The sequence below is a fragment of the Salmo salar genome, chromosome 18 (genome assembly GCF_965601325.2).
Source record: "Salmo salar chromosome 18, fSalSal1, whole genome shotgun sequence".
NCBI lineage: Eukaryota > Metazoa > Chordata > Actinopteri > Salmoniformes > Salmonidae > Salmo > Salmo salar.
Genome location: NC_138308.1, coordinates 68,669,837 through 68,814,015, shown reverse-complemented (window position 1 = coordinate 68,814,015; position 144,179 = coordinate 68,669,837). Strand labels below are relative to the sequence as shown.

Below are 144,179 nucleotides of genomic sequence, written 5' to 3'. Positions count from 1 at the left end.
CTCCGCCATGCAATCTAGTTTCCGAGCTGGTCATGGGTGCACCTCAGCCACGCTCAAGGTCCTAAATGATATCATAACCTCCATCGATAAAAGACAATACTGTGCAGCCGTATTCATCGACCTGGCCAAGGCTTTCGACTCTGTCAATCACCGCATTCTTTTCGGCAGACTCAACAGCCTTGGTTTCTCAAATGACTGCCTCGCCTGGTTCACCAACTACTTCTCAGACAGAGTTCAGTGTGTCAAATCGGAGGGCTGTTGTCCGGACCTCTGGCAGTATCTATGGGGGTGCCACAGAATTCAATTCTCGGGCTGAGTCTTTTCTCTGTATACATCAATGTCGTCGCTCTTGCTGCTGGTGATTCTCTGATCCACCTCTACACAGACGACACCATTCTGTATACTTCTGGCCCTTCTTTGGACACTGTTAACTAACCTCCAGACGAGCTTCAATGCCATACAACTCCCCTTCAGTGGCCTCCAACTGCTCTTAAAATGCAAGTAAAACTAAATGCATGCTCCTCAACCGATCTCTGCCCGCACCTGCCCGCCCCTCTAGCATCACTACTCTGGAAGGTTCTGACCTAGAATATGTGGACAACTACAAATACCTAGGTGTCTGGTTAAACTGTCAACTCTCCTTCCAGACTCACATTAAGCATCTCCAATTCTAAATTAAATCTAGAATCGGCTTCCTATTTCGCAACAAAGCAGGTATATTCCTTCCTATTTCGCGCTCCAGCAGGTATATTTCACTGGTCACCCCCAAAGCCAATTCCTCCTTTGGCTGCCTTTCCTTCCAGTTCTCTGCTGCCAATGACTGGAACTAATTGCAAAAGTCACTGAAGTTGGAGACATATCTCCCTCACTAACTTTAAGCATCAGCTGTCAGAGCAGCTTACAGATCATTGCACCTGTACATAGCCCATCTGTAAATAGCCCACCCAACTACCTCATCCCCAAAGTTATTTTGTTTTTGCTCCTTTGCACCCCAGGATCTCTACTTGCACATTCATCTTCTGCACATCTATCACTCCAGTGTTAAATTACTAAATTGTAATTATTTCGCCACTATGGCCTATTTATTGCCTTACCTCCCTAATCTTACCTCATTTGCACACACTGTATATATACTTTTCTATTGTGTTATTGACTGTACATTTGTTTATTCCATGTATAACTCTGTGCTGTTGTTTGTGTCGCACTGCTATGCTTTATCTTGGCCAGGTCGCAGTTGTAAATGAGAACTAGTTCTCAACTGGCCTACCTGGTTAAATAAAGCACAGAAGAAAAAAAAAAAAATGAAATGTATGAAATGTATGCATTCACTACTGTAAGTCGCTCTGGATAAGAGCGTCTGCTAAATTACTAAAATGTTAAAAAATGAAATAAATCAAATACAAAAACTACTTAGCATGTTACCTAACCCTTTTAGCTAACCCTTTCCCTAATCCTAACCAAACGTCTAGCAACCCAAAGGTTGTGAGTTTGAATCTCACCACAGACAACTTTATAATTTTAGCAACTACTTACTACTTTTTAGCTACTTTGCAAATACGTTGCATGTTAGCTAACCCTTCCCTAACCTTAACGCTTTAACCTAACTCCTAAACTCTAACCTCTAGCCTTGCTAACGTTAGCCAGCTAGCTAAAATTATTGTATGTTTTGCAAATTCATAACATATTGTACGTTTGACTTTTTTTTTTAATTCTGAAAATATCATACGAAATGGGTCATGGACATCCGCAAATTAATACATACCATACGAAATGTAACATACTGTATCATACTAAATTAAGTGTCTCGGATTTACGTACAGAATAATACAAAATGCTCCAAGACCAGGTTGATTGACCACAACTGAATACCCACCACAACTGAATACCCACTAGACAGGAGGTTAAACTTACCTGCCAGTCATCAATTGACTCCTGGAGGGGCTGCAGAGAGGCTGCACATAGTAATTCTCCAGTTTCACTCCCTGCGCTGCCAGCCTGTCCAGAGTTGGGGTTTTGATCTCGGACCCATGGTAACCCACATCCCGGAAGCCTTGGTCATCAACCAGGATGAAAATGATGTGAGGTTGAGTAGTCTTGTCAAGATTATTCACTCGGTTCTGCGAATTGCCATTCCAATTTTCCCACGACATCTGATAGCCACATGTTAGTGAAGTAAACGCTAATAAACTCGCCAGGACACTGAAGATAAACATCTTCATCCCCGACGTTTACACTGCATCAAAACCAAACCACTCGAATCATTGTATTAGTCTGGTAAAAAAAAATTAAGCGATAGTTGTTTGCTACATTGCAAAAGTTATTGGCAGTGGTTGTCATAGTGGACAACGCGCGAATGCGGTGGAGCGTTGCACATGTTCCGGTGTAGCAACCCTTGGAAATTGTGTTAGCATTGTCCTCAATAGCCTATTCTCATACTCTAGCCCAATGACAACGTTTGTGTTCAGTAGCCGACGATAATAGCAGTCCAGTCCTTTCAAATGCTACAATACGTGTGTTTGAAGTCACCACTATTAAAACGTTAAACCAAATTTCTGCAATGCAAAACATCTTCCCGTCGGAATGTTCTATTCCTCGTTTGAAACGTGGCTCCTCTTACCAAAATCGTTGAATTAACTTCACTGTATTGCTGTGCAAACAGTTAAAACTGTGTTACATCAATCCCGAACCTCACTTGTGTTTCTTCTGGGACGTGAGAGACTTGACAGGTCCTTCTCTCTCAGCAACGGCGAGTCTGCTTTAGAACCACCAGCTGCCAGCTATAGGGGCTGTTCCGTGTGTGTGCGCTCTCCTCGCACTCCACCATCAACACTGCATAACTGACATCTGAGAGATAATTCATACAGCACTGCCTCTGCGTTCTATCTTTCAACATCCCTGTCTGTCTGCCTCTCCAAAGTCCACACATGTAAATGGATGGAGGAGTACAAAGAGCATTTGGATCAAACTATTGATTGGGTTGTGACAGTGTGGATTATACAACGGGTGGGAAATTACCGCTGGCTAAATCTATGACGTTTAAATGCCTATTTACACTGTTCCATCTGATCGCACAATCCACTGTCTCATCAGCCCAGCCAGGCAATTTATAAACTTGATCTCCACTATAAAAAGCATTAAAAAATCTCGAATCATTAGCTCATTGTTATGGATGTATCCAAATAGAAAACAGTTTATGCAAATGCAGATACTTTGCTGTTATTCTGGCTGCACTTTTTGACATGGCTGTAAATTAGTCATAGTTGGCTAGCTAGCATACAAGGGATAAGAACATTGCCAGCCAGTATGGCAATGTAACATTTAGAACGAACGACTGTGCCGCGTCCATAGATTCAGAACAAAAAGACCGAACGACTGGGTCACTTCTCTAGCAACCCGAGATTTGTGTCGGGACTATATCTTGTGGAAGGAGTATTTGGCCATTTTTTTGGGGCCTTCCTTTAGGAATGTAGTAAAGTACAGATACCCCCTCCACAAAACTACTTAAGTAGTACTTTACACCACTGCTTAGTATTATGATTCTCACTGAGTCTCATATAAAAAGTTGCGAGTTTGTGAATTGGGCCAGAGGAGTCTGGGGAGGAGGGGTGTGGTTGTGCAGAGTGCGTGCCTGTGTGTTTAAATAAAGGTCCCTCAAACAGACTGGGACTTTCTATGATCCAGTGAGCATTAATTCATGGACCCACATAATGACCAAGTGAGAAGGTGTCTGCGACGTGAATTCATTTTCTGCTCTGCAAACAAGGTTGACAGACTCCAACTAGGAGAATGACTCCAGAATGTCTACCAATGCAAGTTCGGCTGTAATGAAGCACAAACGGTGACTGTACCCGCTCTCAGCTGTATCTGAACAGGAGACCGTGTACTCTCTGACAAAACTGTTTCCTCTGTCACCATGGACTACAGGTCAAATGGGGTCTGGGTGAGAAAGCCCAAGGTCCATTGAAGACCTCTACCATGGACAGACACACAGGCAAAAGTCCATTTCATTTTGTTCCAAAACTAAATGTTGCGTGTTACTGAACTTGACCAGAGGCCAAGAATGAAGTCGTCAGAGACGTCATGTGTACTAAATGTCGATGAGAGGGGGATAAATCCCCTTGTCATTAAGGTTAACCCCCTGGAGTCTGAAATCGCTGTGAAACTAATTCCTTGGAAAGAGGACTTGCAAAATTCTCCAATCTTCCAAAGCCAAGGGATTTTTCTGCACACACACACTCTCCTTGCATCCTGTGCCATTGCATCATCATCGTGGGTGGGTCCGGTCGGTCGATGAGTAATGTGACTCAGCATGAGGTCATAGGCCCTCCTTTATAGTTCTGACCTCTCAAAGTGGGTGGATGAGTGGATCATTGAAAACATCATCCTCTCTTAAAGTGCAAATGCCCATGCACGTAGACCACCCCAAACTGACACTAACAGACGCTGGGGACTGCCAACCCAACGTCTCTGTTCCAGGAACCAACCTCTCAGCACATTCCCACTGAGCTGTCTTCCTGCGTAATTGCCTCATTTTTGAGGTGACTCATTTTACAAGGCGTAGGGAGGGGAAGAGGAAAAAAGTTTTTTGATTTGTGGAAGTTTCTGTAATAGACCAGCCAACTTTGTGATAGCTCTCAGTGCCCACTATTATAGACATTTACACATGACTTCCTGCTTATAGAGGGCTGCAACGCCTATGGGCACATTGCACAGGTTCAGTATGTTAATATTTCCATACACTCAATGTTTTGACACTGAAATTACCCTTTTTGTTAGTAGTACAGAGGAGACAAATCTCCATGTTATCTCCAAGGTGTTGACATTGAAATTACCGATGGGCCAGCCAATGACTGAGTGGGATCCACATGATCTAAGGCAGTCACCCAGTAGTACTGTAATTGTGTCAGACATGCCAGAGTAGGTTAGGGGAAATACCAATGTGGAAAGTGGGGGTCCCAATGGGGATATATACTGTGTATATATATATACTGAGTGTACTAAACATTGGAAACACTTTCCTAATATTGAGTTGCCCCCACACCCCCTTTGCCCTAAGAACAGCCTCAATTTGTTGGGGCATGGACTCTATAAGGTGTCAAAAGCATTCTACAAGGATGCTGGCCCATGTTGGCTGGATATCCTTTGGGTGGTGGACCATTCTTGATACACACAGGAAACTGTTGAGCGTGAAAAACCCAGCAGCGTTGCAGTTCTTGACACAAACCGGTGCGCCTGGCACCTACTACCATATCCCATTTAAAGGCACTTCAATAATTTGTCTTGCCCATTCACCCTCTGAATGGCACACACACAATCCTTATCTCAATTATCTCAATGCTTAAAAATCCTCCTTTAACTTGTCTCCTCCCCTTTATCTACAATGATTGATGTGGATTTAACAAGTGACATCAATAAGGGATCATAGCTTTCACCTGGATTCACCTGGTCAGTCTATGTCATGGAAAGAGGTGTTCCTAAGGTTGTGTACACTCAGTGTATATCCCTGATCTGCCGATATGAAGGGAATGTAAACTATCTAATGTAGCCTGCTCCCATACTGTATGTGCTGTAGATAATTCTTCTATGGTGCCGTAGATAATTATTCTATGGTGCCGTAGATAATTCTTCTATGGTGCCGTAGATAATTCTTCTATGGTGCCGTAGATAATTCTTCTATGGTGCCGTAGATAACTCTTCTATGGTGCCGTAGATAACTCTTCTATGGTGCCGTAGATAATTCTTCTATGGTGCCGTAGGTAACTCTTCTATCGCGCCGTAGGTAACTCTTCTATCGTGCCGTAGGTAACTCTTCTATCGCGCCGTAGGTAACTCTTCTATGGTGCTGTAGGTAACTCTTCTATCGCGCCGTAGATAACTCTTTTATCGTGCCATAGGTAACTCTTCTATGGTGCTGTAGGTAACTCTTCTATCGCGCCGTAGGTAACTCTTTTATCGTGCCGTAGGTAACTCTTCTATGGTGCTGTAGATAACTCTTCTATGGTGCTGTAGATAATTCTTCTATCGCGCCGTAGCGAATTCTTTTATCATGCTGTAGATAACTCTTCTATGGTGCTGTAGATAACTCTTCTATGGTGCTGTAGATAACTCTTCTATGGTGCTGTAGGTAACTCTTCTATGGTGCTGTAGATAACTCTTCTATGGTGCTGTAGGTAACTCTTCTATGGTGCTGTAGATAACTCTTCTATGGTGCTGTAGGTAACTCTTCTATGGTGCTGTAGATAACTCTTCTATGGTGCTGTAGATAACTCTTCTATGGTGCTGTAGATAATTCTTTTATCATGCTGTAGATAACTCTTCTATGGTGCTGTAGATAACTCTTCTATGGTGCTGTAGTTAACTCTTCTATGGTGCTGTAGATAACTCTTCTATGGTGCTGTAGGTAACTCTTCTATGGTGCTGTAGATAATTATTTTATCATGCTGTAGATAACTCTTCTATGGTGCTGTAGGTAACTCTTCTATGGTGCTGTAGGTAACGCTTCTATGGTGCTGTAGGTAACTCTTCTATCGCGCCGTAGCGAATTCTTTTATCATGCTGTAGATAACTCTTCTATGGTGCTGTAGATAACTCTTCTATGGTGCTGTAGGTAACTCTTCTATGGTGCTGTAGATAACTCTTCTATGGTGCTGTAGATAACTCTTCTATGGTGCTGTAGGTAACTCTTCTATGGTGCTGTAGGTAACTCTTCTATGGTGCTGTAGATAACTCTTCTATGGTGCTGTAGATAACTCTTCTATGGTGCTGTAGGTAACTCTTCTATGGTGCTGTAGGTAACTCTTCTATGGTGCTGTGGTAACTCTTCTATGGTGCTGTAGATAACTCTTCTATGGTGCTGTAGGTAACTCTTCTATGGTGCTGTAGGTAACTCTTCTATGGTGCTGTAGGTAACTCTTCTATCGCGCCGTAGCAAATTATTTTATCCTTGTCAAGCCATACCTGATCTCAGGCATGATAATAGGAGTGAACAAAAAACTGATATGGAGGTTTCAAGCACAGCCCAGATCTCAGTGACTTAAGCTCAGTCTCTGAGACAGGTTTAAAAGAGTGTCAATGCTAGTCTGTGACATGCGAAGTAGCTTTATTCCTCCAAACCCTTTCCACCTCAAAAGAGTGCACCTTCATCACACGCGATGGGGTCCGATCGAGCGGCCGACCCGACCGTCTGGAAATAACTTATCTACCCCTCCGATAAATATAATGAGACAGTCAGCTGATCTCTTGACTGCGTAGACAGGCGACCTCTGTGAACCCGCAGGCTATCCATTCCAAATGGCTGGCAAATCCAATCGCAGAGCATTACGGTTATAATGAGCTACAGGCCCTACAGGGCTCCCAATGAACGCAGATTTAAAACAACAGTAGGAAAATTGAGTTTCTTTCCTCTCAGTACAAATCATCAGCCAGCTCCTGCTCCTGTGTTTTAAAGGGCCTGACTGGGCAAAAACGAGCCTTTTTTTGTGGAGAGCTTTGTGTCCGCCAAATGCGCCGATCATCTCCATTTGAAAATGGGGATAAAACTTGAGAAGTGTATTGTTCTAGTCAGGAGCAGAAAATGAAGTGGCAACAATGGTAAACTTTGGTATGGATTGTCCAAGCTCTTACAACATATTGATTTCTGCATGGCGTTATCAATATAGCTATGATATTATGTGTAAGGGAGTGAGAGAGTGTAGACCGTCTCTGTAAATGGTGTTTAATGAGACACAATGATGAAATGATGCTTGCTTTATCGTCTCTATTGTTGGGCTGCTGTCCCAGCCAACTCCCTACTGCTTTGTTAGCACGTCAGACATGCCCCAGCACAGATGAGACAACACACCGACGGGGCTGCGAGAAAAGGCCTCGTTTGCTCGTGCTCTGGTGAATTCAGGTATGCTAATTCCCTTCCCTGATAGAATCACTGTTTGGCTATGCTTGTGTTACTACGGTGGTGGACGAGAACAAACACAAAAAGTCTCACCTGTCACCAAGAGGTTGAGGGAGAGAAAGGGGGGACTCGGAGGTGCGACTTGCAATGGAGTCTTTGTCAAGACATCCAAAATCAAGCATTGTCAGCCTTTTTTCCAGTACAAATTCAATTGCTGAAATAAAGGTCAGTGTTCCGTGACTTTTAAAAAGCCAACAGTGAGGTAGTTATTTCCCCAATAGACCTACTAACTATTTTATTCAGCTTTATTAAAACAAGATTTTTCGGGGTGCGGTACATAAGTAGCAAGGAAGATGGACACAGAGATGGCAGCAGAAAGCGACTTGACTTGACACCTTAAGAGAGTGCTGATAATGGTGAAGAAAAGGACGGACTGCAATGTTTAGAAATATAGTCTGTTTCTCTCCAGACAGTCTGGTTGCCCCCTCAGGTACTAGGTGTTGAGGGAAAGGCATGCCTGCTAAGTGGACACCCATGCTGGTGTTATCTGATCTGAGGTTTGCAGGTTCAGTTGTTTCATCTCCCTCATCTCGTCTTTGTCTTCGTCTCCTCTCCCCAACACACAACACAGCTGAGGAGATTGCGTTGCAAATGCTGCTGGAGCAATAAGCACAATCAGACAAAACAAGAATCTGGGCTTTCCACCAACAAACAACAAACCAAAGACGTTATTAAATCATGTAATGTCTGGTTTGTAATCTCACATCAAGAGAAGGTGTGAGGGATGGAGGAGATAAGAATCTGACCAAGTCAGTGAGGACGATATGGAAGGAAAAAGACAGGGTAAATGAGTGAAAGATGAGGAAGGGGAGAAGAGCTAGATGATTCAGTAGCTTGAGGGAGATGTTCACTGTGGTCTGATTGGAGGACCATCTGAGGCCAAATTTGACCTTTGACCTCTTAAAATGTCCGGCCAGACATTGGCAGAGAACAGGGCTCTTGTGTTGGAAAACCAGGTAGGATTGCTACACGCACTAACACATATAGACTCCATTGGTTCATTATGTCATACGCTGTCTCTGGAACTCAAAACTCGGCTAAAATCAACAACCTATCGAAATAATACCCAATATCCTAAACAAAGTTGACTGGTTAATAAATAAGTTAGCGCCCGGCTCAGGTAACTCACTTCCCAATACGGCTATGCGATTAGAGAGCTTGTGTTGTTTTTTTCAGCGTGGTTTCTTTTTGGCTACGTGCACAGCTGGTGCAGAGCACAGCTCCAGTTAGTATGGCAAGTGCTTAATGTGTTATCCAGTTGGCTCGAATGACTGTATCAACAAGACCTGTTTTCTCTCTGCGTACAATGAATTAGGGCGATACCCTTCGCCAGCAATCCCCACCGGAGAGTCATCACGGCGAGTTCCAAAGCAAGACTCTTAAAAACTGTACCTTGTCACATGTCTAGCTTTAGACATGATAAAACCACCCACTTTTTCTACATACCTTGCACAAGAAGGCAGAGGAGAGAGAGAGATACATTGATTGATAGGGAAAAAGTTTCAGGGTCACTATTGAAGACTTGGAGTCTACAGTGTACTACTGGCTCTTGGCCAAGTGTTTCCCTTTGGTCTGGAGCTTCTGTTCTCCTCTTCAAGAATGTCTGGATCTCAGGACCTCTCTTTCTTTCTTTCCTTTCTCTCTCCTTTTCTCTCTCTTAGTATAAAAAATAAACACAAAGTAGAACAAATAAATAAGCATGGGCACCCTTGAAAGAGAGGCAGAGAGAAAGAGGTGGTGAGAGAAAGAAGGAAAGAGAGCAGAGAGAAAGAGGGGTAGAGAAAGAGAGCGTGAGAGAGAGAGAGAGAGAGAGAGAGAGAGAGCACTGTTCCTGGCTGAGTAGCGATGTCTGGAGCTCCAGGTCGGTCCTGAGCTCCTGATTCCACTCCAGCAGTAGGAGGGAGAAGAGAGGATGGAAATGATGGAAAAGAAACAAGAAGTGGGAGGAAAGAAAAGCAAATGTGCAGGAGAGGGTCTAGAGGAGAGGGGCTAGAGGAGAGGGTCTAGAGGAGAGGGTCTAGAGGAGAGGGGCTAGAGGAGAGGGGCTAGAGGAGAGGGGTTAGAGGAGAGGGGTTAGAGGAGAGGGTCTAGAGGAGAGGGTCTAGAGGAGAGGGGCTAGAGGAGAGGGGCTAGAGGAGAGGGTCTAGAGGAGAGGGTCTAGAGGAGAGGGGTTAGAGGAGAGGGGTTAGAGGAAAGGGGCTAGAGGAGAGGGTCTAGAGGAGAGGGTCTAGAGGAGAGGGTCTAGAGGAGAGGGGTTAGAGGAGAGGGTCTAGAGGAGAGGGTCTAGAGGGGAGGGGTTAGAGGAGAGGGTCTAGAGGAGAGGGTCTAGAGGAGAGGGGTTAGAGGAGAGGGGTTAGAGGAGAGGGTCTAGAGGAGAGGGTCTAGAGGAGAGGGGTTAGAGGAGAGGGTCTAGAGGAGAGGGGCTAGAGGAGAGGGTCTAGAGGAGAGGGGCTAGAGGAGAGGGTCTAGAGGGGAGGGGCTAGAGGAGAGGGTCTAGAGGGGAGGGGCTAGAGGAGAGGGTCTAGAGGAGAGGGTCTAGAGGAGAGGGTCTAGAGGAGAGGGTCTAGAGGAGAGGGGTTAGAGAGGAGGGGTTAGAGGAGAGGGGTTAGAGGAGAGGGTCTAGAGGAGAGGGTCTAGAGGAGAGGGTCTAGAGGAGAGGGGTTAGAGAGGAGGGGCTAGAGGAGAGGGTCTAGAGGAGAGGATCTAGAGGAGAGGGTCTAGAGGAGAGGGTCTAGAGGAGAGGGTCTAGAGGAGAGGGTCTAGAGGGGAGGGTCTAGAGGAGAGGGGTTAGAGAGGAGGGGCTAGAGGAGAGGGTCTAGAGGAGAGGGTCTAGAGGAGAGGGGTTAGAGAGGAGGGGTTAGAGGAGAGGGGTTAGAGGAGAGGGTCTAGAGGAGAGGGTCTAGAGGAGAGGGTCTAGAGGAGAGGGGTTAGAGAGGAGGGGCTAGAGGAGAGGGTCTAGAGGAGAGGGTCTAGAGGAGAGGGTCTAGAGGAGAGGGGTTAGAGAGGAGGGGCTAGAGGAGAGGGTCTAGAGGAGAGGGTCTAGAGGAGAGGGTCTAGAGGAGAGGGGTTAGAGGAGAGGGTCTAGAGGAGAGGGTCTAGAGGAGAGGGTCTAGAGGAGAGGGGTTAGAGGAGAGGGTCTAGAGGAGAGGGTCTAGAGGAGAGGAGTTAGAGGAGAGGGTCTAGAGGAGAGGGTCTAGAGGAGAGGGTCTAGAGGAGAGGGGTTAGAGGAGGGGTTAGAGGAGAGGGGTTAGAGAGGAGGGTCTAGAGGAGAGGGGTTAGAGGAGAGGGTCTAGAGGAGAGGGTCTAGAGGAGAGGGTCTAGAGGAGAGGGGTTAGAGAGGAGGGGCTAGAGGAGAGGGTCTAGAGGAGAGGGTCTAGAGGAGAGGGGTTAGAGGAGAGGGGTTAGAGGAGAGGGGTTAGAGGAGAGGGGTTAGAGGAGAGGGTCTAGAGGAGAGGGTCTAGAGGAGAGGGGTTAGAGGAGAGGGTCTAGAGGAGAGGGTCTAGAGGAGAGGGGTTAGAGGAGAGGGGTTAGAGGAGAGGGGTTAGAGGAGAGGGTCTAGAGGAGAGGGGTTAGAGGAGAGGGTCTAGAGGAGAGGGGTTAGAGGAGAGGGGTTAGAGGAGAGGGGCTAGAGGAGAGGGGTTAGAGAGGAGGGGCTAGAGGAGAGGGGCTAGAGGAGAGGGGTTAGAGGAGAGGGGTTAGAGGAGAGGGGTTAGAGGAGAGGGGCTAGAGGAGAGGGGTTAGAGAGGAGGGGCTAGAGGAGAGGGGCTAGAGGAGAGGGGTTAGAGAGGAGGGGTTAGAGGAGAGGGGTTAGAGGAGAGGGGTTAGAGGAGAGGGTCTAGAGGAGAGGGGTTAGAGGAGAGGGTCTAGAGGAGAGGGTCTAGAGAGGAGGGTCTAGAGAGGAGGGGCTAGAGGAGAGGGGTTAGAGGAGAGGGTCTAGAGGAGAGGGTCTAGAGGAGAGGGTCTAGAGGAGAGGGTCTAGAGGAGAGGGGTTAGAGAGGAGGGGTTAGAGGAGAGGGGTTAGAGGAGAGGGTCTAGAGGAGAGGGTCTAGAGGAGAGGGTCTAGAGGAGAGGGGTTAGAGAGGAGGGGCTAGAGGAGAGGGTCTAGAGGAGAGGATCTAGAGGAGAGGGTCTAGAGGAGAGGGTCTAGAGGAGAGGGTCTAGAGGAGAGGGTCTAGAGGGGAGGGTCTAGAGGAGAGGGGTTAGAGAGGAGGGGCTAGAGGAGAGGGTCTAGAGGAGAGGGTCTAGAGGAGAGGGGTTAGAGAGGAGGGGTTAGAGGAGAGGGGTTAGAGGAGAGGGTCTAGAGGAGAGGGTCTAGAGGAGAGGGTCTAGAGGAGAGGGGTTAGAGAGGAGGGGCTAGAGGAGAGGGTCTAGAGGAGAGGGTCTAGAGGAGAGGGTCTAGAGGAGAGGGGTTAGAGAGGAGGGGCTAGAGGAGAGGGTCTAGAGGAGAGGGTCTAGAGGAGAGGGTCTAGAGGAGAGGGTCTAGAGGAGAGGGGTTAGAGGAGAGGGTCTAGAGGAGAGGGTCTAGAGGAGAGGGTCTAGAGGAGAGGGGTTAGAGGAGAGGGTCTAGAGGAGAGGGTCTAGAGGAGAGGAGTTAGAGGAGAGGGTCTAGAGGAGAGGGTCTAGAGGAGAGGGTCTAGAGGAGAGGGGTTAGAGGAGGGGTTAGAGGAGAGGGGTTAGAGAGGAGGGTCTAGAGGAGAGGGGTTAGAGGAGAGGGTCTAGAGGAGAGGGTCTAGAGGAGAGGGTCTAGAGGAGAGGGGTTAGAGAGGAGGGGCTAGAGGAGAGGGTCTAGAGGAGAGGGTCTAGAGGAGAGGGGTTAGAGGAGAGGGGTTAGAGGAGAGGGGTTAGAGGAGAGGGGTTAGAGGAGAGGGTCTAGAGGAGAGGGTCTAGAGGAGAGGGGTTAGAGGAGAGGGTCTAGAGGAGAGGGTCTAGAGGAGAGGGGTTAGAGGAGAGGGGTTAGAGGAGAGGGGTTAGAGGAGAGGGTCTAGAGGAGAGGGGTTAGAGGAGAGGGTCTAGAGGAGAGGGGTTAGAGGAGAGGGGTTAGAGGAGAGGGGCTAGAGGAGAGGGGTTAGAGAGGAGGGGCTAGAGGAGAGGGGCTAGAGGAGAGGGGTTAGAGAGGAGGGGTTAGAGGAGAGGGGTTAGAGGAGAGGGGTTAGAGGAGAGGGGTTAGAGGAGAGGGGCTAGAGGAGAGGGGTTAGAGAGGAGGGGCTAGAGGAGAGGGGCTAGAGGAGAGGGGTTAGAGAGGAGGGGTTAGAGGAGAGGGGTTAGAGGAGAGGGGTTAGAGGAGAGGGTCTAGAGGAGAGGGTCTAGAGAGGAGGGTCTAGAGAGGAGGGGCTAGAGGAGAGGGGTTAGAGGGGAGGGGCTAGAGGGGAGGGGTTAGAGGAGAGGGGCTAGAGGAGAGGGGCTAGAGGAGAGGGGTTAGAGGAGAGGGGTTAGAGGAGAGGGGTTAGAGGAGAGGGTCTAGAGGGGAGGGGCTAGAGGAGAGGGGTTAGAGGAGAGGGGTTAGAGGAGAGGGTCTAGAGGGGAGGGGCTAGAGGAGAGGGGTTAGAGGAGAGGGTCTAGAGGGGAGGGGCTAGAGGAGAGGGGTTAGAGGAGAGGGGTTAGAGGAGAGGGGTTAGAGGAGAGGGGCTAGAGGAGAGGGGTTAGAGGAGAGGGGTTAGAGAGGAGGGGTTAGAGGAGAGGGGCTAGAGGAGAGGGGCTAGAGGAGAGGGGTTAGAGAGGAGGGGTTAGAGGAGAGGGCCTAGAGGAGAGGGTCTAGAGGAGAGGGTCTAGAGGAGAGGGTCTAGAGGAGAGGGGTTAGAGAGGAGGGGTTAGAGGAGAGGGGTTAGAGGAGAGGGTCTAGAGGAGAGGGTCTAGAGGGGAGGGGTTAGAGAGGAGGGGTTAGAGGAGAGGGGTTAGAGGAGAGGGGTTAGAGGAGAGGGTCTAGAGGAGAGGGTCTAGAGGGGAGGGGCTAGAGGAGAGGGGTTAGAGGAGAGGGTCTAGAGGGGAGGGGCTAGAGGGGAGGGGCTAGAGGAGAAGGGTTAGAGGAGAGGGGTTAGAGGAGAGGGGCTAGAGGAGAGGGGTTAGAGGAGAGGGGCTAGAGGAGAGGGGCTAGAGGAGAGGGTCTAGAGGAGAGGGTCTAGAGGGGAGGGGCTAGAGGAGAGGGGTTAGAGGGGAGGGGTTAGAGGAGAGGGTCTAGAGGGGAGGGGCTAGAGGAGAGGGTCTAGAGGGGAGGGGCTAGAGGAGAGGGGTTAGAGGAGAGGGGCTAGTAGAGAAGTGCAAGTAGAGGGGCTAGAGGGGAGGGGCTAGAGGAGAGGGCCTAGTAGAGAAGTGCAAGTAGAGGGGCTAGAGGAGAGGGGCTACAGGAGAGGGGCTACAGGAGAGGGGCTAGTAAAGGTTCTAGAGGAGAGGGGCTAGTAGAAAGGTGCTAGAGGAGAGGGGCTAGAGGAGAGGGGCTAGGGGAGAGGGGCTAGGGGAGAGGGGCTAGTAGAGCGATGCTAGAGGAGAAGTGCTAGAGGAGAAGTGCTAGAGGAGAGGGGTAAGACAGCTGAATTGAAAGGACAAGATGGTAAAGTGATAACAGGTAAGGAGAGGAGAAGAGAGAGAAAGAAAGGATTGAGGAGAAAAAAGACGGAGGACGTGAAAAGAGAGGGGAAAAGTGATGAGTCAGCCGGGGTAAATATGTGAGTTGCTGCCTGCATGACGGCCGCCAGGGTAGGCAGCATACACACAGACAGTGATATATACAACGAAGTATCCTGCAGAACCAGCGGGAGCCCCAGGCCCCGACCTTGCCAAAATAAAAGAGCGGTAGTTGTGGTTTGTGTACATGGTGTTACCACGTCGTAAATTTTAACCGTTCCTGTGGCGTGCGGGTCTGTGTGACATCGCCGCACACTGCAGCTCAACTGTGACACATACACACAGTACTGTCAAGGTTGTCATCGGTTGTCTTATTTGATTGGAATAGTGTAGAGATTTGGGTTTGTTCACTCAGTTTACTGTTTGCACTCTCCTACAGTTTCTCTCGTTTTCCCTCCCAGTCACTTTTGATTCATCAGTCATCTGTTTGTCCCACTCCCTCCTCCTCTCTCTGTATCTTATTCTCACTCGTTTCTCTCCTTCTCTCTTTTAGTGGTGCTCCAGAACTTTTGTATAATTTCAGACAGTAGTTTTAAAAGCGGTGCTCACGAGCAAAAACTGGTCCCCGTTTTGTGTATACTACGTCATCCAATTCGTATGATATGTTATTAATCTAATTTGTACAATATGTTACAAATTTGTTGTGCATAAGATCCCAGACAGCATCTTTAAAGACCATAACAGGTACATAGAGTATGTGTTTGTGGTAGAACGGTTTCCACCCCTCACTCAACACAACTGACCCAGGCAGCACTTCCTGTCTGTGACCCCTATCAGCTCACAGAGGTGAAAGGTCATACCACTGGACAGATGTCGCTCAGTTAACCTACCCTGTAAACCAGACACTCTCTACCTCTCACTTCCTTTCCCTCTACATTCTATCTCTACCTCTCATTCTCCCCCTCTTTCTACCCTTTCTCTCCCCCCCACTCTCTCCCCCACTCTCTCCCTCTCGCTTTTTCTCCATACACAGTTCCAAACACTCTAACCGCTCCCATGCAGTGAACCTAGAGTAAACCTTCCGTCTCTGCAAGTGAGAGAAACAGAGTGCTGGTCCCGGACCGATGAAATGGAAAACCGCCGCTCTTCCAGGTTTCCCATTTGGGATTTATTGGCTTGATGGATGCAGCTAGGGCATCGGTGAGTGTGGTGCCCAAGGGTTTACCTGCCATCTGGGGAGGAATCCATTTTCAACTCCCCTTGCTCCTCTCATTCCCCATTCTCACTCGAAGCCTCAGAGGCACACAGAGGACGTGTCACACGAAGATAGGGGCTGCTGCGCTAGCTCAAAAAGTGCAGGCTGACGGGAGAACTGGAGAGATAAGGAGAATGAGAGGCTGTGAAAGAGAGTGAGAGCGAGAGTGAGAGAGAGTGGGAGAGTAACAGAGAAAAATATCCTCATTTGTGCTACCTATATCCCCCCAGTAGAATCCCCATACTTTAATGAAGACAGCTTCACCATCCTGGAGGGGGAAATCAATCATTTCCAGGCCCAGGGACATGTACTAGTCTGTGGTGACCTAAATGCCAGAACTGGACAAGAACCTGACACCCTCAGCACACAAGGGGACAAACTCCTGCAGCTCTGTCGCACGCTGGGTAGGTGCATAGTCAATGGAAGTCTTTGAGGGGCCTCCTATGGTAGGCACACCTATAGCTCATCTCTTGGCAGTAGTATTGTAGACTACTTTATCACTGACCTCAACCCAGAGTTTCTCAGAGTGTTCAGGTCAGCCCACTGATACCCTTATCAGAATCACAGTCTACTTGAACAGAGCAATACTCAATCATGTGGCATCAAAGCCAAAGGAACTGAATAATATTAAGAAATCCCTTTTAGACAACTTCCTGGACAAAACGTTCCACTGTAATAGTGAAGGTGTAAACTTGGCAGTAGAAAATCTAAACAGTATATTTGACCTCTTAGCTTCCCTAGCAAATAAAACAATTTCAAACAGAAAACCGAAGAAAATGAATAACAATGACAAATGGTTTGATGAAGAATGCAAAAACCTAAGAAAGAAATTGAGAAACCTATCCAACCAAAAACATAGAGACCCAGAGTTTACACCTTACGTCACTATGGCGAATCACTAAAACAATACAAAAATACACTATGGAAAAAGAAGGAACAGCACGTCAGAAATCAGCTCAATGTAATTGAATAATCCATAGACTCTAATCACTTCTGGGAAAATTGGAAAACACTAAACAAACAACACGAAGAGTTATCTATCCAAAATGGAGATGTATGGGTAAACCACTTCTCCAATCTTTTTGGCCATATAACAAAGAACAAACAGCAAAAACATATACATGATCAAATAAAAATCTTAGAATCAACTATTCAAGACTACCAGAACCCACTGGATTCTCCAATTACATTGAATGAACTACAGGACAAAATACAACCCTTCAACCCAAAAAGTGCTGTCGTGTTGATGGTATCCTCAATGAAATTATAAAATATACAGACAACAAATTCCAATTGGCAATACTTCAACTCTTTAACATCATCCTTAGCTCTGGCATCTTCCCCAATATTTGGAACCAAGGACTGATCACCCCAATTGTAACGGTCGTCGTAGGAAGTGAACCAAAATGCAGCGGGTACGTGAATGCTCATATTTACTTTATTACGAACACCACACAAAAACAACGAAACGACGAACGACAGCTAACAGTTCTGCAGGCTAAACATAGCAGTGCACGAATACAACTTGCCACAAAGGGATAGGTGAAAACAGGCTTCCTAAGTATGACTCTCAATCAGCAACAACAATGTACAGCTGTTCCTGATTGAGAGCCATACCAGGCCAACACAAAGAAATACACAACATAGATAGAACCTAGAATATGACACATAGAACATAACCCAAAAACCTCGGAATACTCAAACCAAACACACCTCTACATAAACACACATCCCGAACCGCATAAAACAAATACCCCCCCTGCCATGTCCTGACCAAACTACAATAACAAATGACCCCTTACTGGTCAGAACGTGACACCAATCCACAAAAGTGGAGACATATTTGCCCCCAATAACTACCGTGGAATGTGCATCAACAGCAACCTTGGGGAAATCCTCTGCATTATCATTAACAGCAGACTCGTACATTTCCTCAGTGAAAACAATGTACTGAGCAAATGTCAAATTGTTTTTTTAACAAATGACTGTACAACAGACCACGTATTCACCCTGCACACCCTAATTGACAAACAAACAAACCAAAACAAAGGCAAAGTATTCTCATGCTTTGTTGATTTAAAAAAAGACTGACTCAATTTGGCATGAGGGTCTGCTATACAAATTGATGGAAAGTGGTGTTGGGGGAAAAACATAAGACATTATAAAATCCATGTACACAAACAAAAAGTGTGCGGTTAAAATTGGCAAAAAACACACACACTTCTTTCCACAAGGCCGTGGCGTGAGACAGGGATGCAGCTTAAGCCCCACCCTCTTCAACATATATATCAACAAATTAGCAATGGCACTGGAACAGTCTGCAGCACCCGGCCTCACCCTAATAGAATCTGAAGTCAAGTGTCTACTGTTTGCTGATGATCTGGTGCTTCTGTCACCAACCAAGGAGGGCCTACAGCAGCATCTACTGTAGATCTTCTGCACAGATTCTGCCACACCTGGGCCCTGACAGTAAATCTCAGTAAGACAAAAATAATGGTGTTCCAAAAAAGGTCCAGTTGCCAGGACCACAAATAGAAAATTCCATCTAGACACCGTTGCCCTAGAGCACACAAAATACTATACCTACCTCGGCCTAAACGTCTGACTTCATCTGACTTCCCTGCCACCAGTTACGCACCCCTTACACAAACAAAGTATTGAATGAAGTGTATGAATACTTATGTAATGTGATATTTCAGTTTCTTGTTTTTTATAAATTAGCAAACATTTCTAAAACCTTGTTTTTGATTTGTCATTATGGGGTATTGTGTGTAGATTGATGGGAGGAAAAAACAATTTAATCAATTTTAGAATAAAGCTGTAGCGTAACAAAATGTGTAAAAAGTCAATGGGTCTGACTTCTTTCCGAATGCATTGTATTTCTTATCCTGGCCATGCATTAGCCAAGTAGCCTATCCATAAAAGGCTTCTATATGGTCTATTCATGAGGCTTTGGCTATTATGCTTTTGCATTATTCACAATTAACCTGCAGTGCATAAGCTACTCCATTCAGGTGTCCCCATTTTCAAAGAGCGACTCTTGTCTGGTTACCAAAGACATGCTCCTCCAAACATAGGCTATTCAATGGTCGGTCTAGGCTACAGTGGCTTACGAAAGTATCCCCCCCTTGGCATTGGTCATTTTTCCTATTTTGTTGGCTTACAACCTGGAATTAAAATAGATTTTGGGGGGGGTTGTATCATTTGATTTACACAACATGCCTACCTCTTTGAAGATGCAAAATAAAATAAAAATGTGAAACAAACAAAAAATAAGCCAAAAAAACTGAAAACTTGATCGTGCATAACTATTCACCCCCCCAAAGGCAGTACTTTGTAGAGCCACCTTTTACAGCAATTACGGCTACAAGTCTCTTGGGGTATGTCTCTATAAGCTTGGCACATCTATCCACTGTGATTTTTGCCCATTCTTCAAGGCAAAACTGCTTCAGCTCCTTCAAGTTGGATGGGTTCTGCTGGTGTACAGCAATCTTTAAGTCATACCACAGATTCTCAATTGGATTGAGGTCTGGGGTTTGACTAGGCTATTGCAAGACATTTAAATGTTTCCCCTTAAACCACTCGAGTGTTTCTTTAGCAGTATGCTTAGGGTCATTGTCCTGCTGGAAGGTGAACCTCCATCCTTGCCTCAAATCTCTGGAAGACTGAAACAGGTTTCAAGAATTCCCTGTATTTAGTGCATCCATCATTCCTTAAATTCTGACCAGTTTCCCAGTCCCTGCCCATGAAAAACATCCCCACAGCATGCTGCTGCCACCACCATGCTTCACTGTGGATGGTGTTCTCGGGGTGATGAGAGGTGTTGGGTTTGCGCCAGACATAGCGTTTTCTTTGATAGCCAAAAAGCTCAATTTTAGTCTAATCTGACCAAGTACCTTCTTCCATATGTTTGGGGAGTCTCCCACATGCCTTTTGGTGAACACCAAATGTGTTTGCTTATTTTTTTCTTTAAGCAATGGCTTTTTTTCTGGTCACTCTTCCGTAAAGCCCAGCTCTGTGGAGTGTATGGCTTAAAGTGGTCCTATGGACAGATACTCCAATCTCCGCTGTGAAGCTTTGCAGCTCCTTCAGGGTTATCTTTGATCTCTTTGTTGCCTCTCTGATTAATTCCCTCCTTGCCTGGTCCGTGAGTTTTAGTGGGCGGCCCTCTCTTGGCAGGTTTGATGTGGTGCCATATTCTTTCCATTTTTAATAATGGATTTAATGGTGCTCCGTGGGATGTTCAAAGTTTCTGATATTTTTTTATAACCTAAACCTGATCTGTATTTCTCCACAACTTTGTCCCTGACCTGTTTGGAGAGCTCCTTGGTCTTCATGGTGTCGCTTGCTTGGTGGTGTTACAGACTCTTGGGCGTTTCGGAACAGGTGTATATATACTGAGATCATGTGACACTTACATTACACACAGGTGGACTTTATTTAACTAATTATGTGACTTCTGAAGGTGATTGGTTGCACTAGATCTTATTTAGGGGCTTCATAGCAAAGGGGGTGAATACATATGCATGCACCACTTTTCTGTTTAAATTCTTTTGAATTTTTTTAAACAAGTAATTTTTTTCATTTCACTTCACCAATTTGGACTATTTTGTGTATGTCCATTACATGAAATACAAATAAAAATCAATTTAAATTACAGGTTGTAATGCAACAAAATAGGAAAAATGCCAATGAATACATTTGCAAGGCACTGTATATATTGCTTATTGAGAACGTGCTTCACACATAAATTACAATTTATGGGAAAATAGTATTTTTCATTTGAGGAAAGTGTGATACATAAAAGCCAATTCCCAACATTTTGACTGTCAACAATCCAAACATATTTAGCAAACACTGGATGTTCTTGTTTACTGTTTAATAAACTGTATTAATCCACAATGGACTAGGAAGTGAATATTCCGTGCCCCCAGAAGAATTTGAGTTGATGACAACACAAAGATCATCACTAGAGACTGTCAATAACCTTGAGACAATGGCATGCAGTATTAAGCCATGAAACACATTGATTAGCCAGTGAGTGCCAAGCCCTCATCACACCTATAATGTCACGCCCTGATCTGTTTCACCTGTTCTTGTGATTGTCTCCCCCTCTTCCAGGTGTAGCTTATTTTCCCCAGTGTATTTATCCCTGTTTTTCTTGTCTCTCTGTGCCAGTTCGTCCAGGCTCTGGTTAACGATGTGCTCCGGGACATGTTGAATCGGTTTGTTTTTGTATACCTCGATGACATCCTGGTTTCCTCCCGTTCTGCCCAGGAACACGTTCTCCATGTTCGACAATTTCTTCAGTGCCTCCTGGAGAACCAGTTGTTTGTTAAAGTGGAGAAGTGCGAGTTCCACCGCCTCACAATCACTTTTCTGGGATACATCATCTCTGAAGGGAATGTTCAGATGGATCCGGAAAAAGTGAGAGCGGTAGTGGATTGGGCCCAACCCACATCCAGAATGCAGCTACAGCAGTTTCTGGGTTTTGCTCATTTTTACCGCCGTTTCATTCGGGGCTACAGCAACCTGGCGGCTCCCCTCTCTGCACTCACCTCTCCCAAGGTACCATTCACAAGGTCACCAGCAGCAAACAAGGCTTTTGTGGATTTGAAGCAACGATTCACCACTGCCCCCATCCTCATCCATCTGGATCCGACCTGTCAGTTTGTGGTGGAGGTTGACGCTTCCGACGTGGGAGTAGGGGCCGTTCTTTCCCAGCGATCAAAAGCTTCATCCCTGTGCCTTCATGTCCCATCGTCTCAACTCGGCGGAGAGGAACTATGACCTTGGCAACCGGGAACTCCTAGCAGTAAAGATGGCCCTGGAGGAGTGTAGGCATTGGCTGGAAGGGGCGGAACATCCATTTTTGGATTGGACCGACCACAAGAATTTGGAATATCTCCGCACAGCCAAGCGCCTTAACTCTAGGCAGGCCCAGTGGGCTCTGTTATTCACTAGGTTTAATTTCACCATCTCCTACCGCCCAGGGTCTAAAAACGTGAAGCCGGACGCCCTTTCCCGCCTGTACAGTTCCGCTGCCACACCCTCAGAATCAGAGACCATCCTCCCAGCTTCATGTTTGGCGGCTGCGGTTGTCTGAGTTATTGAGGCTCTGGTTTGCAAAGCACAACGTTCCCAGCCGGACCCTGGGGAAGGTCCGGCTAAACGGATGTTTGTTCCTGATTCAGTCCGGCCCCATGTCCTGGAATGGGCTCACTCCTCCAGGCTTACCTGTTATTCTGGTGCTCGTCTTCCGACAGCACTTCTGGTGGCCCACCATGGCTCCTGATGTCTCGGCCTTCGTCGCCGCATTCATGGTGTGTGCTCAAAGCTAGACTCCACGACAAGCTCCGTCTGGTCTCCTTCAGCCACTTCCTGTTCCTCATCACCCCTGGTCCCATATTTCCCTGGATTTTGTCACTGGGCTTCCTCTGTCAGATGGCAACACCACCATCCTGACAGTGGTTGACAGGTTCTCCAAGGCCGCCCATTTCATCCCTCTTCCTAAATTACTTTCCACCAAGGAGACTGCCCAGCTCATGGTGCAGCACGTCTTCCGAATCCATGGACTCCCGGTCAACATTGTCTCAGATCAGGGTCCTCAGTTTTCATCCCAATTCTGGAAGGTGTTCTGCACCCTTATCGGTCGTCAGCCAGCCTGTCCTCCGGGTTTCATTCCCAGTCCAACGGCCAATCAGAGCGAGCTAATCAAGATATGGAGAGGGCACTCCGGTGTCTTGTTGCCAGTAACCCCACCACCTGGAGTCAGCAACTGGTCTGGGTGGAATATGCCAGAAACACTCTCCCCTGCTCGGCTACTGGACTAATGCTCCATGGAATATCAGCCCCTGCTCTTCCCAGAGCAAGAAGCGAAGGTCAACATACCTAAGCCCTTGTCTCAGTCCTTTGTTTACAATTTCTAGGCCCATCCCTCCCCAATGGGTCATTGATGGCCAGCCGTAGTATACGGTGAGACGCCACCTGAGGGTTTGACCATGGGGCAGGGGTTTCCAGTACCTGTTTGACTGGGAGGGTTATGGTCCAGAGGAGAGTTGCTGGGTTCCTGCTATAGACATCCTGGACCTGGCCCTCATCGCCAATTTTCATCGCCGGAACCCCTGTCAGCCAGGTATGCACCCGGATAGGACACCAGCTGGCATCCCTAGGGGGGTGGGTACTGTCACGCCCTAATCTGTTTCGCCTGTTGTTGTGATTGTCTCCACCTCCAGGTATCGCTTATTTACCCCAGTGTATTTATCCCTGTGTTTCCTGTCTCTCTGTGCCAGTTCGTCTTGTATGTTTTCAAGTCAACCAGTGTGTTTTTCCCGTGCTCCTGTTTCTATTCTCCTTTTCTAGTCTTCCCGGTTTTGACCCTTGCCTGTTTTTTTTTTATGGACTCCGTACCCGCCTGCCTGACCCTTCTGCCTGCCCTGACATCGAGCCTGTCTGCCACTCTTTACCTTCTTGGACTCAGAATCTGGTTTTGACCTTTTGCTTGTCCACAACCATTCTCTTGCCTACTCCTTTTGGATTAAATAAACAACAAAGACTCTAACCATCTGCCTCCTGTGTCTGTATCTGGGTCTCACCTTGTGCCCTTATATTATTTATTTATCAAAACCCAGGCCTTTAGCGCCACCACAAGCTATTGCGCTTCCTCATTCCAGCAATGAAAATAGCTAAAATATTTATGACACACCCCTAGACCTATAGCCCCACCACAAGATTTACAATTGCATTAGGTTTGTTAAAATAGAGCCCCAAGAAGAGGCTGGACTATCCATAAAAATATATCACGCTCCTTTGGTAACTCTAATGAACATATCCTCTGCAGCAAAGGTAACCCTCGGTCTTCATTTCCTGTGGCGGTTCAGGTGATTACCTCATGAAGCTGGTTGAGAGAATGCCAAGAGTGTGCAAAGCTGTCATCAAGGCAAAGGGTGGCTACTTTGAAGAATCTGAAATATAAAATATATTTTCATTTGTTTAACACTTTTTTGGTTACTACATGATTCCATATGTGTTATTTCATAGTGTTGATGTCTTCACTATTATTCCACAATGTAGAACATAGATTAAAATTTAAGGAAAATCATTGAATGAGTAGGTGTGTCCAAACTTTTGACTGGCACTGTATATAAACAGTCTCCTTTTCCTTTCTCTGGAGTGGCTTGTGGCGGAAGAGGGTCAGAGCGGGGGCCATATGAGGTAATTCATCCCTGCTTTTAACAAGATCCCCACCTCACACAAAGGAAGCCCACTGTGGCCGCTGGGTCTATTTTTAGCTGCCAAACTGCATTCTGGTCCAGGTGGAAGTGTATTAAGTGAGCTAGCTGAGCTCGGGATGTAATTAGTGAGCCTCAACACACACACACACACACAAGCTCTGACACTAGATGAATGAGCACTGTTTTCACCCAGGCACACTGACCCTCTTTCACCATACATAAACCCTGTTTAGAAGAGCTTTTTTACCTCAATTTATGGCCTCTCTCATTGGATAGTATACACAGCAAAGGTGCGCTACAATGGTAAAGATAACACAGGACTGTTTGTGTGTGTGTGTCTGTGCATGGGCCCCTGGGCATGATGGATCTGCAGATGTGTGTCTGAGACGTGTCTGACGAACTAGTCGGATGCTTGACATGTAATGAAACATGTAAAAACACATTATAATGCCCATAAATATAAACACATACAAAATCTCATACAGTGCTTTCTTGAACAGTTTTGCTTCATTCCCCTACTAATATGGCCTATGTTTGGTGTTGGATTGCGGTCCGTGGTTCAACACAAACTTTCCCAGTACCAGTCCGTGTTTTCAGCAGAGTGGCTATTTTGCAATGCCATAACAAGAGGGAATGTACTAATACGCATCCACACACAGCAGGGATAAACAAAACCAGGTGAGTTGTATTATTGGTTGCGTCAGGCCTGCAAAGGCTGGATGTATGCAACAGGGCAGTTGTGCCAAAGCCAGGGAGTGAAACAAACACACACACATCTGCACGCATGTACACACTCATGCAAACACACACATACGCATATGCTTGCATGCGCACGCACCACACACACACACACACACACACACACACACACACACACACACACACACACACACACACCACACACACACACACACACACACACACACCCTCCTCCTCGTACCCCCACAAACACAACGTGTGTTTGTCATGAGTGTTCAAAGTTTACAGTGATCGTCAACTGATTCATGGGCTCAGCATATACATCTGGCTAACCGACTATACGGGTGTAAAAAATAACATTGGTGCATCCTGGGAAATGGGCCCTGGCTGGAGGAAAGCCTTCTGATGATAAGGCTGAATGAGATGGATAGGTAGATTAGGAGAAGAGAGCGAGAGAGCGGCCGGCAGGCAGGCATGCACAGACAGACTGCTAAAGGAAAGTTGCTGGATCATCCTCCCACAGTTCATTCTAGCAGACTCCCCCCAAAAAAAGACTAAAAAAAGAAATATGCTAGATTGGCTCTATGAACCCAGCAGGCCTCTCCACAGCAGAGTCACAGAGTCTCATATAGACAGTGAGCCAGCTACCCTCTGACTGGTCCTGTACGAAAACACAGCTGTGCCGCTGTGCACCGTGACAGGAAAGGCAAGGTCGAGACATAACGTGGGCTGGATAAGGAGAAGGTCTGGAACCATCGACTGCAAGTGGTTTCACTGCGGAAGAGAGTGTGGGACGGAGCATGAGTGGACAGTGAGGAGAAAATAGAGAAAAAGAGAAAGGGAGCGTGATAGGATAGTTACAGTGTGTTCAATGTATGTTTGGTGGGACGTTGATGGAATATTCTCCTAACCCTCAGAAAACTGGACACATGAATATTCTTGCAACGTTCTCATGAAACGTGTTTAGAACATTCAGATCTTATATTCTGGGAACATGGCAACCATGCTCTGTGTATGTTTGATGTGACGTTGATGAAATATTCTCCTGACCCACAGAAAACTGGACACAGGAATGTTCTTGCAACGTTCTCAAAAAAACGTGTCAAGAATGTTAACCTTCAGAAAAATGGACATAGGTATGTTCTTGCAACGTCCCATAAAATGTGTCTGGGACATTAATGTTGTATATTCTAAGAATATTGTAACCACGTTCGAGATAAATTCTGCTTGACATTAAGGGAATGTTCTAACTTTAACACCAAAACATGCTAAAAAAGTTATCAGAATTGTTTTGCTAGCATAGATAGCATGTTCCCCTAATGGAAAACTGGACACTCAAACATTACGGGAACATTACCGGTAACATTACAAAAACATTCTCTCTCCCTAGAATTGTTAGCTGGGGTTACCATTAAACAGTAAACACATACTCTATGCATTAGCCATCACTATCCTGTGTTTAACAAAGCTTGTTTGAAAAGAGAGACCTTATAGGACATAAAAAATCCGACACTGAATCGTATTTAGTGACCATCATTAATCAGAGAAACGTTAGCTGACACACATACACATCTCTGACAGCGCTATAGGCCTAGCATAAACATCCTGTGGTGTGTGTGCGTGTATATGACATAATAAAGCATTAGGGGTGTGTGTGTGTGTGTGTGTGTGTGTGTGTGTGTGTGTGTGTGTGTGTGTGTGTGTGTGTGTGTGTGTGTGTGTGTGTGTGTGTGTGTGTGTGTGTGTGTGTGTGCGTGCGTGTGCGTGCGTGTGTGTGTGTGTGTGTTAATCTCCAGCTGTTGCTTATGGAACACTAGGGAACACAGGCAAAGTGCCAGGAGGGTAAGTGTACACATCTGTCACTAAAGGGATAGAATCTGTCCTCTCTCTCTCTCTCTCTCTCTCTCTCTCTCTCTCTCTCTCGCTATCTGCTAAGACCTGGGAGAATGAATTTGCTACAAACACTTCATCATACTGTGTGTTGACAGCATAACATCAGCACACAAACCTAACACCTCGCATGCCATGTGCTGGTGGGAATTTAACGTTTCGATTCACAAAATAAGCGGTGGCCAAACTTGATATGGTATTAAATAAATAGTACTTATTTTGAAAATCTGTCATTATACACATTTGCATGTAAAGGGGGAGTTATTATACATGAATTATGTTGTTATAATGTTTTGTTGCGGTGTTTGAAAGCCAGAGTGTGATTTTCTATTTATACAATGATAAAATAGTAGTAGTTTAGGCCTAGTGGTACTGGGAACTGGACTCAAAACAAGTAAGCCATTCAAAAGAGTTGCTGACACCCAAAAGAGAGAAGAGAAAGACAACTCTTTTCACTTTTTGTGAAATAGTATAACTTTTAGTCTTGAGAGGACTTCATGCCAGCATCCACAGTCTCTTTTGTGAAACGTAACACTGGTGCTGAGGTCTTTGGATACAATTATTGAACAGTTAGATTGCACAATCTGAAAAATGACAGCCGGTTGGTCGGTTGGTTATTCAGTGGGCTGGGATTGGACCAGACTCAAGCACCACTTGGCCAATACTGTTGTTCAAGGCCAGAGGGAGGACCACCAACTTTTATTTTTATCGTCATTGGAAAGTTATCACATTGTTGCTAATTTAAAGCAGAGACTTTGTTCAAATTCAAACAGAAATGTGAGAATGAAGGACTTTGATGCATTCGTAGGCCTATTAAAAATATATATACAGTGAGTATACAAAACATTAAGAACAACCTTCTTTTTCCACTCTTTCCACATAGACTGACCAGGTGAATCCAGGTGAAAGCTATGATCCCTTATTGATGCCACTTGTTAAATCCACTTCAATCAGTGTAGATGAAAGGGAGGAGACAGGTTAAAGAAGGATTTGTAAGTCTTGAAACAATTGAGACATGGACTGTGTGTGTGCCATTCAGAGGGTGAATAGGCAAGATAAAAAATGTAAGTGCGTTTGAACAGGCTATGGTAGTAGATGCCAGGCGCATCGATTTGTGTCAAGAACTGCAGCACTGCTGGGTTTTTCACACTCAACAGTTTCCTGTGTGTATAAGGAATGGTCCAGCACCCAAAGGACATCCAGCGAACATGACACAACTGTGGAACGCTTTCGACACCTTGTAGAGTCCATGCCCCAACGAATTGTGGCTGTTCTGAGGGAAAAAGGGGGGTTGCAACTCAATATTAGGAAGGTGTTCCTAATGTATGCAATATTCAGTGTATATACAGGCCAGGCTATAGGACCATGCATTTTTCTTGATCATATGACCTGAACAGGAAAAACTCCAGACCATATATTCAGTCACATGGTCAGGAAAAACTCCTGGCTCAATTCATCACACCTCCACATATTGGAAAATGAATCTTTGTCACAGCTAACCTGTGTGAGGCCTAAACTAGTCTGCAGCCTCTTCAACGCTATGAGAGATATCTGGTACACTTTAGGTTTTTACAAGGTCCTCTCCTTGTCCTGTACTGTATTTGATCGAAGGCTAGGTAACCTTTGCTGTGGCACCAGGGAGTACCAGGACTGGGGAAAGGCTATCGGCTATATTTTACACACAAACACAACCCTGCTATGGTGTATTCTACACCTCTTAAATCCTGCGTTTAGTTGATGGGCTTTTGTGTTCTTTACCCTTGTCTGGATGTTCACAGAACTTTCATAACTTATTGATAGGATGATGAATGCGAACATCATGCCTGTGGTAGAGGATAATGCATGTTTCAATGACCAATGTGTGAGTACTGTGCAAAAGGTAATTTCACTGTTAGGTCATATTGCCTGTATGGTTATCCACAGTACCAGGAAAGAGAAAGTGCTTTCCATAGACAACATCACATTTTCAGGTGTGGCATTATTCCTCAACAGTGTTGTGACATCTGGCAGATGATATAGTTATCGCTGGAAAAATGTAAGATTGTTGCACATATGGTTTTTGACTTGATGGTGTGTTGTAGCTCATCTAAAATGAAAAAAGAAAGACAAAGTGGTGGTCAAAGGCAGGTCGCTGGTGAGAGGGTAAAGGGTAATAAGATCCTTTCATATTTACAAATAACTTTTCCCAGCAGCACTATTGCTATCTCTAAAGAATAATTATGACGAAGAAGATCGTAAAACCGCAAACCCTGTAAGTCATAATGATTTTGTAGTGGCCTATGAATTAAACAGTAAAAGATAATGGTGTTGAAACAGTCTAGAGTAAGAACATGTTGAGAAAAAAAATGGAATGGTTAAAGGGGCAATCAGCAGTTGCTACATCCATTATTGGATTTATGAATGAAATGATATGCACCCATTGACTCTTGAAGAATATAACGTATAAATGACTCATGAGCTTAGTTTAACTGTCTTACCTTATCAGAACTCAAAATATAAGCTTGTTTTACAAACACTGTATAGCCTCAAAACATGGTTAAAACTATGATTTTGATATCATGGATGATCAGTCCTTGCATCCATACACTGTCTGTGAATTTGAGCGATTACATTTCTGCAGCCCCATCCCTCAGCTTTTTACCGAAACAGTGGCGGGGAGTCGCTTTGTTATTGTTGTAACTGCTGATTGGAAAAGCATATGCTATGTCTGGAGGCTTCTTATACAGTATAACGGCATGGATGAGAAATTACCTGCAGAAGTTTGTAAATCTCTAAATCTAGTGAACATCGCCCTCTAGAGTAAAAAAGCCAACATTGTTGAAAACGTCATCAACTATGCGACACGTTGGTAAAACGCATGCGCAGGAAGTCCAACGCTAACAAATTTCAAACTGGGCGGCGGGTAGAAAGATCTGACGAGAAAATACAATACAGTAAAAGGATATAGCTAAATAGTTAAATAATGACGAGCACACTGAAAGGTATTACCCTGAAAGGAAGCGCTGAGCTTGTGGCCGAGTTTTTCTGTAAGTATTTCACCAACTTGGTTTTATTTGGGCAGTTTTTGTGACTGATCAACAAAAAAAAGGAAAGGCATGCTGCATGAATAACATGGCGAGGATTTTCTTTGTGGAAGCTAGCTAACATTGTTTTCAGCTACCACATACGCATTTGTGCACGGCCATACGTTGTAAATGTATTTGCTTCAATCATAGTTATCAACATTCTGTATTTTGTAGATAGGTTAACTAGCTAACTTAACTACCAGTGTGGTTGGTTGTAACGTTTAGCTAGTTATGTTGTTTTTCTCCCTGCAGCATTCGGTATCAACAGCATCCTGTACCAGCGAGGGATCTACCCTCCGGAGACGTTCTCCCGAGTCACCCAGTATGACATGAGCCTTCAGCTCACTACTGACACCAAGCTGAAGAACTACCTGACCAACGTGGTATCTCAACTCAAAGGTACAGAATGAAATAAACGTCATTTAGTTGAATTTAGCACATGCGCAGAACGTTATTTGGGAGCAGGGGACAGCGACTGCCATATCACACAGTACAGTGATTGTATCTCTCTGATCTTAACTCCGAAAAAACTATCCAATTGTCATTCTGAAGTAAAAGTAGAGATACCCTAATGGAGAATGACTAAAGTGAAAGTCACCCAGTAAAATACTGCTTGAGTAAATGTAGAAGTCATTTAAACTTCCGTATATTAACGGCACCATTTAGTTGTTTTTATTTATGGAGGCCATGGGTCGAGGGCTGCGGAACCTGCAGTTCTCGACAGAGATCATTGCTGCGCGTTCGGTGTTTTTTAGGCTGGGAGTGGGCGATCAGATTAGACAATTTTGTGAAGAAAATAATTTTGTTCCGCAGATTATTTGGAAACTGTAGTCTTTCTGCTTTGTATGAGTTAGCCTAAGCTTACCTATTGTATGAAAAGCACATCATTGTTGCATTATTTACACACTCAGAATGCACCGCTTCAAGTTAAATCGCCCACCTCTCCTCTTTGTTCACATTGGCAGTGGTGTAAAGCACTTAAGTAAAACATACTGTAATGTTACTTAAGTATTTTGGCGGGGATAGGTGTACTTTTATATTTTTTACAACTTTTACTTCACTACATTCCTAAAGAAAATTATGTACTTTTTACTCCATAAAGTTTCCCTGATACCCAAAAGTATTGTTACCATTTTGAAAGTTTAGCAGGACAGGAAAATGGTCCAATTCAAGCACTTATCAAGAGAGCATCCCTGGTCATCCCTACTACCTGATCTGGCGGATTCACTAAACACAAATGCTTCATTTGTAAATTGACTGAGTGTGCCCCTGGCTATCCATCAAGTTAAAAAAATATATATATTGTCATCTGGTTTGCTTAATATTCGAAATTAGAAATGATGTATGTTTTTACTTTAGCAATTACATTTACTTTTGATACTTATGTAGTATTTTACTGGGCAACTTTTACTTGAGTCATTTTCTATTACGGTATGTTTACTTTTACTCAATTGGGTAACTTTTCCACCGCTGCACATTAGCAGTTTGAGGTGAATCAAATCCTATTTATTTGGATATCCGATTTGAATCTTTACTTTTTCCTGCAGTCTGAATAAATGTGGCTTGCTATAAATCTGAATCCTGGCCATTTGAACTGTCTGAATGGTTAAATCTGATTGATTTGCATGCAAGTTTTTACTTTTATTTAACCTTTATTTAACTAGGCAAGTCAGTTAAGAACATTTTCTGGCCTACCGGGGAACAGTGGGTTAACTGCCTTGTTCAGGGGCAGAACGACAGATTTATTTTTCCTCGTCAGCTCGGGGATTCGATCCTGCAACCTTTCGGTTACTCGCCCAACGCTCTAACCACTAGGCTACCTGTGGCTTGCTAGCTACACTGTTGACATGGTTTACAAACAAATTAGTGAATGTGCTAAATCAAAAGGGGTGCAGTCAAAAGTGATTGAAATCAAATGGAGAGACCCAATAGCCTTGTCAGACTCTGAAGGACTTTGAGTTAGGGTTCAGCCAGACTTGGGTTTTCACCATCTTGATCATTGTTTTTTTTTACACTGTAGTCTGGTGTATAACTTGTCTCTGTATTGCAGAGTGGCTGTTTGACTGCACAGTGCAGAAGCTGGTGCTGGTGATCACATGTCTGGAGACCAACGAGGTGCTGGAGAGGTGGCAGTTTGACATTGAGTGTGACAAGAGTGCCAAGGAGATCAGGTAATGGAGGATACTCCAGCAGTGGACCTGACCACCACACACAGCCACCACTACTTAGAACACGCTGGACTATTTGTAGCCTTATAGTACTTCCCACCAGGCCACTAGGAACACTGTCATACTTTGAGAATGTGGGTACTTTTTATGAAGAGGTAATCACTTTATGCCCTTTGGCTATTTTTGTTGCATTTGCTATTTCACCGCTTGCCAATGTTGACTTTTGCTATCATGCAGATCGCTGCAGTTAGGACAAGGTTAAGTCATGCCTGACCACTTGGTGCAATAGTGCAGTATGGTTTGACATTGAGAGTAAATGTGTGGTTGTCTTTGTGTCTCTCTTCTCTCAGTGCTCCCAGGGAGAAATCCATCAAGTCCATCCAGGATGAGATTCGCTCAGTCATCAGACAGATCACCGCCACTGTCACCTTCCTACCCCTGCTGGAGACTGCCTGTGAGTACTGTGTGTGTGAACCAGTGTTTCCGTTGTCCGTTAATTGGTGGCTTTTGGCCAATACAAAAAAGAAATACAAGAAGGCAGACAAACCAAAATATTGCCGGACACGTTGTGTGCCAGAAAATATCCTGATGAAAACAAATATCCTATGTGGTCTTTCTAGAAATAATGAGGCCAATGTGTGACATTGGGATAAAAAAATATTGTGAAACACAACATTTAAAGGATTTTCATGCAGTTCCACATGTGTACTGAGAGAAATAAAAGTGAATTGACCCACAACAACAGGTCTAGGACTATACATCCTTTAAGCAGGGTTCATACAGACATTGGCAAGTGAAATTCAACGACTTTCGGGGATTTTTTCCAAGCACTTAGTTGTAATTATAAGGGTGCAGGAGAACTTTTAAATTGGCTCCAATAATTGCAAGGACCTTTCAAAGCACCAAATTAAGGAAATGTCTGATTTAAGGTAGGCCTAAGAGATACTTGAATTTCTGAGCTCCAAGTTCAAGTAGGCTACGTCAAGCCCCTTGTATTGTTTAACATTGCATTTTGTTTTTTGGAAAACAAAATGTATTTGTAATGTTATTTCATTACCACTAGGCTATGTAACTTGTCATTATATCCATAATAATTCACAGGAATAGCTTTGGGTGTTGTGCAATACTCTATCCTCCACAATTGCGCACAGTGGACTCGGTGTACAATCCAAGGCACAAAAACATGAACACATTACCTTGATCCTTCATCTGTTAAATTGTCAAGCAGACAATAACAATAACCGACGATCAACATCAATTTGCTAAGGATATTAGATTCAGCGTGGATCCAGACACAACTGTCTTCACCGGCATAACTAATGAGACACCAAATACTCTGGACGTTCCTCACGAACACCTGTTTTCACATGTGCTATCACTACAGCTGTTTGACACTTGACTGTCATTTGAAAAATTCCTTCCTGGATCAGATGTGTGAAAATATCAAAGCGTAACTAATCAGCTGGACACCAAATGCGCATCCAACAAGTATTGTGCAGAATTATTGAAGAACCACGTTAATGACAATATCGATTTAAGTTTTAAGTATCAAGGTAAGATGACTATCGGTTAGAAGCATTCATTTTTGCAATCACATTTACTATTGTGGATTTGTGTGCCTGTGTGAACTGTTTTTGCCCTGTAACATAAGGAGATACGAAATGTTATGTAGTTATACTGCATTTCTGAGATCTCTATACAAACAACTCTGACAGCTAGATCCAGGATTCTTACAGGGTTCGAATTCAATGTCTAATTTAACTAATTAATGCATAAAATATGATAATGACAACTTACGACATAAATGCAAGGACAGAAAAGGGTTAAACAGGTTTTATATAAACTTGTGAATTTTTTTGAATAAAGCTATGATCCCCCTCCCCTATATATTAATGTAATGACAAGAAAAAAACTGGCAGATTTGTTATCAATGATTTATCAACAGCTGTAACTAGTTGTCCAGTGTAGGAAGTCCTCACTGGTACCCTAGGTTATAGAAAGACCCATTGACCGCATTGTACAAAGAGCCTATGTTGAGTTGGTAGGCTATCATTTCTCCTTGTATAATTATTGCAGTCACTTCCATGTGGTGTTAATGACATTTTACCACGCTGCCTGATGATAACCCTTGATCTTTCTCCCCAGGTGCCTTCGACCTCCTCGTCTACACCGACAAGGACCTGGAAGTGCCGGACAAGTGGGAGGAGTCAGGCCCCCAGATCATTGACCAGTCGGAGGAGGTTCGCCTGCGCTCCTTCACCACCTCCATCCACAAGGTCAACAGCATGGTGACCTACAAGAGGACCGACTCAGCCTAGAACCTGACCTCTAACCTATGACCCCCACTGTACATAGTTAACTCTCATGGTCGCCTCTCCCCTGCTGCGTACTATAGGTATGTTGGAGATTGACTACAACTGATCTACAAATCATACTCGGTAGTCATTTAGGATACCAGGTGATTTGTAGATGAGTCAGTTTGGAGTCCCCGGCTGCAATCTCAAACGCACACAATGCATATGACACAATACATATGAAAACAGAAATGTTACACTGCCCTCTTCTCCCTTCAACTCATGTCTCATTATCTTTACATACAGTGCCTTCAGAAAGTATTCTGGCCCCTTAACTTTTTCCACGTTTTGTTACAGCTGTATTCGTATTATGTATTCAATGTTATTTCCCCCCTCATCAATCGTCACACAATACCCCATAATGACAAAGCAAAATAGTTTGAAAAAATGTATTTTTGCTAATTTATAACAAACTGAAATATCACGTTTACATAAGTATTCAGACCCTTTACTCAGTACTTTGTTGAAGCACCTTTGGCAGTGATTACAGTATCAAGTCTTCTTTGTTATGACGCTACAAGCTTGGCACACCTGTATTTGGGGAGTTTCTCCCATTTTTCTCTGCAGATCCTCTCAAGCTCTGTCAGGTTGGATGGGGAGCATTGCTGTACAGCTATTTTCAGGTTTCTCCAGAGATGTTCGATCGGGTTCAAGTCCGGGCTCTGGCTGGGCCCCTCAAGGACATTCAGAGACTTGTCCCGAAGCCACTCCTGCGTTGTCTTGGCTGTGTGCTTAGGATCGTTGTCCTGTTGGAAGGTGGAACCCCCCCAGTTTTTTTATCTCTCTGTACTTTACTCCGTTCATCTTTCCCTCCCAGTCCCTGCCGCTGAAAAACATCCCCACAGCATGATGCTGCCACCACCATGCTTCACCATAGGGATGGTGCCAGGTTTTCTCCAGACGTGACACTTGGCATTCAGGCCAAAGAGTTCAATCTTGGTTTCATCAGACCAGAGAAACTTGTTTCTCATGGTCTGAGAGTCTTTAGGCGACTTTTGTTTTTAGGTGCCTTTTGGCAAACTCCAAGCGGGCTGCCGTGCCTTTTACTGAGGAGTGGCTTCCGTCTGGCCACTCTACCATAAAGGCCTGATTGGTGGAGTGCTGCAGAGATGGTTGTCCTTCAGGAAGGTTCTCCAATCTCCACAGAGGACCTCTAGAGCTCTGTCAGAGTGACCATCGGGTATTTGGTCACCTCCCTGACCAAGACCCTTCTCCCCCGATTGCTCTCGGAAGAGTCTTGGTGGTTCCAAACTTCTTCCATTTAAGAATGATGGAGGCCACAGTGCTCTTGTGGACCTTCAATGCTGCAGACATTTTTTGATAGCTTTCCCCAGATTTGTGCCTCGACACAATCCTGTCTCAGAGCTCGACGGACAATTCCTTCGACCTCATAGCTTGGTTTTTGCTCTGACATGCACTGTCAACTGTGGGACCTGATATAGACAGGTATGTGCCTTTCCAAATCATGTCCAATCAATAGAATTTATCACAGGTGGACTCCAATCAAGTTGTAGAAACATCAAGGATGATAAAAGGAAACAGGATGCACCTGAACTCAATTTCAAGTCTCATAGCAAAGGGTCTGAATACTATGTAAATAAGGTATTTCATTTTTTTTATTTGTAATACATTTGCAAAAATTGCGTTATGGGGTATTGTGTGTAGATTGAGGATTTTTAAAATGTAATCCATTTTAGAATAAGGCTGTACTGTAGCAAAATGTGGAAAAAGTCAAGGGGTCTCTGAAGGCACTGTGTGTGTATAAATAGTCCTTTTATACTGTTTATTCTGTCCTGTCTTTTTCTCTGTGTATCGGGATACTTTGTTCTTCCTGGCTCACTGCTTTGATGTACATATTGCCTGTAAGTGGTCACTGATCCACTTTGCATTCATTTTTTTCTTGTCTTCTATCCAGTTCTGAGCCTCTCTGTTTTAGAAGCTAGTGGTTTGTGTTGTATTTTTAAGAAATATTCCTGAAATATGTGTCCATTTGATCGTCCTCAAGTCTGATCTGTGTGTTACTACTGCAATTGCCCAGAAGGTGGCAAAGTAACACGTTTTTTTAGTTCTGCTTAGTTATCATCTCTCTGTAAATGTAAAATAAATGGTTGTTTAGACAAGTATGACATTATCCAAAGTTTGTTTGCACAAATGACATGGCACATAGAAAATAAGCAGTATCCTTTTTAATGGGATGTACCATTCAACTTGTCTCACAGTGTTCTTCAGAGTCAACGAGAAGGAGGGGGGAAAACCCTTCATGTCTTTACACGGAACCATTTCTACATGTCATATTACCTCAGCCTCCACTAACAACCAACAGGGCTGCTGTCCTGTGACTACACACAGCCATCTTTATCGATGCTGTAACTTCACATGCAACACCACAGGTCTATCATTGAAGTAACACATCTTCTCTAGAAAAAAGGAAAAGCAACTATCCTCTTTTTTTTTTAAAGCACAAATTCAGGAACTACAGTATTTCTGGAAACTTCTTCAAGTACAAAATACAACCACGGTAACAACTGTGGTCCTCGGAGGGACCACGTACGTCTACACGGATAAGTGCTGCAGTTAGGACATGGTTAAGTAACATTTGGATGAGTTTCTCCTGTGAATGACAGTGACGCAGTTCACATATCTCTACCTGAAAACTACTATAGTATATCATGTGAATGTTGGAGGCAGAAAGTTTAGAGAAAGAGAGTGGGTGGTTATTCAGTCCTGTCATTTCCTGTATTGGAAGAAATGTAAAAAGAAAATAACTCTATAATGCCATTTTAAAATGTTCCACTACAAATACAAATTACCTCAAGGTAGACTGACAACATTGCAAATTGATTTTGGGCTTCTGACTGTCAAGCTCTGTTTCAACTAGACACCCCAGCCTCACATTCAACACGTTTCAAAAAGGACCACCTGCTGGGCTTGTCCATTATGAGGGCCAACAGGGTGGACAAGTGGCTACATACAAATGGGTTATTTTTTAAGTGTGAAATTGGACCTTTCATACCTATCATGTCACAGGAAGGCAGTGGAATCTTCTAGACCACGTGTCTAGTCTTTGGCTCCTTTACAATTTGCAAAGTTAAAATAATATAACACCTAAAAATACACATATGAATGGTCGAGTGATGTTTTCAAAGCAGAGACATTTGGATCGTTTGGTAATAAAACATACATTGTTTTATAAAGACGTGTGAGTGTGTGAGTTCTCAACATGAAACTGACGATACAGTATAGAAATCTAATAAATATATAAAACATAAATATGCAATAGTTATAACGAGTGACAATGTTACAAAAATGTATGTTCTCTCAAAATCTTTGTGGTGTGTGCGTGCACCCTGGTGTTACAAACAAGCTTCTTACTGTGGTGCTGTACGGTGTGTAGAAAGTAAAGTATCTGTACTAAGACCTGGGTTCAAATAGTATTTGTAATCTTTAATTGAGCTTTCCTGGTGCAATGGCACCAGTCTATTGTACAAATCCTGCCCCGCCCATCTGGCACTCCGGGAAAGCTCAAATTATTTGCGAGATTTCAGATACTGTTTGAACCCAGGTCTGTCTGTCTACAGTACTATGGTGTCATATTGATCCCTCGGAGCTCAGTAGGCCAATGGTAGCCGCGCACACGCAAACCTCTCTCCTCTCCTGTCCAGTCTACTTCACTTCCTCCGACTAAGGGATATACTATAGTGAGACTTCCTTCATGTAGGGAGTCGACTTTGTGCAAAAATAAAAAAAGACTATGGTAATAAATATAGCTTAGTGTTGATGCGGTCTGCTCGGGGGTGGGGTGGTGTAGGGTTGGAGTGATAGTGGGGATGGCGGGACGTTGACCATTTCTACACCACTCCGTTGAAGAAGCCTTTGTCGCCCTGTTCGGCCAGAATCTTCCAATTCTGTCTGTTCTTCTGGCAGCCCTCGAGTAGTGGGGAACACGACTCAGACATACCAGCCAGGGTCTGATGGACAGACAGACCGAGAGAGAGAGAGAGAGGGGAACAGGGAGAATGATAGCGCACCTTCCTTATGTCAGTGTTTACATGTCACACATGGTATATGGCCAATTGCATTTTTCTTAAACATGACAAAGATCAATCACTGATGTGCCTCACCTCATACAGCTGTGTACAGATGGCATCGATGAACGACACCTGCATGCTTGGAATCTTATCGCGCTTTTCTCGATTCATCAGATCCTAGGAAAGGAAACGAGCTTCAGAAAACATCGATTTTTTTTTAAAGTCCTAATCTAATTTGCTCTCAAATTGATATCTGACTCATCTTGCCAACTTGTCAAAACCTAGCTCTGCACAAAGTCAGCATGTCCACATGCCAGGATATTACAATCAGAGCCTTGTAATTCAATTTCACAAACCCTGATTTCCAATGGTATTGGCCCAACTAGGCAATGTAATAGTGCAATACAGAATAATAATTGCAGGTGGTAAGGCATTGAAGAAGTGCTTACTATTGGCTCAATGTTGAGTTCTTGTCTCTCCTTGTCCCCTTGCTCAAAGAACTCTGTAGCCACTAGCTCGGCTATCTGCAAGAGAAGATGGAGAGAGACAGACAAAAAAGAAAGGCAGCTTTTAAATGTGCCTCAAAGTGGAATGATGTTTCAATCGGGTAAAGGACAAATGGAACCCTCATAGTCTTTTCAACAACCGCGTGCAGAGTCCGGTTTGATAGGATACAACCCTAGGATTGTGTCTGAATAAATGCTTCAGCCAATCGTTTGTCCTATTCAGGCTTTTTAGTTTGTTCACGCCTTTCGCAGATATCTATGCATTTCAATGGAGTTGTTTTACACGAATGTGATACGAGGCAGGTCGAGAGGGAACGGAGGCTGGATCAGCAATCGTCCTCCTGTTATGTGGATCAAAAGGAAATTCTCTGTTGCCAATTTCATCTGATGCCCCACAATAGCACTCGCTCAGCACCCTATAAAGTGTTCCTTGACATTTCTAGCACGGGAATGATGCAATAGCGAGAGAGAGAAATAAATATAGATAGAAAGAAAAAAGCATCATGGTTTCTGCTTCTGAACAGAGTAACAGCCCTGCTGCATTGACAGACTGTTTCTCTTAACAAGGGATCAATAAGATCTGACTAGGGCCTCGGGTCCCCAATCAAGGAAGTGTGTGTGTGTGTGTGTGTGTGGCAGCCATCTGCGGAACACTGATTGGAGCTGTGTAATCAAGACTAGAGAGCCGCGGGGGTTGGGGGGGTTCAGTTGAGGAAAGGAGAGAATGCCGGGGGGGGGGGGGGAGAGAGAGAGAGGAGGAGAGACATTTTTGTACACATCTTGGCTGAAATAGCATCAACTCTAATAATATCTACTGAGCTCAACGGAATATGTATGTATGTGAAAGAGACCGTGTGTGTGCACAAATTGTTAAGACTGTACTGAATTGCATTTGTGTGTGTGTGTGTGTGTGTGTGTGTGTGTGTGTGTGTGTGTGCGTGTGCGTGCATATCAGTTCTGTAGGTATTATGTAAGGAGAGGAGAGGACAGGGCTACAGCAGTTTGTGTCTATCCTCTAATGAGCATCTAGCTCTTTGATCACACACACACACACACACACACACACACACACACACACACACACACACACACACACACACACACACACACACACACACACACACACACACACACACACACACACACACACACACACGGCTAGAGGCCTGTCTGAACCTCTCCCTCCATTGCACCGAGGGAGCCTAATGAGGAACAGGAGAAACAGACTTACACAGGGGAGTTGAAGTGAGACGGGTAGAAGGAGAAAGAGAGCGACAGAAAGAAAGAGAACATAATCTAATGGGAGAAAAGAAAAGGCAGAGGTACTCATAAAGGAGAAAGACATGTTTCTAAGGATTTCAAAGGAGATACCAGTAACAAGACAGTTTGGTTGATAAAGTGAGTCTTGAGTGTAGTGAAAGTTATCTAACTGGACAGTCTTACCCTCTTCTGTATTGGCCAAGGCTTGGTAATGGCAGAAATATCACATGCAGTCATCAGCATTGACCTTCAGGGGGTAATAAACCAACACAAAAGCATTGTAAGACAAGTCGAGAGCTTTACACTGAGTGTTCTTTCCATGACATACACTGAACAAAAATATAAATGGAAAATTAAACAATTTCAAAAATGTTGATGAGTTATGGTTCATATAAGGAAATCAGTCAATTGAATTAAACTCATTAGGCCTGAATCTATGGATTTGACATGACTGGGCAGGGGTGCAGCCATGGGTGGGCCTTGGAGGGCATAGGACCACCCACTGAGGAGCCAGGCCCAGCCAAACAGAATGTGTTTTTCCCCACAAAAAGGCTTTTCTGATGACAACCCCCCCCCCCCCCCCTGTGATTAGGAAGGTGTTCCTAATGTTTTGTACACTCAGGTATATTATACACCAGGGTTTAGTGATGGGGGAAAAAAATGTATAGTTACACATCGCAATATAATTTTTGGACAATATTATATTGATACTTTGACTCCAACTATCGATTTGTTCAAAATAATGATATTTATTAGCTAGAGCTAGTCGGCTGTACCTGCAACAAAACTCTGGTATTTTCATCCTATAGCTTGTTCTCATCTTCTTTTCAAATGGTGAGTCAGCATATTTTCATCACTTTAATCCCATGAATAATCAAAACTCACTTTCTCATGTTCTCTTTTGTCTCCCTGCAGCAGACATACTGAGCAATATGTTTGGAACATCAAATCGCAATACATATCTTATCCGCACCTAAGTGTTGTGATAATATCGTATCGTGAAGTCCCTGGCAATTCCCAGCCCTACCAGGGTTCATGTCAATTCCACCTCAATCCACTCCATTTAGAAAGTGAAATCAAATAAAATGGCATATTATTTTCTATGGGGACTTTTTCATTGGGAATGTTTGATAGGGAATTTCAATTGCCTTTCGAAATTGACTGAATTGAAATGGAATTGATCCCAACCTTGACAGACACAAATAATCTATCCCCAGGTGAATGGTGAAGATGGTATACTGTAGGTAGTGTCCACTAACCTCAGTAAGTCTTTATGGTAGTCATCATCCCAGACAAACTGGCTGTTCTTGGTCAGCTCAAAGAACTCTCCTCTCCTCCTGAAAAGATAAACAGATATCCAATTAACTGCATATCTCCCCTCCGCCTACAGTCTAGTTATACGCCCACACTTCAGACAGGGAGAGAGGGGAAAAAAGAGAGAGAAGGAGGGAGAGGGAGGGGATATTAGGAGAGAGGTGGGTGTAAAAAAAAAGAGATAAATGTGTGATAGAGGTGAGGGGGGAGAGAGATACAGTAAATCACAGTTTCAGCACATCATCATAGGATCTTCTAATGAATAAGCCAATGGGTTTCCACTTCCACCTTAACATTTTCCACAGCCCATCAACCTAAGTTGAAGTTATAATGAAAACTGCATAAAATTCGACTTGAATGGGCTCCCTCTGTGAGCGTCCCAGCTGTGTGTGACATTTAACCTACTTCATGTACAGAGCCAGGTCCGTTGCCAGAATAGCCCTCTCGATCATCTTCAGAGTGGCCTTGTACTCATCCAGAGACAGACTGCTCAGAATCTGATTCCCCTGGGGGAGAGAGAGGGAAGGGACAGAGCGAGAGAGAGAGGGAGGGAGATGGAGGGAGAGGAGAGAGAGAGAGGGAGGGATATGGAGAGAGAAAGAGAGAGAGGGGAGGGAGTGGAGGGGTGGAGAGAGAAAGAGAGAGGGAGGGAGGGAGGGAGGGTGGAGGGGTGGAGAGAGAAAGAGAGAGGGAGGGATATGGAGAGAGAAAGAGAGAGAGAGGGAGGGATATGGAGAGAGAAAGAGAGAGGGAGGGAGTGGAGATGGAGAGAGGGAGGAGAGAGAGAGAGAGAGGGGAGGGATATGGAGAGAGAAGGAGAGAGAGAGGGAGGGAGGGAGGGAGAGGGGGGGGGTGGAGAGAGAGAGAGAGGGCGGGAGAGGAGGGAGGGAGGGAGGGGTGGAGAGAGAAGGAGAGAGAGAGAGATGGAGAGAGAAGGAGAGCGAGAGGAAGGGAGATGGAAAGAGAGAGAGAGGGAGGGAGATGAAGAGAGAAAGAGAGAGAGGGAGGGAGATGGAGAGAGAAAGAGAGAGAGAGGGAGATGGAGAGAGAAAGAGAGAGAGATGGAGAGAGAAAGAGAGCGAGAGGAAGGGAGATGGAGAGAGAAAGAGAGCGAGAGGAAGGGAGATGGAGAGAGAGGGAGGGAGATGGAGAGAGAAAGAGAGAGAGAGATGGAGAGAGAAAGAGAGCGAGAGGGGAGGAGGGAGATGGAGAGAGAAAGAGAGAGAGAGGGAGGGAGATGCAGAGAGAAAGAGAGGCAGGGCGTACAAGTTATTGAGCAAGTTCAACTATAGCATGGGTGCCATGGAAACACAAATTCCACAACACTCGTAATCAATTCAACAATTGGATCTGCTCTCCTTTCTTTGCGATGTGTGTGTATAATGGTGTGTTTGTGTGTGTCAATGTGTGTGTGTGTCTACTACATCCCAGATTAACTAAGTGTTGCTCTCCAGTGAATCTGTGCCCATAAAGATGAAGCACTACTTTATTACACCATAGTGTAGGAGTGTTATCTCCTAGAGACTAGCAGCTGGAGCTCGTGGACTGCAACCCAAATGACATACTCCCTATACAGTGCACTACTTTTGACAAGGTAGTGAGTGGTAAGAGGTAGTGCACTATATAGGGGATAGGGTGCCATAGGACACATGGAATTGGCACTAAAGGGGAAATGAGGAAACACTAGCATCCTGCTATGTATCTCAAACACGTTATGGTGAATGATGCCGGCCGTTTTATTGTTCCTGAAGAATAAATGCAGAACTGACTGAATGAGTTACGGTAACAGGGTATTTGGATAGCCCATCTGGAGATGCTCTACAATAACATTTCAACTGACTATCTACTAACCCTAATCCTAACCTTAACCCCTTATCCTAATCCTAACCTTAACCCTTACCCTTATTCTAACCCCTTATTCTAAACCTAACCTTAACGTAACCTTGATAGTATGACCATCTGTAGAGCATCTACAGATGGACTATCCAAATCAAGTGTGATCTGATTTCCTGAGTAAATAATGGAATGAGTGAATGTGTGTGTGTGTGTGTGTGTTCTTACTGGGCTGTTGAGGATCATGAGACACTGGTCAAAGTGGTGGTGCTCCATGGTGGAGTGGCAGTAAAGCTGGGCCAGGGGATGGTCACTCCTGATGGAGGTAGTTACACACAAGAACTGTGAGACACACACACACACACACACACACACACACACCACACACACACACACACACACACACACACACACACACACACACACACACACACACACACACACACACACACACACACACACACACCACACACACACACACACACACACCCCTATTACAGCCTACCTCTGTATGTAGGAGTTGTTGACTCCTCTGTGGTCCAGGTCGTGACTCAGGGTGGCGATCATCAAGGCCAGGATCTCCAGCTCACTCATATTACTCTGACAGACAGAGAGATGGAGGGAGAGAGGGAGAGGGAGAAGAAGAAAATGAGGCACACCATCCTCAAAGATGTCCGTGGGGTTTCCCATTACAAAGACCATAGTACTAACACACACACAGACACACACACACAAGCACCCACGCACCAACTTCCATCACAAGGCCATAGGAGGCTACCACCAAACAAACATAGACACAGGTTCACATATGTACGCCGTATGCATGCATACATACACCCACACACATACATACACATACATGCGCTTTATCTTGGCCAGGTCGCAGTTGTAAATGAGAACTTGTTCTCAACTGGCCTACCTGGTTAAATAAAGGTTAAATAAAAAAATTATTACACAAACCCACATACATACATACACCCATACACAAACACCCATACATACACCCATACACATACACATACACACACACACATACACCCACACACATACACCCATACATACTCCCACACACATACACCCACACACATACACCCATACATACTCCCACACACACATACACCCATACATACACCCTCACACATGCACCCATACATACATACACCCACACACATACACCCACACACATACACACTCCCACACACACATACACCCATACATACACCCCCACACATACACCCATACATACACCCACACACATACACCCACACACACACCCATACATACTCCCACACACATACACCCACACACACCCACACATATACATACATACACCCACACACATACGCACATACATAAACCCACATACATACATACACCCACACACATACGCACACATATATCCCCTCCTCTCCACTACCTCGACGAACGAACACACAGGTGCTTATCAGTCATAAATACGACCAACGAGACACAAATGGTTAGGCAAACAAACTCACACGGCAACTCTCGACACGCACACACACACAAACACTCAGACACACGCACAAACAGTTAGTCTCATTACAGAGGGGGGTGTTAGGCTCTTAGCACTGTCTGCTTGAGAAAGCAGCTTACACATGAACTCAACAGCTATTTGTTAGCAACAACGGGAGCGTAACATTTAACCTACTACTTCCTCTGCATAGTCATCAGAACAGAGCTGGGTGTGAGCACCGAGGGGAACCGGGTTAAACTGGAACTGTGTGTTTGGGATATGTTGAGTTCTGTTTATGTCTGAGACAGTGCTTGCTCAAGTGTCCGTTCAAGTGTCTTCGACTTGCTATTCGTAATAACAATATTCTTCATAATATCTGATCACTTTCAGTTAAGATATCAGAGTAACACATTCAGATGTAGTGGAGAAAATGTGGTGTTTTGGTATTTAAATATGGCGGTTACTGGAAGCCAATGCTGACTTGACAAAACACAATGGTCGGACTGACCCAGCCATGGCACAGTTACAGCACGGTGACTCATTAGCCACTGATCGAACTAACACACATAAGACGTTGCTGCTGGGGTCGGTTATCTACTGATTGGACGGAGTGACCCGGCACCCCTGCCATGCTGGCCATTGATTGGCTGAGCTCACCTGTAACTGGCCAGATTTGAACAGGGCGAACATGCACTGGGAGGTGTTGAAGGCGTGTCTCCAGTTGTGGTAGGCCACGTTCTTCCTGTAGTTCTTCTTTACGCTCAGGATCCACTGGCACAGACTCTACAGTGTGGGGGGGGGGGGGGGGGGGTTGAGGGATCGCAGTAGGAGATAGACAACAAAAAGTGGGGAGAAAGAGGGAAAGATGTGGGGGGAGGAGGAGAAGGAGGGGAGGGCAAAAACAGACAAAATGGAAAACGGTGACAGTGAGTATCTGCACATCCTCATATCGGTAGGGCTTTGATATAATCTGGCCAGCCTGGCATTCTGACTGGCATTATAGAGAAAACCTTGGCCACACTGCAAATCAAATCAATAGATTCTGTTTATCGTATCTTTATCCAATCTTCCCATGTCCTTCCATTTGCCGGCATCAGCTTCCAAATCAAATCCCCATTAGTTAATGCATTGTAGTGGCTAACACTTTTCACATGACTTGCCAATAATCGAAATGAATTTGATTGGCATTTATGTTGCCCTTTTCTCAACCTCAAAATGCTTTGCATTGTATACTGTTCAAGACCAATTTATTGTTACTGCTGAAAGAGAAGGTCACTACGGTATCTCTCATACTGTATCCTCTCAATTCTCAATCGTATGGCTGTTCTGAGGCCAGTGATGGTCAACCATGCCTCATAGGAGTGCAGTGGAGCGATCAGCGAGGTACAGCCTGACACTGGACTAGAGAGCTGACCTGCTCTTATTTATACACTTGGGTGGTCAGCATGCCTGCTCTCACTCACAGAGCTGAAAAATAACCAGGCGCTGTGTAGGGCCCTCACAGCCAATCAAAGGCTCTCTTTATGAGCCGTCCGCGCCGCGGGCACTCTGGAGGGCAACTGTGCCGTAAAAGGACCTCTTAATAATATATAATGGGGTGAGGGGCTGTATTTTAGGAGGTAAAAACACACACATCTACATCAACACTTGTATGCACAGTCGCGTATACACACACACACACACACACTACCATCAACACACGCATGTCGGTACGCACATATGCGTGCACGCACACACACACACACACACACACACACCTACCTTGTATTTCATCTGGAAGTTCTGGACCAGGTTGAGGTCTACAAACATGCGTATGGTGGCCTGAGTGGTCTCAGCGTCGGACAGCTCAAAGTCACTGAAGCTGAACTCCATCAGACGCAGAGACTGGGCTGACGGAACAGTGGCTGCCTTCAAACCCAGAGGGAGAGAGAGGGGAGAGGAGTGTGTGAGATGGATGTACGCATGCACACACACACACACACACACACACACACACACACACACACACACACACACACACACACACACACACACACACACACACACACACACACACACACACACACACACACACACACACACACACACACACACACACACACACACACACACACACACACACATTCATATACGATATGCACGCATGTACACACACATATATACTGTAGGTATGCACACACGCACGCACATAGACACACGCATGCACGCACGCCCACATACCCTCCCTAAACACCAGGGATCTATAGCAGGCATTAATAATCGATGAGAGTCTAAGGCACACAGGAGGAGCATCTATCTGTGTTCGGCTCGCCTCCCCTATAACTGACAGACGGCACATCTACACAGAGCAGAAAGGACACCCCCTAATGCACACAGGATCTCTCTCTCTCTCTCTCTCTCTCTCTCTCTCTCTCTCTCTCTCTCTCTCTCTCTCTCTCTCTCTCTCTCTCCCCTCTTCTGCTGTCTTCTGCTGTCTCTATCATTCTGTCTCTCACTTCATTTCGGATCACTTCCTCTTTTATCTGTGGTTGTATATTAATCCCCTTCTCCTTCTCCATTTCTGTCCCCCTGTCACCGTCTATTTCCGCTGCAGTCCCTCTCTTCCTCTCTCCATCTCTCTCTCTCTCTCTCTCTCTCTCTCTCTCTGCCCCCTCCTTTCCCCATCTTGCATATATACACACTGGCATTTTCTTGACCTCTCTGTCTGGTCGTTTTAATCTCTATCTCTTTCTGGCAGCAGAGCCAGCTCAGACGGAGAGAGACAGAGAGAAGCCGTTGGGACTGAGAGAGATAAAGGAGAGAAATCCCATAATATTATTCTGTCAGACAGAAAGCATAACAGCTTTCACTACCACCACAGATACAGTATATGCAATTTAGCATACGCTTTTATCCACATTTTTTTTTACACATGGGTGATCCCAGGAATCGAACCCACAACCCTTGGCATTGTAAGCGTCATATTCTACCAACTGAGCTACAGAGGACATAGAAGTCTGCGCATAGAAGTCTGCGCATAGATGTGGACTCTATCATTCTAACTAGGGAAACATCAATACTTCAGAGAGTCAACGCCTCAGCAACAGTGATGGAACACTGCCTGGGGAGGGGGACATGGCCTAAAAAGGAGTCCGTGGCCCAGATTTGATACTGTGCTGTCCCTCCTCAGCCACCATACTACAGCCTCCACTGCCTCAGGGAAAATATATAATTAGATTTCGTCATCAGGCCATTTCATCTCAGGATATGAAAATGCCGTATGATCTCCGGGAAAAGGTCACGCAGTATAAATGAGCATCTAATAGTGTTCGGAGCGGGACCAAGTTTCATAGAAAGCAGTATGGATTTATCCAAAAATGCAACAACAAAAAAGAAAGGAAGAGAAAGAAAGAAAAGAAGAAGGAAACTAAAAAGAGACAAAGTAAAAGCTAATGAAGGCATATCCTTAAACAAAGCCCTTCTCCCTATGTGGTCGTACTGTCTCCTCTTGTGCACAGTCAGAATATAATTGGACAAGTCATTAAATGAGTCATATTAACTAAATAGCTGCAGAGCTAAAGACTCTCCACCTAAATGACTTCATAAGGAGTTAAATATGCTGACATTTTAGCATTAGCAGGCAGGAGTCTGATTATTCTCTTAACCCCAATTAATCCTTGAGAACCTTAAAAAAGCAAATGATTCGGGCCTTAAATAGGCTTTCTGGAATGGGTATTGTGCATACTTTCACTTTTAAACCCTAATGTGGCTAATGTGGTCTTTTCGTGTTCTTTTTTTCTTCAGTCCATTATCCCCATAGGCCTTAATGTATGTATCAGTGTGAGAGTCGGCCATATTGTGTTACTAATTGGTTGGGTTTACATGCTGAATCAGCGCTGGGTCTCGTTACATGATGGCTGAAGTCCACTCATCTTTACACTGCCTGAAGGAAGGCATCTGTCTGGCATTGTGTATGGGAGCAAGTGTATGTGTGTGTGTGTGTGTGTGTGTGTATAATGTTAAGTTAATAAATTGTAATTTACCGCGGTTACCTGCAGCGCCCGTGTCTCTTCCTCTGCAGCAGAGGCGTGATACGAGAGGACCTGAGAATGACACACACAAACACACAGCGACTGTTATCCTGAAAAGTCAACACGATCGCTCTGACAAGACTATACAAATAAAAAAAACAGATTTCACATTTTGGTAGCTGACACTTTCACAGATTTCTTCCCCCATGAGATGTTCCTGACCTCAGGCAGACAGCCCTGCCACACACACACATCCTTCAACCCCAAGTCCATCCATATCAGAGGCCCGTCATTGATAATTGGGGGAGAAAAACTGAGAAAGCTAGAAGAGGTCAGTCCTCGTGACGGCTACAGCGCCGCTGGAGAATAGGCTGAAGTGGTGGCTGCTGGGTAACGGCGGGGAGAGTGTCAGCTGCAGCCGAGAGGGGACGTCACCGGGGAGCCCTGACAGTGACAGCTCCAGAATAGAACAGTCAGGGAGAGAACAGGAGAGGGGGAGGAGCGGAGGAGAGGAAGGGGATACATACGTCATCGAGGGCTGAAGAGGTCTAGGATAGCGTCGGAGTGATTACGCTAGTTCTGTTTTAACGCGGGGGGAAGACAGAGCAGAGTGTGGAGAAGACTAGCCAGTCTCTCCTAATGGCAACCATCGCTGTTACTCTCGATCACCCATGTTTCATGTCTCCATATTGTAGTTGCCTACAGAGGCACTGAGCTAGCATTATCTGACAGTACCTTCCCTCAATATTATCATGTACCATTAGGATGTAAAAGTCCAAACTGACCTGAGACCTGTGTCTCTTACCTCCAGTGTGACCTCCTGTTTGGCCATGGCTCTCTCCACTGTTTCATACATCTGGGTGTTCTGTATACCCAGGCCACAGAAGATGGTGAAGGCCTCCAGGAACTGTTCATCGTTTCGGTTGAAGGACTTCACCTTCCCCGATGCCTCATCCATCTTGTTCACCAACTGACACACACCTTCAAGACCCGACATAATGGGTAAATGTTGGAAACATATCAGGACGTTAATGACACACACACACTCATGCACACACACCAGACAAAACATCGTACTGACACACAGGACAAAAAGGTTTTGTGCTTCTTTTTTTAAGTTTCTGTTTTTTTCTCCCACGAACTGACAAACATTCCAGACACTTAGGGGACAAAACTTTAGTTTGCTTCTCATTTTCAATATTCAATAGCTTTCTGTGAGGGACCTCTTGTCTGAAACTAAAAGCTCCATCTACTCCATGACTAATAGTCCCAGAAATGTTTGTTGACAGCAAAGTTGTAATGTATAAAACACCTGCCCTATCCTCAGCCTGGAGACCTACTTACTAGTCACATCATGGAAACGTGTCATCACCAACACTCTGATCCTTCCCCTTTATCTTCAGCTGCCCTTTCTCCTACACATCCTGCCTGACATTATAGGTAGCTTAACTAATGCAAAGACATAAGTCACATTTTAAAATGTGACTTATCCGGAGCGAGTTACATTAGGGAAAAATGTATATTGCTTCATTAATGTCAGTGTCAGAGCTACTAAGAACATAGAATGTCCACGTTTGAATCAATACATGAATTCGAAGGGAATTAAGTTGAGTGGAGAAGGGGAAGTATGGTAATAAATTGTATATTAAAGTCTAGTGGCAGAAGGTTGTCTTTTGATCTGAGTGTCTCCTGGACTCTTCAGGCAGTTGGTGGAGAGGCTAAAGGGACCTGTTCTGTTTGATCATTGGGGAGTGGGGGGGACATACATTATGGTTACACCACTGCCCAGCTAATTAATTGATATATTTGTGCCTTTATTCATACATGCAATTCAAATCTATTTTACAAGAAAGACCTGTTCAGGTCTTGTAATGATCTCAGCTAATGATGTTTGGTTATAATGCAAATGCAAATTATGCTAATGGTAAGGATGCGTTAACGAATGAGAGGGAAGACTCTTGGTTGCGACTAATGAATGAGGATACAATAGGGCAATATCTGTAAACACAAACCATAAGGAGAGAGAGGGAGAGAGAGAGAGACAGAGAGAGAGAGAGAGACAGAGAGAGAGAGAGAGAGAGAGGGAGAGAGAGAGAGAGAGGTAGAGAGAGAGAGGTAGAGAGAGAGAGAGGTAGAGAGAGAGAGAGGTAGAGAGAGAGAGAGAGAGAGAGAGAGAGAGAGGTAGAGAGAGAGTGGTAGGTACCTATTACTTTATCCTTCTTCCCGTTCCTGATAGGAGTACAGAGCAAACTCTTGATCTGGTTACTGGGGTGCTCTGGGTTCTCACTCTGAAGGAAACAAAGAACCACGACTAGAGGCTCTGGACAACAACAAAAAAGATGGCCGACATAGGATGAACATTCTGGAACAGATCATGTTCAGTACTGACCGTCCAGGGAAAACGTTGGTCTTTGGTGACGTCAGAGATGTTCAGAGGTTCCATGGTGTTCTTCACGTACTGGGCATACATGTAGTTTATCTGACTCACGTCACAGTCCCTGCGGGGAACACAACATTGAAATACTTGTTTTATTAAACTGTTGACAACTTCTACATTACTTACACATAAACACCCCAAGCATCCTTAGCGTATGACTGCTCTGTTGAGTTGGGTGGATCTCATCACGTTGCCATTGCATTGGCTGTATTGCATTGTATTGTTTTCTAAGCTTCAGTGAATACGCATGTACATAAGCCAGCGCTCTTCCTGATATGACGACTGAGGCAGAACACTGGACTCTAGCCAGTGCTGAAGGCTCCATACCTGGACTTAAGAACATCTTGGCTGATTGTCAGAAGGAACTGACTATGATTAAGCTTGGCCAGGCCTGTGACGGCATAATGACTGTTTTTATTATCTCAACTGATGCCAGTACAGACAGAAACATGAATAACTAACACATTCATATACTGTATAATATCCCATTTGTACTACTGCATATGTCTTTAAAGACAAGCTCTAACTGCAGCAGCAAAGCTGTGGCACGGTTGAGAAGATGGCCAAAAGACAGACAAAAGTGGAGAACCTTCGTTGCTGCGCTCCGCATCAGCCGGCGTGACGGGGGCAAGTGATATGTCTTTATTTGATCAACTCAGGGTAGGATGAGGGTTAAGGATTAAGAATCGTCTGCAGTGAATTTAAGTTAAAAAAAAAAAGTCTACTCTTTTCCAATATGGTTCGCAGTCGCACACTCTTACTTTTCAGTGGCGACACGTCATTCAGGAGCCCCACGTTAGTAAGTTAATAAAAGACTCCATAAAAACATTCTCTTTTTTTGCTTTCTTGAGCAAGGTAGCTGCAAAATGCAGGTGTTTCAGCCTAGCTCAGTGCTTTCTGTGGTGGTGGGGCAGCCAGCGTAAAATATGGAGCGTAGGGCTTGGGAATGTTTTCTAGTTGCGCCATAATTGGCTCAGTGTTCTGTCACTCATTGGGACACTACGTCTGCCAAATCTAAGGGTAGAGCTCGAAATTCAAGCCCCTTGGGTGCTGCCACAGAGTTACATTAGAAGTGCCCATCTAAGAAGGCTCAAGGTCATTGGCCACAGATAAAATGACGTTAAATCACATTATATCTACAGTAGCTTTGATTGGACTGATCATGTCAACATCATACTTTCAAAATCTTAGCTAGCAGTCATCATCATGAATCAAGTCGACAATCTACTGGCAAATCCTTTTTAATCCTTGTCATATGAAGACAAATAATGAAAATAAAATGAAGATAAAACATATCGGTGCTCATCGGCCATTGGACATTACACAACAAGTTGGAAATCGCAAAATCCACAATGAGTGGTTTGAAAGGAATCAGTGGCGAACTGCAAGCACTGCAAAGCGATCACTAACCTGCTATTCAGTGGAGTGGCTGTGTGGTCCCTATTCTGGGTTTAAGGGTCTCTTTTCCAAGCTTAAAATGATAAACATTCAACATTGGCCATGCTCAAAACAACTGTTAACTCGGAACTGGGAAATCTGACTTTAATGAGTTCAAGACAACTGGGAACTCTGGGGGGAAAAACGAGCTCTGACTGGCAAAATATGTTTTGAACGGTCATCCAACTCAGAATTGTTAGTCGGGAACTCGGGACTCTTTCTAGAGCTACCACCCCGAAGATCACTGACGTCTTCATGATTCAACTTTTTTTTCAGTTGCCAGTTGTCTTGAAAGCACCATAAATCTTGAGAATTCTAGACTTGATGACAAAGTTGTCACACCCTGATCTGTTTAACCTGTGTTTGTGATTGTCTCCACCTCCCTCCAGGTGTCACCCATATTCACCATTATCCCTTGTGTATTTATACCTGTGTTCTCTGTTTGTCTGTTGCCAGTTCGTTAAGGTTTGCAAATACCCACACACAACACACTTGTTATGACTATTTGTTGATGTTTTTAAAATACTATGTTTGATTTGTGTGTTCTATTTCCTTTGGGTTTAGTGAGTTCCATTTGTCTTAGAAGTTTTTATTTTCTGAGTTTTAATTAAACACATTAATTATTTTGATAAAGGACTGTAATAAAAACCTGGGATACAACATGTAAGAAATGTTTGACTGTTTTTCATTAATTTGTCTAATATAGTAAGAAACACTTCTTTGAAGGGTTTGTATGACCTCTGACCTCTGTCATGACTTTCCATTGTGGTTTGATCACCCTCATTGGAAAGCCATTTTGATAATGAATTTAAGGTCGTTTGTAATACTGATTTCAAGGTCTTTTGTACTATTGATAATTATGATGAAGTTTATAGTTCTTAGCCATATTTGTGATTTGATCACCCTCATTGGAAAGCCATTTGGATAATGAATTTAAGGTCGTTTGTAATACTGATTTCAAGGTCTTTTGTACTATTGATAATTATGATGAAGTTTATAGTTCTTAGCCATATTTGTGATTTGGACCAATGTGAAGAAAGAGAGAGCATTGCCTTTGACTATGGGTAGGCTGCCTTACGTCTATTTTCCTATGACCGTATGGGTACAATTATTTTTCTTTATGGAGTTCTTAAGACTAGTGATTTTAGTTTGATTTTGTTATTTGGCATGTTGTTTTCTTTTTTGACCAATTGTTTATGGAGTGATATGTGAAGGAGTGTATTGTTGTGTTGTTTGTTCTGTTCTATTCCCGATGGGTTATAGGTCTAACTTCCTGATCCTGTGGCTCTGCGATGAAGTTGACAGTGTGATGGGGAGTATAAGCCAATTTGAAAGAATAGTTTCAATAGAATGTGTTGTTATTCTCTTTCACATATGTTTAGACATTTGTAGTATGAATAATTGGTAAAAGTAATAATTTATCATATAGTTAATGAACTGAACTAAACTGTTGTTCTGATCTGTCCTCTCAAGGTTATCATGAAAAGTAACATCAGATGGTATCTTAATGCATGGAAGAGATAATTGGACCGAACAGTGTGTGTACCTCAAACCCCCCTCTAACTGGCTGAAGAAGAGTGACAAAGGCGTTCAATACGGTCCTGTCCGCACAATGAAAACTGTTGACACAGCAGATACTGTCTGCTATGTATTATAGGTATATTTCATACAAATCTTAACCTTGTGAACCATTCTATTTTTCTGTTGTTTGTCATGTAGGTTGAAAGGGGTATATCTTGGCTTTAAAATACCTTTGTACTTTTGTCTCGGGGCTCTCAACGAATCATTTGATCTTGAATTGTCGACCAGCCATCATTATCGTAGAGCACTCAATCGATTCACTTTATATGTGTGCGTTGTATTGACCTGCTCCCTTATTAATAAGTGATTAAAGATTTAGTTTAAGTATAACTCTGACTTGTGTGATAAGTTTGTCTCTCCTCATTTGATAGTAAAGAAGTGAACCACCACATCCTGTCTATCGATTGTTCTTGTTTTCTAGTTTTCCTGGTTTTTACCTTCTCTGTCTGCCCTGACCCTGAGACAGACAGCCGTCCTGTACCATTGCCTCACCTATCTGGATTACTGACCTCTGCCTACCCTGACCCTGACTGCCATCCTGTACCGTTGCCCCACCTATCTGGATTACTGACCCCTGCCTGCCTTGACCTGTCTTTTGCCTGCCCCTGTTGGATTAATAAACTGTTGTTAATTCGACGTTGTCTCAAACCTGATAGTACGAACTGGCCCTGACTGATCCAGCAGACCCAGGCCAGCTGTGCAACGCCATCTCCTCCCAAGGAGCCACCATTGGTAGGCACGAGGAATTGCTTTGTGGCCTTATGGAGGGGGTTCAAACGTTTGCTAAACGCCATGACCGGGCATTGGACATTTTGCTGGAGCAATTCCACGGGTTGTCTGGGAGGCAGCCTACCATGGTGGTAACAGCAACTCAGCAACTCAGCTGTTAGCAGCGGCGTCTCATCGGTCACTCCACCTTTTCGGGAGCCCCGCTTACCTCCCCCGGGAATGCTTCAATGGAGAGCCGAGCACCTGTCGGGCGTTTCTAGCTCAGTGTGCCCTCATCTTTGAGCTTCAGCCTTCCTCCTTCCCCTCGGATCGCTCCAAGATAGCCTATGTCCGGGAGGACTCTCACCTGGGCTACTGCTATATGGAAACAACAGCCGGCCATATGCGTTAGTCTGAAGGGGTTCGGGGGAGAGGTGAAGAAGGCTTTTCATGGCCCGTTCTCTGGGAGAGAAGCTGCCCGGAAGCTAATCCAACTGCGGCAGTACTCCCGCAGAGTGGCAGACTATTCGGTGGATTTCCGCACGTTGGCGGCGGAGAGTGCTTGGAACCAGGAAGCGCTGTTTGATATGTTCCTGCACGGCATCTCGGAGGTGGTCAAGGACGAGCTTGCTGCTTGGGAGTTACCTATGGATCTCGATTCCCTCATCGCGTTGACCATCTGCATCGATGGGCGATTACAGGAACGACGGAGGGAGAGCAAATTCGATTTCGCTCACACGCCCAGGGATTCCACCTTGCCTCCGAGTCAACCCGGAAGTCCCCGATGGTCCCTTTGACGAGAGAACCCGAGGCTACCTGATCCTTCCCCGAGAGTTGCAGAAGCTGGCCGAGTCACCGCTTCCCGAACCTATGCAAGTAGGCAGAGCTGGGCTGTCGCCAGCGGAACGACAATACAGGATCAACACGAAGAGTTGTCTGTATTGCGGGACTCTTGGTCATTTTGTGTTCTCTTGTCCAGTAAAAGACCAGGTTCACCGGTAGGAGTGAGTACTCTGTTGCGCCAAATGGAGAACTTTTCTGCTTTCGGTGCTCGCAACCCGTTTCATGCCATTCTGCTGTGGGGAAACCAGTCTAAATCTCTCCGGGTCCTCATTGACTCTGTGGCCGATGAGAGCTTTTTGGACGCTACACTGGCTTCCGAGCTGAACATCCCCATTCAGCCTCTCTCCATTCCCATGGATGTTAGCACGCTGGACGGGTCACTCATAATACCACTCCCATCAACCTACAGGTGTCAGGGAATCACAGCGAGACTATTCAAAGTCTCCACAGATTCCCATGGTTTTGGGATTCTCCTGGCTACAATGACACATTCCCCTCATCAACTGGTGCCATTATGGGCTGGAGTCCATTCTGGCACGCCCATTGTCTGAAGTCAGCGGAACCTGCACCGGGACGTCTTCCTGGGGGCTTGGAAGGTGCCCCGGACCTTTCCACCATCCCCGTGGAGTACCAGGACCTTGGGGAGGTGTTCAGCAAGGCCCGGGCCACTTTGTTTCCGCCGCACCGACCCTATGACTGCGGAATTGACCTTCTCCCTAGCAACTTTTATCGCGGCTTTATCCAGGGTTACAACACCTGGCTTCCCCCGTCTGCACTCACCTCTACCCCCGTCTGCACTCACCTCTACCAAGGTTCCATTCATGTGTTCATCTGCTGCTGACCGGGCGTTCCAGGACCTCAAACACCGCTTCACCACTGTTCCTGCATCCCTGCACCTTCTTCTCCCACTGCCTCAACGACACGGAGAGGAACTACGATGTGGGGAATGGAGAGCTTCTCACGATGAAGATGCCGTTGGAGGAATGGAGGCACTGGCTGGAAGGGGCGGAACATCCGTTCATTGTGTGGACCGACCACAAAAACCTGTAGTATCTCCGCACCACCAAGCGACTGAACTCCAGGCAAGCGAGATGGGCCCTGCTGTTTACCCGGTTCAACTTTTCCCTCTCTTACCGGCTGGGGTCCAAGAACGTTAAGCCGGATGCCCTGTCTCGCCGCTATAGTCCCACGGTTACCACCCCGGAGCTCAAAACCATCTTTCCCACCTCGTGCCTGGTGACGGCACTCAGCTGGGGTATAGGGAAACAGGTCTGGGAGGTGCAGCGGTTGCAGACGAACCCTGGGGGGGGGGGGGGGCGGCAGATAACCGGATGTTTGTGCCTGACGCTGTCTGCTCCACAGTCCTGGAGTGGGCCCATTCCTCCAGGCTTTCCTGCCACCCGGGCTCCCGTCGAACCCTGGTCTTCGTGCGACAACGCTTTTGGTGGCCTACTATGGTTTCTGATGTCGCGCGTTTGTCGCTGCCTGCATGGTCTGTGCTCAGAACAAGACTCCTCGGCAAGCTCCGGCTGGTCTTCTGCAACCACTCCTGTCCCTCACCGTCCTTAGTCCCACATATCCCTGGATTTCGTCACGGGTCTCCCCCTGTCTGAGGGCAGCACTGCCATCCTGACTGTGGTCAACCGGTTTTCCAAAGCCGCCCACTTCATTCCTCTCCCCAAAATACCCTCAGCCAAGGAGATGGCCCAGCTCATGGTGCAGCACGTCTTCCGGATCCATGGACTGCCCGTGGACATGGTCTCCGACCGGGCATCCTGCACCCTCATTGGGTCTGCGGCCAGCCTGTCCTCTGGGTTCCACCCCCAGTCCAATGGCCAGTCGGAGCGAGCCAACCAGGACCTCGAAACTACTCTGCTCTGCCTTGTCTCCGCCAACCCCACCACCACCTGGAGCCAGCAGCTTGTGTGGGTGGAATATGCCCGCAACACCCTTCCCTGCTCTGCCACGGGCCTATCGCCATTTGAGTGTTCCTTGGGGTATCAGCCCCCGCTCTTCTCTGAGCAGGAAGAAGAGGTCGGCTTACCTTCTGCCCAGATGTTTGTCTGCCATTGTCGTCGTACCTGGAGGAGAGCCCAGTCGGCCCTCCTCAAGACCACGTCCAGGTATCGACGACAAGCGGTTCGCCATCGGACCCTGGCACCCCGGTATCGTCTCAGGCAGAAGGTATGGCTATCCACCCGGATCTGCCCCTCCTGGTGGAATCCCGAAAACTCTCACCCCGGTTTATAAGCCCGTTTCCCATCTCTAAAATGATCAGCCCCTCTGCTGTTTGTCTTCTGTTGCCCCCTACCCTTCGTATACATCCCACATCTCATGTGTCCAGAGTTAAACCCATGTCTCACAGCCCTTTGTCTCCTGTTTCCAGGCCCACCCATCTCCCCTGTCTCATCGACGGCCAACCGGCATACAAGGTGAGGCATCTCCTGAAGGTTCGACCTCGGGGCAGGGGGTTCCAGTACCTGGTTGACTGGGAGGGTTATGGGTTCCCGCCTTGGACATTCTGGACCCAGGCCTCATCGCGGATTTCCAACGCCGACACCCCGGTCAACCAGGTATGCACCCAGGTAGGACGCCAGTTGGCACCCCTAGAGGTTTTTCAGAGTTCCCAGTTATCTTGAAAGCATCATAAATCCAGAGAATGCTAGACTTTGATGACAAAGTTGTCACACCCTGATCTGTTTCACTTGTCTTTGTGATTGTCTCCACCGCCCTCCAGGTGTCACCCATCTTCCCCATTATCCCCTGTGTATTTATACCTGTGTTCTCTGTTTGTCTGTTGCCAGTTCGTTTTGTTTCGTCAAGCCTACCAGCGTTTTCCCCTCTGTTCCTGTCTCTCGATTGTTCCTGTTTTCTAGTTTTCCTGGTTTTGACCTTTTCTGCCTGCCCTGACCCTGCCTGCCGTCCTGTACCTTTGCCCCACCTATCTGGATTACTGACCTCTGCCTACCCTGACCCTGAGCCTGCCTGCCGTCCTGTACCTTTGCCCCACCTATCTGGATTACTGAACCCTGCCTGCCCTTGACCTGTCTTTTGCTTGCCCCTGTTGGATTAATAAACTGTTGTTAATTCAACATTGTCTGCATCTGGGTCTTACCTCAAACCTGATAAAAGTGTACTGTTCAAGTGAGCAAAGCACAACAAGGTGAGTCCAAAATTGTATTGAATGCTACTGCATAAATTATGTAATATGCCAGGGAGATATGTATACTATAGCTAAGAAAGTAATGCTGTATAGTAAGCTGTTAGTAGCCCATGTGCCTCACCCTAATAATTTGGTCTACTTTCCCCTCTTAATTTTGCCTACTGTTCTGACTTGGTGGTGCACATGTAGCCTATAACCTGTTCAAAATAAATTGAATCATCGGATATAGTAACAGCTTTTATTGTCCGCTTATATGCCCTCTTTATATTTATCCTATGGTTCTGACTTGGTGTACAGGGAGAACACTGTAAGAACGGCCCATGTTCTGAATTCTGTTGCTGTACATTTCAAAAGTGCTGAACAAATAGTTATATTGACTACGTCCGTCCTAGCTCGCTCATTAATGTCTTAATTGAAATTACGGATCGCCTCTTATCCGCTTGTTGTCCCCTTATGCCATAGTTTGTACATCTCAATTGTCAGAATAAACCACATTTGTTTAAGGAAGTCAGCCATATCAGCTATGTTTTTTTAAAGGCAGTAAATGAGGCTGATTGAACTGTTTCGCTGCCAGACAAGGCTCCGCTGATAGCCAGGTGTAGCAGTGGTAAGGTATTGGGACTGCTGGTGGGACAGCTTTATGTAGGCCCAAACAGTTTGTGGGCACCGTTTGTCACGTTATAGTGCAATTAATGTATTGTTTTGTGTTGTGTAGTGGCTTTGCTAGCATGCATGCGCCAAATTTTTGTTTTGTTTGCCCCACCAAGATTTACATGCTTAAATCGGCACTGTTACTTTGATGTGTGTGTGAGAGTGATTGTGACTGTGTGTTGACCATCCTTAAAACGATCACATCTGAGCTCTCGTTTAGCTAGATTAGCAATGATTAGATGGCACTAGAAACTAATGAGAGAGACAGAGCAGCTGGAGAATGTGATGGAATTGGCTGGAACGGTGCTGGACGGGACAGTGTGTGTGTGTGTGTGTGTGTGTGTGTGTGTGTGTGTGTGTGTGTGTGTGTGTGTGTGTGTGTGTGTGTGTGTGTGTGTGTGTGTGTGTGTGTGTGTGTGTGTGTGTGTGTGTGTGTGTGTGCTAGGCGCAGTCTTTTGTCTAATTATCAGTGTTAACACATGCTGGCCTCAACGCAACTCTTATATTAGGAACATCGAACCTAAAAAGGAAACTGTGATTATACAGTGAAAACTTAATTTCAATATAAAGGTACAATTAGTCTTTCAATCAAACAAATAACCCAGGAATTTAGAGGATCAATGAATGAATGAATCAATCAAACAAACCCTACTAGAGATAATTATACAAAATCAGCTTCAATGAGTAATAGGATTGCATCGATTCAGAACAGGACTGAATTACCCTCTCCGTGACATTCCTCTAGTCCATGCTGTGTAGTTTCGGCCTCCTTCGCCCAGGGCTAATGTCAAGTGTGTGTGTGTGTGTGTGTGTGTGTGTGTGTGTGTGTGTGTGTGTGTGTGTGTGTGTGTGTGTGTGTGTGTGTGTGTGTGTGTGTGTGTGTGTGTTCCTAAAAAGCCTCCCACTGACAGTTGACCACTGAGTCATAGCTAACATCCTGCTGTTAGCTGTATCCCATTTGGCATTGGCCCCGCGTGGCAGAGCGCTACAAATGACTGCCTCTTCAGACAGGAGTGGTCCTACAGTATACACAGAACATCCTATTCGGCCCATTAGAAGATGTAAACAGAATAGAAAGCGTTTGGGTCAGCTGAGCCAGAATGTAAAAGAATGAGACACAATTTTGGAAAAACCAACCGTGTCTGTTTCATCTCACTTCTGTCCCCCTGGAAGTCTCTCTGTGTCTTGCCTGGGAGCATGCTCTCTCCTGCTGTCTTTCTCCATTTATCTGTCTCTCTCTAGGACAGTGCACACACTTTCAGACAGACAGACAGACAGACAGACAGACAGACAGACAGACAGACAGACAGACAGACAGACAGACAGACAGACAGACAGACAGACAGACAGACAGACAGACAGACAGACAGACAGACAGACAGACAGACAGCACACACACACACACACACACACACACACACACACACACACACACACACACACACACACACCACTCCTCCCATCCTAATACCCACGCTCCCATCCACATACAATCCTATTGTAAATGGCTGTGAGATGAGAGTTAGTGAGGTGGAGATAGAGATAGAGATTGAAGTGAACAGTAGGCGCTCCGCTGCCTGGCTGGAGGGCTCCGAGACGTGCGAGAACAAATCACAAATCTCCCCCCAGGATCAGGCTAAAGGGATTTACCTTCCCTCTACATTTCAATGTAAGGCTTATTTATTTTCCCCTGGCAGAGGGCGATCGGATAACAGCTCTCTCTCCCCCTGTCATCTCATCCTCCCTCTCCCCCTGTCTTCCCTCCCCCGTTAGAGAGATCTGATAATCTCACCCCCCCCCCATTCCAGATTTTTTGTTGATAGTTGGTGATGTATGAGCACACAAAAGCTTGTGTGGTATGAACCCAATTGGAGCCCGAACCCATGACCTTTAGGTGATTGTGATCTATAGGCCACATGCCTATACAGTCCCTACAGCACAGCTCCCTGTGCCAATCAGACAGAAAAAATTGCCAACTTCTGTTCCATATAGTCTGCAACCATATCATCTAGAGATATAACATTGCTATAACATACTATTGCCATTTTATTCTTTCAACCAAGAGCGGTTTAGATTAATAGAAGACAAATCGTCTTTCACCTTAGCTGAGGTGAATTCAATTGAGTTCCAAGTTATTAGCCCCAGACCTAGCACATAGAAAGAAGACATGACGTTGAAGGGTTGTTCACTGATTGTTATAATAAACAACACTTGACTTGCCATCTCCCACATAGACCCCCCATTGAATTCCCTCTATTGGTCTCCGTAGCATTGCTTATTGAGACATGAACCTTAGCTACCCACATGTGCAACCAATACAGCCTGTCAGGCAGCATGACTAGCGCATAGATCTCGGCTGAGCCCTTGGCTTCCGACTTCAAAACAGCCGTGTCCCGTGCGTGACGTGCGCTCGTAGGCCCATCTCTGAAAGCCTTCCAAAGGGGAAGAGAAATCTCCCTTCGTCGTAATAGGTTGCTCCTAAACAGATTGTGACGGAGGAGCTGTCCAATGAGTCTTAAAAGGGGTTCTTAGAAAAGTTTTCAGCGTTCTTAGATCAGACAAGAAGTACTCCTCTAACAGGGATAGGGCAGTAGCTCATGATCCGATGTCAAGGCTCTTGCCAAAGGGATGGATGTGGGATTTTTCTTGAAAACATAAGAGACCTCAGAGGACCTTGAGTCAGATCTGTTAAAGTCAGACAGGTCTCAACTAAACATCATAGCTAGGGGCAGGAGCTTTTCCTGACCATATGACCTTTTACCTGACATGGACAAACTCATGACCCTACCGCCGCCCCCACCCACGTCTCACTACCCACACTCCCACCCATGTACAATCCTATTGTAAATAGATGTGAGTTAGTGAGACAAAGATAGATAGAGATTGAAGTGAGCAGTAGGCGCTCCGCTGCCTGGCTGGAAGACTCCAAGACGTACGAGAACAAATCACAAATCTTCCCCCAGGGTCAGGCTAAAGGGATTTACCTTCCCTCCACATTTCAATGTAAGGCTTATTTATTTTCCCCTGGCAGAGGGCGAGCAGCTAACAGCTCTCTCTCCCCCTCTCATCTCGTCCTCCCTCTCCGTCTCTCTTTCCTCCCCCATTAGAGAGAGCTGATAAGCTCACCCCCATTCCAGATCTTTGGGAAGCTCTCTTTATTTACCACCCCCTCTCTCAAAGGCCTACAAAGACAATCACTCAATACTAACTGTACAAATACACACTCAACTCAGTAGAGGTTACGATTGAGAATGAGTATTTCTCTAATTCAAAGCACTTTGTGGCGCAACTCACAGCCCTCTGTCATCAGAGTAATATCACCCACCAGTGTGATACACGGCAGCCGTATTTCTCATATTAGGCAGTATTGGGAGGAACAACCCGTTTCAAATTAGTCATGCTTAACAGTCAGTGGTTATCGCCTTACCTTTTGGGGACGTCTACGGCCTCTCCCAGCTCCTCGTATTCCATGTGAAACACGCTGGAGAAGGAGTTCTGGAACACAGAACCACCACAGTGGTTATTTACCTTACAGCGGCCATTACTGACAGAGGGAGAGTAGGGAGAGAGAGAGACATGCCAGCCCAGCAGGCTTACAGCTAATGCTATTAGTCTCCAGTGACAGTACACACAAATTCAGCATAGCATAGACCTCAGAGAGAGAGAAAGAGAATGTGTGTATGTGTGTGTGTGTGTGTGTGCAGCGTGCACGCGTGTCAAGTGTGCATGGGCCTTCATGCAAGTAAAAATGTAGACTTCGGAGAGAGAGTGTATGTACGTGTGTGTATATCATGACGTGTGTGTGTGAGAGTTTTCATTCAGGACATATCAGGTTCCCCCGCTCCTATCCAAACGATAATAATTGAGGCACTGCCATCCCTACAATCCTCTTTCTGCCCGCTCCCAAAAGAAGAGAGGGAAGTTGATATATTACACATCAGGCCTTGCCAGAAGCTGAGTTTATTTCAGCATTCCAGGACTCACGGTTACTCCCTTATAGGGACTTGTTTTCAACCTGCACTCCCCTAGCAAAGGATCCATTTTCCATGTTTAAGAGCCGGGAGGGTAAGACAGGATGTTTGGATTCTGAGTAAGTCATTCACATGACATTGATGGGGAGAAGTCGTGTTCGTTCGGGGGGTGTCATTGGTTTACATTTTTATCCTGTCAGGGAATGTTTCCACCAAGTCCTATAGGTTTAACTCTTGGCTTTTGTCTTAGACGTAGGGGTATATGCATCCACCTACTGTAACGGCTGTCGTCGCAAGAAAACCAAGATGCAGCGGAGGTTGTGGATTCATTATAAATATTTAATAAAATGAACCACTATAAACAAAACATCAAACAGCAACGAAAGCTAACAGTCCTGTCTGGTCAAAAACGAACGAGACAGAAAACAATCCCCCACAAAACCCAAAGAAAAAACCTGCTCCTTATGTGTGACTCCCAATCAACAACAACGAACTTCAGCTGTGCCTGATTGGGAGTCACACACGGCCCAAAACAAAGAAATACAAAAAACCTAGAAAAAGAACATAGAACGCCCACCCAATGTAACACCCTGGCCTAACCAAAATAAAGAACAAAAAACCCCTCTCTATGGCCAGGGCGTTACAGTACCCCCCTCCCAAGGTGCGGACTCCAGCCGCAAAACCTGACACTGAAGGGGAGGGTCCGGGTGGGCCTTCTTACGGCGGCGGCTCAGGTGCGGGACGTGGCCTCTGCCCACCCTTGGCGTCGCCCTTTTAGGTGGCGCACCTGGCCGCGCTGAAGGTCTGGTGGGCGACCCTGACTTCGCCCGGCTGGCGGGCGACCCTTGTTGCGCCCAGCTGGCGGACGACCCTGGCTGCGCCCGGCTGGCGGGTGTCCCTTGCTGCGCCCCGGCTGGCGGGGCGGCGATGGCTGAGCCCGGCTGGCGGACGACCCTGGCTGCGCCGAACAGGCAAGCCACTCTGGCAGCTCTGAACAGGCGGGCCACTCTGGCAGCTCCGAACAGGCGGGCCACTCTGGCAGCTCCGAACAGGCGGACCACTCTGGCAGCTCCTGACAAGCGGGCCACTCTGGCAGCTCCTGACAAGCGGGCCACTCTGGCAGCTCCTGACAAGCGGGCCACTCTGGCAGCTCCTGACAAGCGGGCCACTCTGGCAGCTCCTGACAAGCGGGCCACTCTGGCAGCTCCTGACAAGCGGGCCACTCTGGCAGCTCCTGACAAGCGGGCCACTCTGGCAGCTCCTGACAAGCGGGCCACTCTGGCAGCTCCTGACAAGCGGGCCACTCTGGCAGCTCCTGACAAGCGGGCCACTCTGGAGGCCTAGTCCTGGGAGGAGGCACAGACGGATCAGGATGGGGAGACCCACTGGAGGCCTGGACCTAGGAGGAGGCACAGGACGGACCAGGATGGGGAGACCCACTGGAGGCCTGGACCTAGGAGGAGGCACAGGACGGACCAGGATGGGGAGACCCACTGGAGGCCTGGTCCGAGGAGGAGGCACAGGATAAACCGGGCTGTGGGGGAGCACTGGAGTTCTGGTACGGACGCTCGACATGCTTACTCCAGGCTGAATGCCCACTTTGGCCCGGCACGGGCGGAGAGCAGGCATTGGGCGAACTGGACCCTCCCAGCGCCCTGGAGACCCAGTGCGCAACGCCGGTGCAGGATAACCTGGACCGAGGAGGCGCACTGGAGACCAGACGCGCTGAGCTGGCACAACCCGTCCTGGCTCGATGCCTGCTCTCGCATGGCACTTGCGGGGGGCTGGCATGTAGCGCTCCGGGCTATCAACGCGTACTGGGGACACCGTGCGCTTTACCGCATAACACGGTGCCTGACCAGTACTGTGCTGCCTCCTGTAAGCACGGGGAGTTGGCTCAGGTCTACCGCCTGACTCCGCCAATCTCCCCGTGTGCCCCCCCCAAAAAATTATTTGGGGGCTGCCTCCCGTGTCCATTGCGCTCCCTCTCTTCGTACCAGCACCTCTCAGCTCTCGCCGCCTCGATCTCCCACTGCGGACGGCGATAATCCCCAGCCTGAGCCCATGGTCCTTTACCGTCCAGGATTTCCTCCCAAGTCCACGACTCCAGATAGCTTCTCTCCATTTCCTTCAACGTCCATGAGTCCCGATAGCTCTTCTCCTTCCGCCGCTGCTTGGCCCGTTTCTTGGTGGGGGATTCTGTAACGGCTGTCGTCGCAAGAAAACCAAGATGCAGCGGAGGTTGTGAATTCATTATAAATATTTAATAAAATGAACCACTATAAACAAAACATCAAACAGCAACGAAAGCTAACAGTCCTGTCTGGTCAAAAACGAACGAGACAGAAAACAATCCCCCACAAAACCCAAAGGAAAAACCTGCTCCTTATGTGTGACTCCCAATCAACAACAACGAACTTCAGCTGTGCCTGATTGGGAGTCACACACGGCCCAAAACAAAGAAATACAAAAAACCTAGAAAAAGAACATAGAACGCCCACCCAATGTAACACCCTGGCCTAACCAAAATATAGAACAAAAAACCACTCTCTATGGCCAGGGCGTTACACCTACACTACCGTTCAAAAGTTTGGGGTCACTTAGAAATGTCCTTGTTTTTAAAAGAAACGTACATTTTTTTTGTCCATTAAAATAACATCAAATTGATCAGAAATACAGTGTAGACATGGTTGATGTTGTAAATGACTATTGTAGCTGGAAACGGCAGATTTTTTATGTAATATCTACATAGGCGTACAGAGGCCCATTATCAGCAACCATCATACCTGTGTTCCAATGGCACGTTGTGTTAGCTAATCCATTACATTTCTAAGTGACCCCAAACTTTTGAATGGTTGTGTATGTCAGCAGAATGTTCGGGTCGATTTTTATAGCAACAACACTGGGGACGATTAACGAGACATGTCATGCACACAGATGCACACTACATGTTAATGTTTTTAAATGTATGTCAATTGTAAAGTACTTTGTCTGTAAGGTATTTTTCGTTATGTGTCAGACCCCAGTAAGACTAGCTGTCGCCATTGGCGTCGGCTATTGGGGATCCTAATATACTGAACAAGAACATAAACGCAACATGCAACAATTTCAAAGATTTTACTGAGTTACAGTTCATATAAGGAAATCAGTCAATTTAAATAAATTCATTAGGCCCTAATATATGGATTTCACATGACTGGGCAGGGGTGCAGCCATGGGTGGGCCTGGGAGGAGCCAGGCCCACCCACTCTGACAATCCCACAGGTGAAGAAGCTGGATGTGGAGGTCCTGGGCTGGCCTGGTTACACATGGTCTGTCGTTGTGAGGCAGGTTGGTACTGCCAAATTCTGTAAAATGATGTTGGAGGCAGCTTATGGTTGAGAAATGAACATTCAATTCTCTGGCAACAGCTCAGTTGGACATTCCTACAGTCAGCATGCCAATTGCAAGCTCCCTCAAAACTTGTGGCATCATCTGGTGGCATTGTGTTGTGTGACAAAACTGCACATTTTAGAGTGGCCTTTTATTGTCCCCTGCACAAGGAGCGCCTGTTTAATGATCATGCTGTTTAATCAGCTTCTTGATATGCCACACCTGTCAGGTGGGTGGATTATTTTGACAAAGGATACAATGCTCACTAACAGAGATGTAAACAATTTTGTGGACAAAAGTTTAGAGAAATAAGCTTCTTGTGCGTATGTAAAATGAACTGGGATAATTTATTTCAGCTCATGAAACATGGGACATGGGACCAGCGTTTATATTTTTGTTCAGTATAAAGAAAAAATGTCTCTAATTGTTTGGCGTAATAACTAATCCAGGTTGTTTATAAAGGTCCACGTCAGACAGACGAAACCCAGTCGCCTTATCTGTCCTGGTTGGTTATACGTACCACATCGGCTACAGCTCTCGGTTGGATTCAAGTCAGTGTGCGACCTCCCATTGGGTGAAGCACATGTCGGACCGTATCAGATATCACATAGAACCACCCCAGCGTCGCCACTTCTAGGGGCTCAGTGGATAATGTTTACAACTTCCTTAGACAATTCACAGAACTCAGTTAATGAGGTTTCGGAGCTCTGACTTAGCAAACGATTCGGATGCTTGTTTAAGGCTAGCTTTGTCATTTGCTGGAGTTTACACAGAGGGACATTATATGTCTTTGTTGAGTTTGTGCAAACCTTTACATTGACGTAAGCATATGGGCTTGTCATACAGATGGACACTAAAAGCTTCAAACTCGTATTTCTAGAAAATGTATAGCTCGTCTAAGAAGTAATGTCTCTACGGTGAAAAAATTCATATATTATTCACGGAAATTCTTGGTAAATTCATCCCTTCGTTGTTAGTATAAATGAGTGTTAAAGTGTTACTTTAACCCTTTACACTAATGGGAAATGGCCTATATGGAAATTGAAATTTATTTCTTACAGAAGAAATATGAAAAACATATGCATAAGCATAGTAGCAATTGAAAGAGAACATTTTGGAGATTATGGGAACATTTTTAGACCAAAATTTGAGGACATAATAGTTCACCTGACACAAGACTGAAATTTAACATTACAGTACACGGTTCATTGTATGTGCATTTTACATTTCCTGTACTTTTCGCCTCATTTGTTGATAACGAAATCTGAAAAAATACTCTGGATACATTCAGCAACCTGAACATGTTTGTGTTTACGCAATCTAAAAATGGGCCCTTTATAACTCAAAATCTGAGTCAGGTGGGCATCATTTGAAGCTTGTTCTATTGCCAAAATGATCTTACGGTGTTAGGCTTTCACAGAGCAATTCAGAGAAACAGATCGTAATTTTGAGTTTATATGTTTCACCTGTCTTTGTGTATGTCTCCACCCCCCTCCAGGTGTCGCCCATCTTCCCATTATCCCTTGTGTATTTATACCTGTGGTCTCTGTTTGTCTGTTGCCAGTTCGTCTTGTCTTGTTAGGTCTTACCAGCGTTCTTTCCCGCCTTCCTGTTTCTCTAGTTCTGTTTCCTAGTTTTTCCCGGTTTTGTCCATTCTGCCTGCCCAGACCCCGAGCCAGCCTGCCGTCCTGTACCTGCCTGACTTTGACCTGATTACGAACCTCTGCCTGCCCTGACCCCGAGCCTGCCTGCCGTTCTGTACCTGCCTGACTTTGACCTCATCACGAACCTCTGCCTGCCCTTTGCCTGCCCTGTGTTTCGAATAAATCTTCTGAGAACTGTACTATCCGCCTCCCATGTCTGCATCAGAGTCATATCCTGAGTCGTGATAGTACGAACTGGCCGTGACTGACCCAGCAGACTCGGACCAGCTCCGCAATGCCGTCTCCTTCCAGGGAGCCACCATCGGAAGACACGAGGAGTTACTTCAAGGTCTTATGGAATGATTCCAGACATGCCTTCAACACATTGCTGGAGCAATTATGCAGATTGTCTGTGAGTCAGCCCGACACTACAGTAACCCCCCAGAATGACAATTACCCCACTATCAGCGATGTTTCTCGCCAATCTACACCGGCTTCCCAAGAACCACGTTTACCTCCTCCGGAGCGCTACGCTGGAGATCCCGGATCCTGCCGGGTGTTTCTCTGCCAGTGTTCTCTCATTTTTGAGCTGCAGCCCTCTTAAATTCCCTGGGATCGCTCGAGGATAGCTTACGTGATAACCCTGATGTCCGGGAGGGCTCTTGCCTGGGCTATGGCGGTGTGGGAGCAACAATCCACCGTTTGCCTCAGATTGGAGGGGTTCGTGGCGGAGGTACAGAAAGTGTTAGATTTTCCGTTGTCCGGGAGCAAGGCAGCTCGTAGTGTGGCAGACTACGCGGTGGGTTTTCGCACGTTGGCGGGTGAGAGTGCCTGGAACCCAGAAGCCCTGTTCGACGCGTTCCTTCATGGGTTGTCGGATGTGATTAAAGACGAGCTCACAGCCCTGGAGCTGCCCCTGGACCACGACTCCCTCATAGCATTGACCATCCAGATCGATGGACGGCTACGGGAACGTAGGAGGGAGAGGGAGTCTGTTCCCTGTCGCTGACGGTCGTCCTCGATTTACACCTCGCCTCAGAGGAAACCCGTAAATCCCCAAAGCCCACATTTCCGAGTGGATCCGATGTCGGCCGAAGTCTCTCGGAGTTCACCGAGGGCTGTCGAATCGTCTCCTCCAGAGCCCATACAACTAGGCAGGGCTAGATTGTCTCCTGCTGAGAGCTTACGCAGACGTAACACCTAGAGCTGTCTGTATTGTGGAGCTACGGGAAATGCAGTTCCTGCCAATCGAATCCCCTCATGCACTCGTGGTTTTGGGGTTTTCCTGGCTCCAGAGGCACAATCCCCTGATTGACTGGGCTACTGGTTCTATCCTGGGTTGGAGCCCGTTTTGCCATGGGCGTGGCCTGAAGTTGTCGCTGCCTGCGGGCTTGGGAAAAGCCCTGGACCTCTCTGTCATTTCCACGGAGTAGCAGGACCTCTGGGAGGTTTTTAGCAAGGCCCGTGCCACCACGCTTCCTCCACATTGGCCCATTGACTGCGCCATCCACATTCTCCCGGGCCCTACAATGCCCCGGGGGCAGCTTTATTCCCTGTCAGGTCCGGAGACCAAGGCAATGGAGATGTATATTGAGGACTCCCTGGCTGCAGGGGGTATATTGAGGACTCCCTGGCTGCAGGGGGTATCTGTCCTTCTGCCTCCCCCACCGGAGCAGGTTTCTTCTTTGTGGACAAAACCCTGCGTCCGTGTATCGACTACGGGGCCTGAATGACATCACGATTAAAAACCGTTATCCGATTCCACTCATCGCCTCGGCTTTCAAGCCTCTTCAGGGGGCTACCATCTTCTCTGAGTTGAACCTCCGGAACGCCTACCATCTGGTACGGATCCGGGAAGGGGATGAGTGGAAGACCACCTTTAACACAGCTAGCGGGCACTACGAATACCTGGTGATGCCGTTCGGACTGACCAACGCTCCTGCTGTGTTCCAGGCCCTGGTAAATTACATTCTCCAGGACATGTTGAACCGGTTCGTATTCGTCTACATTGATGACATCCTTGTGTTTTCCCACTCGGCTCAAGAACATGTCCTCCATGTCAGACAAGTCCTCCAGCATCTTCTGGAGAACCAGCTGTAAGTCAAAGGGAAAAATGCGAATTCCATCGCTCCACCATCTCCTTCCTGGGGTATATCATAGCTGCAGGGAACATCCAGATGGATCCTGAAAAGGTGAGAGCGGTGGTGGATTGGCCGCAACCCACCTCCAGAGTGCAGCTGCAACACTTCCTGGGGTTTGCCAATTTCTATCGCTGGTTCATCTGGGGCTACAGCACCCGGGCTTCCCCCCTGTCAGCACTCACCTCTCCCAAGGTCCCGTTTACGTGGTCTCCAGCTGCAGACCAGGCGTTCTTGGACTTCAAACACCAATTCACTATCGCCCCCATCCTAATCCATCCAGATCCGTCCCGGCAGTTGTGGTGGAGGTCCCAGTGTTTGGCCCAAGACCAAAAGCCTTGCGCTTTCCTCGTTGGAGGAGTGTAGGCACTGGAACACTCATTCATAGTATGAACAGATCACAAGAACCTGGAATATCTCCACACTGGCAAGCAACTCAAATCCAGGCAAGCTCGGTGGGCCCTGCTATTCACCCAATTTAACTTCACCATCTCTTACCGCACGGGGTCCAAGAATGTGAAGCCGGATGTGCTGTCACGCCTCTATTGCCACACTGCTACACCATCGGACCCCAAGACCATCCTCCCTACCTCTTGTCTCGCGGCTGCACCCATCTGGGGTATAGAGAAGCGGGTCCGTGAGACCGGATGTTTGTCCCGGACTCTGCCCGTTCCTCGGTTCGGGAATGGGCACATTCCTCTCGACTGGCCTGCCATCCTGACTCCCGTCAACCCTGGCCTTTGTACAACAACATTTTTGGTGGCCCACCTTGATTCCTGACATCACTGCGATCGTCGCCGCCTGCACCGTGGGTGCCCAGAATAAGACTCCTCGGCAAGCTCCGGCTGGCCTCCTTCAACCACTTCCCGTCCCTCACCATTCCTGGTCACATATGTCCCTAGACTTTGTCACTGGTCTCCCCCCGTCTGATGGCAACACAGTTATCCCTACCATGGTGGACCGGTTTTCCAAAGCCGCCCACTTCATCCCTCTCCCCAAGCTGCCCTCAGCCAAGGACACGGCCCAGCTCATGGTGCAGCACCTGTTCCGGATCCATGGATTTCCGGTGGACATGGTCTCCGACCGGGGTCCTCAGTTCTCGTCCCAGTTCTGGAAGGCGTTCTGCACGCTCATTGGGTTGTCGGCCAGCCTGTCCTCCAGGTTCCACCCCCAGTCTAACGGCCAGTTGGAGCGAGCAAATCAGGACCTGGAGATGACTCTCCTCCAATCCCACCACCTTGAGCCAGCATCTCGTGTGGGTAGAGTATGCCCGCAACACCCTCCCTTGCTCAGCCACTGGTCTCTCGCCTTTTGAGTGCTCCCTGGGATATCAGCCCCCACTCTTCCTGGAGCAAGAGGAAGAGGTCAGCCTACTCTCGGCCTAGATGTTCGTCTGCCGCTGTCGCCGTACCTGAAAGAGAACCAAGTCGGCTTTTCTCAAGACCACCTCCAGGTATTGACGACAGGTGGACCGCCACCGGACCCCGGCTCCCCGTTATCGTCTCGGGCAGAGGTTATGGCTGTCCACTCGGGATCTGCCCCTCTGGGTAGAGTCCCGCAAGCTGTCCCCCTGTTTTATCGACCCTTTCCCTAGCGCCAAGATCCTTAGCCCCTCTGTTGTTCATCTTCTGTTGCCCTGTACCCTCCGTATACATCCCACTTTTCATGTGTCTAGGATTAAACCTACGTCTCACAGCCCTTTGTCTCCTGTTTCTCTAGTTCTGTTTCCTAGTTTTTCCCGGTTCTGACCATTCTGCCTGTCCTGACCTCGAGCCTGCCTGCTGTCCTGTACCTACCTGACTCTGAACTGATCACGAACCTCTGTCCACCCTCGACCTGCTCTTTGCCTGCCCCGTGTTTCTAATAAATCTTCTGAGAACTGTACTATCCGCCTCCCGAGTCTGCATCTGGGTCATATCCTGAGTCTTGAAATTTTCTTCACAATACACAAACATACAGTGCCTTGCGAAAGTATTCGGACCCCTTGAACTTTTCGACCTTTTGCCACACTTCAGGCTTCAAACATAAAGATATAAAACTGTAATTTTTTGTGAAGAATCAACAACAAGTGGGACACAATTATGAAGTGGAACGAAATTTATTGGATATTTCAAACTTTTTTAACAAATAAAAAACTGAAAAATTGGCTGTGCAAAATTATTCAGCCCCTTTACTTTCAGTGCAGCAAACTCTCTCCAGAAGTTCAGTGAGGATCTCTGAATGATCCAATGTTGACCTAAATGACTAATGATGATAAATAGAATCCACCTGTGTGTAATCAAGTCTCCGTATAAATGCACTTGCTCTGTGATAGTCTCAGAGGTCCGTTTAAAGCGCAGAGAGCATCATGAAGAACAAGGAACACACTAGGCAGGTCCGAGATACTGTTGTGGAGAAGTTTAAAGCCGGATTTGGATACAAAAAGATTTCCCAAGCTTTAAACATCCCAAGGAGCACTGTGCAAGCGATAATATTGAAATGGAAGGAGTATCAGACCACTGCAAATCTACGAAGACCCGGCCGTCCCTCTAAACTTTCAGCTCATACAAGGAGAAGACTGATCAGAGATGCAGCCAAGAGGTCCATGATCACTCTGGATGAACTGCAGAGATCTACAGCTGAGGTGGGAGACTCTGTCCATAGGACAACAATCAGTCGTATACTGCACAAATCTGGCCTTTATGGAAGAGTGGCAAGAAGAAAGCCATTTCTTAAAGATATCCATAAAAAGTGTCGTTTAAAGTTTGCCACTAGCCACCTGGGAGACACACCAAACATGTGGAAGAAGGTGCTCTGGTCAGATGAAACCAAAATCGAACTTTTTGGCAACAATGCAAAACGTTATGTTTGGCGTAAAAGCAACACAGCTCATCACCCTGAACACACCATCCCCACTGTCAAACATGGTGGTGGCAGCATCATGGTTTGGGCCTGCTTTTCTTCAGCAGGGGCAGGGAAGATGGTTAAAATTGATGGGAAGATGGATGGAGCCAAATACAGGACCATTCTGGAAGAAAAACTGATGGAGTCTGCAAAAGACTGGGACGGAGATTTGTCTTCCAACAAGACAATGATCCAAAACATAAAGCAAAATCTACAATGGAATGGTTCACAAATAAACGTATCCAGGTGTTAGAATGGCCAAGTCAAAGTCCAGACCTGAATCCAATCGAGAATCTGTGGAAAGAACTGAAAACTGCTGTTCACAAACGCTCTCCATCCAACCTCACTGAGCTCGAGCTGTTTTGCAAGGAGGAATGGGCAAAAATTTCAGTCTCTCGATGTGCAAAACTGATAGAGACATACCCCAAGCGACTTACAGCTGTAATCGCAGCAAAAGGTGGCGCTACAAAGTATTAACTTAAGGGGGCTGAATAATTTAGCACGCCCAATTTTTCAGTTTTTTATTTGTTAAAAAAGTTTGAAATATCCAATAAATTTCGTTCCACTTCATGATTGTGTCCCACTTGTTGTTGATTCTTCACAAAAAATTACAGTTTTATATCTTTATGTTTGAAGCCTGAAATGTTTCAAAAGGTCGAAAAGTTCAAGGGGGCCGAATACTTTCGCAAGGCACTGTAGGCTCATTCTGTTCAGAACAACCTAGGGTATGACACCATGCCATCTTGTAACTGTACATCAAAGATAGTGATCATAAACGTTGACACTGTATATGACACAAGTTTTAGGATATGGAAATGTGAAGTGCACATTTGGACTCATGGGTGTTTGACTTGCTTGTATGACATCAAAGCTGTATTTATTATAATCCTCAACGTCTCATCATTGGAAATACATAGAGCTCAATTAGAAGGAGGGGTGGGGGCAACTTCGTGTCACGTGCGGTGCTCAAGTTCAGAACAGCTGTCAGTCAAAACCCCATACATAGCTGTGAAGCGGAGACCCTGAGCTCTGATGTCATATATAGCATGTTACTGTGCAGCCACTGCCTTCCAATTTGAGAGAGAGAGAGAGAGAGAGAGAGAGAGAGAGAGAGAGAGAGAGAGAGAGAGAGAGAGAGAGAGAGAGAGAGAGAGAGAGAGAGAGAGAGAACCAGCTGGCTCCCTATTTGGGCCAGTTTTTTGGGCCAGTTGCTGCAGTACTAATGAAGCTACAGTGACAAAGCAACCTTTATGGCCCAAGCTCTAATCTTTGACCAGCAAAAAGCTTATCTACTGTACCATCCTCTCTGAAGGCTTGGGTCAGTGTCCTTTCTGGGCTTGTTTAGATAAGACAACCCCCATATAACCAAATAACAACTGAAGGATGATAAGTGTTGTATATGCTATTAATACTGACTGTTTATGGACATAAGCATTATAGCCAAAATATAATACATGGACTTAGGAAGTGTGTCTGTTTTTGATCACAGACTCATATCTTTGTCAGTTATCAATAACAATGACAGCTGCATGTGAAATGTTACTCTAACAGTAATTAAGAGTAGGTCTGCTTCTAACTACTGTGGAAGATTAATGGCTCAGATGATTTCGGCTCGTTTGCTGGGTAAATATTATGGAGTTAGCGTCTTGGCCACAGCGTGCTGTGCAGTTGCAGTTGTTTGTCTTACTTGCACCCAAACACATGTCTACAGCACAAACATGTGTATGCATACACACACGCACAAAACAAACAGAGTAGGCGCAGCGAGATTGATTAACTTTTACCAGAGGGCCACTCTTATTTCAGTGGCATTGAACAAGTCTCTTTCTCCCCTTTTGATTGTGAAGTTGACTCATTTTGGTAAAAAAACTATTTTCTGCCTTGGACAGAAAAGCTTACAGCTCCCTCCAGTAAACTCTGTCCTTTCTCCCTCACAGAAAACATATAAACACATCATAAGAGAAGAGAATGGAGATCTCTGGGCTAGCGTTCTCCAATCCGCCTTGCTCACTGCAATAAATCACACTCCCCGTCATAGCTGAAAGTCCATATTCCAATTTAGTGGGGTGGGGGGTGGTGGAGGAGGTGGAGGGAAAGGGAGTGTGTGTGTCAGAAAGGTGAAGTGGGAGTGGGGGGGTGTGGGTACTGTGTGTGTGTGCGTGTGTTTGTGCTTGTGTGCTTCTCAAAAAGCATTGTGATTGGCTGCTTGGCAGGGATAAATAAGGGGGTGATTCAGTGAGTGAGGCTGTGCCTCTACCTGTGGATCTGTTCTAAAAGACAGTAGGGTCAATATAAGTCCAGGTAGATGCTCTCCTCTGTCCCACCCAGCTACAGACACCCAACACTGGGCTTCTTCAGAGCAAAGAGATGCTGGTGGATGGATGTCCTTTTTACCACCCTGTGTGTGTGTGTGTGTGTGTGTGTGTGTGTGTGTGTGTGTGTGTGTGTGTGTGTGTGTGTGTGTGTGTGTGTGTGTGTGTGTGTGTGTGTGTGTGTGTGTGTGTGTGTGTGTGTGTGTGTGTGTGTGTGTGTGTGTGTGTGTGTGTGTGTGTGTGTGTGTGTGTGTGCTTGCATGCGTGTAAGTGGGTGTGCATGTGTGTGTACGTTCATTCTTGTGTTTGTGTAACAGGGTAGAGCAAGAAAGGCAGATAGTGGTACAGTAACTTTTCATAGCCACCAGCAGTCACATTTCTTTATCTACTAGTTTCCATAGCCATCAGCAGTTATATTTCTTTATCTACTAGTTTCCATAGCCATCAGCAGTTATATTTCTTTATCTACTAGTTTCCATAGCCACCAGCAGTCACATTTCTTTATCTACTAGTTTCCATAGCCATCAGCAGTTATATTTCTCTATCTACTAGTTTCCATAGCCATCAGCAGTTATATTTCTCTATCTACTAGTTTCCATAGCCATCAGCAGTTATATTTCTCTATCTACTAGTTTCCATAGCCACCAGCAGTCACATTACTCTATGTACTAGTTGCAGTTTAGATCTGGACAGACAAGCCAAGTCCCATTCAGCTCCGTTTCTCTCATAATCATAGGAGGCAGAAAGAACACAAACAAGCACTTCTAGAATAATGTTTCTCATTGTCTAGTGGACTGGGCTCAATGCAGCCATTCATTTTTCTCTATTACAATGGCATTTCATATTTCCCCCACTAACAAGGGAACAGAACAGCCTTCAATTGTTAACGCTGATTGCATCGCAAGTACTCGGCTAAATGCTGAGGGCCTCTCAATGGATGCTGTCAGGGATAGTTGAACCCGAAATATAAATTTGTTCAATGTTTTCGTACAAAAGTGGCCGAGCTCAGTCCAAATTCCATGCAGTCTGTTTTGAAAATTCAATAGAGTAGGCCTAGGGGAAATCCATAGACCTTGATCCTGAAATGAATGGGAATTATTTTGAACTCTCCCTTTATTAAGCATCATCATTCATACCAACGATATTGAAGATTGCTGTGTGTCAATGGGCTGTCTGAATAGAAAACCTCAAAGGTATTCAAGGCTGGAGCTACACAAGAGGAATACGGAATAGAATGGGTCTCTATAGAATACTGTGGAAGTCCTGTAGTTATTCTCTCCTCACTGAGACATGTCTATTCACTGTCAATACAATCTCTTGCATTTTCTCGTTTATCATTCCTGTCTTTCTTTCTCTTTTATAATTGTTCTCTCGCTCACCATGAAACTGTAAGCAAGGTGGACTGTGCTGCCCTCTCCGCCTACCCGGTGTCAATCAAAAGCATTCATCCCCTTATTTCTCTCTTTCCGTCATTCTGTGACGCCTCTATTCATTCTCTCTTTTATCTCTTTGAATGTGTGTACACGTGCAAGCATGTGTGCGTGTGTGCATTCGGGTGTGCGCACCTGTGCGCGTGCACGTACAAGCATCAGGCAATTGCACAGACAGGGGTCGACCTGTGCCCGAGCACCTGTCCCTTTGCCTTTCCACTCGCCAAGTAGCCTTTTGGGTGGTGGAATTAAAAATGTTTTCTTCAGTATTTTTTTGTCGTCGTTGTTCTGAACCCAGTGCCCTTATGTCGTTGTGACGTCGTCAAGTTCGCCACCCCTACACCGTTCGTTGGTCTGCCCTGTCCGGAGCTCGCATGCACCCAGTTGTGCCTTTTTCTCAGTCTGCCCTGTACGTAGACTGCGCCGTGTATGGAGACTGCCCTCTATGGAGACTGCCCTGTATGGAGATTGCATGCGCCCGGTATCCAAACATGTATGGCTTGAGATGTGGTCACTGGTCGAGTGTGTGTAGCAAGCTCCCTAAATATCCACAGTACTGTCACAGCAGCATAACATTTTATTAACACTTGATGACACTTGATTTGCACCATCAATTTTTGGTCTGGTTGGCTGATACGTGCATCAGAGAGAGGCAGAAAGACATAGAGAGGAGCGGCAGAATCAACGACCCTCCGACTGCATCCCTTCTTCAGTCAGGAGTTGCACATCAGAGCAGCAGCAACACAGATAGTCTAAAATAACCACACAAGCAACTAGCCAGCCATATATCATGAGTTAGAAGATTGTGAATATTATATTATTAAGTTAATATTTAAGAGCAGTTGGAGATAAATCGCAATCTAAATATTAACCAGCAGATTTAAAATCATTGATCGGCTGATAGCCTACCCCCTTTTCCCGATGTCAATCATGTCTTTAGGAGGCGCTGTATAGCTTGCTTACAATTTGTGATGATGAGTGCTGTTAGAGAAATAAATAGGCCTATGCTCAAGAATGGTCAAATCTTCGCTACAGAAGCAGTTAGGTATGTTGTGAATTATGAAAGTCATCGTTTCACCAGTGGGTGCCCTTTTTCCATTTTGAGCACCTGCCCTCTGAAAGCTCTGTGTACTACCCTGGCAAGCAAGCATGTGTGTGTGTGTGTGTGTGTGTGTGTGTGAACCCACCATAGAGTCTCCATCAGCTATGAAGACAGTGCAGCCCTGGGCCTGCATAAAGGAGAGGATGGTGCCTGCTATCTTCCTCAGTAACACCTCGAGAGACTGCTGCTCCTCAAAGATCAGACTGGCCAAGTCTAACAGCACCTGGGGGAGACAGATGTAGTAAACCCTTAACACACACAAACATATGACAGCATGAACACACACCCACATACTCATACACAAACACAAACACATGAACACACACTCACAAGAAAGAATGATAACACCCACCCACACACACCTACGCATATGCCAGGGAGATTGTTCCAGAAATTGCATGTCTATCCATCTCCTGAGGACGTTGAGAAATGCCGTCAAAACCTTCCACTAGGGGCAATAGTGAGCACTATTTACCATGAAGTAGGCTTGGGTTTTTCTAGATTCCACTAGGGGCAATAGTGAACACTATTTACCATGAAGTAGGCTTGGGTTTTTCTAGATTCCACTAGGGGCAATAGTGAACACTATTTACCATGAAGTAGGCTTGGGTTTTTCTAGATTCCACTAGGGGCAATAGTGAACACTATTTACCATGAAGTAGGCTTGGGTTTTTCTAGATTCCACTAGGGGCAATAGTGAACACTATTTACCATGAAGTAGGCTTGGGTTTTTCTAGATTCCACTAGGGGCAATAGTGAACACTATTTACCATGAAGTAGGCTTGGGTTTTTCTAGATTCCACTAGGGGCAATAGTGAACACTATTTACCATGAAGTAGGCTTGGGTTTTGCTAGGGTGTTGTAAGCAGGGGTGGTGGCTTGGTGTTATCCCATTACTCTGGATCTGAAAGTTGTGTGTTTGATCCCAGTCATGGACACAGTTTTTTTTATTTGTATTATTATTACTCTATCCCAAACCTTAACCTTTACCATTTGGAATGAGTGCCTAAACTTCGTGTTTTAACCCTATCCCAAACCTTACCTTAACCTTTCGGATTGAGTGCCTAAACTTAACATTTAACTTCAAAATTTGACGTTTGGCGAAATGGAATGATACAGAGCAGCAGGAGCAACAAAAACACTTTGAAATTTGACGTTTGGAGCAACTTCAAAATTTGACGTTTGGAGAATGTGGATGAATGTTGTGGTGGCTAATTTCTGCATTACCAAATGAGGAGAGTTACAAACTTCACACACCAGTCAGAGTTATACTTAAACTACATCTTTAATAATAAGAGTTTTGCAAAAGCACTTTGACCTTCAATGATACGCCATCTCTAATGAACCATTGAAAGTCACAACACAAAAGTACAAAGAGCTTTTATAGCCAAGATACACCCCTCTCAATGTACATGATGAACCACAGATACATAGAATGGATCACAAGGTTAAGTTTTGTATGAAAGATATCTATAAAACATAGTAGGCAGCAACTGCTGTGTCAACAGTTTTCATTGTATAGACCAGTGTCTGGTCCTCCTACTCCAAACTGGAACCGTCTCTCCCTGGTACGGTATAGAACAGAACCATTAGCTCATGTTATCTGGAATGCTCTTTAGGCTTTATTACCCAAAGACATCATAAATCTCCTCTGTCTGTGCTATCTCATAGAGGCCCATCCTCAGTAAGACACACACACATATGTAGACAATGTTCCATTCTGTCCTCTTCCCTTTCTGATATTCTGCATAGCACCAGGGACACGTGAAAGACAAGTCTGACCTCTCCCCTCTCTGGGCCCCAAGTGACTGAGCCCCAGCTAAGGGAAAAGTGCAACTGCCAACATTCATTATCCAAAGGAATACATTCTAATGACAAGTATCTCACATAAGCATATTATGCAAATAAAACATCTTTATTATCTATGTAACCCAACTAATTCTGATTGATCCGCCACAACGTTTAATTCTGCAGTGAGACTGTGAGAGCTTGTTACATATGCACGCACGTACACACACATACACAAACACACTCACACTTTGAGAACATAAAAATCCACACACAGCAACATACCTGATTGCGTCGGTTTTCCAGCTGGGACGTCTCGTAGAGCTGGGCGTTGTGTAGGACGATCCCGGAGAAGGCCAGGTAGGCAGAGAAGTCCTGTCAGGGAAATCAAAGACTATGAGCTTGATTCAGAGCATGGCATTTACAGAGAAAGAGAGCTTTGAACACCAGTGTCTTTCTCCCCAGTACCTTTTCATCCTGTTCAGTGAAAGTACCGTTCTCTCCACACTTCTTGTTGATGGCCTGAGCCACTCCTACCACCTGGCAGACGAAAGAGAAGAGAGGGGGAATAGAGAGGAGAGAAGTAGATCAAACACACGCAGGGAGAGCATCCATCAAAACGCAGAGCCACAACTACAAAGAGTAGAAAACAGAAAGATGAACAGGAGCAAAAAAAGGAAATTATTTCTCTCTGACCTCAATTGCTCAATTGTAAACTCTGAGGTACAGTGCCTTCAGAAAGCATTCACAACCCTTGACTTTTTCCACATTCTGTTGTGTTACAAAGTGGGATTAAAATGGATTGAATTGTCAATATCTGTCAACGATTTACACAAAATACTCTGTAATGTCAAAGTGGAAGAAAAATGTGAACATTTGTAAAAAAAAAAAAAAATGTAAAAAAAGATAAAATAACACTGAGTCAATGTTAGAATCACCTTTGGCAGCGATTACAGCTGTGAGTCTTTCTGGGTAAGACTCTAAGAGCTTTTCACACTTGGTTTGTGCAACACTTTCCCATTATTAATTTCAAAATTCTTCAAGCTCTGTCAAATTGGTTGTTGATCAGTGCTAGACAACCATTTTCAGGTCTTGCCATATATTTGAACATATATTTAAGTCAAAACTGTAATTCAGCCACTCAGGAACATTCACTGTCTTCTTGCTGAGCAACTCCAGTGTAGATTTGGCTTTGTGTTATAGGTTATTGTCCTACTGAAAGGTGAATTAATCTCCCAGTGTATGGTGGAAAGACTGAACCAGTTTTGCCTGTGCTAAGCTCCATTCAGTACATTTTTTACCCTGAAAAACTCCCCAGTCCTTAACAATTTCAAGCATACCCATAACATGATGCAGCCACCACTATTCTTGAAAATATCGAGAGTGGTAATCAGTAATGTGATGTATTGTATTTGCTCCAAACATAACATTTTGTATTCAGGACAAAAATGTCATTGCTTTGCCACATCTTTTGCAGTATTACTTTAGGGCCTTGTTGCAAACACGATGCATGTATTGGAATATTTTTATTCTGTACGGGCTTCCTTCTTTTCACTCTGTCAATTAGGTTAGTATTGTGGAGTAACTAAAATGTTGTTGATCCATCCTCAGTTTTCTCCCATCACAGCCATTAAACTCTTTAAATGTTTTAAAGTCCCCATTCGCCTCATGGTGAAATCCCTCAGCGGTTTCCTTCCTCTCCAACAACTGAGTTAGGAAGGACGCCTGTATCTTTGCAGTGACTGGGTGTATTTATACACCATCCAAAGTATATTTAATAACTTCACTATGCTCAAAGGGATATTCGATGTCAGCTACCAATAGGTGCCCTTCTTTGCGAGGCATTGGAAAACCTCCCTGGTCTTTGTGGTTGAATCTGTTTGAAATTCACTGCTCGACTGAGGGACCTTACAGATAATATGTGGGGTACAGGGATGAGATAGTCATTAAAAAATTATGTTAAACACTATTATTGCACAGAGAGTGAGTCCCTGCAACTTATTATCTGACTTGTTAAGCACATTTTTACTCCTGAACTAATTTAGCCTTGACATAACAAAAAGGGTTGAAAACGTATTGACGCAAGACATTTCAAGTTTTCATTTTTAATTCATTTGTTAAATCAATTTCACTTTGACATTATGAGCCATTGTGTGTAAGCCAGTGACAACAAATCTCAATTTAAACCATTTTAAATTCAGGCCGTAACATAAAAAAAAGTAGAATAAGTCAAGGGGTGTGAATACTTTCTGAAGTATTCACATACTCTCCCTTGAAACCCATTCAAAACAGCACAGGACATGACACGGAAGTAAAGCGGAAGGGGCGGTTACTTTCACAGTCAATTGTGTCTTACCTCTTCTCTATGGTTCTTGATGGGCATACACAGGATGCTCTGGGTCTTGTAGCCTGTAATCTGATCCACCTCTGCATTGAACCTGGGGTCCTGTGATGAGATACAAACAGTATGAATTACAATCTCATTTAACGTGACCAGACATGTAATCACAAAGCATCTCGTAAGTAGGAGCGCTGACCTAGGATCAGGTCCCCCTCTCTTATTCATTATGATTTAAAAGGTAAAACTGATCCTAGATCCGCCCTGAGACACTTTGGGGCCGATTCAGACTACGCACGCCTTTCCTACGCACTTCTCAGTAGTTGGTATTCAGATTCACCTTATGGAGGAGCAAAACCAGGTTTGTGGGCGTGGTTTCCTTGTGCGCACTGAATACATTTACTTCAACCGCAGAAAACACAACGCCTGGGTGGCCTACCAATTTCATCTAGGAGTTTTTGATCAATTCTTTTTTTTTCTGTTCATTTCTCTGAAGCAAATATGGTGTACCCTTAATTTGAATTTGATCAGCACAAGACTTGAATGTAGACTATAGAGACTGTGTTCAGAATATAGAAAGATAGCCATGAAAGCATTTGCATATTTGTCTCTGTTTCAGAACCCATGGGTAGATTTCTAACCCCTTTGATTTTAGACATGATTTGTGTTTTGGGGAATAATCATGAATCCTACTTCATGGAAAAACAGAGCCTCTACGCATGAATAAAAAAAGGTGTTTTGATTCATTCTGAAAGTTGCCACATTAAAGTTCATCAATGTTAGCGTTGGAAGTAGTTTAGCCTTCAATATAATTAGAATATGGAGAATAGTATAACGTAGTATGATATAATACATATACCCTAATTGGAAAGGGAAAGGGAGATACCTAGTCAGTTGTACAACTTAATGCCTTCAACTGAAATGTGTCTTTCGCATTTACCCAACCCCTCTGAATCAGAGAGGTGCGGGGGGCTGCCTTAATGGACATCCACGTCTTCGGCGCCCGGGGAACAGTGGGTTAACTGCCTTGCTCAGGGCCCTCACTGATCATGGAACTGTGTGATAGCAAGTTCTAAGTAACGGTTTGAGCTCCATCATGATTTAATAATTCTGCATGTCCCAATTTTTTTTTTTTACTACAATTTGTATTTGGCCTTCATTAAGCAATATCCAATATTACTTGACCCTCAGCCACAACCAAAATGATGTAACAGCGTTAACAGATGAAATAAATAAAGCTAGGCTAAATCAAACAATGGAATGTTATGATACCAATGTAGGGAAGGGAACAAACACTAAATTGGCAGTTAAATATACCATATTATGACTTACGGTTGCTACCGATAGTGGCTAATAATAGTTAACATAGGCTATAGCCTACAAATTGAAGGAAACAGGAAAAGTTGGGGCATTCGATTAAAACATTCTAGAGAACACAAAGGTTGCATTTGGAGTGGCTCTTTGCCTTGTCATCCAATTTGGCTTGTGTCTCCACATTTTATCCCTGCTGGTTATAAGGTCATACAATTAAAATTCTGCATAATGGCACAGCATTTCATACTTCACTGTGGGGAAGGGGCATAAATAGCCCAAACCGTCATGTTGATATACTTTTCAGTTTCCTGACATATGACTGGTTTCACATTCATCTCCTCGATCATAAGGTAAAATAGATCTAAAACAATTGTCATTTAGCCTACATTTACAATCCCCTTATCATAACGGATTACTCATTTACCTACAGTCCCTTCAGAACGTATTCATACCCCTTAACTTATTCCACATTTCGTTGTGTTACAGCCTGAATTCAAAATGGATTTAAAACAAATCCCATCTACACACAATAGCCCATAATGGCAAAGTTAAAACACATTTTTTAGAAATGTTTGCTAATTTATTGAAAATGATATTCAGAAATATGTTGTTTACATAAGTATTCACACCTCTAAGTCAATACTTTGTAGAAGCACCTTTGGAAGCGATTACAGCCCTGAGTCTTTCTGGGTAAGTCTCTAAGAGCTTTCTACACCTGGATTGTGCAACATTTGCCCATTATTCTTCTCAAAATTCTTCAAGCTCTGTCAAATTGGTTGTTGATCATTGCTAGCAAACATTTTCAGTTATTGCCATACATTTTCAAGTAGATTTATGTCAAAACTGTAACTTGGCCACTCAGGAACATTCACTATCTTCTTGGTACGCAACTCCAGTGTAGATTTGGCCTTGTGTTTTAGGTTATCGTCCTGCTGAAAGGTGAATTAATTTCCTAGGTTTTCCTCTAGGATTTTGCTTGTGCTAAGCTCCATTCCATTTATTTTTTATCCCGAAAATTCCCAGTCCTTAACATACATTTTAGTCATTTAGCATACGCTCTTATCCAGAGCGACTTACAGTAGTGAATGCATACATTTCATACATTTATTTTTCTGTGCTGGCCCCCCGTGGGAATCGAACCCACAACCCTGGCGTTGCAAACACCATGCTCTACCAACTGAGCTACAGGGAAGGCCCTGTAGCTCAGTTAACGGATTACAAGCATACCCATAACATGATGCAGCCACCACTATGCTTGAAAATACGGAGAGTGGTACTCAGTAATGTGTTGTATTGGATTTGCACTTTGTATTCAGGACAAAAAAATGTATCACTTGCCACATTTTGTGCTGTATTACTTTAGTGCCTTGTTGCGAACAGGATGCATATTTTGGAATATATATATTCTGTACAGGCCTTCACTCAGTCATTTAGGTTAGTATTGTGGAGTAACTACAAGGTTGTTAATCCATCCTCAGTTTTCTCCTATCACAGCCATTAAACTCTGTAACTGCTTTAAAGTCACCATTTGCCTCATGGTGAAATCTCTGAGTGGTTCCCTTCTTCTCCAGCAACTGAGTTAGTTAGGACGCCTGTATCTTTGTAGTGACTGGGTGTATTGTTACACCATCCAAAGTGTAATGAATAACTTCACCATGCTCAAAAGGTTATTCAATGTGTGCTTTTTTCATTTTTACCCATCTACCAATAGGTGCCCTTTTTTTGCTAGGCATTGGAAAACCTCCCTGATCTTTATGGTCAAATCCGTGTTTACAGATAATTGTATGTGTGGGGTACAGAGATGAGGTAGTCATTCAAAAATCATGTTAAACACTATTATTTCACACAGAGTCTATGCAACTTATTATGTGACTTGTTAAGCACATTTTTACTACTGAACTAATTTAGGCTTGCCATAACAAAGGGGTTGAAAACGTATTGAAGCAAGGCATTTCAGCTTTTCATTTTTAATTAATTTGTTAAAATTGAGAAAAACATCATTTCACTTTGACATTATGAGCTATTGTGTGTAGGCCAGTGACAACAAATCTCAATTTAATCCATTTTAAATTCAGGCTGTAACATAAAAAAAATGTAGCTCTTATCATATCAATTTATAAATTACATTTCATGGAGAATGCTCTTATTTCTATCAGAAAAAATAAATGAGATACTTTTTTGAATTGGAACCGGCAGGTTTGCTCAACCTTATTCATGGTTTCCTCGTGTGTAAAGGTGGTGGAATTATTAGGTCAGAATATGGCGTATCTTTAGACACACCTCAATTTCTTTGATCTCCACTCCAAACGTGTACCTTGCTGGCACTGGCATTTCCCTCAAGGTCAGAATACACATAGAGAGAAAAGTGCATAAAAATGGAATAATGTTCCATTTATGCGCACGTAACTCAGGTCTGAATTTCCTCCTTTGTGGATATGGGCCCAGAAACACATGGACATTCTAGACAATTGACTAGACATAAAGGAATACCCACCACATTTTCCCTTTACTGTGAGAATGACCAGACCACTGTTCTGGATCCCTATTTGGTGAGACAGAGGCTGAGTCCCAAATGGCACCCTATTCCCTATATCGTGCACTCATTTTACACAGGGCCCATAGGGCTATGGTCAAAAGTAGGATTTCATATAAGGAATAGGGTGTCATTTGGGATGCATCCAGAGTGGATGGATGTCCTGAAGTACCCTCTCCTCGTGGCTCTGCGACCACCCACACCGTGACCTTTCTTTCTAGATGGTGTGTGCACATGTACGAGCATGCCTCAGATGCCTAATACACACGGACACATTTTGTGACTAAACGATGAACATTATACTGATTTCATAAAACACCCACTTTCCAATTCCCATATAAATTCCCTTCTAACCTCCACCCCACATAAACAAGGACCAAATCAACTGCACTCTCTTTCCCAAATGAGTCATTTCTTTTCCTCTAACACTGGACACGCCTCTAAACAGAGGAACTCTTAATCAACTAGAATTTCAGACCTAGGTCTTCAAGAGTCTCAAAGTAGGAGTGCAGATATAGGATCATTTTTGTTGCCATTTAAATAAAAAGGAATACGATAATATACAGTAACTTAGATCAGCACTCCTACTATGAGACACCTTTTGATTGCAGGCCAACATCTCTATGACTAATGTAGAGACTGAGAATAGAGCCAGACCAAATCTTTTGAGGCAGACTTTCCTTATTAAAATAATAATCTGCCTTGGTTATTTGAATTCTAAAGTCATTTATATGCCTGATGATATTTTTACAAGAGAAAAGTTATGATTTTGCTATGATTGTGGCTATGATTTTTTAATAGTTCTATCTTGGAGTCAATATTACCTGAGTCGGTCATTAGTGTATAACTTACGCTGGTCACAGAAATCGTTGAAATATATTGAACAAAAATATAAATGCATTACGCAACAATTTCAAAGATTTTACTGAGTTAGAGTTCATATAAGGATATCAGTCAATTGAAATAAATTCATTAGGCCCTATTCTATGGATTTCACATGACTGGTCACAGATATCTAAAATAAAAGTTAGTGGCGTGGAAGAGAAAACCAGTCAGTGTCTGTGACCACCATTTGCCTCATGCAGCGCAACACATCTCCTTTGCATTGTGTTGATCACAGCACATTTTAGAGTGGCCTTTTATTGTCCCCAGCACAAGGTGCACCTGTGTGATGATCATAATGTTTAATCCACTTCTTGATATGCCACACCTGTCAGGTGGATGGATTATCTTGGAAAATAAGAAATGCTCACTAACAGGGATGCAAACAAATTTGGGCACAATATTTTAGAAAAATAAGCTTTTTATGCATATCTTTTATTTCAGCTCATGAAACATGGGACCAACACTTTACATGTTGAGTTTATATATTTTTTCAGTGTAAAAGTGACCACTGTTCTAGAGACAACACCGTAGGGGTATTGATAAGAAAACTTCCCCTGTAAATTCCACATATGGGTCTGGCCTGTGCGGCTGCCAACCACTTTCCCCACAGAGTGCTGCGCCACATCAAACATCCAGAGGGGACTTTTGATCCCGGTTTCACCGACAATTTGAATGCCATCCCAACTGCCCAAACTGGGGCTTAACGAGCCAATCAAAGAGCTAGGAATTCCCTAGGTAGGAGCTACCTCTATGCAGAGTGACGCAGATGCACTTCCTGAAAGCTTTGGCTGTTTTGTAAAAACATAACGCAGGTCCCGTATCAGGTTCTATGGACCCAGCTGGTGGCTTGTTTCGCTAAAGGACACACACACACACACACACACACACCACACACACACACACACACACACACACACACACACACACACACACACACACACACCACACACACACACACACACACACACCACACCCACACCCCCCCTCTCCCCTGTCCATACCGGATTAACAAACTAATTGGACACAGGTGTGTTGACAAGAAGCCACTGGCTCTCTCTCTCTGTCTTTGTCTCTTCCTCGCTCTGTCTCTTCTAATTTATCTCTTCTTCTCTCTCCCTCCCTCTCCTCCAGTCTAGGTCCCTGTAGGCTTGTTTAGGAAAACACCCAGCCACTTCATCAAAATTAAGTGCTATAAATATCACCAATAAAGTCATCGTCGTCAGTCTGAAAACTGTTGGCCGGCAACCAGATGATTGCGTAGCAGCTAGCTAATCAGGGGTAAGGTAGAGTGATGTCACATGAAATTGCATGTGAGTAGACATGGACATGTACACAAAGAAGAAAGAACACTCTCTCTTTTCTCTCTCTCTCTCTCTCTCAAACATCTGCCTTCTCTTTCAAAGACATACTACCTCCACAGGGGGTCTGGCTGAGTGTGTGTGTTTGTATGTGTGTGGGAGCACACGCATGTGCGTGTACGTGCGTGCGAATGTGTGCGTGTGTGTCAATGTGTGTGTGTGTGTGTGTGTGTGTGAGCTCTTCACATTACACATCCTGTCCTCCTTACAGACTCTGGCTTTCATCTCCCTCTCCACCAATTGACACAGCTGGGACCCTACTGGGAGAACACAGAGAAGTTTACATCTCCTAGAGCAGTGGTTCCCAACCAGGGGTACTAGGACCCCCGGGGGTACTTGGCCTATTTACAGGGGGTACTTAAAGGGGTTAAAAAAGGTTGGAAACCACTGTCCTAGAGAGGGGGATCATGTCAGGAAGACCTCTGGTCCTGCTGCAGTCTGAGTAGATACACGCGCCATGTACGTAGTCAAATGCATACTGTATGTCTACAATCCTGCTCTTAATGTATATGTGACAGCAAGGTAAAAATGGAATAGAACAGCGGCCACTTGCAGCTGAAGGACACACACATGCACACACGCACACTACACACACACTCAGCAGTCAGCACAACCGTGTATTTTCCATGGCTGAGAGACAGCAAGGAAAGCTGAGCCCTGTTTTAGGCCCTGTGCAGTGACATCACTATGTGGGTCAAAGGTTAAACTCCGGCATGGTCTCCAGGGGCCATGACATTGTAACTGGGCCAAGACTGATACTACGACCTTTAATCATTACAGATCATTACAGCATTACTACCTTTACTCTACTGTATATACTCATGACTGACCATCTTAGACTGCCTTGGTAATGACAGGTTGAAATGGCAAGACGGTTTGATTATTGATTGCAGCAAGAAAGTGATACGTCTTGTAAAACAATACCCAACAGGATCGATATACTCAAACTGTCAAGGAACGACGTGTCATGAGTGAGGTATGTCTGGGCCCTTAAGTAAAAGAAGGTCAACTCGCACCGATTTTTGTGAGTATTTCACTTTAAGCATGTGTGTGAGAGGGATTGAATGCATGTCCTTCAGTCCAGTGATGTACTTTTTGACCTACGTGATCGTGTTTGATCTCTAATTTTTTAATTCTCCCTCCCTCCCTCCCGCTCTGTGGTTTATGCTTGGCCAGTCACTCTCAGATCCTGCACTCCGACAGCAAAGACACATACTCTCCAACACAAACAGTATCCTGATTCAAAACACACACACCAACATCCTCATTATATTCATCATCATAATCCTACCTACGCAAACCTACGCAAACAGCACCGGGTGTCCATATTACCTGACATGCAGCAGAGAAACAAGGGAGGCTGCAAAAAAAGGAGGTCAAAAGAGGATTACCCTTTATTTTACAGTATTACCTAGGTAGTACTTAGACTGTACACGGGAATATGTTGTAATAATCATTCAATTACCTACTGTGATAACTACATTTGGGTTTCTTGACGATTCATTGAAACAGGCACCACTACCATGTGATACCCGGTGGTCATCAATTGTGATGAATTCTTTGAAGTAGGCATCATAAATTATCGCTTTTAACAGCATAATGTTTTAGTAAGTACCACCTGAAATAGGACAGTAAATGAAAACCTTACCCAATAAGGAAAATAAAAAGAGAATGAGACTACAAAAAAACGAGGAAAGAAAGGCTCTGTCTCGACGAGTGGCGCAGCGGTCTTAGGCACTGCATATCAGTGCTTGAGGCATCACTACAGACCCTGGTTCAATCCCGGGCTGTATCTCAACCGGTCGTGATCAGAAGACACATAGGGCGGCGTTCAATTGGCCCAGAGTAGTCCGGGTTAGGGGAGGGTTTGGCCGGGGTAGGCCGTCATTGTAAAATAAGAATTTGTTCTTAACTGACTTGCCTACTTAAATAAAGGTTAAATAAAAAATAAATTAAAGTCTCACCTCGTAAGCGTTCTTGATGTTGAGGGGCTGGCCGGTGGCCGCCACGTGACCCACAATTCCCTTGTTCCACTCCAGGCGGATGCAGCTATTAGACACCTCCTCCAGTGTGGAGCCCTCGGCCACATCAAACAGCCTGCTCACCAGGAACTTCCTGTTGGAGCTGTCCTCACCCACCTGGGATCACACAACAAGGAACAGAAGTGAGGTCATACCTATCGAGATTCTACAGGAAGAAACTGTGCAAAATGCTCTACAGTTTACACTACGCCATGATTTGATATGATACTTTCCTGTTCATTTGCATGGAAATGTTCTAATTTCTACCTGATATGGTTGTATAGTCAGATAGATAAGGATTAGACAGGAATCCAAAGATATGAGCAAATAAAATTCATAGAATAAAAAGGGAAGCTTTACATCTTCCTAAATCTGAGTGTGGTTTTAACCTTCCTGACCTGGAATTGTATCAAGTGCCGTTTAAGATGAGGGAGGGTGATTTTTATTTCTATTACAGCATATTGGATGACTGTCATTCATATTCTATTCACCCAGTTCAATGTAACAGCGATAGGTTTAGGCTACAAAATGTTCCCTATACCCATCATGAGGTTGCCAAAACCTAGCGTATGAAAGAAAGTTTAAAACTTAGGTGCACACAGGTCGAGAGACAAATTTGAGGTGACAGACAGTGACACATGGACAGACAGTGAGATTTAATACCGCCTTTTACACTTGCCTGCATGTAGCTGACATAGGGTGTAATTAATGATGATGATGTCCAGCAGTTGCAAACAAGAGTTTCTATTGGACAAATTCAGGTATGTTAATTCCACGTTTTGTTCCGTTTAAGAAATGTTTTTCAACAGAATTGGCGGAATGAATACACCCCTGATCGCACGTAAACACTGTTCCCTTTCATAGCAACCACGTTGTATCCGTTCTCGCATCTCTCCTCCTCTCACCTCTTCCCTTCACTTGTGGCCAAACCGCTACACACAGCCTACATCGTTGTCACCATATTAGCTAAAGTTATGTCATAGTCAGCATAGCTAATAAAACGAACGCGTTAGTAAACCCGCTACAATCATGCAGTAACGTTACAGTGTATAGTCAGTAAGCAGTTACACCGGCGGGTCCCGGTGGCAATAAATGAGTAATACCAACAGCTTACCTTGTTGGAAAGTCATATCCAGCAAGCTAACATAGCATCCCTCTGTTTGAGCAGGGTGTTTCAGTAGGCTAAACAAGCTAGCTGCATTTGCTAGCTAAGTAAGTGAAACTGCTTCTCTTGCTTCTCTTGCTTCTCCTTAATTTTGGAAGAAATTAATTTGTTCAAAATGTTCAACTATTGTATTTCTCTCTCTGAGTCAACTACTCACCACATTTATACACCGCAGTGCTAGCTAGCTGTAGCTTATGCTTTCAGTACTAGATTAATTCTCTGATCCTTTGATTCTGTGGACAACATGGCAGTTCATGCTGCAAGAGCTCTGATAGGCTGGAGGACTTCCTCCGGATGTTGTCATAATTACTGTGTTTCTATGGAAGGGGTGAGAACCATGAACCTCCTAGGTTTTGTATTGAAGTCAATGTACCCAGAGGAGGACGGAAGCTAGCTGTCTTCCTGCTACACCATGGTGCTACCCTACAGAGTGCTGTTGAGGCTACTGTAGACCTTCTTTGCTAAATAGTGTGTTTTAATCAATTATTTGGTCACGTGATTATATTTAGTATAGTTTTATCTAAAAATTATAACTTTTTAAATGTTTTACAATTTATATTTTTATGAAATTCACTGAGGAGGATGGTCCTCCCCTTCCTCCTCTGAGGAGCCTAAACTGCAACACGCTACCCAAGGCTTTTACTTGCAACAAAGTTAGACGAACAATGGGTACATATTGAAGATGCACATGCTCATCCCCAGAATCTTTTTACATGTCTATGTTCAAAGGATAAAGCTAATAACATTAACCACTTCATAGTTAAGAACACTAGAACAATATGGAAGAATATGAAACATATTCTACAAGAACCAATATCACTCCCTAAAAACACAACCCTATGGAACAATCCTTGAATAGCACTTCAGAATTCACAGATAAGTTGATCCACATGGAAAACTAAAGGCATAAAAACCTTAAATGACTTGGTAACAGGAAATACACTACATGACCAAAGTATGTGGACACCTGCTTGTTGAATACAGTGAGAGAAAATAATTATTGATCCCCTGCTGATTTTGTACGTTTGCACACTGACAAAGAAATAATCAGTCTATAATTTTAATGGTAGGTTTATTTGAACAGTGAGAGACAAAATAACAGCATAAAAAGCCAGAAAAACACATGTCAAAAATGTTATAAATTGATTTGCATTTTAATGAGGGAAATAAGTATTTGACTCCCTCTACATCAGAAAGATTTCTGGCTCCCAGGTGTCTTTTATACAGGTAACGAGCTGAGATTAGGAGCACACTCTAAAAGGGAGTGCTCCTAATCTCAGTTTGTTACCTGTATAAAAGACACCTGTCCACAGAAGCAATCAATCAATCAGATTCCAAACTCTCCACCATGGCCAAGACCAAAGAGCTCTCCAAGGATGTCAGGGACAAGATTGTAGACCTACACAAGGCTGGAATGGGCTACAAGACCATCGCCAAGCAGCTTGGTGAGAAGGTGACAACAGTTGGTGCGATTATTCGCAAATGGAAGAAACACAAAAGAACTGTCAATCTCCCTCGGCCTGGGGCTCCATGCAAGATCTCACTCACCTCGTGGAGTTGCAATGATCATGAGAACGGTCAGGAATCAGCCCAGAACTACACGGGAGGATCTTGTCAATGATCTCAAGGCAGCTGGGACCATAGTCACCAAGAAAACAATTGGTAACACACTACGCCGTGAAGGACTGAAATCCTGCAGCGACTGCAAGGTCCCCCTGCTCAAGAAAGCACATATACATGCCCGTCTGAAGTTTGCCAATTAACATCTGAATGACTCAGAGGACAACTGGTGAAAGTGTTGTGGTCAGATGAGATCAAAATGGAGCTCTTTGACATCAACTCAACTCGCCGTGTTTGGAGGAGGAGGAATGCTGCCTATGACCCCAAGAACACCATCCCCACCATCAAACATGGAGGTGGAAACATTATGCTTTGGGGGTGTTTTTCTGCTAAGGGGACAGGACAACTTCACCGCATCAAAGGGACGATGGACGGGGTCATGTACTGTCAAATCTTGGGTGAGAACCTCCTTCCCTCAGCCAGAGCATTGAAAATGGGTCGTGGATGGGTATTCCAGCATGACAATGACCCAAAACACAAGGCCAAGGCAACAAAGGAGTGCCAACAAAGGAGTGGCAAGAAGAAGCACATTAATGGTCCTGGAGTGGCCTAGCCAGTCTCCAGACCTTAATCCCATAGGAAATCTGTGGAGGGAGCTGAAGGTTTGAGTTGCCAAACGTCAACCTCGAAACCTTAGTGACTTGGAGAAGATCTGCAAAGAGGAGTGGGACAAAATCCCTCCTGAGATGTGTGCAAACCTGGTGGCCAACTACAAGAAACGTCTGACCTCTGTGATTGCCAACAAGGGTTTTGCCACCAAGTACTAAGTAATGTTTTTCAGAGGGGTCAAATACTTATTTTTCTCATTAGAATGCAAATCATTTTATAACATTTTTGACATGCGTTTTTCTGAATTTTTTTGTTGTTATTCTGTCTCTCACTGTTCAAATAAACCTACCATTAAAATTATAGACTGATCATTTCCTTGTCAGTGGGCAAACGTACAAAATCAGCAGGGGATCAAATACTTTTTTCCCTCACTGTATCTCATTCTAAAACCATGGGCATATGAAGTTGCCCCCCCTGCTATAACAGCCTCCACTATTCTGGGAAGGCTTTCCACTAGATGTTGGAACATTGCTGCGGGGACTTGCTTCCATTCAGCCACAAGAGCATTAGTGAGGTCGGGCACTGATGTTGGGCCATTAGTGAGGTCGGGCACTGATGTTGGGCCATTATGCCTGGCTCGCAGTCAGCATGTTTTCCTATCGTGGCTGTGTGCTCGATTTTATACACCTGTCAGCAATGGGTGTTAAAATAGCCGAATCCACTAATTTGAAGTGGTGTCCACATACTTTTGTACATATGTACATTTATTTCCATAATAGAATTAAAAAGCAATTTTGGACTGACCAATGTAGATATTTTTAAATATATGCAACTTAAAAGTTACATATCGCGAAATTTTTATTAGAAATCTTTTGGACATCAGAGCAACCTTGAGGGAATCTTATTTGAGTCAGAACAGAATGTTCATATGAGGGAAGATATACAAAACCTTAAAGAGAGCATATCCAACTCTCTTAGAAAAAAATATAAACTATTGGAACCAAGACTTAAAAATAACTGATGTTGGCACAAGATGGAGGAAATGTTGGAGCATAACTAATGAAATTACAGTTAACTAAAATGTATGCTTAATCCAGTATAAACTAATGTATAGAATGTATTATACAAGAGACAAACTTCACAAATTCTACAGCACAACGGCAGAGTCATGTCTTAAGTGTAAAACTAACAAGGACTCAATAATCCATGCTTTCTGGGACTGCTATGAAGTTCAAAACGTATGGGCAGAGCTAGAAAGTTGGCTGTCAAAAGTATTACAATGTAAAGGTACTTTTAATCCGTCTGTCTGCATATTTCAAGACATGGCATATCGGGGTGTAGTGAGATAATCATCCAGCTAAATGGGTCTCCTCATCTTGAAAAAACCTATACTAAAAACTTGGAAATCAATCAACCGGCCATCATTAACACAATGGAAAAATCCAATGATTTATTATTGAAATAGCACCGGCGACCGAGATTGATTTATTTTTACAATATGACACAATGTGGCAAACTATAATGCAGGCACTAGGGATGGAGGTTTGAGCATGCGGGTTTGGGCAGATGAGATGTTTGTGTCATGGTTTGTGTGCGTTTGTAAGTTGTTGTTCGTATGTGTATGTTTGTATCTGGTGTGGGAAAAAATATATATAAAATGGAAAATGTCATTCTAATAATAATATTTTTTTATAATTAGAGACAGCAGTAAGTACACTTGGGAGCCAACTTTTCCAACAGTTAACAGTTTTCCAACAGCACCATATAATTGAAATACTAATCCTTCATCATCTCATACTAAATTTGTTTCATGACATAGGCTAACCCGTGCCCTATCCTTCTTTCTCTCATAGGCTAACCCGTGCCCTATCCTTCTTTCTCTCATAGGCTAACCCGTGCCCTATCCTTCTTTCTCTCATAGGCTAACCCGTGTCCTATCCTTCTTTCTCTCATAGGCTAACCCGTGTCCTATCCTTCTTTCTCTCATAGGCTAACCCGTGCCCTATCCTTCTTTCTCTCATAGGCTAACCCGTGTCCTATCCTTCTTTCTCTCATAGGCTAACCCGTGCCCTATCCTTCTTTCTCTCATAGGCTAACCCGTACCCTATCCTTCTTTCTCTCATAGGCTAACCCGTGCCCTATCCTTCTTTCTCTCATAGGCTAACCCGTGCCCTATCCTTCTTTCTCTCATAGGCTAACCCGTGCCCTATCCTTCTTTCTCTCATAGGCTAACCCGTGCCCTATCCTTCTTTCTCTCATAGGCTAACCCGTGCCCTATCCTTCTTTCTCTCATAGGCTAACCCGTACCCTATCCTTCTTTCTCTCATAGGCTAACCCGTGCCCTATCCTTCTTTCTCTCATAGGCTAACCCGTGCCCTATCCTTCTTTCTCTCATAGGCTAACCCGTGCCCTATCCTTCTTTCTCTCATAGGCTAACCCGTGCCCTATCCTTCTTTCTCTCATAGGCTAACCCATGCCTTATCCTTCTTTCTCTCATAGGCTAACCCATGCCTTATCCTTCTTTCTCTCATAGGCTAACCCGTGCCCTATCCTTCTTTCTCTCATAGGCTAACCCGTGCCCTATCCTTCTTTCTCTCATAGGCTAACCCGTGCCCTATCCTTCTTTCTCTCATAGGCTAACCCGTGCCCTATCCTTCTTTCTCTCATAGGCTAACCCGTGCCCTATCCTTCTTTCTCTCATAGGCTAACCCATGCCCTATCCTTCTTTCTCTCATAGGCTAACCCGTGCCTTATCCTTCTTTCCCATCGTGCCCCTACCTACCAGGAAGAGGGAGTAGCGGTCAGCAGCAATCAGCTCGTTGATGTGCAGGAAGATCTTGTAGCACAGAGCCGTCACGTCCAGGTGACTCGACACATCCTTCACCAACTCCAACAGCCTGGCACAGCGGTCCAACCCCCGGGCACTGCCCACCTCGTCCATCATCCCCGGGGGGATGCCAAACCCGACCCCTCCCTGCTGGGTTCTGAAGGGCATGGGCGTCCGGATGTCGCCTCGGTCGGGTTCGGCGTCGCAGAGGAAGGTTAGTGAGCCTTCCGCGTCCTTGACCACAATGGGCCTCAGTGGCCTGTCAAACTCAGATGCAGAGATCTTGCGGGTGGGGGTGCTGGGAGCAGGGCTGGGGGCTGGGGAGGGAGAGCGCCCGTCGATCAGGCCCAGGGAAGGGGGCAGGGAGAAGGCTAGGCAGGGACTGTCTGAGGGCTGGGTGGGTCTCTGTGGTGTAAGGGTTTCTTTGGAGGATGACGAGGAGGAGGATGATGAGGAGGGCTGGATGGAGTGGACTCGCTCAGCAAACCAGGCATTCACCATCTCCCTGTACCAACACACAACACACAGGACATTATACGACATTATAAAAACAATAATCAACATCATACAACGGAAAATAGGAAAATATAAACAATCTGAGGAATTTGTGTATTTGATAAGCATTACACGTGGAGGTAGTGCGAGGAAGTTCTACCAGCTTTCTCCATCTCCTAATAGACAATAGACAGGACATACAGGACATGCATTACAACACATCATGAGATATGCCTTACAAGACTTACAATACATTAATCAACAATGTTAGACATTGTATAAAGGCATTTAAGGAGCACTTTAACAACTTTCTACCGCAGACCCAGGGGCACATCAGAATGGCCGATTAATTAGGGCCGATTTAAAGTTTTCATAACAATCGGTAATCGGCATTTTTGGACACCGATTATGGCCGATTACGTTGCGCTCCACGAGGAGACTGCGTGGCAGGCTGACTACCTGTTATGCGAGTGCCGTAAGGAGCCAAGGTAAGGTGCTAGCTAGCATTAAACTTATCTTATAAAAACAATCAATCTTAACATAATCACTAGTTAACTACACATGGTTGATGATATTACTAGTTTATCTAGCTTGTCCTGCATTGCATATAATCAATGCGGTGCCTGTTAATTTGTCATTGAATCACAGCCTACTTTGCCAAACGGGTGATTTAACAAGCGCATTGGCGAAAAAAAGCACTGTCGTTGCACCAATCTGTACCTAACCATAAACATCAATGCCTTTCTTAAAATCAATACACAAGTATATACACTGCTCAAAAAAATAAAGGGAACACTAAAATAACACATCCTAGATCTGAATGAATGAAATAATCTTATTAAATACTTTTGTCTTTACATAGTTGAATGTGCTGACAACAAAATCACACAAAAATAATCAATGGAAATCCAATTTATCAACCCATGGAGGTCTGGATTTGGAGTCACACTCAAAATTAAAGTGGAAAACCACACTACAGGCTGAAACAACTTTGATGTAATGTCCTTAAAACAAGTCAAAATGAGGCTCAGTAGTGTGTGTGGCCTCCACGTGCCTGTATGACCTCCCTACAACACCTGGGCATGCTCCTGATGAGGTGGCGGATGGTCTCCTGAGGGATCTCCTCCCAGACCTGGACTAAAGCATCCGCCAACTCCTGGACAGTCTGTGGTGCAACGTGGCGTTGGTGGATGGAGCGAGACATGATGTCCCAGATGTGCTCAATTGGATTCATGTCTGGGGAACGGACGGGCCAGTCCATAGCATCAATGCCTTCCTCTTGCAGGAACTGCTGACACACTCCAGCCACATGAGATCTAGCATTATCTTGCATTAGGAGGAACCCAGGGCCAACCGCACCAGCATATGGTCTCACAAGGGGTCTGAGGATCTCATCTCGGTACCTAATGGCAGTCAGGCTACCTCTGGCGAGCACATGGAGGGCTGTGCGGCCCCCCAAAGAAATGCCACCCCACACCATGACTGACCCACTGCCAAACCGGTCATGCTGGAGGATGTTGAAGGCAGCAGAACGCTCTCCACGGTGTCTCCAGACTGTCACGTCTGTCACATGTGCTCAGTGTGAACCTGCTTTCATGTGTGAAGAGCACAGGGCGCCAGTGGCGAATTTGCCAATCTTGGTGTTCTCTGGCAAATGCCAAACGTCCTGCACGGTGTTGGGCTGTAAGCACAACCCCCACTTGTGGATGTCGGACCCTCATACCACCCTCATGGAGTCTGTTTCTGACCGTTTGAGCAGACACATGCACATTTGTGGCCTGCTGGAGGTCATTTGCAGGGCTCTGGCAGTGCTCCTCCTTGCACAAAGGCGGAGGTAGCGGTCCTGCTGCTGGGTTGTTGCCCTCCTACGGCCTCCTCCACGTCTCCTGATGTACTGGCCTGTCTCCTGGTAGCGCCTCCATGCTCTGGACACTACGCTGACAGACACAGCAAACCTTCTTGCCACAGCTCGCATTGATGTGCCATCCTGGATGAGCTGCACTACCTGAGCCACTTGTGTGGGTTGTAGACGCCGTCTCATGCTACCACTAGAGTGAAAGCACCGCCAGCATTCAAAAGTGACCAAAACATCAGCCAGGAAGCATAGGAACTGAGAAGTGGTCTGTGGTTACCACCTGCAGAACCACTCCTTTATTGGGGGTGTCTTGCTAATTGCCTATAATTTCCACCTGTTGTCTATTCCATTTGCACAACAGCATGTGAAATGTATTGTCAATCAGTGTTGCTTCCTAAGTGGACAGTTTGATTTCACAGAAGTGTGATTGACTTGGAGTTACATTGTGTTGTTTAAGTGTTCCCTTTATTTTTTTGAGCAGAATATTTTGAAACCTGCATAGTTTGTTAATATTGCCTGCTAACATGAATTTATTTTAACTAGGGAAATAGTGTCACTTTTCTTGCGTTCTGTGCAAGCAGAGTCAGGGTACATGCAGCAGTTTGGGCCGCCTGGCTCGTTGCGAACTGTGTGAAGACCATTTCTTCCTAACAAAGACCGTAATTCATTTGCCAGAATTTTACATAATTATGACATAACATTGAAGGTTGTGTAATGTAACAGCAATATTTAGACTTATGGATGCCACCTGTTAGATCAAATACGGAACGGTTCCGTATTTCACTGAAAGAATAAACGGTTTGTTTTCGAAATGATAGTTTCCAGATTTGACCATATTAATGACCTAAGGCTCATTTTTCTGTGTGTTATTATATTATAATTAAGTCTATGATTTGATATAGCAGTCTGACTGAGCGGTGGTAGGCAGCAGCAGGCTCGTAAGCATTCATTCAAACAGCACTTTCGTGCATTTGCCAGCAGCTCTTCGCTGTGCTTCAAGCATTGCGCTGTTTATGACTTCAAGCCTTTCAACTCCCGAGATTAGGCTGGCAATACTATAGTGCCTATAAGAACATCCAATAGTCAAAGGTATATGAAATACAAATGGTATTGAGAGAAATAGTCCTATAATTCCTATAATAACTACAACCTAAAACATCTTACCTGGGAATATTGAAGACTTATGTTAAAAGGAACCACCAGCTTCATATGTTCTCATGTTCTGAGCAAGGCACTTAAACGTTAGGTTTCTTACATGGCACATATTGCACTTTTACTTTCTTCTTCAACACTTTGTTTTTGCATTATTTAAACCAAATTGAACATGTTTCATTATTAATTTGAGACTAAATTGATTTTACTGATGTATTATATTAAGTTAAAATAAGTGTTCATTCAGTATTGTTGTAATTGTCATTATTACAAATATATATATATATATATATATATATATATATATATATATATATAAAAATCGGCCGATTAATCGGTGGCGGATTTTTTGGTCCTCCAATAATCGGTATCGGGGGTTGAAAAATCAGCCGACCTCTAATGTACACACCACGCACACACACCACACACACACACACGTTCCGACTCACACAGTAACTCACAGGCTAATTCTGGTCAGCAGTGCACATTTGTAAAGCATGACTGATATGCACAGTTCCAGCACTAAAAAACACTGTTAACCACAAGGTCCTAGGTTCAAATCCCAACCTTTTTATTTTGTCAAAGACTTTCTTTGGCTGAACAGCTCTACTGAAACCCCAGCGGCTGTAAAACGTATTTGCCATGAAATGTGCCTGTAGATTAGGCTGCCTGCCAGACACATAAAACTGAGCCCTAACCACACTATGAAATCACAAGCCGATGGAAGCGGAATGTTATCTCGCCAAGCATAAGAGACAGCAACGTGTGTGTACGTCTGTGTGTGTGTGCGTGACCCCCTAGTGAGAATCTGCCATAGAGCAGCCCTAGTGTGTCCTTAGGAGCTCTTAGAGAACTGAGTTTCAGACCTAAACATCCGATCTGATGATATGTGCAAACAGATATATTTTGACGTGTCAATCAAATAATGTTTTCTTACATAATGTGGTTACTGTGGATACACACAAAAAAATACATATCTCCTATTACTTCTCGAAGAGAAATATGTCTGACCTTTTCATGGGCCTATGGAAAACGGGATGGTATCAAATGAGATAAGATTATTTGACTGAAATGTAAATTATGCAAACCTGGACAGGCAAACACTTATTCTGGCTAGACTTAAATGCAAATAAGTAGCCCTAAAGAAGTCTTCACTTTATTATCACAGAATGTATCCACTATCACTTCTTATAACCAACAAGAACGTTTGAACATCAGATCATCAGTTACTTACCCCAATTCCGATTTGAACTTCGACTCATCTGCCCTGGGCTCTTTATGTAATTCCGACCCAATTTTCAGGGTATCCAAGAGGCAGGAGAGGGGGAGTCCTGGCGAGATTAAGCCGTAGGGAAAACTGATCACCTCTTCCCTCCATTCTATTGGCCAATCACTTGATAATAAGATGGATGACCTCTGATCGTGGATTTGCTACAAACGGGACTCTCATAACTGCAATAATCTCTGCTTTTCTGAAACATGGCTTTCGGACAAGATACCCCTCATGGCTATCCAACTCGATGGATTCTCCAGTCACTGAGTGGACAGGACAGTAGAGTCAGGGAAATCGAGAGGGGGAGGGAGTTGCCTCTTCATCGACAACAAATGATGTGCTGACACCAGTGCAGTGGAAATCTCAACCAATTGTGGTGATGGTAGGCAACATCACCTCCGCCACGCTGACCCTCAACACGGCGGCCCCACAGGGGTGTGTGCTTAGTCCCTTCCTGTACTCCCTGTTCACCCACGACTGCGTGGCCACTCACGACTTCAACACCATCATCAAGACAAGTCGGTGGTAGGCCTGATCACCGGCGACGATGAGACAGCCTACAGGGATGAGGTCAGTGACCTGGCAGTGTGGTGCCAAGACAACAACTTCTGCCTCAACTTCAGTAAGACCAAGGAGCTGATCGTGGACTACAGGAAACAAGGGGGCGAGCATGCCCCTATCCACATCAACGGGGCTGCAGTGGAGTGGGTCGAGAGCTTCAAGTTCCTCGGTGTCCAAATCACTAATGACTTAAAATGGTCCACTCATACGCGCTTGGTTTGAAGAAGGTGCCACAGGGCCTCTTCCCCCTGAGGAGGTTGAAAAGCTTTGGCATGGGCCCTCAAATCCTCAGAAAGTTCTACAGCTGCACCATTGAGAGCATCTTGACTGGCTGCATCACTACTTGGTATGCCAACAGCACCACCCTCAATCGGATGGCTCTACAGAAGGTGGTACAGACAGCCCAGTACATCACTGGGGCCAAGCTCCATGCCTTCCAGGACCTCTATATCAGGCAGTGTGAAAAGGAGACCTGGAAAATCGTTAAAGAGTCCAGCCACGCAAGCCATAGACTGTTCTTTCTGCTTCCGCACGGCAAGTGGTACAGGTGCCAACAGGCTCCTGAACAGCTTCTATCCCCAAACCATAAGACTTAGCTAAAAGAATGGCTACACAAACTATCTGAGTTGACCCTTGTATTACTTTTTGTTGTTGTTGCTCTGTCTCTATGCACACTCACAGGACTCTACACACTCACGCACACTGACACGCCAACACACACATAACATGCACAAACATTTATACTGACTCTACACACACTCACATACAATCATCATTTATGCTGCTGCTACTCTGTTTATCATATGTCCTCATGCCTAGTCACCTTACCTCTAAACATATCTACCTCTATCGCTCCAGTATCCCTGCACGTTGTATGGTATTGGAACTGACACTGTATAAAGCTTCTTACTTTCTCATGTTCTTCTTATTTCGTATGTTTATTTATTGTGTTTTTGTTCTACCTTATGTTATTTTTGTGCTACATTGATATTGATTACTGCATTGTTGGGTTTGGAGGTTTCAAGAAAGGCATTTCACCGTACGTTGTGCAAGTGACAATAAAACTCGAAACTTGAAACTAAACTAGGACTGATAGTTGTGATGCCAATGTACCAGCCTCACTATATGGACAGAATATGCCCTTACTGACAGTAAGGCTGCTGGCTTGCTACAACAGGCACCTCACCCAGGAATTTATAGTGTGCTGCTGTGAGATAGAATACTGTAAATAATGACTGTTTACTGACTGTATGTCTAAACATGAACTAATTGTCCTTTTAGGTTCTGTTTGCAATCTATGCAAATATATCCAGCCTATAATGTCTTATCAGTAACAGTAACAAAAACTGCACACGAGCCACTGCGATATGTCAAAACATGCCATAACACCTTTAAGTTATACTAAAACCGAAACAACTAATAATGTCAATAGCATCTATTTCAGAAGTTGTGTGGTAACACAACAAAACGTGTTTAACTTTTAATTCCCTGCGCTTTTTGGAACAGCGTGGAATGGAATCCCCCGAATAAAGGTTAATGATTACACTTACGCTCTCAATTCTCTCGCTATTTTAGTGAATGGTTACTGATTGTAGTGCAGATGGTCCGGCGCAATAATACATGTCAGTAACGTTAGTAGCATGTCTTTTTACGTTGAAACAACTCAGGTAGAATACATTGCGGGTGCCTTTCTATAACCGGAACACATTCATTATCGCCCAGATTGATTAAAATATAATAGACAGCGAGGATGTATCAGAAAATGAGCTATCCCTGTTTCGGAAATGCATTTAATCAGTTACGACTTAAATCTCACCCCGCGCTTACCTTGTAGCCTTCCTGACAAAGTAGGAGTGAGCGAACTCCAAGTGGTCGTCAAGCCACGCTTCCATCCTTTCGTATTCGGGGAGATAGCAGCCCTCCATGCTCAGAGCCAAATTTCCTCAAATGAATCAGATTACCATCAACACTCCGAAGATGGAAGCAAATAATATCAGTCACTGGCAAGCAGTGTGTGTGGTGGTAATCTGTTTTCAAGCGAGCGCTTCCTACATTGTGAGCGCCTGTGGGTAGACTTCTGCAAGAGTCTCATTGCCTTTGCGCAGCAACATCGCCTCAGCAACATGCCCCCCCCCCCCCCCCCCTCCAATAACGGATTCTAAATTCCAAAATGGAAAAGCAATGTTTTCTTGTGATTTGTTTGTATGTTTATTTGACAGAAAAGTAGATATGGGTTTACATCAAAGGGCATAACTTACAATAATATGTGTACATATCCAGGATGGCAGAGATTTTCACATCAGTGAACTAAATTAATTAATGGAAGATGGTTCAAATGTGCCCTTGATAAATATGCTGAACATATTTTAAGCCTAATTGTCAACCAAACAGATTGACATTTTCACGATGTGCATATTCTCATGAATACATGGAACTATTTAACATACAGCATGAGCTATGGCTCCTTCCTTACACTCAAATGACCTTACTTGCCTCATATATTTGAGTGGGTGTTGGTGAATGCTGATACAAGGGCAAAACAATCAATAGCACCTACAAGGAAGCCTTTTACAAGGAGGGATGACCCATTGGTTCTCCTCAACAACAACAAAAATCTGTATTTAAAGTTGCTAGCCCATATTGATAAATATATCCCAGATTGGGAATGCTGATCTAAGATCAGGCCCCCACCCATCCATATAATACAATGCATTATTACCTAAAAAGCTAAATGTATCCTAGATCAGCACTCCTACTCTAAGACGCTTCATGAATACGAACCACTGAGTGTGCCGTGTCAATCAATCAATCACTGAACATGCTCCATTGAACTCCCCAGCCCATTTCGGAGGCCCTCACTGAATTGACAAATAGTAATGGCTTCTACTATATAGTAGTCATTGTCGCAGACACTTTAGATCCTGTGTGTCTCTGGTGTCCAGCCAGTGGGACCATGCTGATACTGCGGTGTTACCTTACCCAGCAGATGGTGTCTCTTTTCCCCCTGGGAGCACAGGACCCGCTCCCCAGGCATATGGGAGCTCCCTGGCCTCCTACTAGAGAATCTGGACAGCCCAGAACATTAGGCATCCAGTCTATCTGATAGGGGGATCTGATAGTGGGACCCTTCCCCAAAATTAACACATATATGCCCAGGACACACACATACATACACACACGCGCACGCACACACACACACACACACGCGCACGCACGCACGCACGCACACACACACACACACACACACACACACACACACACACACACACAGGGCCACCCCAGGCTCTCTTCCAGATGTTCCAACAGTGAGTGTTTCAAAACCGAGCTGGTCTAGACATGTCAGGTCTCTCTCTAAATCTCACTGTCTGTCATTCTGCTGCAAAGTGGTCTCAGAGCATTTAGTATAATACGTTATGTTTATTATGGTATGTATTCATTTGTGGATGTCCATCATCCATTTCATATGATATGTTACAAATTTCAATTCGTATAATATGTTACGAATTGCAATTCGTACAATGTAACAAATTTCCAAAATGTAAAATATGTTTCGAATTTGCAAAATGTACAATATGTTTCAAATTTGCAAAATGTATGATATGTTACGAATTCCAATTTGTTGTGGCTAACATTAGCTAGGGGTGGCTAGGTGGCTAATGCTAACGTTAGCTAGGCTAGGGCAGTGGTTCCCAAACTGTGGGGCTTTTAAGGAACTCAGTCCGTCTTTCAACTTACTCTTGAAAGTTGTAATAGTAGAATGCACAAGGTGCAATTTCAAAATTGGGAAGTGCATCATCAGTTTGTAATAATGTTTGAGTCACTCAAGAATCACATGAATGCACATTAGACATGGCAAAATGTATAGAAGTGCAAGAAAATGCTTTGGGTTGGTCCCCAAAGCTGGAAGCGGGGCCTAAGTGAAAGAATTTGTGTTAGGGGTTAAAGTTAAGGTTAAAGTTAGGAGGTAGGTTAAAGGTTAAGGTTAGGGGAAGGGTTAGCTAACATGCTAAGTAGTTACAAAGTATCTAAAAAGTAGTAAGTCGTTGAAAAGTTGATAATTAGCTAAAATGCTAAAGTTGTCTGTGATGAGGATCAAACAGCAACCTTTAAGGTTGCCAGACGTTCGCGTTATACGCCCAACCACCCTCCTTTTGTTCATTTTCTGTCTCATGTAACATTTCATACTAATTTGAGTGTCCTGGATTTACGTTTACTATGTCTATGAGACCAGGCTGGGGACCTTGAAAGCATGGTAGTCCTTCTGGAAGTGTATTGGTTGTGTGCGTGTGTGTGCGTGCGTGCTTGTATGCGTGCTTGTGTGTGTGTACATGCTTGCAAGTGCGTGTATGTCCTTCACAGGAACACTGTCCAGGTGTAGTCACTCAGCAGACAGAGAGAGGTTGGGTGTGATGGCTCGGCCTTCACTCACAAGTCAAACAACACTCCCCTCTCCACCATATAATTCCCGGCTCTAGCTTAAACAGCCAGCTCACTATTGTAAACGTGGCCTTCAGTTGTACTCTGAGAGATAACCCCACTGCAGTAAAACTTTCCATATACTGTACATTCCTATCATGGAAGCAATGCTGAGTGCAGCGCACCACACACACTGCTGTCATAGGGAAACAATCCTACTTTTTAACCACAGTGGGCAGTAGCTTGCACCAGCACAATCTAATACATACACAGTTTATACACACACACTATACACTACTCCCCCCTCGCTCTTTCTCACACACTCACTCGAGTGCACACACACACACAAACACACACACACAGACACACACAGAGCCTGTGGGATCTCTCTACCTCACCTCTACCCATTCTTAGCTCCTCTCCGGTGGACTTTGCCCTGCAGGCTTTTCCAGTGGAACCATTAAGTAAACATGAGTTATTCTGAAACATGGAGGGACACTACTTTTACTTTATGGCTGTGGCTCATAACGGAAAAAGACCATGGGGTAGAAGGCCTGTATTGTCTTGTTCTAAATGGAGACTCGATATACCTCAGTGTACACTCACTGCACTATAAAGATGTTATTATGGGTGATTATTCTGCTGTTACCGGTATTTGTCATTATTGGTACAGACAGATGGTAGGAAAAGCACACAGAGATGATCAGACTAAATGTATTGTCGAGAGAACGGCTTTAATGTGTGTAATAGAGCACTCATACCGTTATTCTTATCCTTCGTATGCTATTAGTAGTACTTATCATGTACTCTATGTAAGCTAAGTGTGATGTTTTGTTCCAGAGCAATTTCATGGCCCTTCAGATATCGCAGGTACATATCAGGTCTACCCCTCTGACATATACTACTAACACAAGATGAATAATGTGAGAAGTATCTGCTTAGAAATGCCCCATAGAATTGCTTAGATTGGAATACCTCTCTCTAAGCAGGCCAGTTTGTGTGCTGAAATATGTGCAGGCAGGCAGAGTAGCGAAGAAGCATGGGTCTGGGTTGTAATGGCTACTTTCCATGCTTCCTCTCCATATTTGACAAAACACAGAACCGTCTCTGTAGAACGTCAGCCCGGAGCGCACGGTCACTGGTAAATCAAATTGGACGAGAGAAAAAGAGGTTTAAGTTCACAGTCCCGGGGGAGGCTTGGTCTCTGGGATGAACTCCTAACTGACCAAGATGACCTACTACCTCTGTCTGTCTGTCCGAAGCAGCTTAGGGGCCTGTTCTGTTTCAATGTTCTCCGAGAACCCGGTTCCCGATGTTATACAACTGTCCTCTATTGCATGGAACCGTGTGTTTACAGTGGAAGACTGGGGGATCACTAAGTTGTTCCAGACAAAAGAAAGTCATTTCCTGAGCCGCTGGAAGCCCACTCACTCAGAAAGAGCACATTTCCATTTGCAGAGCAATATCAGTCATGGTTCGCTTCTGTCTTTTTCTTCTTCTTCTGAGCCTTGACATCAGGACCGGCTTGAGGATGACATGCCTAAAGGGGGCATTTTAAATTCATGGGGGGGCACAACTAGTATTGCTTTAGAGCCCTGATAAAAGGTAGATTAGTCCTAGTAGTGTTCAAATGTACAAAAAGGAACCTGAAATATAGCCGTATACAGCAACAACTGTCATTTTGTTGACATTAAGGAGCTAAAATGGATCTCGTTTTCCACAAAGAACCAGGGAGAAAGAAGTTGAGCCTCATTTTCCAAATGGTTTGAATTAAAAAATAGTTATTTTGGCCATTCTATTACCACTATTGTCTGATCAGTTTTAGGTGTGTGTGTGTTTGTGCTTGCGTGCCTGACGCCTGTGTGCATTCGTGTCTGTGTGTGTATGTGTGTGTGTTTACGTGTGGATGGATGAGTAGGTGGATGGTTGTGAGTGCATGCAAGTGTGTGAGCATGCCTGTGTGTGTGTCCTGCTTAGACAAACAAATCAGGGAGAAGCCATAGGGGCCAGTGAACCTTTCATCGTCTTTCTGACAGACCAAGTTTTTCTTGAGTGATTTTATAATCGCTGCAACACCACCCCGGGGGCAAAATTATGAGCGAGAGGCATTTGGCAAGATTCATTTGAATACATGGCCTTTAAGCGTCACACACATAAACACACTTGATGAGTATTATGCAGATTATGCCAATTCTAAGTAGAAAAACTCAGTGTGCTGGATTTGTCAGTGCACCTGCAGTTGTAATAACATGTAGCCAGAGATTTCTGCTACATGTATTAGAAATACGTATTGAATTACTTTTGAAATACTTTTAAGTATTTTGTCATTTGTGTTACACTGGCCTGAACTACAATCCAATGTATTTGGTAAAAAAAATACTTAGACCTGTAATTTGTATTTTCAAAATACAAAATCCTTTTTTTACATAATTTTTTTATAGCGATTCACAATTTGTGGCCCCCTTTCACCCTGCATTGGTATCATAAGTCTGATGGCACTATGGTGTGATAAGAGTGTCTGCTAAAAGACTAAAATGGACATATGAAAATTAACACTTGCAAAGCACATTGGGTATTATTCTAATGAGCTCCGCCCAGAAACGAGGCCAATAATAACACCCAGTGTATCAGGTGTGAAGGTAAGACCCAGATGCAGACAATGTCGAATTAACAATGGTTTAATAATCCAACAGGGGCAGGCAATAGACAGGTCAAGGCAGGGGTCAGTAAACCAGAGGTGGGGCAACGGTACTGGATGGCAGGCAGGCTCAGGAGCAGGCAGAGTGGTCAGGCAGGTGGCTCCAAGTCAAGGGTCAAAACCAGGAGGGCGAGAAAAAGAGAGACTGGGAAAGCAGGAGCTGAGACTCAAAAACGCTGGTTGACTTGACAAACAAGATGAACTGGCAACAGACAGAGAACACAGGTATAAATACACAGGGGATGATGGGGAAGATGGGTGATACCTGGAGGGGGGTGGAGACAATCACAAAGACAGGTGAAACAGATCAGGGTGTGACACAGTGTGCTTTGCAATTGTTCATTTTTACGTTTACATTTTGGTAATTTAGCAGACACTCATCACACCATAGTGCCATCAGACTTCTGATACCAATGCAAGATGAAAGGGGTGATTTACATTTAGTCATTTATCCAGAGGTACTTATAGTCAGTGCATTCAACTACATTAGATAAACAACCACATATCACAGTCAATGTTTTTTGTTACCGTTACTGAAAATGTTGTTGTAGTGAAGGTGTGTACTTGCAAAAGTATTTTGTATTTTAGCCTGATACATTGATCTTTAGAGTATCATGTTATTGTAACAAGATACATTTTTATGTATCTTTTTCCCCCCATCTCTGCATGTAGCACTTCACCCATTGCAATGTGTCACGGCGCTTCAGAGTGACTGACGTTTACGAGTGAAACGGAATACATTACATTTTCAAATTTACATTTTAGTCATGTGGCACAGGGTTTCCCAACCCCTTTCCCAACGTCAAAATAATACCACAAATGTGTAGTAGATGCAGGCAGTTGACAGTAATGGATTGCCTTTACTGTGTATAGAGCTGTACTGCAAGGGTACAGGTGTTTTACATCGTAATGAGGGAAGCCATCCACTGCTAATGTGTAGCATCCACTGCTAAAACTGATTCAAGTTTTTGTGATCATTATCATCATCATACACAGCAGATGCTTTTTAACACACGTAGTCAGTCACTGACAAGAAACTGGAAATTAAACTGAAACTGAAAAAACAAGATCACTTGAATAGCTGTACATTGCCAATGTTCCCTGTTCCCAGGCTAAAATGAAAAAGTGGTAGAATACTGTGTTTTAGCTGCAACAGTACTGATGTTACCTTGAATATCCCTAATGGGTTTGGTGAGAGAAACTTCAGCTACAAATAGGTGGTTTAAAGACCTTTAATGAACTACTCAATCAGGATGAAGGGATATCATGTTACTCATTAGTGAAATTTTGAGCAATTTTAGTTATCCTTTAAGGTTGCAACATTTAATGGACTACTCAATCAGGATGAAGGGATATCATGTTACTCTTTGGTGAAATTTTGAGCAATTTTAGTTATCCTGTAACGTTGGAATAATCAGTCCAGCTTCCGTTCTGACAGCCTTGCCTCAGAGAATTCTAGTATGCCTATACAGCACATGCTATTTGTAACGGCTGTCGTATAGAGGGGACCAAGGTGCAGCGTGTTGAGTGCTCATAATGACTGTTTATTAAACTCAGAACACTAAAGAAAATAACAAAGAGAAAACGAGCAGCTAACAGTTCTGTCAGGTACCGAAGACTACACAGAACACAACTACACAGAATACAACTGCCCACAAACACACTATAAAAAAAAACCAACATAAATATGATCTCCAATTAGAGACAACGTGAACCAGCTGCCTCTAATTGGAGATCATCCCAAAAATCTCCAACATAGAAATAGAATACTAGAACAAAACATAGCAATAGAAAACATAGACAAACCACCCAAAACACCCCCTGTCACGCCCTGACCTACTCTACTATAGAAAATGACATCTTACTAGGTTCAGGACGTGACACTATTTGAATTACATCAAACGTGTATTTCCGCATAAATTACGTGTATTTCTATGCCTTCCCTTCCACCATAAATATAGTATGTGCACTAACAATTGCCTTTCCCCATTATCTGTAAACCAGAGGAATTTGGCTTTGAAACAGACCATGTCTGGGAATGCACTCAATGCCCTTTTTCCCATGTATGTTCATCCATCTCAACATCAAAGGGTGCTTGTCAGACATCCCAATTACCAGCCTGATATATTACAGTTTCCATCATTATAAAGGGGGCTACAACTCTGTAAAGATAGATCTAAACTCACAGTGGACCTACCCATCTGGAATCTACAGTATCTGCATCTGTCAGTAGATAGAGTAATAATGCATCATACTGTAATATTTGCATCATATACTGCATTATTATACTGTAATACTGCATCTTACTGTAATACTGCATCATACTGTAATACTGCATCATACTGTAACACTGCATCATATACTGCATCAGACTGTAATACTACATCACACTGTAATACTGTAATACTGCATCATACTGATATACAGTGCCTTGCAAAAGTATTCATCCCCCTTGGCGTTTTTCCTATTTTGATGCATTACAACCTGTAATTTAAATTGATTTTTATTTGAATTTCATATAATGGACATACACAAAATAGTCAAAATTGGTGAAGTGAAATGAAAAAAATTACTTGTTTAAAAAATTATAAAAAAATAAAATGTTGAAAATTGGTGCGTGCATATGTATTCACCCCCTTTGCTATGAAGCCCCTAAATAAGATCTGGTGCAACCAATTACCTTCAGAAGTCACATAATTAGTTAAATAAAATCCATCTGTGTGCAATCTAAGTGTCACATGATCTGTCACATGATCTCAGTACATATACACCAGTTCTGAAAGGCCCCAGAGTCTGCAACACCCCTAAGCAAGGGGCACCACCAAGCAAGTGGCACCATGAAGACCAAGGAGCTCTCCAAACAGGTCAGGGACAAAGTTGTGGAGAAGTACAGATCAGGGTTGGGTTATAAAAAAATATCTGAAATTTTGAACATTCCACAGAGCACCATTAAATTCATTATAAAAAACTTAAAGAATATGGCACCACAACCAACCTGCCAAAAGAGGGCCGCCCACCAAAACCCATGGACCGGGCAAGGAGAGAATTAATCAGAGAGGCAACAAAGAGACCAAAAATAACCCTGAAGGAGCTGCAAAGCTCCACAGCGGAGATTGGAGTATCTGTCCATAAGACCACTTTAAGCCATACACTCCACCTAGCTGGGCTTTATGGAAGAGTGGCCAGAAAAAAAGCCATTGCTTAAAGAAAAAAATAAGCAAACACGTTTGGTGTTCGCCAAAAGGCATTTGGGAGACACCCCAAATATATGGAAGAAGGTACTCTGGTCAGATGAGACTAAAATTGAGCTTTTGGCCATCAAGGAAAATGCTATGTCTGGCGCAAACCCAACACCTCTCATCACCCTGAGAACCCTATCCCAAGTGAAGCATGGTGGTGGCAGCATCATGCTGTGGGTATGTTTTTCATGGGCAGGGACTGGGAAACTGGTCAGAATTGAAGGAATGATGGATGGCGCTAAATACAGGGAAATTCTTGAGGGAAGCCTGTTTCAGTGTTCCAGAGATTTGAGACAGGGATGGAGGTTCACCTTCCAGCAGGACAATGACCCTAAGCATACTGCTAAAGCAACACTCAAGTGGTTTAAGGGGAAACATTTAAATGTCTTGGAATGGCCTGGTCAAAGCCCAGACCTCAATCCAATTGAGAATCTGTGGTATGACTTAAATAATGCTGTACACCAGCGGAACCCATCCAACTTGAAGGAGCTGACGGGGGGTGAATACTTTCGCAAGCCACTGTACTTTATCATACTTTACTTTACTGATTTATTGTCCCAATGGGGATTTTTTTTTGTTGCAGTATCATGTACACGTTTAAAATGGCATTTAAATACAGTAGAATACAAATTGACAATACAACATTCATAACTGTAACATACCAATAAAAAGAGACTAGCCTGCTGGCCTTACTGGGTCGATAGGAAAATTAGCCAGAGCTGTTTAGGAGGGATATCACACCTGGCACAAATGATTGTATAGTTCTGTTTTTCCTGCCGGGAGGTGCCCTATACCTCAAATCACATCAAATGTTATTGGTCACATACACATGTTTAGCAGATGTTAATGCGAGTGTAGCGAAATGCTTGTGCTTCTAGTTCCGACATTGCAGTAATATCTAACAAGCAATCTAAGAAATTCACAACAACTACCTTACACAGAAATGTAAAGGGATGGAATAAGAATATGTACATATAAATATATGGATGAGCGATGGCCGTGCGGCATAGATACATAGATAGAATAGATGGTATGAAATACAGTATATACATATGAGTAATGTAGGATACGTAAACATTATTAAAGTGGCATTATTTAAAGTGACTAGTGATACCTTTATGAAATCCATTTATTAAAGTGGCCAGTGATTTGGGTCTGTATGTTGGCAGCAGCCTCTCTATGTTAGTGATGGCTGTTTAATAGTCTGATGGCCTTGAGATAGAAGCTGTTTGTTCAGTCTCTCGGTCCCAGCTTTGATGCACCTGAACTGACCTTGTCTTCTGGATGATAGCGGGGTGAACAGGCAGTGGCTCGGGTGGTTGTTGTCCTTGATGATCTTTTTGGCCTTCCTGTGACATTGGCTGCTGTAGGTGTCCTGGAGGGCAGGTAGTTTGCCCCCGGTGATGAGTTGTGCAGACCGCACTACCCTTTGAAGAGCTTTGCGGTTGAGGGCGGTGCAGTTGCCATACCAAGCAGTGATACAGCCCGACAGGATGCTCTCGATTGTGCATCTGTAAAAGTTTGTGAGGGTTTTAGGTGACAAGCCCAATTTCTTCAGCCTTCTGATGTTGAAGAGGCGCTGTTGCCTGACACCACACTCCGGTGTTGAATGCTGCGCTGTAGTCAATGAACAGCATTCTTACATAGATTTTCCTCTTGTTCAGATGTGACAGAGCTGTGTGCAGTGTGATGGTGATTGCATCGTCTGTGGACCTGTTGGGGCGGTATGCAAACTGAAGTGGGTCTAGGGTGGCAGGTAAGGTGGAGGTGATATGATCCTTGACTAGTCTCTCAAAGCACTTCATGATGACAGAAGTGAGTGCTATGGGGCAATAGTCATTTAGTTCAGTTATCTTTGCCTTCTTTGGTACAGGAACAATGGTGGCCATCTTGAAACATGTGGGGACAGCAGACTGGGATAGGGAGCGATTGAATATGTCCGTAAACACACCAGCCAACTGGTCTGTGCATGCTCTGAGGACGCGGCTAGGGATGCCGTCTGGGCCAGCAGCCTTGCAAGGGTTAACACATTTAAATGTCTTACGCACATCGGCGACGGAGAAGGGGGGGGGGGCCCGCAGTCCTTGGTAGAGGGCTACGTCGGTGGCACTGTATTATCCTCAAAGCAGGCAAAGAAGGTGTTTAGCTTGTCTGGAAGCAAGATGTCGGTGTCCGTGATGTGGCTGATTTTCTTTTTGTAGTCCGTAATTGCCTGTAGACCCTGCCACATATGTCTCGTGTCTGGGCCGTTGAATTGCGACTCCATTTTGGCCCTATACCGACATTTCTGAGGGATAACACTGTTTATATTCAGCCATATTCCCCAACCTATTTCCATGGTTGAATGCGGTGGTTCATGCTTTCAGTTTTGTACGAATGCCGCCATCTATCCACGGTTTCTGGTTGGGGTTTAGTCACAGTGGGTACAACATATCTAATGCACTTCCTAATAAACTCACAAAGTCAGCATATAAATCAATGTTATTGTCTGAGGCTTCCCTGAACATTTTCCAGTCTATGTGATCAAAACAATCTTGAAGCGTGGATTTCGATTGGTCAGACCAGCATTGAATGTTTCTAGTCACGGGTACATCCTGTTTGGGTTTCTGCCTATAGGACGGTACAAGCAAGATGGAGTCGTGGTCGGATTTGCCGAAGGGAGGGCGGGGGGTCTTGTACGCATCGCGGAAGTTAGAGTAGCAGTGGTCCAGTTTTCAGCTCGAGAGGGTACTACAGTCAATGTGCTGGTAGAATTTAGGTAGCCTTGTTCTCAAATTAGCTTTGTTAAAATCCCCAGCTACAATAAACGCAGCCTCAGGTTATATGGTTTCCAGTTTACATAGAGTCCAGTGAAGTTCTTTCAGGGCCGTCGAGGTATCTGCTTGGGGGAGCTGTAACTATAATCGAAGAGAATTCTCTTGGGAGATTCTCGGTCAAGTGAACAAAATGACTTGAGTTCCTGTGTGTTGTTATTGTTACACCATGAGTAGTTAATCATGAGGCATACACTCCCGCCCTTCTTCTTACCAGAGAGATGTTTGTTTCTGTTGGCGTGACGCATGAAGATACCTGGTGGCTGTACCGACTCTGACAACATATCCCGAGTGAGCCATGTTTCCGTGAAACAGAGAATGTTACAATCTCTGATGTCACTCTGGAAGGCAACTCGTAGTCTAATTTTGTCCACCTTATTGTCTAGAGACTGGGCATTGGCGACTAATATGCTTGGAAGCGGTGAGTGGTGTGCTCGCCTTCTAAGTCTGACCAGGAGGCCACTCTGTCTGCCTCTCCTGCGGAGATAACGTTGTTTTGGGTCGGCCTTCTGGGATTAGATTCAATGTCCAGGATGGAGATCCGAACAAAGGATCCGCTTCTGGAAAGTCGTAATTCTGGACGTAATGTTGGTAAGTTAATGCTGCTCTTATATCCAATAGTTCTTCCCGGCTGTATGTAATAGCACTTAAGATTTTCTGGGCTAACAATGTAAGAAATAATACATTAAAAAACAAATTACTGCATAGTTTCCTAAGGACTTCAAGCGAGGCGAGCATCTCTGTCGGCGCCATATTGCTAAGACCTGCACCCAGAAGGGAGTAGTTCAAAGTCCAGGTACAGGGGGTGGCTTGGATTTAAAAAGATTTTGTGAGCTTTGCTGAGGGCCATGACCTTAAAGATCTCATCCAAACTATCTGTTTGACTCCTGTGGTCATAATCCTTCTCAGATAATCCTTCTCAGCAGTTCCCGCTCAACCCAGTCAAAACTGTTCGCTGCTCTGGCACCCCAATGGTGGAACAAGCTCCCTCACGATGCCAGGACAGCGAAGTCAATCACCACCTTCCGGAGACACCTGAAACTCCACCTCTTTAAGGAATACCTGGGATAGGATTAAGTAATCCATCTAACCCCCCCCCTCCCCCCCCCTCCCCCCCAAAAAGATATAGATGTACTATTGTAAAGTGGTTGTTCCACTGGATATCATAAGGTGAATGCACCAATTTGTAAGTCGCTCTGGATAAGAGCGTCTGCTAAATGACGTAAATGTAAATGATGTAAAATATTTTCTGGCTGACAGTGGAATTGCCAAACCAACAAACAATACAAAAAGTTAAAATACTCTCAATAAAAGATTTGTAAAACAGAGTCAGTATAGTACAGTCAACATTAAAAGATACCAGCTTTTTGAGAAAGTACAGTCTCTGTTGACTCTTTTTGTAGATCAGGTCTGTTAATTTACTCAACTGAAGTTTATTGTCCAAGAGGACACCCAGATATTTGTATTCCTCTATGTTCTGACCTCTGATAGATGTTGCAGAAGTAGGTGTTGTTTGCTTCCTGAAGCCTATGCACATCTCTTTGGTCTTGTTGGTATTGAGGACCAAGTGTGATTCATCACACCCCTCTAAAAAGTAATTTAGGACCGGCCATGGTGTTCCTCGTCATCATGCAACAGGCTGATCAAGGCAGTGTCATCAGCGAACTTAACTAGGTGTCTGTCAGGATGGGAACTGCACATACTACATCATACTGCATCAAACTGCATCATACTGTAATACTGCATCATATACAGCATCATACTGTAACATATTATCAGTTACCTCTGTCTGAACTCTGCATTTTGTTAGATGATCCCCATGAGAAGAAATACATTTATTCCCTTTCCTGTTTTGAAAGGACGGTTCCTTGGTTAATACAATCTAAAGTGGTTTATGGGGACATGTGTCAACATAAGGAATGGATTTGTGTGACTCGTGGGGACTCGGTGAAGCATAATGGAAAAAGAAGTGGACCCGAGTGTCCCATCAGTCGTCTGTGCGACCTAGGTTCTGTTGAGGAGGGATGGGCTATTAGAGTTCACAGACAGCCATAGTGGACAAGCCAGGGAACCCAATTGGAGCTTAAACATTTTAACGGGCACCATCTTGGCTCCAACATGTTCCAAGACAGAATGCAAATTGGAATGTCATTGTCATGGAGCAATTAGTGCCAACATGAAGGATAGCTTCCAAAGCTTTGTATGCTATATATATATATATATATATATGGCTCGGGGACCACTAATCTTAGTGTGAATGTCATGGAAAGTAATCTCTGTCCTTGTGTGTGTTGATTAGTGAATGCGTTGATTGATTACAGAGCCTCTTGATGCATGATCTCCAAATCACTCACACTACTCATTAGACACATTACACTAACACACTCACGCACACACACACACATGCATGTGTGCACGCACAAACACACACACACACACACACACACACACACACACACACACACACACACAAGCATACACATACATACAATGCTGAGTGTTTTCAAACTCCCTTTTCAGGCAAAAAGACTGATCTTATGGTAATGGTCTTGAATCTGCCTCCAGCCTATACAATTTCCCAGACAGAAAGAAAAAAGGAATGACATCAGAATGAGGTGATCTGTTCTTAACCTACCTTTAAACATGTATTTAGTGTGTGTGTGTGTGTGTGTGTGCGCGCGCGCGTGCATGCATGTGTGTGTGCATATACAGTATGTGCGCATGCGCATGTGAGTGCGTTCAAGCATGAGCGTGTGCATGTGTGTGGAAAAGGTGCTTGCTTGGTGGAAAACAACACTGGGAAAAATAATTGAGCGGAAACTCACTAATTAAATTGGATCAGTGGTTGTCAACTGGTTTTACCTCGGGACCCAAATTGACCAGGTTGTCCAATATTTGCATCGTAATTTTTTTATTGTTCCCAAAATGCAATCTGGAAAACTATATTTATAGTAAGTCTACCAATTATATGACAAGGAACAACAGTCCCACATTCTCCTTGTTAATAATTGTATTTTGCCCATTTTTGATGAAGAACATTAAACTCACTGGTTTGAGACCACAAAATCAAACAAATCCGCGAAATTGCGCTGCTAATAACTCTATTTTGAAAATACTTTAACTGAAGAAAAACAGTTCCGAGGTTAAATTATTTAAAATATATATACTATTATATACTATTACTATTATATATACAGAGAAATACGTATAATACTATATGTCCTCCAAGAGGCATGATAAGTTAGACCATCCAATTCCTATGCTATTGTACGACTGGGTAAGATGTATAATACTATATTTCCTTTAATTCGATACTGTACAACCACTATTCCATTCATAATGTAACCTAACTACTATAGCATACTAAATGGAGAGAAGAGAGTTACATACCAAATCCTAGGGATTGCCCTGAGACCAGATTGCTCTTTGAGGCTCTATGGTACATTTATCTGCAAATCAATCCTGTCTCAAATCATATAGTTCATTACTTTTGGCCAGTGCCACATACTATGCAGACGTACAGCGCTCTGGCCAAAAGTAGTAGGGCCATACTGTATGTCTTTCTACAGTATGTGGCTCTGGCTCTGGACAAAAGTAGTGCACTATATTGTAGGGAATAGGGTCATTTGAGATGTATGCTAGGCTAGATCGACAGGTTTGTAAGGCATAATTATTTCCTAATCTCTCAGAAGCCTCTATATCACCAAGCTTTGTTCTAGTCACATGTTGTTCTTCTGTTAATAAACAGTGAGTTAGCATTGAGAGAAGCTGGGTCAAATTCATTAGGCACCAAACAGAAGAAAGCAGATTGAAACAAGTCGGGAGTGGGACTTCCCAAACTTGTCCAATAAGAAACACTTGTATACCTTTTCTGTTGTGAAATGTTTTGTAACAGTCAGGTACACTAATGAATACAACCAAGGTCTTCTTTCCAACAATCTGAGGCAGAATTTCTGTGTTTACCATCCATATCACGGTGCTGTGCAGTGGTGTAAAGTAACTAAGTATAAATACTTTGAAGTACTACTTACAGTGCCTTCAGACTACTTATGTGTGCCTCTGCGAGGCATTGAAAAACCTCCCTGGTCTTTGTGGTTGAATCTGTGTTTGAAATTCACTGCTTGACTGAGGGACCTTACAGATAATTATATGTGTGGGGTACAGAGATGAGGTAGTCATACAAAAAAACATGTTAAACACTATTATTGCACACAGAGTGAGTCCATCCAACTTATTAAGGACATTTTTACACCTGAACTTATTTAGGCTTGCCATAACAAAGTGGACGAATGCTTATTGACTAAAGACATTTCCGATTATTTATTTGTATGAATTTGTACACATTTCAAAAACATAATTTCACTTTGAAATGATGGGGTATTGTGTGTAGGCCTGTAACACAAAATGTAAATGTCATCCATTTTAAATTCAGGCTGTAACACAACAAAATGTGGAAAAAGCAATGGAGAGTGAATACTTTCTGAAGGCACTGTAAGGTGTTTTTTGTAGGGTATCTGTACTTTACTATTTCTATTTCTGACAACTTCTACAATTACTTCACTATATTCCTAAAGAAAATATGTACTTTTTACTCCCATACATTTTCCCTGACAACCTAAAGTACCTGTTACATTTTGAATGTGCAGGCACCTATCATTATAACATGTGGTCATCCCTACTGCCTCTGATCTGGCGGACTCACTAGACAAATGCTGTGTTTGTAAATTATGTCTGAGTGTTGGAGTGTGCCCCAGGCTGTCCGTAAATAAATACAAATGAAATACAAATTGTGCCGTCTGGTTTGCATAATGAAGAATTTGATTGTGTAGCAATTGCTTTTTACTTTCATGAGAGTTGAGTACTTTTCCCAACACTGATGCTGGGTGTGCAACAATTATGTCCCACGCCCCTCACTTTCTTGAAAGGTGTTTACAAACCTTGGGAAATGATTGTACACCAAAGTCCCACCGTATGCACACAGAGAGAGAGAGAGGGATGGTGTCATTGCTTATGGACATAAGACTATAAGTAAAGATACGCCTTTCCCGAGAGGAACATGTGTACATTCCTAAAATACCAGCAGCTCACAGATAGTCAGTTCAGTTTAGGTTAATGAAAAACAGGCAGGCCCTAAACTACACTAGGTTAAATTGATTTCACCTGTAATAAGTTTGTATGTACGTTTTCAAAACACCTCAATTCATCGTGTAATAATATCTTATCACATTAAAAGAATATCCCCACAGGTACTGCAAATATTTCTATCACGTTTACAAAAGAGTGCTCTAACTTTTAAGTATATCCTAAGTTCAAATGCAATGTTTACTCCTCACATCTCTCATTTATCTTGAAAATTGTTTGTAATGATATTCTCCGTTTTGGAATCCCAGATGTGAAAAAAAGCCTAAACACATTAGACCCTAAATTGTCTTTTAATGATCCATATTTGGTAACGCCGAGGCTCCTTATACAATTTCAGATATCGTGGGAGGATCGTTGTTGCTTGGCAACTGGGGCGAGAGGTGGCGGTTTTGAGAGTCCTGCCTTCTCCTTGTTGGTTCAGGAAGAGCCTCTTGGAGGCGTATCAGCAAAACGATGATGCCCCCATTTGTCATCGTTGTGTATTTGTCATATAGGCATGGAGCCGCAGATGGCGAACAACGGATGGGTATATCTGCTGCTAGTTACAGACCTCTGGGGGAGATACTACAGGGATTGGATGATGACGTTATAGGAAAGACCTTGCAAACAATGTGTAGACGAGAGGGTCAACACCTGTCAAAATCTGTCCACGGGTGAATACAGCAATAAGCAGACCGATAACCAGAACGATAAGCAGACCGCCTGCCTTCCCGCCTTTGGGACGACTCCCATTGTTTAGGCGGAGACAAGACCATCTCATCATTATATACAGTATCTCTGTTGACACCCAGCAGGTGATCTACTGTGCACGGCCAACATTAATCTTGGTCTAACCTGTCCTTAACATGCAAGGCCCTACACTCTAGTGAAAATGTCACTAACATAGCACAGGGCTACAGGTTTCTAATGCCCTGTCCTACTTTGATAGAACAGTCCTTGGGTTATCTAACTTAATGTGGTTTATGGGGATGGCTCTCTCCTAATTGCTCTCCAAATTGCCATTGTGGGGATCCGGTGGGGCTTAACGAGTGTGCAACTGATTAGCTTTTCTCCCTGGTATGTAATTGATGCCGGTTGATGTTGTTGAGAGCCTTCACTTGCCTTAATCAGCAAGTCACTGATTAAAGACTTAGATTCCAACCAGTAGATACCTGCCACGTCCATCAAGGACCACAGTCAACCACTCCCAATAAACCATGTCAATTCTTCAAATACTTCAAGTAACTCAAGATTATGGGGAACAATAACACATGAACTAATATCAATTTTTACTTTGAGTTACAATGGCTCTGGGAACGTATTCCTAGAACTCTCTGTTGTTCACTGAGGTAGTAATAATAATAATAATAATATGTTCCTATTCCATTCTCCTGTCAGCCTTTCCCAAGGCACTGCCAGAGTACAGTGTTATCAGGTAATACGTGTCTAAACAGACTCATAACCTGTTCATTCCCTGCGAGTGGTTCTGAACTTCAGTCGGTAAAAGCCAGAAGCACCTTTGACAGAGCTTTTCGTTGCAGTAATCAGTGACCTAACGCTGGGGTGTTTTTACTGAGATACACACTGTCACTAGTTAGAGTTCCATGCACAACAACAAGACAAATTCACATCAACATTGTCGATAGGTAATGCAACAACAAGACAAATTCACATCAACATTGTCGATAGGTAATGCAACAACAAGACAAATTCACATCAACATTGTCGATAGGTAATGCAACAACAAGACAAATTCACATCAACATTGTCGATAGGTAATGCAACAACAAGACAAATTCACATCAACATTGTCGATAGGTAATGCAACAACAAGACAAATTCACATCAACATTGTCGATAGGTAATGCAACAACAAGACAAATTCACATCAACATTGTCGATAGGTAATGCAACAACAAGACAAATTCACATCAACATTGTCGATAGGTAATGCAACAACAAGACAAATCGACGTCAACTTTGCTGAACTGGCAAACAGTTTCTTATTTTGATGTAGGAAGAGAAACAGCCACGTGTGATGACAGAGAGAGAGAAATATTTATATTTGAACTAAGTGGTGGTCATGCATTCTTTTCAAATCATGTGTTTTCGCAACATTATTTTCATCAACATGAGCATTTTCAATATGGCTCCAACAATACTATTGTGAGGGTAAACTGCCACTTCCTGAAAATCTCCCAGCACAGTGTGTGAGGCAGAACAACCCATCACCGTCATTCCCCCACACCCTATTCCTCCAATTTTGACACATTCTATTAGATGATAAAAAAAAATGTATTAAATGAAAACTCCATTAATTCCAACAGAGAGGCCTTGGTGTCTGGTGCAGTGGCAGCAAGCAGCAGGCAGGCAGATCCAGCTATACCCTAAATGAATTAACCCACTGCTGTGTCTGAGCTGTGTGTGGAGCTGTGGGGCTATAGAGCTCTGGTGCTCTGCGGGGCTGGCAGTGGTGGGTGATGAATGTGTGGCATTAGGCGCCAGCCTGCCAGGCTGGGTGTTGGAGATGAGCAGGCTCTTGGGCATCCATCAGCGCCCAGGGAGGTCTGTCTGGGTATAGCCAGATGCCCAGGATGCCTGGTTGGCACAGTCGTCTGGCGGGCACAAACACATGCAGAAAGGTAGAGAGGGAGATTGCGCAGAAGAGACAAAGAGGGAGACAGAGAGACAGGGAAGAGGGAGATGAGAGAGAAAGAGAGCGTGAGCGAGAAAGAGGGGGTGAGACAGAGAGAGTGAGATAGAGAGGAGGGGGAGAGAGAGAGAGAGAGAGAGAGAGAGAGAGAGAGAGAGAGAGACATAATATGACATTTGAAATGTCTTTATTCTTTTTGAAATTTGTGTGTAATGTTTACTGCAATTTTTTTTAAATTGTTTATTTCACTTGCCTTGGCAATGTAAACATATGTATCCCATGCCAATAAAGCCCCTTAAATTGAAATTGAATTGAGACAGAGGGAGAGACAGAGAAAGATACAGATATACAGAGAGAGAGAGAGAGAAGGAAAGACAGAGAGAAGGAAAGAGAGAGAGCACCAGCATCCCCTGGGTGGTTCGGCTCGGCTCTTTCTAATAGATATTAATGACGCTGCCACATTGTTAATAAACCCATGGTTAATGTTTGGTTCTAGAGAGAGGCTGGTAAACATTGTTCAGTTTGTAATGTTTTGGTTTTAGGGATTCGTTCACTTGTCACAGGTGTGAAGAATGCCATTGATTACTGTGCATGCTTTAACCAATGTGCTCCTAGTTGAGTGCTTGTTAACTCAGTGATGAATTGAGAAATGTGATTGGCACCCTGTTTTTATATCCGCTGTTCTCGTTGTCTGAGGTGCCGCCGCCCAGGGGATAAGATGCAGGGGATAGGGAAGCTACGTTCGACTGAAGCTGTGGCAGAGCTCTTTCGGAAGCCTCGGTTTTGTTAAGAGAAATATGATTTGTTAGATGATGCCCGGAGTTAGTTAGCTGTCGCGCTTTCCCTCCGCCTGCACTGAAACCGTTTTTTTTTTGGTTGATTTGATTGTGTAATTGATTTGCGTTACATCCGCCCTCCATTTTCGTGCAACGCTAACTGGTTTATTTATGGATACTGACAGTTGGAGGGAAATAAAATAAACTGAAGAGTGACCTGCCTCTGACACTCCTTCCATGTTCTTCCACTCAATCCCTAACTAAAATTACCTGTGTAGCCTATGGTATAAATGCTGTTTAGAGCTCCCTATGCGCTTGGTGGAAACCTAGAGTGGTGTAGTCGGATCTATGGTACTGAATTGAGTTTAGTCACAGCCCCTCTCGGCCAGGGTGAGACACATTCAACTAAACAAGGTTTATTTCAAAATATAGTAGCCAACCTACGACGTGAGCAGCAATACATTTATGTCACCAATTTTGCCCTCTAATGTTTATATCAAATAATAATTCTCAACAGGTGTGTTTCCATGAATAATATTTTACTTGGCTTAAATTCAGGTTGAAATCAAATATCACTTTAGGAAGCCATCATTGGTCTAAAACTCTTCGACCCCCCCCCCCCCCCCCCCCCGTCAGTTGTCATGTCGTTTAATACAGTGGTTCCCAACTCCGGTCCTCCAGTACCCCCGCAGCACACGTTTGTGTTGTAGCCTCGGACAAACACACCTGATTCATCTCATTGAGGGCCTGATGATTAGTCGACAAGTTAGATCAGGTGTGCTTGTCTGGGGACACAATAAGAATGTGTTCTGTTGGGGGTAACAGAGGACTGGAGTTGGGAACCACTGATCTAGTAGACCAGACGCAGACTCATGATGACCCATCTTCCAAGCAGCTACCTCCATCACACACACGTCTTAGCCCAGGACAGGGGGCGAAATGAAGCACGTGACTCAGGAGAGTGCTAGAGATGGATATGGCCATATTTAGGTATCAAATATTCCATCTTCCTCCTCCATCCTTTTTGTTTATTCTCACACACTCAAGAGATTTATTGAATTCAATTTCCTCGCATAAATGCTGAGACGTGCGAAAGCGAGACACTCACCTCGGGAGCGGAAACGTGTCCTAGATTTAGTTCCCGTCTGACAGGGCAAGCGTCAGCGAGACGCTATCATAGCTCAGAGCTCATAGGAAATACTGGTCAGTGTAAGTGTTTGAGCTATACTTTAGTAGTACTCAATCATGTTACCCTTGAGTCAAATCTGAAGTACTTTTTTAGAGCCTGAAAGCTTGGAGTCATGTTTTTCATCTTTTCTGGGGCCCCTGTCAAACCTCCCCAGACCTTAGGTGTGAGGGTGTGAAGCTAAGACGTGAAACCCAGCACTCTGCATAACATAGCAGTCTACCACGTTTGCCCCCATTCCATGCTACCTTACATATACAACCTAAACTAAGCAGCAGTGGCCTTTTCTACATCTGTTAACTTCATCCTCTTCTCTTGTTTGGCCACGGCACTTCTACTCATCTCGTTTCTTGGCTATTTTTAAGCAAGCGGCACTTGGAGTAACTCATGTCCCGAAATTGATATTTGGGACGGACACAATGGGAACTTGGCACTGCTCTGCTACCCCCTGAGGGAAAAAGTGAGTCATGAAACCTCAACAAAAATGTCAGCCGCCACCGCGTCACTGAGGTCTCACTCCATTACCAGAGAGAAAGGGAGAGTGTGCGTGTGCGCGGGTACGTGTGTGAGACATGTAACGGTCTCCTGAGGGACGTACCGTAGATCAGATATGCATCTTTCAACTTTGCCTTCTGCTTTCCCCTCTGGACGATTGTCATTCCCCTGTGATGAGAAGCACATGGGCTGTTGCTTACATGATTGCATTATGAAGTAATAACTTCCAAGCAGGGCTTGCAGGCCTAATCCAAATGAAGCCTGTGACTTAGTCATTAATAAAACGGATAGAACCCTTTTATTGCTTTTCTTTTGAGCAAATATATATTTATAAACAGAAGCGACACACCAGTATGTGTGTATCTTATCATGGATTTGAAAGCTGAGCTGATTTCCTGGTGTTTTTACAGTCTTTTATGTCCAACAACGAAAATGATAAATAATACAAAAAAATTACATTTCTAATTAGTTTGCTCAGATTACAAATTAAACCACCAGTTGGGGAACCCTGACCTGGATGGAATAATGTGATCCTTCCTTAACCCATAGGAAGTTCCACCTAGTTGACTACTTCAAAACCAAACCTTTACACAACTTACCAATCGAAATGAATGCCTAAACTTAACTCAATGTTAAACCCTTTAACCTAACTCCTAACCCTAACCCCTAGCCTAGCTAAAGTTAGCCACCTAGCTAATTCTAGCGTTAGCCACCTAGCTGACATTAGCCACAACAAATTCATAACATATCATACAAATTGTAACATGTCATCTGAATTGTAATTCGTAATATATCCTACGAATTGTAATTTGTAATATATCATACTAAATGGATGATGCACATCCACAAATGAATACATACCATACGAAACATAACATATCATATTAAATGGAGTATCTTGGATTTACATACAGAATAATACAATATGCTCTGAGACCAGGTTGTGAATATTCAAGTCAGACGCTGTCAAACCATGAGATCTTATTGCAAAAGACACGATTAACAGGCAATTCTGGTGTGTTACCACTTGAGAGCAGAGTGCAAGACAAAGACTGCAGTCTGATGGAATGTTATTCTGAAGTGAAATGTTGACCATTATCTCTTCAATTTGACCAATCAAATTGCTCTAGTCAAAAACCCCCCATCTGTCAAGAGTCACTGCTCCAGCAATACATACATGTACACACCATCAGTATTGGCCACAGGTAGCCTAACATTTAGAGTGTTGGGCCAATAACCCGAAAGGTCGCTAGTTTGAATCCCTGAGCCGACAAGGTGCAAAATCTGTCTATGTGCCCTTGAGCAAGGCACTTAACCCTAATTGCTGTAGGGTCGCCATTGATAATGGCAGACCCTGGCTGTGACCCCACTCTCCGAGTCTCTCAGGGTGAAGAAAAAAAAAACACATGTCCAAATCACACATGCGTGTGAAACACAGGACAAATATAAGCACCCACCAAATTATTATAATACTTGCTCAGTTACATCGACACACTTTGTCCATCAACATACTCAGCCCTTTCAGAAGATAAAAGAGCTCTCCACACCAATCAAGATACCGAGAGACATCCGCACCCAAAAGCACCAGCAAGGGACCCACAAATCCAAAGAAATGCCCCAGAGACATTTCCACAACCAGACCAACAAAACCAGATTGTTAGGTTTTCGGGCAGAATGAGTAACAGACCAGAACGGATCAAAAAGCTGTGAAGAACAAGCCATCTATATTCAGAACAAACAACAAACTCATCCCCAGCATCAGGTACAGTAATCTACTGTGACGGAAACCTCTCCTATCCCCCGTCCTGACGTCACAGATAAGCCAGCAGGACTGCAGGGATACTTAGCCGATAAATAGAACAATGCAAAGAATTCTTCCCCGAGTCCAGTCTTAGGCAGAACTAGAACAACATGTGCAGAGTGCTGATTCCCTCTGATGAAGCACTGTGGTTCAGTTAAGAACAGAGGGAGAGGCCCATAGTTAGTAGGGAAGGATGTGCCTTTTGTGTTTAATGACCTTATAAAATGGGTGACAAAGGGAGAAGAGACAGTTGGTGGACCGAGAGAAAGGGAGAGAGAAAGAAGGAGAGAGAAGCATGCTGTCTCTAGAGTTTAACAAGGAAACTGACCAGCAGGGAAGCCCTAAGCTTCCCCCATACAGACACCAGTCATCACAGGGTTTGGGCAAATCAGGATAGTCCATTCTAAAAGGTTAGGGGTCAGAGGTGATGCTGCTCAGTGGTTTGTATTTTTGGCTCAATAAAAAATGTTTTAGAGGAATCTCTCCCTCCCAGGGTCTGACACAGACACCGACTCCCACGACTCCAGTGAAGATTGGCTTCACTCCGCGAAAAGCTGTGTTCCTGGGAGCCACTGGCGATGTTTACTGTGACGTGTTTATTAAAATGGTATTTAAATCACCATGGACGTGCATAGGGCAACGCGTAAAAGAGACGCCCACGCTTCTGGCGAATTGAAGCATGAGCTGGGAGCTGTCAAAGAGCGAAAGACAAGAGACTAGACATACGCAGCAAGGTTACACAAAACCACGCCCACTACAGTTGCTAACGCTAAACGAAGGACAATAAATGTAGTCTGGAGGCGACCCGGGAAAAACAAGCCTACACGTTGGAAAAGTCTTGGACTGTGAGTGAATATAAATCATAAGGACGTAAATGCCCCCGCTCCGAGACAGCGGGGCCACTTAAGTTGTTTTTCCGTCTGCCTGGCGTTTCTTCCGCGCCAGTGTAAAAGTTTCACTCAGAAAGAGTTACGTCGTGTTCCATTATGCACAGTCAATTATAGTCACAGGTCTGCTGTGATGCCATGCACTTAAAGTAATGCTGCCTAACAAACACACATCCACTTGCACACACACGCATGGAGGCATGCACACACACCAGAGGAGGCTGGTGGGAGGAGCTCTAGGAGGACGGGTTCATTGTAATGGCAGGAATGAATGGAATGACAAACAAGTTGTTTCCATGTGTTTGGTACCATTCCCTTGATTCCATTCCAGCTATTACAATGAGCCCGTCCTCCTATAGCTCCTCCCACCAGCCTCCTCTGGCACACACCCACACACACACACACACACACACACACACACACACACACACACACACACACACACACACACACACACACACACACACACACCCCCGAGAGAGAGACACAAACACAAGCACACTCCTAAATGCCAGAAATGTTTCCTGGTTGTGTGTGAGAGCACAGTGTGTTCTCAGTTTCATAGTAGTCCCTTAATATGAAGTGCGCCCATAACTCATCAGAGCTCCTGGGATAAGCACTCGTAAACACACACACACGCACATACTCTCCCAGTCACAGCGATGGGAACGATGATAAACTCACAGGCAAATTGTGGTTGCGGTCGGGACGACACAGCATCCCCTCTTATCACTGCAGTACTCACCCCATGGTGGAGGAATGTGTTCCCTCTCTCTTCTGACCACGGCTGCTACCACTGAACACACTCTGACACCAGAGGCAAGGGGTTTCCTCTCTTCTCCGTTCTTTCCTCCTCTCTCTTTTTCTCCTCTCCTCTCGTGTTAAACTTTTCCCCTTTCTGGCGAGGGCTCTGGGAGGACTGGCTGTTTATTTATATCCTTCTTTGGGACTAGAGGGGATGGAGGAATAGAGGGGATGGAGAGAGGGATTCATAATTGCTCCCTCTCTGCCAAGGCGGAGTACTCGCCGGCCCCCACCGCTACAACCCCTTCTTCCACCCATCCACCTCTCGCATCCTCCCCCTTTACCCCCCCTTCCTCCCTACTGTGAAGCCCTGCAGGGATAGAGAGCTGGACTGAGCTGGGACCTCTTGTAACGTGGTCTCTCTCTCCCCCTATCTTTCTCTCTCTCTCTCACTAACTTTCTATTTCTTTCCCCTTCTCTCTTCTCTTTTCCCTCCCTCTCCATCTCTCCTTTTAATGTATATCTCCCTATCTCCCAGCAAATCTCAGAAGAGACAGGCTCTTCAAACACACCGGCCCATTATTCGTGTGTGTTTATGAGCGAGTAAAAGGGTTGACACTGAACTCTCAGGTCCACCACTCCCACTAACTAGACTCCATGTTTAAGTCCTGGTTGGTACTGGAATTGACCTGCTGGGACAGAGATATTCCCTCTCCACTCCTCTCCTCTGTCCTCTACACTTCCCTAGTAACAAGGAGTTTCAGAAGTTGAAAACAACAGGGAAATCACAGTGTCTGGGGTGAGACATGATGCGACTGTGTGTGTGTGTGTGTATGTGTGTGTGTGTGTGTGTGTGTGTGTGTGTGTGTGTGTGTGTGTGTGTGTGTTGTGTGTGTGTGTGTGTGTGTGTGTGTGTGTGTGTATGGGATGTGTTAGCAGTTTGATGTAGTCTGAGGGTTTGGCTGAGTATGCGTGTGCGTACAACCTCATGGGAGTGTGTGTGTGAGTGACGGTGCATGTAAGGTCTACAATGTGTGTGTCACCTGCCGTGGCGCAAGGATGTGTTAAGCTTTGTTCCCGCTGGATGAAAGGAGATCCCAACAGACCCGCTGGGTGGTTGGTCCTCTGCTTCAAAGGTTACGGGGGTTCAAAGAGACATCCTATTCCTACGCCAAATGCTACATTTCTTTGCTTAAATCTGGTTCCTTTAGATGCGTGTCATGTAAAGTCCTCCAAAGCTTTTTTTACATTTTGTAGTCTCTAGTGATTATCTTAGTGTCTTTATAGGTCATCAAAAGGATGACACAACTCAGATGTAGGCCTATCTTGTTTATAGATCATATTTTACCTGCGGCTATTTTTCCCCTCGCTCTAACGTCCTATTTGGTGTCCGTAGAGCTCGTGATAAACTTCCTGCATGTGTGTCTTCAAGGCCAATCACAGAAGCTGACTGTACAGTGTCCAGTTCAGTGTTTAACCAGCATGCTAAGGGCCAAAGGAGAGGGACACCATTTCCTGTGGGCCAATTTTGTCACACGTGATATTTCACTTCACACCTCTGGATCTGTCTGTGAGGCAAGGGATCTCACTATCACATACGTCTGGATAGAACATTGTTCATATCACTAGTGAAGACCAGTGATGCAATAAGGAAGGCTGATACAGGTTATAGAGATAGGGCAGGTAGATTGTGTTAGTGTAGATTTCGATAAGAGATGATGAATTTAGACTTTGGAGGCTTGCTGATGAGTTTTCTTTGGGATAAGAAGGTGCATGACGCGCGCGTGCACGTACGCATGCGTTCGCGGACAGTTCACATGCGCAGACACACACACGCGTACACACACAGTCACCCAACGGTTGTTAACACACAATAACAGGTCCTTGGCTTGTACATTTGAGACAGAGTCAGGCTTGAATGTAGAAATATTCTGGGAATGTACCCAGTCACTGCACACACACACACTCACACGCACTTCTTGTCCTTATTGGACTCCTTCTGCCATTCTGTCACAGCACAGAACCCCCATCACCACTACCATTTTGGCCCACATGGCTGTATTAGTTGCTGTCAATTTCAGGCCAGAGGCAGGCAACTGTCAACATTAGGAGCCCGAATGGGCAACATTCTCTCTACAACAGCTGTTGTTTACCATTTTCACAGTTGGCGCAGCTGTGATCCTTAGCTCCACTCAGTGTGTAGTCATTCAATAAATGATGGCTATATGAACTTCACATTAACACAGTGGTCCACGTGTCAATCAACTGGGCCCAACATCTTGATACAGAAGTTAATTGACGGATGGTTTGTCGTTGTGGAAGTGCCACTATCACATCTCATTTGCCAGGCGGTATGATGGCCCTGAGTTTTTCCAAGACCACACGAGGAAAACACCCTGGTACTGTGCCACCACCGGTGAAGGGAAATAACATGCTTGACTCTTATTCCCGAGTCAACAAATGGAAGGGTGCTTGGAATCAAAAATAGATCCCAATGAAATATGAAGAAATGCCAGCAGAGTACCACAACAACAGGTAGAGAAAGAGAAACGCGTATCAGTTTAATTAAAACTGAATTCACCCGAGGTGTTATAAAGGACATACACAAGAGCTTTTTGTGACCTGACAAGGACGTCGTCCATTTTACAATAAGATCCTGGACCAAAACATGATTCATATCCACAGTGACCATAATAGCTTCTGAAATACCAGATAATTAAGTGGACATAATGACAACTGAGAGGAGATAGGGGGACAGACCGGGCAGTCTGTGTGTGTGTGTGTCCACGCATCCTGTTCTTTCATCTCTATTCTGATCCACTTCTCTTTCTACTCCTCCTCTCATCCCTCCTCTAACCGGTCCCAGTAGTGGTTTGATGTGGGAGGGAAAAAGAGAAAAGATTAAACAGAACAGACCTATTGAATTCATTGGAGAAGAGACAATCCATTCACCCACAGTTAATCACAGATCAAATTAGTTTTTTTTTCTTCTCAACCATAGACTCATTTCCAACTCATAGAGAGGCAGACGGCAGATACTGATCTGTTTACCATTTGAAACACCAGTCAGCCCTGTTCAGCTTCAAATGGTCTGCTGGCCATTCACTCTCTTTCGCTCTCTCAACCTCTCGGTCTTTCCAGTCCCAGTCTCGCTTTCGGTCTCTGAGGAAGTGTGCCTGACATAACTTCAGTCTTGTTAATTTGATGTGGATGATTGGCCAGGAAATGATTGACACAGACCAGTAAAACTGGATGTAAGGAGTAGCCCAAAGGGACACTGTATCCACCGCACAGGAACCACAGGGCGGTAGAGAAACTTGAGAATTGATCTTTGCTCAACTCACTGAAGCAAGGTTGTTCTGAAGAGACCTCTCTCTACCACTGAGGAAGAACATTGGGCTGTGTGTGTGTGTTGGGGGGGGGGGGGGGGGGGGGGGGGGGTCGCTCACCTCCCTGTGTGTTATGGCTCACTGTGAATCTCTCTTTATACCGTCTTCTCCATGAATATATGTATGAATCTGGCTGTGAGCTCCCTTGTCCCCATGCAGTGACCGGTGTGTGTGTGCATGTATGCTCAGTGTCATTTCCGATCAGGGTCTGAGTAAGGTCTTTATGTCCACTCCTACTCACACCGCATTCACTGAAAACACATCAATGAGACATTCGGATAAGGTTCGGCGGAAGCCGCAAGAGGCTGCTGAGGGGAGAGCGGCTCATAATAACGTCCGGTACGAAGTAAATGGAATGGCATCACCTGGAAACCATGTTTGGTACCATTCCACTCCAGTGATTACCACGAGCCCATTCTCCCCAATTAAGTTGCCGCCAAACCTCCTGCGGTGGAAGTAAATAAACTGAAACGCCACAGGGAATGGTGTCCATGACAGCTGCGGGAAGTCATTCTGCCCCCATGTGGCTTACGAAGGAACACAATGAAAATCAATTTGTGTGTCACTCCAGTTCATACGAATGTGCATGTCTAATCAAATGCATATAGGGTAGATTCAACATCTCGTCACCAATTGGCCTTGAATTAAATCTCTGCAGTAGCTTTTGTTCCAAGACAACATTTTATTTAGTAACCAAACACTTACTCAAATGCAGTGAGATCCCACAACTATTCTGGAGGGTTCTGAAAGCTCCTCCATTGTTTATTGCCTGCATTCCTTTTTCTTGGAAGGACATGACTTCAATCTGTAATGTATAAATGTCTTAGTCCAGAACCACATGGAATGGATAAAGGAATCCTTTTTCCTAACTTCCGTATCGTCTGCCCGCGGGGCAGTGGGAAAAAAAAAACCAGACATTTTTATCCCTCCATCTTGAGCACAGAACTAAAAGGTAATGTCTTTCACCTATTTTGTTACATAAGAGATGTCCTAAAGGCTCAGTTTTAGTTTCATACATAAATCCAGTCAGTTGTATTGACGCAATGGCATATACCTAATTGAGGAAACATCAAGCAATGATCTAAAAGTAAAGACTAGAAAACATGCACAGAACATTCAGCTACATGTTAAGTTCATCGTACAGACATGCTCATACTGGCATTATAACGGAATTACACATTCGCATAAACCAGGAAATCAAGAATTCAGTGAAATAACATGCGATTCCATCTATATTTGATGCTTTTATTAAGCAAAAACATCATGTACAATTTTTTTTAAAGACTGTCTACAGTACAGAAACCACACATGTAAGATGGCGAGCTCTCACTAGCAACTTCACATCTGCTACACACACATCTCCCTTGCTGTCTGATTGTGGGATTTATTCTGTCATCTTCTTCAACTTGTTGGCTCTGCGCTGGGCCCCAGACTTCCTCTTGGAATTGGACTTCCTGGGTTGTTTGGGCAGGTTCCTGCCTCCCTTGGCCTTGGATCTACTGGGACAGGAGAGAGAGAGCGTGCAAGTTGAGACACACACGTCAGGCAGCCAAACACAACCCGTACGAACACTAGTCGTTTAGACTGCATCAACACTGTACTGATATGGGTAGCACAGGTACTATAGATTAGTGTCTTGGGAAATAAGTTGTGTCAGCCCTGTGCGCACCTCTGTGTGTTTAAGTGTTGTGTCTGGGTATATGACACAGGTAGTAAAACTCACTTGTTATCGGTCCTCCGTTTGTCTTTGAGGGGGCAGGCTCTGCGCTTGTGCTTCAGGCTGCCACAGTTGAAACAGCCTTCCAGACCTGGGCTATTCCCACAGGGGTGGTCTGGGAGGGCACAGCGGGCACAGGACTGGCAGTGGCGCCAGGCTGGGGAGGTGATGAGAGGGCAGAGGTACCAATCAGACCATCACTCCAACCAAAATCATGAAGATCGGGGTTTGACGGGGTGGTACAGTGTGGCTCAGTTGGTAGAGCACGGCACTTGCAACACCAGGGATGTGGGTTCAATTCCCCACGGGGGACCAGTATGATAAAGTACACAACTGTAAGTCGCTCTGGATAAGGGCGTCTGTTAAAATGACAGTCTATGGGATACTCACATGGCTTCACGCACTTCTGACACTCTGAGCAATGCTTCCACACTCTCCCGTCCTGAAAGAAGAAAGGAGAAAATTGACGAAAAGCCTGATCGGTTGTGAAAAGTGATATGTGAAAGCTAACCATTTCCTCAAGTTAAACTGTGCAACCGTGCTTTTCCCAGCCTGCGACAGGGAAATGCATACCTTCGAAGGGCACAGGTTGCATTTAGTACAATGCTTGTTCCCAGACCACACATATCGCTCACAGACTTTGCAGAATCTAAAAGAGAAGCAAAGAGACAGATGAATCAAATGTAATCGTGCCTCTTAAGAATTCCTCTAATACTTTCCCACGCCAATGAAATCTCTAATGTGTCCAATGAGCTGTTAACTAATATTTTCCATCTTCCATTTAGGATAACATCTTACTATGGTTACATTGTAATAATATTTTAGCTCATGTGCGATAGGGAGAGGTGGGTTGTACATTAGGGAGGACGATGTCTCGTGGTGTAAGGTTGGTGTGTGTATATACTGTACCTGTAACCCTCCTCCTTAGGGAGGACGATGTCCCCTGAGGTCAGGTTGGTGTGTGTATATACTGTACCTGTAACCCTCCTCCTTAGGGAGGACGATGTCCCCTGAGGTCAGGTTGGTGTGTGTATATACTGTACCTGTAACCCTCCTCCTTAGGGAGGACGATGTCCCCTGAGGTCAGGTTGGTGTGTGTATATACTGTACCTGTAAGCCTCCTCCTTAGGGAGGACGATGTCCCCTGAGGTCAGGTTGGTGTGTGTATATACTGTACCTGTAACCCTCCTCCTTAGGGAGGACGATGTCCCCTGAGGTCAGGTTGGTGTGTGTATATACTGTACCTGTAACCCTCCTCCTTAGGGAGGACGATGTCCCCTGAGGTCAGGTTGGTGTGTGTATATACTGTACCTGTAACCCTCCTCCTTAGGGAGGACGATGTCCCCTGAGGTCAGGTTGGTGTGTGTATATACTGTACCTGTAACCCTCCTCCCTAGGGAGGACGATGTCTCGTGGTGTCAGGTTGGTGAACAGGCGGACTGGGGACTGCTTTCTACCCGTTTTTCCATGTTTGTAGAGGGGATGGTTGTCATAGTCCACCTAGGAGTTTGAGAAAGCACTACATAAATGCATGTCATGTCCCATCAGTATTCTCTATTCATGCAAATAGGCCAATATGCGAATGCATTTGACGTCTATAAAAAAACATTTATAAAAAAGGTGGGTAACCTGGTAGTCTAGCATGGTGAAAGAGGGGAAGCACTCAAGGATGCGTGGCTCAAAGAAGTAGGGGAAGATCCACACTATGGGCATCTCCACAACACTGCCCTCTGAGGTCTGCAGTTTCCGCCAGGTCTCTGAGATCTGAGAGAAACTGTGGGCCAGAGGCTTCACCAGGCCCCCGAATGGAGGGTCGGACACCATGATCACCTTCTCTCCATCTTCCTCACCGAGGAAGGCTCGGAGGACCCCACTTGCCGCCTGTGTAAAAACAACACATGGATTTCAAAACTACTTAAAAAAAAATTGATTAATCCAAAAGGCTCTAAGACAGTCATAAGGTTCAAACTTTTACCTCTCCTCCAAAAAAGTGATGATTGAACATGTTGTAGTGACAGAACTCATCCTGGCCATAAAACTGGGCATATCTGGAACAGACACAAAATAGAACATTCTTTTCATGTTACATTTGCTTTAAAAAAAAATGTATTATGTTGCCCATAGCAAGTCATTGATTGTGTGACATTGGCTCAAGGTGGGATCACTACTGTAGTTATCCTCCTCCTGTAGTTCAGAGAAAGTCAACAGAAGTGTATGGGTGTAAATAGAAGTTTACAATCGTGGCAAGATAAATCACTGAAGGGCACTTAACAGCAGCACGCACACACACACGCACGCACACACACACACGCACGCACACACACACACGCTAGCTTGTCAACGCACCCTTTCCCTTGTTCAACCCGACACATTCCTTGCAGACTAACAGAGAACGGATCAGGAACGGAGTGAGCATCACAGAAACATACCGTACATTATGATTACATCTATTTTTGGGGGATTATAGGGCACAGAACGCTGCACGACAGGCCTATATACACTAATAACTAACATCACTCATTTGTGAACGTTGAGTCTAGAATGCATTAATTCAAGAGCAGCTAAATTATGCACGAAGAAACAGTTCTGCTATCCTGCAATCAGCAATCCTGCTAGTTGTTATGATTTTGTAGAATCACCTGTAAAAAATGATGATAATGAAGCCTGGAGAACGCAGGTGTGTTTCAACAGACAAGCCTCGAGACCACATATACCAGCCCCCTAAAACCAGAGGCACTAGTTCACTTTCATTATACAAATCACACTGCCAACACATTGTTACATTTGATTCTGGTTTAAGCTACAACCACATATTGAATGAAGGGGATCGGCAATGCACAACGGTAGCCAATAGATTTGCTCCGCGTCTTAAATTTATGCGATTACTACTGACAAGTGTGTACATCTTTTCTAAGCCATGGCAAAGAACGACCCAATAACCGAAGGTCAGAGACTGGTGGTGTCCTCTGGTCCAGACTTCTCTCAGCCCAGAGTGGTGCCATGGCTCCCCCTGTAGAATATCAAGCAGTACTACAGGAAAAGAGGTGAGAGAGGAGCACCCTTCTCAAAATCAAACCGTAATCTGCGCTGCTCGGTTATGTTGTCATCAAGGTTCATCATCCGGAAACATGCAACATCTCTTTCCCATAAAATCTAAGTTCTACATTTTCAAACTAGTTTTCATTGGGAAGGTGGATGTAGCATTTATAAAGGCTTCCATCACTTTTGCATGTGAAAACAGAATCCTACTCATTACTCCACATGCTTAAATTACGTCACTTTTGTTTTGAGCCGACTTCATCGTGGGCTTTGAATGGGGCACCTGGCTCACGCCCGGGAGGTAGCCCGGTTCCAAAACGAATGCAATTAACTTTCATCCGGTGAAAAACACGCCTACCAGGGCACCCAGGACAGATGAATCAAATCCCCTCATTGTCTCCGTCTCCTCCCGAGACCATTCATAGGCAGACCTGCCATAGCCAATGACAGGAGAGGGACGAGGCATGTGCTTCTCTGGTCCACCCGGTCCCTCCAGAGCACCCCCACAGTTCGACAACGTCCGCTACGCACTCGACTGCTGCCGTGACAACGGGCCGACGCTACCGGGAGGCCGACGTCCGCTGCTGCTCCGCCTGACCTGTGGGCGTGGCCTAAAGCTGTCTGGACAGGAAAGGGGCGGGACAGAGGTGCCAAGCTGGGGCGGAACAGGAACTCGTGGTGCGTGGAGCTTTGGGATGGGCGTCTCTCCGCCCGGCACAACGACAGGCCTGTGGCGTGCTCCACCAGTGGACGAGCGGTGCCAGGTAGGGTGGGCGAACTACGAGAAGGGCAAACTGGCATTTCAGGATGCCGATACGATGAAGGTGCCACGGGAGTTTCCTGCAGCCCTGATGCCCGTGTTTGATAGGGTAAATCATCAGTTCACGGAGCGCCTCTACCCTGCATTCCACTTCCTAAGACCACTGGAGGGGACAGGTGTGGGCTAGTCATATGGAGATATGGGACGTCAACACTCCCGTAGCAATCCATAAACTGCAATAAGCGTTGCTCAAAAAGCAATAAGCGCATTAATGTACCATTTAAAGTGTGTGCTCAGCTCTAAATTCTTTCGATGCCCGTTTTGGTCACTCATAGCAAATGCTCATCACTGTTATAAAAATAAATGCATTGTGTGAGCCAATAAAATAAAACTGACCTGAAGTCAATGTCCAGTAGCAGACTCTTCATGGGGTCACTCTTGCCCTCCTGATTTCTTAGCTTGATCAGCTCATGGAGTCTGGAAGAAACAGTGAATTAAACAAATCAAATCATACATAAAACCCTGAGCATAACAACGCACTTGAATCTAATCTAAAATAACTAGGCCATGTTCAAGAAAACACTCTGGAATGGAGTGAAACGGGGAGGTACTATGTGAACCAAACTGGCAAAACGCTATAATTAACACAATCCCTAATTAATCAACACGACAGCCAAAAAGTCTCAATTAAAATCAAACCCCTCACCTGGGTGTTCCGACACAGAGCACCTTCCTGTAGCCCAGCTTGGCCAGGGTATCCAACAGGAAGTGACAGCTCCGATCGGCAAACAGGTACTGGGCGTTACTCTTCTTGTTCTCCAGGGGTTTTAGCATTAGACTGGGCCTGCTCAGCCGGGCCTCTGTGATGTCATCAGCCTGCGACATCTTGTGAGAAGCGTGGATTTCCCATTCCCCTGGTAGGAGGAGGAGCTGACAGTCCTGGCAGAACCTCCTTCCTAGGGGGAGGGCAAGGAACTTTCTGAACCTGGATTGGAAGAAAGAAACTTTTTAATAGTAGTTGTAGCGGTATTTTTTATTAGTGGTAGATCTATTAGTAGTTGTACAACAACTTTTTATGCTGTTAATGTACTTGTTTTATTTAATTGTTATTAGACAGTAGTTGCCAACTTATTCTTGTTACTAAGTACTTGTTTTAAATTCCACTTGAAAACGAGACACTTCAAGAGATTACATCCTGCAAAATGTCAAATTAAATAAAGATACCATGTTTTTGATTGGAAGAACATTATGTTAAGGTTGTGAGATGAGTAGAAAGCGCTCAAGTTAAATACTAATATGATCTTTCTGGCATCTTAACAAAAATGTTTTACTTACAATGGAGCTGCTATCTACACACCTATTCTATTCCATTCTAACTTGGAATGGAATAGTTCTGTGGATAGAGTCTGCTTACAGGTCAAGTGTAGGCCATTTACCTGGAGCAGTACTGCTGATGGGTAAAAGGAGGCATCTTTGACCGGTTCTCCTCCTCTCTGGCCAAAAGCCTGGCCTCAGACACCTACAACAACAGACGCTCGAGTCACACTTGGTGAAAAATAGGAGAGTGTAGCTAGCTATCTGCACGACTATACGCACAGGTATTGCATTGCAGTCAATCAATGGTTGCATGCCATACCATGGACTGTGCAGTTTGGCATCGGATGGCTACATCATGTGGTTAGCGGATTTTAGGCTTTGTTAGATCTGGCATGCGTCTGCAATGTCGTCGGTGAGGAACTCAACCGAGGACTTTCAATAAGCCAAAGGCATCAATTAAGCTACCATAAAAAGGACTTGTAGGCTATTGTAGGAGCCATTTTGGCCTACTTATGTGGCTGTGTAGTCTAGTTTGTCTGTCTGTCTATTCTACTTAAATTTGTACCATATGTTGGGGGTCAGGGGTCACCGAACAGGTTTAGAGCATATAGTCAAAGAAAATTTAACTGTTACATTCTAAAAACTGATACAGTCCTTACCATTTACACCGAACTCTATGACATGCACCTTCTGTAATTACATCTGGCTGTGTGGAATTCTTGCTGTATTTGCTGCTAATAAAATGGCCAGAAAAGTCAACTGAACTAAAGAGCGATGCTGGAAAGCGGTTTGTTTTGCTGCAGTCTCTGCAAATTTCCAATCCCACCTGTGCCTATCAGGAACTTTAGACTAGGTAGCTAAGCCACTGCATGTACAGTGTATTCGGAAAGTAATCAAACCCCTTGACTTTTTTCACCTTTTGTTATATTACAGCCCTATTCTAAAATGGATTAAATTGCCCCCCGAATCAATCGACACACAATACCCCATAAATCACAAAGCAAAAACAGGTTGACAATTTTGCAAATGTATAAAATAAAAAAATATCTCAAATATGACATTTACATAAGTATTCAGAACCTTTATTCAGGACTTTGTTGAGTCACCTTTGGCAGCAATTACAGCTTCGAGTCTTCTTGGCTATGTTACAAGCTTGGCACACCTGTATTTGGGGGGTTTCTCCCATTCTTCTCTACATATCCTCTCAAACTGTCTAGTTGGATGGGGCGCGTTGCTGCACAGCTATTTTCAGGTCTCTCCAGAGATGTTTGATCGTATACAAGTCCGGGCTCTGGCTGGGCCACTTAAGGATATTCAGAGACTTGTCCCGAAGTCACTCCTGCATTGTCTTGGCTGTGTGCCTAGGGTCGTTGTCCTGTTGGAAGGTGAACCTTCACCCCAGTCTGAGGTCCTGAGTGCTCTGGAGCAGGTTTTCATCAAGGAACTCTGTACTTTGCTCCATTCATCTTTCCTTCAATCCTGACTAGTCTCCCAGTCCCTGCCACTGAAGAACATCCCCACAGCATGATGCTGCCACCACCATGCTTCACTGTAGGGATGGTGCCAGGTTTCCTCCAGACGTGACACTTGGCATTCAGGCCAAAGAGTTCAAACTTAGTTTCATCAGACCAGAAAAATCTTGTTTCTCATGGTCTAAGTCCTTTAGGTGCCTTTTGGAAAACTCCAAGCGGGCTGTCATGTGCCTTCTACTGAGGAGAGGTTCCATCTGGCCACTACCATGCTGCAGAGATGATCGTCCTTCTGGACGGTTCTGCCATCTCCACAGAGGAACTCTGGAGCTCTGTCAAAGTGACCATTGGGTTCTTGGTCACCTCCCTGACCAAGGCCCTTCTCCCGATTGCTCAGTTTGGCCAGGTGGCCAGCTCTAGGAAGAATCTTGGTGGTTCCAAACTTCTTCCATTTCAGAATAATGGAGGCCACTGTGTTCTTGGGGACCTTCAATGCTGCAGACATTTTTTGGTACCTTTCCCCAGATCTGTGCCTCGACACAATACTGTCTCAGAGCTCTACGACCTCATGGCTTGGTTGTTGCTCTGACATGCACTGTCAACAACGGGACCTTATATAGACAGGTGTGCACCTTTCCAAATAATCTCCAATCAATTGAATTTACCACAGGTAGACTCAAATCAAGTTGTAGAAACTTGAAGGATGAGCAATGGAAATAGGATGCACCTGAGCTCAATTTCAAGTCTCATAGCAAAAGATCTGAATACTTCTGTAAATAAAAGGTTTGCTTTCATTTTTAATACATTTGCTAAAATAAAAATACTGTTATCTTTGTGTCTGAATACTTCCCGAATGTAGTGTATGTGTAGCCCAACTATATTTCAAATCAAATCAAATTGTATTGGTTACATTCACATGGTTAGCAGATGTCAATGCGAGGGTAGCGAAATGCCTGTAATTTGCCAGTAGATAAAAAAAAAAAAAAGCTATCCAGTTAACTCGGATACCTTATCATCTTCCCACTGAAAGAAGGGGCATTCTTTTCTGTCTCTGCACGCTGAGCAGGCATAAAACCTCCGGCCTTCCTCTCCTTTGCAGACCTTCTCAAACAACAAAGTTGGACCTGCATGGGGCAAAAACATCTGCATTACAGTATGCATACTTCACCGAAGAATTCATTTTTCAGATGTCAATGGTAAAACACAACTTATAATATAGCTAGCTTTGGACTGTAGTTAGCTAGATAGTATCTAACGTTATATCATAGATTCATATGGTCGTTTTCCCAAACCTAGCTAAGTAGACGCTAGCAAGCTAGCTAGCTAACTTTGCAATCATTCAGACATTTGGGTACTTACCATGCACACACGATGGTGGTTTTCGGTCTCCCTGTTGAAGGACGATCTCTATTCCAAAGCCGTCTTCATCTGATCCTTTTAGTTGCATATTCGTAAAAAGTAGCGTAACCAAATATATTTGCTTGATCAAAACATTATACGCATGTCTCTCCTGCCATGCTGTCAGTCGCGAATATTCGACGTCACTCAAGGCAACGCCCCTCCATATCGCGTTGCGTAGTTTTTTCTTCTTCGATGAGATTTAACGGCGGTTGGCATCCAATAAATGTTGCATTACCGCCACCTACTAGACTGGAGTAAAACTCCCTTATACTTTGCTTGGAAAAAATAAATAAAAAATAAAAAATACCCTACCACCTAATGTAACCGATGTGAAATGGCTAGTTAGTTAGCGGTGGTGCGCGCTAATAGCATTTCAATCAGTGACGTCACTCGCTCTGAGACTTGAAGTAGGGTTTCCCCTTGCGTGGCGGGCGCGGCGGGCGCGATGGGTAACGATGCTTCGGTGGGTGTCAGTTGTTGATGTGTGCAAGGGTCCCGGGTTGGGGCGAAGAGAGGGACGGAACCAACACTGTTACACTAACACTACACTCAAAAAAATACAAGGATCTCCCCCACTCCACTATTTAAATCTATTTAGCCCTACCTCAGGCCAACAACCTGAAAGGATGGGACACCACCACTTAACACACCCTGTAACTCTGATGTGAAGTCTCAAATACCTCTCTGTAGCTGCCACCACAACCTCAATTTTCTGCAGCTTACATCCCTGCAGTATAGTTGATAACCAATGCTATAAATGCTAAAAGTCCAATCTTACTGAAACATGCATCACTTGTTGGCCTATCCCTTTGTACTGGTACAGATCTACTACTCACACCACTCCTCTCAGGATCCCTCCCCCTTGACCCATCTTCCTCTACTTTCTTCACTGCCTCAGCATATGACAACTTCTGCACTACTCTAACCCTGGAAACCTCAACCTGCCTCTCTCACATGGGACATTTCTGATCCCCAACCCCATGGGCACCCCTATAATTAACACATACCACTACTTTCCCCAATGATACACATTCCTTTGTCTCATGCCCTTCTGCACACTTCTCACACCTAGGAACCTCCCTCCTACACACTGCTGCCCATAAGCTTGACACCTGTGACAACGTAATGTATTCGGCATAAAAAGCTAGTACAGGATAACTTATATATCCTAACATCACTTTGTCGTGCAAAGACTCAACATCAAAACTCAAAAGAACAGACAATGACTCTTCTGTTTCACCACTCACGCCACCCTGTCACGATGAGCATCACAAACACCGGGAATCTTCCCCTTCAGTTGGTCAACTTTTACATTTACTGCTACTACAGTATTCAGTCCTTTCAATGGCACCCTTTTCTTGAGAGCAAAACAATTCACATTTCTTGCCCCCCATTCGTTTAACGCGGCACACCTTCTCCCTCTGACCAGCAGAAACAAAAACAATTATCACAAGACCACTCCTGGTTACCCTCACAGATTCCACAGCGTCCAACTCTGTTTTCACCCACCCTGAAACCACAAATGGATCAGCCAAAAGGCAAGGGTCCACTTCTTCCAAAAACTTCACTCCTACTGTCACAGACTCATCTTTATCCTGACCCTCGGTGCAAGCCTCGGGCTCTGAGAACCTCACCACGCCTACCACCTCCAATACTTCGACCTCATTCACTTCCATTTCTCCTCCTGTCTTCAGCTCACTCGGCTTACACTTTCTATCAATTTTTCTTTTACAAACCATCTCCTTTTTTCTGCCATTTTTAACCGACTCAAGCTCGCCCTCTTCCTCCCTCTCTCTCTTAGACCTCCTCTGCCTCTCTTTTCCCTCCATTCCTCCTCTGTATTCCAAGTATACATAAGTCTCCTTACGATAATACTGCACTTCTCCTGACATACATCTTGTTCTTGCCTTCTCAAGGGATTCCATTTTACCGTCTGCCACAATCTCCGTACAATCAGCACGATCCCCTTGGGGTGTAACGCTCGACAGCGCATCCCACTTATAAAGCAGCTGCTTCGTCTTGATGCACTTTTTTTTAATCAAAAGCTACCGTAACGCTTTTCCATTTCAAACAAGCGCGCTCTTCCAACCACTGTCCACCGTCTACGCTAGTCACCCACCTCCATATCGCGTTACATTGTTGCCACCCTAAAGAAGAAATAAACTCAGCAAAAATAAAATAAACGTCCTCTCACTGTCAACTGCGTTTATTTTCAGCAAACTTAACATGTGTAAATATTTGTATGAACATAACAAGA

General features: G+C 44.6%; 4 protein-coding genes across 7 annotated transcripts in view; 1 reads left to right on the top strand and 3 right to left on the bottom strand.

Moving 5' to 3' along the window:
* The window catches only part of LOC106577503 (arylsulfatase J), a 17,143-nt gene extending 14,221 nt beyond the window's left edge, over positions 1-2,922 (bottom strand). The window contains exon 1 of the mRNA XM_014155563.3: positions 1,912-2,922. Within this exon, the coding sequence (XP_014011038.3) occupies positions 1,912-2,219 (308 nt within the window). The 5' untranslated portion in view covers positions 2,220-2,922. The remainder of the gene's footprint in view (positions 1-1,911) is intronic.
* Positions 2,923-29,452: 26,530 nt separating this feature from the next.
* Positions 29,453-36,291, top strand: LOC106577502 (mitotic spindle assembly checkpoint protein MAD2A-like). The gene is made up of 5 exons (XM_014155562.3): positions 29,453-29,610; positions 29,902-30,048; positions 31,700-31,820; positions 32,168-32,271; positions 33,963-36,291. The coding sequence occupies exons 1-5, from the start codon at positions 29,547-29,549 to the stop codon at positions 34,133-34,135; spliced, it is 609 nt and encodes a 202-aa protein (XP_014011037.1). The 5' UTR covers positions 29,453-29,546; the 3' UTR covers positions 34,136-36,291.
* A 51-nt stretch (positions 36,292-36,342) lies between these two features.
* LOC106577501 (cGMP-specific 3',5'-cyclic phosphodiesterase) lies at positions 36,343-129,003 on the bottom strand. 3 transcript variants are annotated; one of them, XM_014155561.3, is made up of 22 exons: positions 128,832-129,003; positions 96,621-97,170; positions 90,448-90,621; positions 82,412-82,501; positions 80,524-80,595; positions 80,341-80,430; positions 78,353-78,490; positions 62,844-62,911; positions 50,986-51,094; positions 50,800-50,884; positions 49,402-49,577; positions 48,609-48,668; positions 46,348-46,494; positions 45,244-45,369; positions 43,618-43,712; positions 43,341-43,428; positions 41,685-41,785; positions 41,225-41,302; positions 40,149-40,212; positions 38,649-38,723; positions 38,293-38,376; positions 36,343-38,139 (listed from the first exon to the last, which is right to left on the bottom strand). In XM_014155561.3, the coding sequence occupies exons 1-22, from the start codon at positions 128,834-128,836 to the stop codon at positions 38,020-38,022; spliced, it is 2,595 nt and encodes an 864-aa protein (XP_014011036.1). In that variant the 5' UTR covers positions 128,837-129,003; the 3' UTR covers positions 36,343-38,019. The 3 variants fall into 3 exon arrangements, with proteins under 3 accessions (XP_014011036.1, XP_014011033.1, XP_014011034.1); XM_014155558.3 differs by lacking the exon at positions 128,832-129,003 and adding an exon at positions 103,829-104,098; XM_014155559.3 differs by lacking the exon at positions 128,832-129,003 and adding an exon at positions 103,829-104,098 and having other exon boundaries at positions 48,618-48,668.
* A 4,447-nt stretch (positions 129,004-133,450) lies between these two features.
* On the bottom strand, positions 133,451-142,075 carry LOC106577498 (zinc finger, CCHC domain containing 4). 2 transcript variants are annotated; one of them, XM_014155556.3, is made up of 12 exons: positions 141,881-142,075; positions 141,530-141,645; positions 139,172-139,254; positions 138,442-138,720; positions 138,132-138,212; positions 135,912-135,984; positions 135,566-135,817; positions 135,315-135,436; positions 134,510-134,585; positions 134,327-134,378; positions 133,943-134,093; positions 133,451-133,718 (listed from the first exon to the last, which is right to left on the bottom strand). In XM_014155556.3, the coding sequence occupies exons 1-12, from the start codon at positions 141,966-141,968 to the stop codon at positions 133,604-133,606; spliced, it is 1,488 nt and encodes a 495-aa protein (XP_014011031.1). In that variant the 5' UTR covers positions 141,969-142,075; the 3' UTR covers positions 133,451-133,603. The 2 variants fall into 2 exon arrangements, with proteins under 2 accessions (XP_014011031.1, XP_014011032.1); XM_014155557.3 differs by having other exon boundaries at positions 133,451-133,715.
* Between the last annotated feature and the right edge of the window lie 2,104 nt (positions 142,076-144,179).

Excerpts from the sequence above, each read along its gene's own strand:
- LOC106577502 (XM_014155562.3), top strand. The coding sequence starts at position 29,547 with ATGACGAGCACACTGAAAGGTATTACCCTGAAAGGAAGCGCTGAGCTT. Across the intron at positions 30,049-31,699 it reads CGTGGTATCTCAACTCAAAG|AGTGGCTGTTTGACTGCACA; the intron begins GTACAGAATGAA and ends TCTGTATTGCAG. Across the intron at positions 31,821-32,167 it reads AAGAGTGCCAAGGAGATCAG|TGCTCCCAGGGAGAAATCCA; the intron begins GTAATGGAGGAT and ends CTCTTCTCTCAG.
- LOC106577501 (XM_014155558.3), bottom strand. The coding sequence starts at position 103,926 with ATGGAGGGCTGCTATCTCCCCGAATACGAAAGGATGGAAGCGTGGCTT. Across the intron at positions 46,495-48,608 it reads GGGCGCTGCAGGTAACCGCG|GCAGCCACTGTTCCGTCAGC; the intron begins GTAAATTACAAT and ends CTGGGTTTGAAG. Across the intron at positions 43,429-43,617 it reads AACAACTCCTACATACAGAG|GAGTGACCATCCCCTGGCCC; the intron begins GTAGGCTGTAAT and ends TACCTCCATCAG.
- LOC106577498 (XM_014155556.3), bottom strand. The coding sequence starts at position 141,968 with ATGCAACTAAAAGGATCAGATGAAGACGGCTTTGGAATAGAGATCGTC. Across the intron at positions 138,721-139,171 it reads CATCAGCAGTACTGCTCCAG|GTTCAGAAAGTTCCTTGCCC; the intron begins GTAAATGGCCTA and ends CTTCCAATCCAG. Across the intron at positions 134,379-134,509 it reads GCAACCTGTGCCCTTCGAAG|GACGGGAGAGTGTGGAAGCA; the intron begins GTATGCATTTCC and ends TTCTTCTTTCAG.